Below are 138092 nucleotides of genomic sequence, written 5' to 3' on the forward strand. Positions count from 1 at the left end.
AAGTTACGAAGCTCAAAGTTCAAAGCAAAGGGAGATATTTGCTGTTAAAGAAATCGTTTTTTAAGGACTACAACAAACGGCTGGGTTAGTGACATCACTAACCCTAGAACTGACATAAACCCCGTCCCCTGAACACAATTCAGAGATTATCAAGACAGAATATGCTAATCAATGGGTAGAAGATAACTAAACATAGTCCAGTTAACATAATAGATGGTGAGGTACATTACTACACACAAATAATATGGTTTGCTAAGTTGTTAATATGAAAGAATGTTGATCCTTCAAATGTTTAATACATGTTAAATAATGGGTAATATGTCCTTACTAATCAGAATTACTAGTGTACTTATGCTTAACTAATGCATCATTCTGGACTATTCAAATAAAGTGTTACCACAGTTCTTAATGACATGCATATTTTGGACATAGTCAGGTGCAAAAACAAGAAGGTTACTTTGTTGTCGGTGTTTGCGCAGAGGTTGCGTATGTTTGCGCACAGATAGCGGATAATCGCTCGCACCTTGGAACCTATTTCCGGGAGCGCGTTGTTGAGCCACCAGGCTCTGTTTTGTGCGGATGGGCGGCCGGAGCGCGTTAAGGGTTTTCTGTTACAACGTTGTCGTTAATAACTAATGATCTTCGCATGCAAGTCAATCAATCAAAACTAACTTGAGCTGGACAATAACTTTATTCTAGAGCTGCTGTAAAGCCAAAACAATCTCTGTCACTTTCATTTCTTATCACTGGAAAGCTGCTTTCAAACAATTCATATTGTTAAAAGCGCTATATAAATGAAGGTGATTGACTTCCCTTGCATAGACTTTTTGTCACTGCTGGTTTTACTGTTCTAAATAACAGTAGGACTTAGCCTAGATTTAATACCAGATTTCTTTGTTTTTTAAGTTCAAATGTATTATTATGTGAATTGGTACTTAAGTAAATGGTGTGTGATTATATGCATGACATTCATTCGGTGACAGTGGAATACAAACAGTCTTACCGGTGTATTCTCAACATCAGTTTCATCTGAATCCGTATATCCGTGTATCATAACAGCTTCACATTATTTATTGGCCCCGACAGTGTAAAAACAAATTAAATGCATTAGATAGGTCTACTTACTGCTCACAAACTTGATAGAGGCAGCGTACACTGGCCAGCCATGTTTGGGCTTTTTCCCTTTCTGCCATCCCACAGCAGCTGAACAGTCAGTTTGCGGGTATCCATCGTCATCCATCTTGGTGTCATCATATTTACGTATGGCTTCGGTTTCCACCTCGCTATACATCCCAGCATCCTCCCCACTGACCCATTGGACCACTGCAAACTTTCTCATCACACCTTGGGCTTTAGAAGAGTTTGGCTTTTAGTGAATTTAGATCACGGCTGTTTCATCAGATCTCACATGGGAAGGTCACAGTTTTGTGTCTTGTGAGTCTGATTGTAGCGTCATGGGCATCATTTTTGCTTTGTAAGACCAGTTTGCCAGACACAGACATAATGCTAGGCCAGCTAAATGTCAGCTGCATGCAAGTTAGCTGCAGATCTGTGAAAGATTAGTACAATCGATAATGAGGGCTGTCGATTTAACGCGGTAATCTGATTCATTGACGTTAGTTGTGAGAAACTAACGCGATTCAAATATTTTAACTCAATTAACCCACCCGCCCCTGACCAACGTAGGTAGATTTGTGTAATGAAATAGATTCAAAACTGAATCGCTTGACAGTAAAAAAGTAAATGTAGTCTAATGTTAACGGTATAATACCCATTCAACATAAACCAACAAATACATGAATCCAGTTCACGTTACCTAAATACACGAAGCAAGGGCAATATCAAAGTTGTTGCTGGCTCAGTTAGCTCCTAGCAAGGTAACCTTAACTCTTGCAACTGTTGTCTTATTGAACAAACCAACTACTTTGCTTATAAATTACTAAATGAACCAACCTGAATCAACACAAATCCCTGAGTAATAATTACAACAAGATACAATTATTCTTTCCTTCGGGGTGACGTTAGAAATCCATGTTTAATCGATCTGAAACCTCTGTTGAAACTTAAAGCAACGGCCCGTGTTACCGCTGTCTGGCTGCTTCAATGAGTCAGTGATCTGGATTTCTATTGGATCCCGCGCAGCAGTTCAAACATCAACCAATCGGCATATTGTATGGTCTTATGGCCCTAATGCACTTGCCTACATGTAGCGATGTTTTCTATTATGCAAAATGGCGAAACGAAAATTGTGTTGCTTTAACAGTTGCCAAGAAGAAAGAATGATTCCTCGTCGTACTCGGACCAGGTGGAAAACAAGGCAAAACTTGTTTTTCCAGCAAAGTTTTGGTCATATTGATAATTTATAGGCCCTAGAAATGTGTGTATTAAATATGATAAACTATAATATATTCATAAATAGGCATTATACTTATTGTTGAACATAATTGTACAAATAATGTTTAGTTTAAGTTATGTTAAGTTTTAAGGTTTTAAAAATGTGTTTAAAATGTTGTAAAATGCATTGACAAACATATCTGAAGGCGAGTAGATTTCCCACTACAGCTGGTCATGTTGTTTTTAAATGCTGCCCGTGAACTGAACAATGAACGAAGTCACCATATCTAAATATTCACAACAAACACCCTTTCGACATGAAACCAAGAAATGAGAGCAATGCTTTCACTGCTCGCCATAGCGTCTCAATGTTAGTGTCCCTCAGCAGGATATGTCGCCCATTTTAGGTTTACAGGCATTCTATAAATTAGCAGCCTGGCATTAGTACTGTCAGTAAAATATTATGCATGGCTAATAATTTTATGTCATAATAATATATTCATCTGTAGCCTATGGAGATGGCTTCCATCTCAAGACACCAATATAAATCTAAGCACAACAGCAATGCTAAAATGTAATGTATTATTGTGTCTGTAAAAGTGAAAGGAGCATACAGGTAGATGGTGGGGTGGGTTGTGAACACTAGCTTTAATCTTGATGAACATCCTGGGAATTAATAACAGTCAAAACAGCTTGCCATATTGTTGAACAAGAATATCAACATTTAGAGTAAAACAGGTTTCTTTTGGTACACACTTTGCTTATGATCACTCAAATTTGGATTCTTTCCCATTTGTTACAGAATACCAACCAATCAAACCTGGTGTCTTCAGGTCCCTCAAATGACCATGTCACAGATGCCAGTTGGCTGAACATCCTCGCATTTTCCATGAAGCACAATGTAACAGAGGCTTTAATGGAGGACCTACTGAAGCTGTTAAGGTTATGTAGTGGGGATGCTGCAAGCATCCCAAGTAGCAAGTACATGCTAGAGAAGGAGTTTAAAGATTATGTAGACAAATCAGAATACCATCTGTGAGACAAAGTTTAGAGCTGGGTCAATTTTTTATTTGTATACCTTTGAGGAATCAACTTCAAGCTCTTTTGGAGAATGAGCCTATTCCAAATATTTACAATGACCAAAACAGATGGAATAACAGATTTTTCAGATGGGAAGTTGTACAAATATCTGAAATCAGTTAGTGATTCATTCTTTTCCCTGTCTTTCAATTGTGATGGAGTGCCAGTGTTCCAGTCATCTAAATACAGCATATGGCCCTTACTATGCTCTGTTAATGAATTACCCCCAGAGGAAAGAGATACAAATGTCATACTATGTGCCTTGTGGTTTGGGTCATCAAAACCACAAATGACTAGCTTCCTCAAACCTTTTGTGGAGGAATGCAAAAGTCTTGGACAAACAGGTCTTCAGTGGCAGGATCCAGTAGATCACTCAATCAAAACGACAAAGGTCTATGCATTATGTGCCATATGTGATGCTGTTGCACGACCTTTACTGCAAAATTTCAAGCAGTTTAATGGAGAGTATGGGTGTGGGCACTGTCTTCATCCAGGTGTTCCTTAGAGATCATGACACAACTGTGCAAATAGGTGAGATTGCCAAAAATAATGAACAGAGCATTTTGGGCATAAAAGGGCCATCTCCAATTGTGGACTTGCCAGATTTTGACCTGATCAATGGCATGGTCCCTGATTACATGCATTGTGTGTTGCTGGGGGTTTGCCGGCAAATAGCCACTTTATGGTTTGATTCCAAAAGCTATAGTAAACCATGGTATGTTGGTTTGAACACTGTAACAGTGGATGTAAATCTTTTAGCAATCAAGCCTCTAAGCATTTTTTCCAGAATCCCATGGTCTATTGTTGAGCTAAGGTTTTGGAAAGCTCACGAATGACAGAACTGGCTTTTATATTACAGTTTGCCAGTCCTGGAGGGGATACTTCCAAACAGGTATCTTTGCCACTGGGCTCTACTTGTGGAGGGTGTGAGCATTTTGCTAGGTTCAGACATTAGCCAAGAGGATATTGACCATGCTCATGAGGCTCTTGAGCTTTATGTTAAATCAGTTCAGTCTTTGTATGGCGAAGATCAGGTGACCTACAATATGCATTCACTTCTGCATTTGACTAAGAGTGTTGAGAATTTGGGTCCTCTCTGGGCCCAGTCTGCTTTCATGTTTGAGAGCTATAATGGCTACTTGCTCAAGCAAGTCAAAAGCAGTAATGCAGTGCCTCAGCAGCTTTGCAAAAGAGTAGCATGGTCTCGGGCATTGCCACGCATAGCTAAGGCCTGCTCATCCATTGATGTTTCACCTGAAATTAAATCATTCTACACAGAAATGACCTCTGGTAAACGTCATGTAAAGAATTATACTAGATATGACTTGCACTTGGAGTGCCAAAGATTAGGCCAGTGTCTGAAAATAATATGAATGCATTGCATGCATTGCTAGATGTACCTGGGACCTCTATTGGCAGGTACTACAACAGAATAGTTATCAACGGAGAGGTCATTCAAAGCCAAACATACACAAAGACAAAGAAAAGGAACAACTCGGTTGTGATATTGAAAGATGGCAGTATTTTCACGGTTTCACACTTTCTCTGTGTCAGTGATGACCAATTTCACTTATATGCAGTTGGCAAATTTGGAAATTGTACAGTGCAGAAACTGGTTCGAGGATCTGCTGTCAAAATATCACTGACCTTTATGCGGACTGTTCATTTTCCTACAGGATTTGAAAGAGCAGTTGATCTAAGGTTGATTATACAGTATATGACCATGTTTGATTATAGGCATAGGGCTCCACTTAGGACAAGGCAAGAGCATGAGTTAAGTACAGCCTTATACTGCTAAACTGCACTGTGTTTTATACATGTCTTCATATGCTGGACATTCATATTAAATTTGCACTATTTTCCTATGTTTTTACTTCATCAAAAACTATATGCCTTTAGTTGTATGTAGGACATATATGATTAAAAATACATTAATATTATGCAATTTATATATGTGTTTTTTGCAGCATATATGTCCCTTACAATATTCGGTTTGAACATATAAGAATCACAGGTTTTTTTAGGAAAAGGAAAGGATCCAAGTGCAGGCTTTAGAGTTGAAGCAGATAATCCAATAAGGGCAAAACGAGAGAGCATAAACAGGGACAGTCCAGGTCAAACGATCAAGCGAACAGGCTAGTAGAGAGATCCGAAAGGGGTAAACGAGAGAAGGAAGCAAGAGGTCAAAAATACACGGGAAGGCAATCAAGAAACAAGGCTTAGAATTGATTCAGGAGAGAATGCAAGACTTCGCGATGAATCTAGGAAACAGAGGGGTACTGTGTACTGTGAAGGAGAGAGGGATTGAACGAGGTGAATGAAGGATTGACCAATGATAGGAGAGGAGAACAGAACAGGTGCACCTGGTAGGGAAGAATGTGGAAAGACTGGTTTGACTGGACAAAGGACAAGAGAAGCACTAAACTAGTATTTGGGAGAGGGAGACCTCTGGTGGTGAACTAAGGTAGAAGCAGGGGAGACCGTGACAGTCTCCAAGGTTCTCATCGTAAATAACAAACAGAAATCAAACTACCTTCTGGCCTGACCTTCCAGCTTGACCTTATCTTTCTTAAGTATACAAGAGAGATTAACAGGTGTGAGAAAAGAATTTCTAACTTTCCTTCCACACATACATACATACATACATACATACATACGGAAAATAAATAATAGAATTTTGAATCACAATAAGATGTTATCAAGTACAGAAAAAGAAAATGTAATAAAATGTGATCTTAAATACATACAAATAAAGAAAATTGGTTTACTATTTCCAGATTCCTTTTTTGAAATACAATGACATGCATTACAAATGAGTATTTACATTATATTTACAGCCGGTGCTCGTGTGTCACTGTGTCCCTCAGGCTGTGGTAGGCGCTGACATATTGGGCAGCCAGGGTGGCTGTGTGTCCCTCCCCCAGGAGGACTGACCGTTTTTCTTTTTTCTAAGTTTTGTCACAGGTTGGGTGGGCATCCATTATGTTGTTACAGAATGGGTCCCTTATTTTGGGCTAAAGCTTTCCGTGGAGGGGAACGTGGATCAGTTTGTACCATTTTTGGGAAGATCTGCCTTGTTGGGGCGGAGCTGTGATCCAGGTGAACAGCAGATCGGGCATAGGTGGGCATGTGGGCAGAGGAGTAGGAAGGCCGGTCAAGCAAATAAGCTTGCTAAGGTACGCAGCAGCAGCAAGCAGCCCCCCCATCCAGCCAGCCAGCCAGTCTGGCTAGCAGTGACTGAGTGGTTGACAGACGGCAAGCAACGGAATGTACGTGCTCTGTGATGTCATAGCAGTCAGCTGAGAGAGGCTCGTGATGTCATCGCTGAGCTGTCTGTCTGTCTGTCTGTCTCTCTCTCTCTCTCTCTCTCTCTCTCTCTCTCTCTCTCTCTCTCTCTCTTCCTCTCAATTCAATTCATTTGTATTGTCAAAGCAATTGGACATACATACATACATCCATACATGCTAGAAAGTCATCACTATGTTATCTTAAAGGCTAACTAAGCAGAACATATATCATTATAGAACAGAGTTCATAGGTCAACACATGGTTTTAGGGAACAGGCACGTAGGTCAAACCGTTTGACATTGTCTCCAAGGTTCTCATCGTAAATAACAAACAGAAATCAAACTATCTTCTGGGCTGACCTTCTAGTTTGACCGTATCTTTCTTAAGTATACAAGAGAGAAAAACAGGTGTAAGAAAATAATTTCTAATTTTCCTTCTACACATATATACATACATACATACATATGTAGCGTTATGTTGGGTGTATTTGGATAAGAGCATTTGGGCTCTGAGCTGAAGCACGGATCTAAAGAAAACCTCTCCCCCCCCAAAGTTATCAGATTTCCTTAGCTCATCAGCTTGGAACTGGTTTGCATCAAAGTGACAGTTTTGGGGAGGATGGCACCGAGAAGAGGCCAAATAGTTTGGAATTCTGCTATGAGATGTCTGGAGAAAGGGGCCTGTAGGTGATAAAAACTCTTTGAAGTGGATGAGAGCCGAAATCCCGACATAGAGCTACGAACCCGGGCCAACCGGCATTTCCAAAAGATGGCATGGATTGACATCAGTCATAAATCAAGCCCCCCTCCAATAGGACACTGGGGGCTGAAACCGAAATCCAATCTCAAGAACTCAGGGACCAATCACCTACTGATCTGACAGACTTTAAGGAACAGTCTTTCTCTCTCTCTTTCTCTCACCTGAACCAGAAACTCGCTGCCACAGCTCAACCTGTAGCTCTGTTGCCAGAACCGGAATCAGAAACCAACCAAGTCTTTGCCGGCAACAGAAGAGTTAAACTGGGAGAAGGAGATTGAGCCGTACGAAGAATTCTTTTAAAGGACTTTATTAAATAAATAACTTTACAGACCCACCTGATCAGTGGAGTTTTACAGCTGGACAATTGACTAAGTCGACTGAATACGAAAGTGTCAGTCACTTAAATAGCTATTTGAGTCTTAAGAAACTTGACCCTTGGAACAAACAGGGCCCTGCTTTCCTCAAAGACTTCGTCTTCAAGTAACTACGGTGGAACCCTGCTTACAAAGAAGATTTTGTGCACAACCTTGGAGCATTCAAACCAGTGGAAAATCTGTTTGGAAAAGACTCTACATTCCCGAAACCCCAACTTCCAGGTGCATCGACTGAGTGGAAGTTCTTGGACAAAGCCGAACCAGACTGCCTTTGTTCCAAACCACACGGACCTCGTGCCGTGTGCTGTTATCTGAGCCCGAAGCCAGAGAGGCATCTCTGCGACGAAGTTCACATAAGTTTAACAGTTTGGAGTTTGTGATTCATGACATTTGAGAAATCAATTAGAAATGTTAATCTGTGATTCATAACTCTAGAATGTGTAATATCATTTAGTTTTCTTAAATATAAATGTGTGTTGCATTAAACTGTTTTGTTGATAATTTTAGAAATAAAATCTGTCAACGCCGAGAAATATCTTCTCATTCCTGTTTAACTGTTTAGTCTGAAATTGACACAAGTTAATAGACATTAGATTATTGGTGGCCCTGCCTATCCTTAATCATTGAATAATAATCAGTTAAGGGAAATTGTGGTAACAAATAGGATCTTTCTCGGCACCTAAACGTAAATGAGACTGATATATATATAACGAGAAGTTACCTGACATAAATACTAACCTGCGTAGTTATTTAATGTCTGACTAATAATACTAACGAGAGACTCACCTTCGTCTTACTAACCGGTATTGTAGTCAATGTGTTTATAACCTTTTTTGTTTAACGATTTGTTAAACGGAATGTACGTGCTCTGTGCTGTCATAGCAGTAAGCTGAGAGAGGCTCGTCATGTCATCACTGAGCTGGCTGGCTGGCTGGCTGGCTCTCTGTGTGTGTGTGTGTGTGTGTGTGTGTGTGTATGTGTGTCTCTCTGTCTGTCTGTCTGTCTGTCTCTCTCTCTCTCTCTCTCCCTCTCAATTCAATTCATTTGTATTGTCAAAGCAATTGGACATGCATACATACATACATACATATATATGGAAAATAAACAATATGTGTACATCTCTTTCGGCATTAGTGGTGCCCTCACAGATGTGCAAGTTACATGACAGACAGACAGACACACACACACACACTTTCACACACAGACAGACAGACAGACACAGACACACACAGACACACACACACATACTTTGACAGACAGACAGACAGACAGACAGACAGACACACGCATATTATGGGTCTTTGTTGGGTAGTGAAATGGGTAGCATCAGTCGCAGTGTGGGTAATGTCAGGGAGCCAATCATAGTCCCCGTTATTTGCATATCGTGGCGCAAAGCATTCTGGGAAAAGCAACTAAACACGTTTAGTCATGTATTTGTCCATAGTTTACACATGAGATGAAAGAGACAGTATGACGTATTGAGCACCTGGGATTCCTCATGTGTATGTGAGGGGCAGAGGAACCGGATCCCAAGTGTGCGTCCCAGGTGCTATAGGTTTCAAAGCATGCAGGGGAATAGGCACCCCACCCTGACACCTATAGAAGACTGGATAGGGAGATATAAATAGCAATGGGGAGACTCTTGTACTTGGTGTGGCTCTATCCATATAGTGGGGCCAGCAGGTGCAGCAATAGAAGCTCAGCCTGGGGAGACTGGATTTAGCATTTCCTCTCCATTTTGATAACTATCCATAATCATTTCTGCAAAATACTTCTATGATACCTATGTATGTTTTTTACTTGTACTATATTATACTATCAAGTATCAGTGTACACATACAATGTGACCTGTTACATTAATACAGAGGCCACGGAAGGCCAGATCACTAATAGCCACTGTCCCCTGATATTACACTTTTTTACAATCACTTTGGCACTCATTTCAGAACCTTGATGTCATTTTTCAAAACTCTAGACACTAAACTCACACCCGATGATCAAAATGCACATTTTTCAAAACTCTAACACTTTTTTACAATTGCTTGGATACAATACACATCAACCTCAGATCATTTGTTCATTGAACTAAAATGACACAACTTACATCAAAGTATTACCATTTCAAAATGCAATTCACACATTACATCTGAGATCACTGTCTATTCATTTCATTACAAAGATCTAACTATCAATTGATACAGCTGCTCAAAATGATAAGTGACTGTTGCATTACTCTTAATGCATAATTTTATGGAAACTGACAAACAATATTCCATGTTTCGATCATGAAAGTTTCAGGATAATGAGATCCATTGACACCAATAACCGAGGAGCATGAACCAGTTGGACTACATTATCTATGGATGTAATATTTCATCATCATTCATCATCATGTAGCACTTTTCCACACCATGTTTTCAGTGTGGAAGGAAAGTTAGAAATTCTTTCTCTAATACCTGTTTTTCTCTCTTGTATACTTAAGAAAGATAAGGTCAAGCTAGAAGGTCAGGCCAGAAGGTAGTTTGATTTCTGTTTGTTATTTACGATGAGAATCTTGGAGACAATGTCAAACAGTATGATTGAAGTGCCTGCTCCCTAATCCATGTGTTGATCTATGAACTCTGTCCTATAATGATATAAATTCTGCTTAGCTAACTTTTAAGATAACATAGTAATGACTTTCTGATTATAACCAGCTCTTTGATTTTTGTGTATAAAAGCTCTGACTGTTAAAATGAAGGCAGAGCGACTTTGGGATCTACTTGAGTCACTGTTCCTCTCCACGCTGCGTGTATTAAAGGCATTGCAACTAACGCTCCAACCTGGTTGAAGATGATTGTTCTTCCACATCAGATTTGACATTACTGTATGTATGCAGGCCCTTGTAATTGCTTTTCCAATACTGCCAACTGGTTATTGATGATTGATTTCACATTGTGGTACGAGTATCGAGTGAAATGAGTGCTATCCACCCCAGCAACACAGTGATAACATGGAGCCGGCAAGTCATCCAGGTCACAATAGAGGTCAAGCAGTGGGAGGAGGAAGACGTGGTGGTCAAAGGAATGGAAGGGGACATGCACCCCTTCTGAGAGGTGGTCGTGGGCCTCGTCATAGAGGAGGGCTTAGGCCTCACCAGAGAGGCAGCCATGGGCCTCATTTGAGAGGTGTTGGGGGAACGTGGTAGAGGACAAGGCCACGGACCAGACAGCGGCAGCAACAGCAAATAGTGTCCAGTGAAATCCGAGAAATAGTTGTAGAGCATGTTGTAAATCATGGCATGACCATGACTGAGGCAGCTACAATGATTCAATCAAACCTCAGAATCAACTCAGGATCAACTGTGGCCTCAATCATCAGAAATTTCCGTACTGAGAAGCGGCAAGTCTTCAGCATGCACTAAACATTAGGCTACTCTCAATTGTCAAATGACTGTATACTGCATACCAATGTGTAGCACAGAGTATAGTGTGCCTTTTGAAAGAAATGCAGACAGAGTGAAGCAGCTGATGACTGAGTATGTTCAGGTATGTTCAGTTTCAAGATGCCTCTTGTGAAAAATGGTTGTGAGAACCTGAACCTGAACACAGGGCTGATGGAAATTTAGAAGTACAGTAATCAATCCTTTGTTTTGCTTTTTACACTAAGCCAGGTGAGGAACACTGCAGTTGACATTTTACTGTAGTTTTGTTCTTTTTTGTAGCTAATTATTGTTGCATGGATTCAAAGAAACCTATGGTGTGATTTGATTGTATTGCATCAATACATTTCAGATTTTGTTCAATGATTCCACTGTGTCTGTAGTATTCTCTCTACTAGTCCTTTTACAGTGATGTATTTATGTGTAGTACCATAATGAAACATGTATCACATATTTTGTACTACAATATTTAATGATTGTACGAACAACTACACAGTGAAACTATCGGTATCTTCTGTGTTACTATGTTACTATGGTATTTCATGATAAATGAGTTATTTGAACCAACAAGTCTGCAAGTGCAAGGTTTCTTTAAAGATATGAAAGGCTGTCCAATGTTCAAAACATTGTATTGTGCAGTGTTACAAGTGATGACCGTTTTGAGTTTTGTGTCTAGTTTTGAAAAATGACATCAAGGTTCTGAAATTAGTGACAAAGTGATTGTAAAAAACTGTATATTCATCCTATTTAATGTGCTCTTTTAAAATGTACTTTTCTTTTTTATGTTGCCATTTCTGTTCTACCAATGTTTCAGTTGTTAGCCAAAGATTGACAGAGTACATCTCATACACACAGGCCAGACAGCAAGGATTTCTTTTTGAAATTCAATTACAAATGCTGCATGAATTCATCAATACGATTAGAGCTCCTGAAAACTCACTCTACAGCATCTCATTAGCAGTGAAAAGAAACCAAGAAAGTTGGGACAGTCGACTGTTTACCACTATGTAACATCACCTTTTCTTTTAATAACACTTATTAAGCACTTGGGCACTGAAGACACCACTTGGTTAAGTTTAGCAAGTGGGATTTCCCCCCATTCATCCATTATGCATTTCCTCAGCTGCGCAACTGCACAGGGCCTTCGTTGTCTTAATTTGCACTTCATAGTGCGCCACACATTCTCAATTCGGAGACAGGTCAGGACTGCAGGCAGGCCATGCTAGCACCCGCACTCTCTGCCTACGCAACCATGCGCTTGTAATCTGGGCAGAATGTGGTTTGGCGTTATCCTGCTGAAAAATGCAGGGACGTCCCTGGAAAAGATGATGTCTCGATGGCAGCATATGTTGCTCCAAAATGTGTACATCTCTTTCTGCAAAAATGGTGCCCTCACAGATGTGCGAGTTACATGACAGACAGACACTCATACACACTGTCACACCCACACACACACACACACTTTCACAGAGACAGACACACGCACACACACACACACTTTCACAGACACACACACACACACACACACTTTCACACAGAGACAGACACACACACACTTACATACATACATACATACATACATACATACAGTGAGGGAAAAAAGTATTTGATCCCCTGCTGATTTTGTGCGTTTGCCCACTCACAAAGAAATGATCAGTCTATAATTTTAATGGTAGGTGTATTTTAACAGTGAGAGACAGAATAACAGCCAAATAATCCAGAAAAACGCATTTCAAAAAAGTTATAAATTGATTTGCATGTTAATGAGGGAAATAAGTATTTGATCCCCTATCAATCAGCAAGATTTCTGGCTCCCAGGTGTCTTTCATACAGGTAACGAGCTGAGATTAGGTGCACTCTCTTAAAGGGAGTGCTCCTAATCTCAGCTCGTTACCTGTATAAAAGACACCTGTCCACAGAAGCAATCAATCAATCAGATTCCAAACTCTCCACCATGGCCAAGACCAAAGAGCTGTCCAAGGATGTCAGGGACAAGATTGTAGACCTACACAAGGCTGGAATGGGCTACAAGACCATCACCAAGCAGCTTGGTGAGAAGGTGACAACAGTTGGTGCGATTATTCGCAAATGGAAGAAACACAAAATAACTGTCAGTCTCCCTCAGTCTGGGGCTCCATGCAAGATCTCACCTCGTGGAGTTTCAATGATCATGAGAACGGTGAGGAATCAGCCCAGAACTACATGGGAGGATCTTGTTAATGATCTCAAGGTAGCTGGGACCATAGTCACCAAGAAAACAATTGGTAACACACTACGCCATGAAGGACTGAAATCCTGCAGCGCCCGCAAGGTCCCCCTGCTCAAGAAAGCACATGTACAGGCCCGTCTGAAGTTTGCCAATGAACATCTGAATGATTCAGAGGAGAACTGGGTGAAAGTGGTCTCAGATGAGACCAAAATCAAGCTCTTTGCCATCAACTCAACTCGCCGTGTTTGGAGGAGGAGGAATGACCCCAAGAACACCATTCCCACCATCAAACAAGGAGGTGGAAACATTATGCTTTGGGGCTGTTTTTCTGCTAAGGGGACAGGACAACTGCACCGCATCAAAGGGACGATGGACGGGGCCATGTACCATCAAATCATGGGTGAGAACCTCCTTCCCTAAGCCAGGGCATTGAAAATGGGTCAAATACTTATTTCCCTCATTAACATGCAAATCAATTTATAACTTTTTTGAAATGCATTTTTCTGGATTTTGTGGCTGTTATTCTGTCTCTCACTGTTAAAATACACCTACCATTAAAATTATAGACTGATCATTTCTTTGTCAGTGGGCAAACGTACAAAATCAGCAGGGGATCAAATACTTTTTTCCCCCACTGTACATACATATATATGGAAAAGAAACATTACAAGTATAAATCACAATAAGATGTAATAAAGTACAGATAAACAAAATGTAATAAAATGTGATCTTTTTGAAAATGCAGGGACGTCACTGGAAAAGATGATGTCTGGATGGCAGCATGTGTTGCTCCAAAATGTGTACATCTCTTCTGCAAAAATGGTGCCCTCACAGATGTGCGAGTTACATGACAGACAGACAGACAGACACTCACACCCACACACACACACTTTCACACAGAGACAGGCACACACACACACACACATACATACATACATACATATGGAAAAGAAACAATACATTTATAAATCACAATAAGATGTAATAAAGTACAGAAAAAGTAAATGTAAGAAAATGTGATCTTTAATACACACAAATATGTATGGCTGGTCGGATGCGTCTTGGACTCGGGTTCCTCTTCATTACGTATAACGCTTTTGCCTTTTGCTAAAGCTTTCCGTGGAGGGGATCGTGGGTGAGTTTGTACCATTTTTGGGAGGATCTGCCTTGTTGGGGCGGAGCTGTGATCCAGGTGAACAGCAGATCGGGCATAGGTGGGCATGTGGGCAGAGGAGTAGGAAGGCCGGTCAAGCAAATAAGCTTGCTAAGGTACGCAGCAGCAGCAAGCAGCCCCCCCATCCAGCCAGCCAGCCAGTCTGGCTGGCAGTGACTGAGTGGTTGACAGACGGCAAGCAACGGAATGTACGTGCTCTGTGATGTCATAGCAGTCAGCTGAGAGAGGCTCGTGATGTCATCGCTGAGCTGGCTGGCTGGCTGGCTCTGTGTGTGTGTGTGTGTGTGTGTGTGTCTATGTCTGTCTGTTTTTCTGTTTGTCAGTCTGTCTGTCTGTCTCTCTCTCTCTCTCTCTCTCTCCCTCTCAATTCTATTCATTTGTATTGTCAAAGCAATTGGACATACATACATACATATATATATGTAGCGTAAGGTACACTTTTAAATTTCAATTAAAGAAGTGAATTCATAGTATCACCTTATCACGAATCCTGGAGTCTTGTAGAACTCAATTTCTGTAATCATTGGACGCAGACACCAATTCCAAAGATATAAATTGTCAAATTTATTTAAAAACAAAGACTAAATGTAGCACTACACTAATTATACAAAAGGGAAAAACTAATTAAAATTCAACTCTAGATCAACAAATCAAAGACAAATCACTTCCGTGACCAAATCAAAGACCATGGGATCACATAGGATAACACACAAATCGTTAAACAAAAAAGGTTATAAACACATTGACTACAATACCGGTTAGTAATTCTAGGAATCACTAAGAAACAGTTGAAAGTGCTAAATTGCAGTTTCAGAAGATGAAAAAAAACTGTAACTGATGGGATAATTACTGCAAATATTAAATAAATGTATTGCAGGATTGTTTTTTTTTAAATCATTTTCATATATATATATATATATATATATATATATATATATATATATATTCATTTTAAACTCTTTTTCTCTCTGAATACAGCACAAAATAAGAAAGAAAACCGATGGAGCTTCAAGAATTAGATCCCGTCATATTCTACAGACATTTAAAGAGTCCAGTGAAGTTGAGCTACAGCAAAAAGTTAAGCAGCTCGAAAAGGAAAACACAAGACTTAAAAATGAAAACCAATGTCTTCGAAACCGTATGATTGATGGTAAGTTTTTTTATTTATAGCAAATAATTCCTTACCTTGATAAATGTTATTCTTCAGTAATTTAGATTCCAGAGTAATGTATTATAGTTGATCATACTGAAGTAATCTAGAACCACAATACAGACTCTTAATGTGCACTGTCTAATAGTTTAATAATACTGATTATTAAATAAAGTTTTTCAACATAACTTCATAATCCTACATTAATGACTATATGCATTACATTAGACCTGGTAATTCTTGTATTTTATCTCTTCTATTTTTTTCGTAGCTAATGTTAATGACCCACAAAAAGGTCAGTTTGCCAATAACATAGAGCAAGTCTCTCAAGTATAATTGCAGGCATTGATGGTTTTGTTTTCACTTTGTATTAAATATATTACTAGAAATGATTATCATTTAATACTAAGGTTTTTTTCTCCAGAGATTCCAGACCTTTTGGACAATCTGAAAAAAATTGTAACAAAAGCCACATTTATCAGCAATGAAGACAAAAGTGTGTCACCATCAAGTGGTTCTGACAGCCCCACAGCAAATTGTTCTGAATCTGACAAAGAATCACCAAAACAGGTATAACACTCTTGGTCTACAATATTACAAAGACAAGGTAAAAATATATATATTGAAAACAAATATTGGTTGTAAACAATCTAATGATGCTACATTATCAGTTATATTCATAGTTATAGTTGATAATAAGAATGTAATTGAATTATGGGTGTCACAGATTCACTGACTTTATTATGTCTGTAAATTAATAAACTTAGAATTGAGACATACTGTGGTCTTTAATAACACATTTCTGTAACAAAATCACAGCCTTACTGATAATGTATTCCACTTAACATAATATAAGAATAGTTTGGGGATAAACTTGTTTTTTATTTACCATTGTCTTTTAGGTGGAAATATTCCCAGGCACTGGAGTTTACATTGACAAACTGTCCTGGATCCTTGCAGAGAGGTGCAGCACGAATACGTCATATGCAAGAACCCTGACGGTTGCTGTAAAAACTCTCCTTTTTAACTGTATAGAACACAAAGGGTTAGCATTTGAAATGTTCCTTTGGCCTTTGTTTTAGTTTCAGAGACTAGAGTTAATTTATTAATAAATAATAATACCTTACATGTAGCAGCTGGAAAGATCCCAAAGTGCTCTACAGACTCACTTCACCCACCACCCTCTGGGGTGCAGCCATTTTGTACCAGCAGATTACTACACAGCAGTAAAGGTGGAGTCATAACAAATTTGTTAGACCTGATTGAGGGAAGCCTGACTTAGAATTCAGCCACGTCACTCTTTCAACAACACCTTGTAAATCACCTTGGATTAATGCTTCAGACATATTAATACATAATAATAATGAATAGTGCCATGGGATCCTTGACAATATAAACTTTCATGTCTCATTTAAATTTGACTTTTGAGCAAATACTTCACATTTCAGTCCAGTTGTGCCACATCAATGTAATGCTTAAGCAAGGTATTAATGGAGAAAAGACTGCCTTTGCATAGCTGCTTCGCCAAGTACAGATTTTACTATGAACTAGTGTAAGACAAGTTTAAGAGCATACACCAAAACGTTTAAATACACCCACACACAAAAATGTTGATTTACTGTGGCAATATGTAACTAATGAACCCTTCTCAAAGATATGTGGTATGTTTATTAAAAGATTTTTATATATCTATGTGCAAGTCATTAAATCTATGTGATACATGTTTTTTAGGGGCTACCTCGAAAAAATTGCCCAGTACCCCAAAGAGTGTAATTGGTGGTGCAATTAACAGCAAGATAAATGAACTACGACACAGAATGAAACCAGAGTGAAGATTTGAAGAACCAGATCTGTATTTTTTGTTTTGTTTTCAACAGGGTTGGGGTCAATTCCAATTCAATTTTTAATTCCCTTTTCAATTCAATTCCAATAAAGAATATTCTGTGAATGCAAAAAGTAATTGCAATTTTGAATTGATTTGTAGGAGGAATTGGAATTGAAAAACAGGAATTGACCCCAACCATGGTTTTCAGTGAGTGTTGTACAAATTGATAGGTCAGGGTTTCTGTAAAAACTTAATAGAGGCCAGCAGGCGTGCACGATCTGGGAAAAACTGCTCCACTACAACAGACCTCTTTCCCTTCGTTTTCTCTAAAAACCTCCTGATATCCTTCACTGCAGCTCTGACTCACCGAGGACGAGGAGGCGAGAGAGGAATCCGTGAAGCCGCCCTCACTGTCACTCCGAGCCGCGATGCTCCAGCGTGTAGCCGGACCTTTCCCCACCAAGCCGCTCGCTACCCCAGCTTCACTACTGTGCCACCACTTCTTTTACTGCCACTATTTACCAACACCGTCCGTGCTCCCTCCCAGCACCTTCTTAGTGCGTTTTTTCCACCCGGCGCCTCGGCTTGTACCGCCGAGCCTGGCCCTGCCTCCTCCTCGGCTACACCCTGTGTGTCTGTCCGCCCGTCTGCTGGCTGCTGAGGTTGTTCCTCGTCACTAACCAGCGCCCCGTGCACCGCCTCAACACCATCTCCCCCCGGCGTCTCGGTCGTCACTATCCCCCGCTGCCTCGACCCCGTCCCCCAGCTGTGCGTCATCGCCTCCGGGCAGCTCTTCCCCCGTCACGGCATCAGTGGTACCATCGGTCCGACCGGCGACTGTCTCCTCCGCCGGGGCTCGATCTCTGTCTGCCCGCTGCATCTGTGGCTGCGGGCCGGTGTCTCTATTCCTCCCCGCGTCGCCCCGCTCCTTCTCCCGCTCCCTGTCCTGCTCGGGACAGTTCCTCATGACATGCCCCTCGCTCCCACACCTGAAACACTTCATGGACTCCGAAGTAGCGAACACGACGTAGTCGGTATTGTCGATCTTAAATTTAAAAATGACATTAAGATCCTCATTGATGTTATTGAGGATCATATACAGCTGCCTTCGGAAGGACACGACGTGTTTCAGTTGCGGGGCTTTGCAGCCCAGCGGGACCCTCTTAATGCCGGACATCAGCTGCCCGAGCCGGTGCGGATGAACGGAGGGACGTTAGACAGCGTTACCTTCCGGGCAGGAGCAGCGAGCGGCAACACCGGGGTGAAAGTGTCGTCTAACACTGTGCCATTAGCCACTAGCTGATTGAGCAGATCAGTGGTTTTTAAGAAGATAACAATGGCAGCAGACTTGATATTTTCACACCCTGCTACCTCCCCAACCGCTAACACACACTGCTCTAGGGGGCAGAACTGCACCGGAGCGATCTTGACTCCATGGCGTCGGGTCAGTTTTTCAAAAGACGCATTCAGGGGGTCCGACCCCCCGACCCGGGAAGAACTACCGGTACTCCCCCCTCCCCTCCCCTGTTCCCCCACAATAAGAAAAGCACTGAAAACAGAAGACAAAATAAACAAACTGAAAAAAGTAAAGCAACAAAAAAACGCAGCCAAAGGACAGAGCTCTCAGCAGCACTCCCGCTCACTGCAGACCCCTCCCACACACTCCCAGCTGAGAGAGAGAGAGAGAGAGAGAGAGAGAGAGAGAGAGAGAGAGAGAGTTAGTGTCTGTCTGTCTCTCTCTCTGTAGATGCATCATAGGGAACATATGTAACAATCTCTCTTTTTGTTTACCAAAAATGAGAATGAACGTATTTCAAGTGGGTGTTGCCTTGGTTGGAAACGTTTTAAGATTATTTATGAAGTGTAAAGTGGATTTGTCTCAGTTCTCCGTAGTTTTCAATGTATGTGCCATTCAGTAGCGTTCATGTTACAGATGTGCCCTATGCAGTGGTAGGGTCAATAAAATGTCAGTAAAACTTTATTTTAGCAATTATGGAGGGGAAGAACTGCAAATAGCGGGTCCCCACTAATTATCTAACTTACCAACAACGTTTCAAATTAGGTCTTGCGAAGCTGCCAAATAATGCTGTATAATCGTATGTGTCTTCATACACCGGCTGCTATAGTCTGATAGCTTTGATTATATATATATATTTTCTCGTGAACCACAAATGCTATTTGCTTGATTTTTACAGAGTATGTTATAAATACCATTCTTATGAAGCCTGACAAATTGTATGCTGTAATTATGAATATTTTCAAATCATTTGTTTGTTTTTCCTAACATGTTACAAATGTTCCCTATGTGAAAGATGCATTATATCTTAATAACGTCTAAACAATTAAAGATATACAGATTATTATTTTTGGTAAAGTTATAATACATTGCTATTAACTATGTGTGTCAGTAAAAGTTTAAATTTCCTAAAGGATTTTTATTGATCTTGCAAAATAAGTGTTTAGGGAACATTTGTAACATAGAGGTGGGTTAGCCACCGGCTAAGGGCAGCGGCTCCGGCTCCAGCACCGGCACCATGTCGCTGGAAAAGCGCTAAGTGAGCTCACAGTGAGCTCAGTGTAATGTCTGCTCTGGTGAGCTCACAGTGTGACCTAGTCGTGAGTTCACGTCTTCACTGGGTAGTCCTTGACAACTTAATTGACTCAAATCTTGGGCTTAATTGGTCAAAATGACCATTGGTTGAAGGTACTCAGGGACTGATGTGTAGAGAGACTTATTAAACCTGCAGGATTGTGGTTTTCCCAGATCAGAATTAACCAGATCACCACAAAGGAACATGGTAGGTGCTATTGCAACACAGATTACACAAATACATTGAAATCCAAGTTTGCAGTGGTCCTTGGGCCATTGTGTGGTGATCCAGATCACTTCAGCAGGAATTTTGCAGTGGTCTGGACTACAACTCTCTCTCTCTCTCTCTCTCAATTCAGTGCATTTGAATTGTCAAAGCAATTGGACATGCATACATGCATACATACATATACACTCACGTAAAGGATTATTAGGAACACCTGTTCAATTTCTCATTAATGCAATTATCTAACCAACCAATCACATGGCAGTTGCTTCAATGCATTTAGGGGTGTGGTCCTGGTCAAGACAATCTCCTGAACTCCAAACTGAATGTCTGAATGGGAATGAAAGGTGATTTAAGCAATTTTGAGCGTGGCATGGTTGTTGGTGCCAGACGGGCCGGTCTGAGTATTTCACAATCTGCTCAATTACTGGGATTTTCACGCACAACCATTTCTAGGGTTTACAAAGAATGGTGTGAAAAGGGAAAAACATCCAGTATGCGGCAGTCCTGTGGGCGAAAATGCCTTGTTGATGCTAGAGCTCAGAGGAGAATGGGCCGACTCGATTCAAGCTGATAGAAGAGCAACTTTGACTGAAATAACCACTCGCTACAACCGAGGTATGCAGCAAGGCATTTGTGATGCCACAACACGTACAACCTTGAGGCGGATGGGCTACAACAGCAGAAGACCCCACTGGGTACCACTCATCTCCACTACAAATAGGAAAAAGAGGCTACAATTTGCACAAGCTCACCAAAATTGGACAGTTGAAGACTGGAAAAATGTTGCCTGGTCTGATGAGTCTCGATTTCAGAGTCAGAATTTGGCGTAAACAGAATGAGAACATGGATCCATCATGCCTTGTTACCACTGTGCAGGCTGGTGGTGGTGGTGTAATGGTGTGGGGGATGTTTTCTTGGCACACTTTAGGCCCCTTAGTGCCAATTGGGCATCGTTTAAATGCCACGGCCCGTTGTTTCTGACCATGTCCATCCCTTTATGACCACCATGTTCCCATCCTCTGATGGCTACTTCCAGCAGGATAATGCACCATGTCACAAAGGTCGAATCATTTCAAATTGGTTTCTTGAACATGACAATGAGTTCACTGTACTAAACTGGCCCCCACAGTCACCAGATCTCAACCCAATAGAGCATCTTTGGGATGTGGTGTGTAACGTTATGTTGGGTGTATTTGGATAAGAGTATTTGGGCTCTGAGCTGAAGCACGGATCTAAAGAAGACCTCTCCCCCCCAAAGTTATCAGATTTCCTTAGCTCATCAGCTTGGAACTGGTTTGCATCAAAGTGACAGTTTTGGGGAGGATGGCACCGAGAAGAGGCCAAATAGTTTGTTATTCTGCTATGAGATGTCTGGAGAAAGGGGCCTGTGGGTGATAAAAACTCTTTGAAGTGGATGAGAGCCGAAATCCCGACATAGAGCTACGAACCCAGGCCAACCGGCATTTCCAAAAGATGGCATGGATTGACATCAGTCATAAATCCAAAGTCACAAAAGATTAAGTCTGTTTTAGTTACTTGTGATAAATTGTTGATATCCTAAGCGTTGGCATTAGAGTCATTAGGTGATTAATCGAGTACTGTTCTGTTGGGTTGTTACTGAATAGCCAAAACAATGATTACCCAAATGTCCCCATGTGAAGCATTGATTGTTAAGGTACCAGGAACAGAGATTCCTGAATTCCTTGGACGCCTAGGCAGTTTGGACTTTGAAGTAGAGTCGCGTCGAACTCAGTTGGTAAACGACACTACGACGCAACTCGAAAAAGAGTCGATAGAGGTGATGAAAGTTATGGCTAGCTTAGCACTTGCGAGCTCAAGGGTAGTGAACTGGATCATAAGCAAGTTTGAAAAACTGAAAAAGCTAGGAGAAAAGTATGCTAAAGCGAAAGAAGAAAGAGCCAAACGGCATGGAATGGTTTTAGAATTTGAAGGAAAGCTAGATACTTGTGGAAAACAAGTCATTGTGTTGAATGCTGAAAAAGAGGACTTAATTGAACAGAGAGAGCAATTAGGAAATGATTTAAGACAATGTCAAGTTGAATTGGAAACAACTCTGATCCAAGTAAAAGGTCTGCAAAATGACAGATGTAAAGCGGTTGAAAATGAAAGGATAGTTTTGAAGGACCGGGATGTTTTGGAAATGCGTCTTTGCAAAACAGTCAGGGAGAAAGATTTGGGCACTGTAAAAATGGAGATACTCGAAGGCGAGGTCATACATTTAAAAAGGGACAGTGAAGAAATGAGGAGAGTAAATCAGGTGCTTAGGGGAGAACTCAAATCAACTGAAGTTGAAAATGAGCGTCTCAAGCAACAAATAGGGGCCCTGAAAGCTGCCTCTTGGTGGGCTGCAAAGCTGACACCTGACAGCATAAAGGAACAGCCGGAACCGGCCAATGCACGGAGTCGCACACCGTCTCCACATTTAGGCCCCGGGTTGCCTCGTCCTGATCGTACCCCTCCCTGTAGTCTTTCTCCACCCAGGGTAAGAAGCTCGTCGCACAGACGAACTTCCTCTCCCGAGAGTCCAGACCGAAAGGTTAACATGCGCCAGTTGAGAGAACTGGCTAAAGATTGTGAAACCTTTAACCCAGCAGACAAGGAAGGAAATGTGGAAGCGTATATTAAGGACATTAAGTATGCTTTGAGTTTCTATCCTGAGGCTACGGAGAAGGAAAAGGTTCTCCTAATCCGCAAAACTACCTCTCGCCAAGTCCATTCTTGGATGGAGAGGCAAGGGTCCATGGTCTGCGATAGGTTTCAACGCTTGTGCAGAGCATTAGTTAGGGACTATTCCAGGTTCATTGATCCAGTGGCAGCAGTGACTGCCGCACACCAGATCAAACAGGGTAAGCATGAGTCCCCCCGTGATTACTATGAAAAGCTTAGGAAAACCTATTTTGCGGGTCAAGATCGACCCGGGGCCGAGGAAGAGGTGAGCTTTAAAGGGTTGTTTGTTGCTAATTTGTTCCCAACGATTAAGGAAATGATCATATTACATGCAGACGCAATGTATATGAACATAGCTGAAATTCGAAAAAATGGCACAGAAAGCTTGTGAAAGCAAGTACAATAGCACTTCTGATCGTAAAGATTCAAGCACCCAAGTACTGGCAAGGCGCTCTGAGAGCCCTATTTCTCCACTGGAGTTAGAGGGGACAGAGATTCAAAGAAGGAAAGAACCTCCCAAGGATGGAATCCAAGACACCCAGGCTTACAATAAAAAAAAGAAATCTGCTCCTAGCCTAGGTGGGTTAACTCAGTCTCTGAGCAATGTTGCAGTTTCTGAGCTACTGCTACGCTTAGCTCTGCTCCCTTTGCCCCCTCTTCCCAAACTGGAAGTTAGTAGCCAGGGTAAAGGGCCGGACTCGCCACCTAAGGAATGACTAGCTCTGGAACCACCCCCTGTCCCCGCCTCTGTGTTTTTGATTGGATGTGAGGAACAGCAGGGGGGTTTCTCTGACACATCAGCCCACTGGGACCTCCCAGTGGGGGAAGTTGCCTGCAGGCAAGCTGAACCTTTGGTGATGTTACTGGGTGATCTGACACAGAGAGGCAGAGCCAAGCAAGTTTACATAGAAGTGACCATTGAGAATGTGTGGGAGTGAGGAGCCTTGTTGGACACTGGGGCTGAAATTTGTTTAATGTCTGCCACCACAATGGGCAACCTGAAACAAATTATGGAAACCTCAGACCAACGACTGAAAGTGGAAGCTTGTAGTGTGAACATTACAAGTTACACAGAGACTAAGGCACAGCTCACTCAAAAGGCATTGTTAGAGTTCACCTTTGGGAAGATTAAGTTGGTTCATCCAGTTTATATTTCCAAATTTGAAACAGAGAAGTTGATCATTGGTCAGGATCTATTGAACAGGTTGTGGGCTCAAGTTGAATCACCAAAGCCGGTGGAATTGAATGACAGATATGATACAGCCACCAAGGTACAACTTCCCAATGAGACCATTTTTTGTGCATGTCCCTAAAGGGGGCACCGGCTTACCATGTAAGCCAACCATTCGAACCCAGGTCCCTACCAACTATTATAGACATAGTGAAGGTCAGGTGCCTGAATAACACCTGAATTCCCAGTCACCTCCCTCTGTTAATCAACTTCCACCTATTGGTTACCGTCAGTAACCATACTCAATACTGAGTAATACCAATTGTTTTTTTGTTTTAATGTACTTGTGTTATAATATGTAACCTGTATATGTGCTAGTATAGGATTGTCAATTTGATTGGAATACATTCTGCTTAAATAATGAACTATTAGTTTGTTTTCTTTGATTTCTCGGGGTCATGAATGGTGAAGTCCACTGTTGAATTCTGTTACATAACTTTGAGATAAATGCTTAACGTCTTATTTTGTCTTGAAGGGGATAACGTCCTAGTCGACCTCAGTCCCATTCAAGAAAGGGGGTATGTAGCGTTATGTTGGGTGTATTTGGATAAGAGTATTTGGGCTCTGAGCTGAAGCACGGATCTAAAGAAGACCTCTCCCCCCCAAAGTTATCAGATTTCCTTAGCTCATCAGCTTGGAACTGGTTTGCATCAAAGTGACAGTTTTGGGGAGGATGGCACCGAGAAGAGGCCAAATAGTTTGTTATTCTGCTATGAGATGTCTGGAGAAAGGGGCCTGTAGGTGATAAAAACTCTTTGAAGTGGATGAGAGCCGAAATCCCGACATAGAGCTACGAACCCAGGCCAACCGGCATTTCCAAAAGATGGCATGGATTGACATCAGTCATAAATCAAGCCCCCCTCCAATAGGACACTGGGGGCTGAAACCGAAATCCAATCTCAAGAACTCAGGAACCAATCACCTATTGATCTGACAGACTATAAAGGACAAACACGGCCTTTCTTTCTCTCTCTCTCTCACCTGAACCAGTAACTCGCTGCCACAGCTCAACCTGTAGCTCTGTTGCCCGAACCGGAACCAGAAACCAACCAAGTCTTTGCCGGCAACAGAAGAGTTAAACTGGGAGAAGGAGATTGAGCCGTACAAAGAATTCTTTTAAAGGACTTTATTAAATAAAGAACTTTACAGACTGCGCTGCCCGCCTGTGCCCACCTGATCAGTGGAGTTTTACAGCTGGACAAATGACTAAGTCGACTGAATACGAAAGTGTCAGTCATTTAAATAGCTATTTGAGTTTTAAGAAACTTGACCCTTGGAACAAACAGGGCCCTGCTTTCCTCAAAGACTTTGTCTTCAAGTAACTACGGTGGAAACCTGCTTACAAAGAAGATTTTGTGCACAACCTTGGAGCCTTCAAACCAGTGGAAAATCTGTTTGGAAACGACTCTACTTTCGCGAAACCCCAACTTCCAGGTGCATCGACTGAGTGGAAGTTCTTGGACAAAGCCGAACCGGACTGCCTTTGTTCCAAACCACACAGACCTCGTGCCGTGTGCTGTTATCTGAGCCCGAAGGCAGAGAGGCCTCTCTGCGACGAAGTTCAGATAAGTTTAACAGTTTGGAGTTCATGATTCATGACATTTGAGAAATCAATTAGAAATGTTAATCTGTGATTCATAACTCTAGAATGTGTAATATCATTTAGTTTTCTTAAATATAAATGTGTGTTGCATTAAACTGTTTTGTTGATAATTTTAGAAATAAAATCTGTCAACGCCGAGAAATATCTTCTCATTCCTGTTTAACTGTTTAGTCTGAAATTGACACAAGTTAATAGACATTAGATTATTGGTGGCCCTGCCTATCCTTAATCATTGAATAATAATCAGTTAAGGGAAATTGTGGTAACAAGTAATGATAGGATCTTTCTCTGTACCTAAACGTTAATGAGACTGATATATATATAACGAGAAGTTACCTGACATAAATACTAACCTGCGTAGTTATTTAATGTCTGACTAATAATACTAACAAGAGACTCACCTTCATCTTACTAACTGGTATTGTAGTCAATGTGTTTATAACCTCTTTTGTTTAAGATTTGTGTTATCATATGCGATCCCATGGTCTTTGATTTGGTCACGGAAGTGATTTGTCTTTGATTTGTTGATCTAGAGTTGAATTTTAATTAGTTTTTCCCTTTTGTATAATTAGTGTAGTGCTACATTTAGTCTTTGTTTTGAATAAATTTGACAATTTATATCTTTGGAATTGGTGTCTGCGTCCAATTATTACAGAAATTGAGTTCTACAAGATTCCAGGATTCGTGATAAGGTGATACTATAAATTCACTTCTTTAATTGAAATTTATAAGTGTACCTTACGCTACAGGTGGAACGGGAGCTTCGTGCCCTGGATGTGCATCCCACAAATCTCCATCAACTGCAAGATGCTATCCTATCAATATGGGCCAACATTTCTAAAGAATGCTTTCAGCACCTTGTTGAATCAATGCCACGTAGAATTAAGGCAGTTCTGAAGGCGAAAGGGGGTCAAACACAGTATTAGTATGGTGTTCCTAATAATCCTTTAGGTGAGTGTATATGGAAAAGGAACAATATGTGTACATCTCTGCATATGGTGCCCTAACAGATGTGCAAGTTACATGACAGACAGACACTCACACACACTTTCAAAGACAGACAGACAGACAGACACTCACACACACTTTCACACACTCACTTTCACAGACAGACAGACACAGACACAGACACACTCACTTTCACACAGAGACAGGCACATTTTCACACAGAGACAGACACACAAACACACACAAACAGACACAGACACACATACTTTGACAGACAGACAGACAGACACATGCATATTATGGGTCTTTGTTGGGTAGTGAAATGGGTAGCATCAGTCGCAGTGTGGGTAATGTCAGGGAGCCAATCATAGTCCCCGTTATTTGCATATCGTGGCGCAAAGCATTCTGGGAAAAGCAACTAAACACGTTTAGTCATGTATTTGTCCATAGTTTACACATGAGATGAAAGAGACAGTATGACGTATTGAGCACCTGGGATTCCTCATGTGTATGTGAGGGGCAGAGGAACCGGATCCCAAGTGTGCGTCCCAGGTGCTATAGGTTTCAAAGCATGCAGGGGAATAGGCACCCCACCCTGACACCTATAGAAGACTGGATAGGGAGATATAAATAGCAATGGGGAGACTCTTGTACTTGGTGTGGCTCTATCCATATAGTGGGGCCAGCAAGGTGTAGCAATAGAAGCTCAGCCTGGGGAGACTGGATTTAGCATTTCCTCTCCATTTTGATAACTATCCATAATCATTTCTGCAAAATACTTCTATGATACCTATGTATGTTTTTTACTTGTACTATATTATACTATCAAGTATCAGTGTACACATACAATGTGACCTGTTACATTAATACAGAGGCCACGGAAGGCCAGATCACTAATAGCCACTGTCCCCTGATATTACACTTTTTTACAATCACTTTGGCACTCATTTCAGAACCTTGATGTCATTTTTCAAAACTCTAGACACTAAACTCACACCCGATGATCAAAATGCACATTTTTCAAAACTCTAACACTTTTTTACAATTGCTTGGATACAATACACATCAACCTCAGATCATTTGTTCATTGAACTAAAATGACACAACTTAACATCAAAGTATTACCATTTCAAAATGCAATTCACACATTACATCTGAGATCACTGTCTATTCATTTCATTACAAAGATCTAACTATCAATTGATACAGCTGCTCAAAATGATAAGTGACTGTTGCATTACTCTTAATGCATAGTTTTATGGAAACTGACAAACAGTATTCCATGTTTCGATCATGAAAGTTTCAGGATAATGAGATCCATTGACACCAATAACCGAGGAGCATGGTTTCTTAGGGTTACCATAGACTTGACTGTGTCTTCTTGTTTGTGAAGGAACAGGACTGTGTTTTCCTGTCTGGGTTCCCGCAGGCTTAAGTGTGTTTGTAAACTGCAGCGTAGGTTTGACCTACTATTAGAAAAAAAAAAAAAAGGAGCGCTAATTAATTGTTCAATATCTGATACGCCGGTGATAATATAAAATAACGTGTTTATAGTTTATAGAAGTTTATAGTGTTTATGGTAAATGAAGAAAAGTCATTAAGTTATATACAAGTTCTATAAATGCAAACATTGAAAAGCATGTTTGTTGTTATTCCTATATAGGATTTAGTATTATTTGTGTTTTCTTGTTTTTTGCTATGTTTTCTCCCCTGTCGTTTATTGTTATTTTGCGGGCTTGCACGCCTTGGTTGTTGTGTACAAAACGATACATAGAAAATGGGAAAACGTGTTACTGTGTGGGAACAGCTCTAGTAAGACGGGCGACCCGCCACTTAAAGGTACACATGTAAGGTACATGTATGATAACTATGGAGTGAAGCGGTGCGTTTGACTGGACAATAGGTGACAGAAAATTAAGGTTTCCAGAAGATGGGACTTTTGATTCAGATAGACTTGAGCACCTAAAAACGGTTTTGCAAAATAGGAATACAAAGCATTAAGAAATGAGAAACCAAAGCTAGCTATCTTAAAACATTTGTTAGAGAAAAGAAAGAAAAGACAACAGGCATAATTCAATCTGAATGCCCCGAAGACAAATTAAAAATATATATATATGTTTTTCAGTATAAATGACAGTCCTCAAGATACTGAAGGAAAATTACTAGATAAGTAATAAATAAGGGTAGTTTGAGACACTGCAGGTCAATATAACATGCCAACCAAAACCATGGTATCTGAATTTACTATGGATATAAATTAATATGTGTCTCTTTGTATGTTTGTACGTTTTCAGTTTGCGCAAGGTAAATGTCCATATTTTGACTTTTTCATGTACTGTATAGTCCAGAATATGACTAAGAGAGTCATAAGTCACAAATAGTTACAGAATGATAGCTAAAAAACGCCAGTTAAATATGTTGTAATAACAGACCTACAAGAAAGTCAGCATTTAACTGTACACAGAATGCTATTGCAAACAGAAATAATAATACAAAATTAAGTTATTTAAATAGGTCTTACGAATACAGAAGTTAAAAGTAACATGTTAGAAATGGAATTAGAGCCAAATTTAGAAATAGGAATCCGAGGCAACCACAAACATTCGGTGAAGGTTTCTTACATATTGATAAATAGATAACCAGATACTCCAGGAAATTAACGATGTGCTCATTTGGAAGCTATGAGTTCCACAATGAAGAGTTTTTAAATCCCTAGAAATAGATCCCTAAATACAATGTGTAGGTAAGAAATTAACTATTGATCAGTTCAATCTGGATTCGGGAACAGTTCTTCTGAACCTGTACTGGTGTAGATTGGACTTCAATAGGAGGAAGTGACACAATAAAGACATGAGCCGCGCAGGAGGACAGTCTTAGTGCCCACGCAGGTTCTTAGTTGGGGAAATCATTGACTGGACACATTTTTTGAAAATGTGCTTTCCTGAAGTACCTGGACATCATTATTGAGATCAATGAAAAGGCTTATTTTCCAAAGATTAAATACATTCATTAACTACAATAATGTAGTGAAATGTATATAAATAGTAATAATACAAATCGATCAAATATAACTTGCATTTTCTTGTAAGAAATTAGGAATAGGAGAAAGAACAGCTGTTGGGATGCAGTGCGATGTTATCCAAAATTGAAAGCGGTTGAGAAAGGAGAGTTTGTTCTGTGTGAGACAAATGTACTGCCACGAGAGACTCTGATGGTGATTGACTGGAATATGAGGGAAAATAATGAAGTTACTACAGGTATAACTAAAGGTGTAACATAACTAATTTAATGAAACATAGTCATGGCAAGTTATAAAACTGTTTGGAAATAGTCCTTTCACAAACAGAAATACCCTATCAATTAGGAAGAGGGGGGCAGGGGGCAAGGACCGTATGTGCTCCTCTGCTCCCCCTGTTCGCCTGAGCAGACAAGCAGCCTGAGATGAGAGAGAGAGAGAGAGAGAGAGAGAGAGAGAGAGAGAGAGAGAGAGAGAGAGAGAGAGAGAGAGAGAGACAAGGCAGAGACTGTAAGTACGTGTAATGGTTCATAACTTATTACAAACAGAGCAAGAGTGTAATGAATTGTAATTTACACTGCTTGTATTAATAATGATAATAATATTGATGTTGATACAGACGAATACATCACATACTAGATGACAACCGCATAAAACTAATAATAATGAAAATAGGAATAATAGGAGTATGGAAATAATTTCAAATTATGGTTTATTGGTAAAAAATGAATTGAGAAACAAAGATTAATAACTGCCATCATTTACCCAACTACTATTAACTATGGTGTTGAAGGAGCTGCTGTAATAGTTATTGTAATGTTCTCAGGTATTTAAGTTAGATAAAAGGACAAAGATAAGCACATTGTTTTGAAACTTTGACAACTCCACACAAAAAGAGTATCTACACTAGGAAGTAAAGCTGATTCAATAAACACAGGAGATATGATGCTGCTGACGACAGCTGAGTGCTGTACTGAAATAATTTGATAAATGAGATAAATTGGAATCAAGATTATTATTATTTTGAATTGTCCCTTTACTAGAAACCTTATAGATTGTGCGAATGTCAACTAATGTGATAGAGATGCCTTTTATAAGGACGATCTCTGATGTTGTGTGAACCACACATTGTGTCTTCAGACTGATTTATTCCACATGGCAGATATGCATATTATGAATCGTGTCCTGAAGGAACCGATGTCTGACCCATATGGAGAAGATGCTGGTGTTCTTGTTGAGACACAGTAGGCCGAGGGCGCGGCTTTAAAGACAGCCTCACAGCAACTTGAACAGACCAATGCTGAGGTCCACTACGCTGAAGTGATGCTTGACTCAGTGGAGAAATAAGTTAAAATACTATAATTAAAGGTTTTCCAGATTATAGGAATCTACAATATATTGTGAAACTGCTCAGATGACGTCCGCAGTAGCACATATTCTTCTATTGATAGTTTAATTTATAATGTACTATTAGTGGAGATGTCACATTATTCAAATGAATAGAATGACAGCCATGAAGTCAGAATCAGTCCATTGCCCTTCACTTAAGATTTGTACAATGTATAATGTTTATAAATCAAAACGCAACAAATATATGTACAATACAGTTTACAAACTGAATTTGTAAAAAAGAATGTTTTGCTGACTTTTGTATTCTCTTTGAAGCAACAAAATGTATGTGTTATGTATGTCGTAACTAGGGTTTGACTTTTATGACCTGGGGCTGGATGAAATTTAATTTGAGATGCACTGTAAAAGCTCCAGGAAATTGCAACTGGCCACTGCACCTTCCATAAGAGAGCTCAAACATTTGCTAATGCATTGGTTGCCTCACAGGCACTCTTTCCCTGGTTTGCCCATGTGGCGCATGGTGTTGGCCACACGGGCAAAGGGGGGATGTGTGCATCAGTCTTTTAAATTGGTTTGCCCCAGGTTTTATAGTAACAGCTTAGCAATATTGTAGAACTTGCCACATTTGTCAAGCTCATAATCCTGCAATATGCAAATAGATTGTGTTCAAAAGCTTAAATGTTGTGGATATGAATATATACTTGTAATAATATATAGGTGTTCTAAATGGGTTGAAGCCTATCCCGTAGGAAGGCTGAAGTAGTAAAAGTAGCAAAAATACAGTTAAGGGATGTTATATGTAGATTTCGCATTCCAGGGAAATTTCCAGTGATAGGAACACTCACTTCACTGGGACAATAGTGCAGGAACTATGCAAAGCCCTGCGAGGTAAACAACATTTTCACTGCCCCATCAGGCTCAGTCAGCTGGAGCAGTGGAGAAACAAAATGGGATATTAAAGAATAAGCTGTCTAATATATGCAAACAAACAGGACTCAAACGTCCAGATCCCCTTCCTATAGTCCTAATGACAATGAAATCGTCAGCAAATTGAGAAAAACAGGTCTTTCTCCGTGTGAGATTATTATGGGATGACTTATGAGACTCTCCATCACTCCTCCATTGTCTGTAAGGGAAATGGACATCCACTTGATGGATGATGCTATGTTGTCTTTTTGTATGGGACTAACACGTGCTTTCGAAGCTGTCCATTCACAGATGAAAGCCGCCCAGACTGAACCATCCCAGCAGGTTTACCACCCCTTCCAGCAAGGTGACTGTGTATATCAAAGCACACAAGAGAAAGTCCTCCCAACAGCCCAGGTGGACAGGGCCCTACCAGGTGCTCCTGACCACCCACACAGCTGTGAAGTGCCTAGGAACGACGACATGGATCCACTCCTCACACTGCAAACTTGCCAATCGAGGCGAACAGCACAACCCTGGTGGAGAACAGAGGGATAAAGGAATTGTTCTTCCACATCAGATTTGACATTACTGTATGTATGCAGGCCCTTGTAATTGCTTTTCCAATACTGTCAACTGGTTATTGATGATTGATTTCACATTGTGGTACGAGTATCGAGTGAAATGAGTGCTATCCACCTTAACAACACAGCGATAACATGGAGCCGGCAGGTGATCCAGGTCACAATAGAGGTCAAGCAGTGGGAGGAGGAAGACGTGGTGGTCAAAGGTGTAGCGTAAGGTACACTTATAAAATTCAATTAAAGAAGTGAATTTATAGTATCACCTTATCACGAATCCTGGAATCTTGTAGAACTCAATTTCTGTAATAATTGGACGCAGACACCAATTCCAAAGATATAAATTGTCAAATTTATTCAAAAACGAAGACTAAATGTAGCACTACATTAATTATACAAAAGGGAAAAACTAATTAAAATTCAACTCTAGATCAACAAATCAAAGACAAATCACTTCCGTGACCAAATCAAAGACCATGGGATCGCATATGATAACACACAAATCATTAAACAAAAAAGGTTATAAACACATTGACTACAATACCGGTTAGTAAGACGAAGGTGAGTCTCTCATTAGTATTGTTAGTCAGACATTCAATAACTATGCAGGTTAGTATTTATGTCAGGTAACTTCTCGTTATATATATATCAGTCTCATTAACGTTTAGGTGGAGAGAAAGATCCTATCATTACTTGTTACCACAATTTCCCTTAACTGATTATTATTCAATGATTAAGGATAGGCAGGGCCACCTATAATCTGGTGTCTATTAACTTGTGTCAATTTCAGACTAAACAGTTAAACAGGAATGAGAAGATATTTCTCGGCGTTGACAGATTTTATTTCTAAAATTATCAACAAAACAGTTGAATGCAACACACATTTATATTTAAGAAAACTAAATGATATTACACATTCTAGAGTTATGAATCACAGATTAACATTTCTAATTGATTTCTCAAATGTCATGAATCACAAACTCCAAACTGTTAAACTTATGTGAACTTCGTCACAGAGAGGCCTCTCTGGCTTCGGGCTCAGATAACAGCACACGGCACGAGGTCCGTGTGGTTTGGAACAAAGGCAGTCCGGTTCGGCTTTGTCCAAGAACTTCCACTCAGTCGATGCACCTGGAAGTTGGGGTTTCGCGAATGTAGAGTCTTTTCCAAACAGATTTTCCACTGGTTTGAAGGCTCCAAGGTTGTGCACAAAATCTTCTTTGTAAGCAGGGTTCCACCGTAGTTACTTGAAGACAAAGTCTTTGAGGAAAGCAGGGCCCTGTTCGTTCCAAGGGTCAAGTTTCTTAAGACTCAAATAGCTATTTAAATGACTTTCGTATTCAGTCGACTTAGTCAATTGTCCAGCTGGATGGCTGGGCACAGGCGGGCAGCGCAGTCTGTAAATTTCTTTATTTAATAAAGTCCTTTAAAAGAATTATTCGTACGGCTCAATCTCCTTCTCCCAGTTTAACCCTTCTGTTGCTGGTAAAGACTTAGTTGGTCTCTGGTTCCGGTTCTGGCAACAGAGATACAAGTTGAGCTGTGGCAGCGAGTTACTGGTTTAGGTGAGAGAGAGAGAGAGATGCCGTGCGTTACCCTTTATACGCCTGTCAGATCAATAGGTGATTGGTTCTTTAGTTTGTGAGATTGGATTTCGGCTTCAGCCCCCAGTGTCCTATTGGAGGGGGGCTTGATTTATGACTGATGTCAATCCATGCCATCTATTGGAAATGCCGGTTGGCACGGGTTCGTAGCTCTGTGTCGGGATTTCGGCTCTCGTCCATTTCAAAGAGTTTTTATTTCCTACAGGCCCCCTTCCCCAGACATCTCACAGCAGGGATTCCAAGCTATTTGGCCCATTCTTGGTGCCATCCTCCCAAGACTGTCACTTTGATGTAAACCAGTTCACATGCTGATGAGTTAAGGAAATCTGATAAATTTGGGGGGGAGAGGTCTTCTTTAGATCAGTGCTTCAGCTCAGAGCTAAAATGCTCTTATCAGAATACACCCAACATAACGCTACACTGGTTAATTCTGTTCTGGGAAAACCACAATCCTGCAGGTTTAATAAGTCTCTCTACACATCAGTCCCTGAGTACCTTCAACCAATGGTCATTTTGACCAATTAAGCCCAAGAATTGAGTCAATTAAGTTGTCATGGACTACCCAGTGAAGACGTGAACTAACGACTAGGTCACACTGTGAGCTCACCAGAGCAGACATTACACTGAGCTCACTGTGAGCTCACTTAGCGCTTTTCCAGCGACATGGTGCCGGTGCTGGAGCCGGAGCTGCTGCTCGGCCTGGGATCCAGCTGATCTTTTTTGAACCGGCCCGCTTTTCCAACGGTTTTGACGTCACTGGATGTGGGCATTCCCAAGCATGGAGTAGAAGTGGAGAAACACAGCAATAGTAATCAGCACCGAGGCGACTCTCTTTAAACCCCATTTAACATCACAATCAAACTCATTCCGCGTCTATGGCAAATCGTAACCCTAATGTTACAAATGTTCCCTAAACACCTATTTTGCAGGATCAATAAAAAATTATTAGGATTTTTTAAACTTTTACTGACACACATAGTTAATAGCAATGTGTTATAACTTTACCGAAAATAATAATCTGTATATCTTTAATTGTTTAGACGTTATTAAGATATAATGCATCTTTCACATAGGGAACATTTGTAACATGTTAGGAAAAACAAACAAATGATTTGAAAATATTCATAATTACAGCATACAATTTGTCAGGCTTCATAAGAATGGTATTTATAACATACTCTGTAAAAATCAAGCAAATAGCATTTGTGGTTCACGAGAAAATATGTATATATAATCAAAGCTATCAGACTATAGCAGCCGGTGTATGAAGACACATACGATTAAACAGCATTATTTGGCAGCTTCGCAAGACCTAATTTTAAACGTTGTTGGTAAGTTAGATAATTAGTGGGGACCCGCTATTTGCAGTTCTTCCCCTCCATAATTGCTAAAATAAAGTTTTACTGACATTTTATTGACCCTACCACTGCATAGGGCACATCTGTAACATGAACGCTACTGAATGGCACATACATTGAAAACTACGGAGAACTGAGACAAATCCACTTTACACTTCATAAATAATCTTAAAACGTTTCCAACCAAGGCAACACCCACTTGAAATACGTTCATTCTCATTTTTGGTAAACAAAAAGAGAGATTGTTACATATGTTCCCTATGATGCATCTACAGAGAGAGAGAGACAGACAGACACTAACACTCTCTCTCTCTCTCTCTCTCTCTCTCTCTCTCAGCTGGGAGTGTGTGGGAGGGGTCTGCAGTGAGCGGGAGTGCTGCTGAGAGCTCTGTCCTTTGGCTGCGTTTTTTTGTTGCTTTACTTTTTTCAGTTTGTTTATTTTGTCTTCTGTTTTCAGTGCTTTTCTTATTGTGGGGGAACAGGGGAGGGGAGGGGGGAGTACCGGTAGTTCTTCCCGGGTCGGGGGGTCGGACCCCCTGAATGCGTCTTTTGAAAAACTGACCCGACGCCATGGAGTCAAGATCGCTCCGGTGCAGTTCTGCCCCCTAGAGCAGTGTGTGTTAGCGGTTGGGGAGGTAGCAGGGTGTGAAAATATCAAGTCTGCTGCCATTGTTATCTTCTTAAAAACCACTGATCTGCTCAATCAGCTAGTGGCTAATGGCACAGTGTTAGACGACACTTTCACCCCGGTGTTGCCGCTCGCTGCTCCTGCCCGGAAGGTAACGCTGTCTAACGTCCCTCCGTTCATCCGCACCGGCTCGGGCAGCTGATGTCCGGCATTAAGAGGGTCCCGCTGGGCTGCAAAGCCCCGCAACTGAAACACGTCGTGTCCTTCCGAAGGCAGCTGTATATGATCCTCAATAACATCAATGAGGATCTTAATGTCTCCGAAGTTGGATCTCTCTTGCTGCCACCACCACGAAGATTGCTCTTTAGTAATGTTGGAAAGTCAAAGACAGCAACCGTCAGGGTTCTTGCATATGACGTATTCGTGCTGCACCTCTCTGCAAGGATCCAGGACAGTTTGTCAATGTAAACTCCAGTGCCTGGGAATATTTCCACCTAAAAGACAATGGTAAATAAAAAACAAGTTTATCCCCAAACTATTCTTATATTATGTTAAGTGGAATACATTATCAGTAAGGCTGTGATTTTGTTACAGAAATGTGTTATTAAAGACCACAGTATGTCTCAATTCTAAGTTTATTAATTTACACACATAATAAAGTCAGTGAATCTGTGACACCCATAATTCAATTACATTCTTATTATCAACTATAACTATGAATATAACTGATAATGTAGCATCATTAGATTGTTTACAACCAATATTTGTTTTCAATATATATATTTTTACCTTGTCTTTGTAATATTGTAGACCAAGAGTGTTATACCTGTTTTGGTGATTCTTTGTCAGATTCAGAACAATTTGCTGTGGGGCTGTCAGAACCACTTGATGGTGACACACTTTTGTCTTCATTGCTGATAAATGTGGCTTTTGTTACAATTTTTTTCAGATTGTCCAAAAGGTCTGGAATCTCTGGAGAAAAAAACCTTAGTATTAAATGATAATCATTTCTAGTAATATATTTAATGCAAAGTGAAAACAAAACCATCAATGCCTGCAATTATACTTGAGAGACTTGCTCTATGTTATTGGCAAACTGACCTTTTTGTGGGTCATTAACATTAGCTACAAAAAAAATAAAAAAGATAAAATACAAGAATTTCCAGGTCTAATGTAATGCATATAGTCATTAATGTAGGATTATGAAGTTATGTTGAAAAACTTTATTTAATAATCAGTATTATTAAACTATTAGACAGTGCACATTAAGAGTCTGTATTGTGGTTCTAGATTACTTCAGTATGATCAACTATAATACATTACTCTGGAATCTAAATTACTGAAGAATAACATTTATCAAGGTAAGGAATTATTTGCTATAAATAAAAAAACTTACCATCAACCATACGGTTTCGAAGACATTGGTTTTCATTTTTAAGTCTTGTGTTTTCCTTTTCGAGCTGCTTAACGTTTTGCTGTAGCTCAACTTCACTGGACTCTTTAAATGTCTGTAGAATATGACGGGATCTAATTCTTGAAGCTCCATCGGTTTTCTTTCTTATTTTGTGCTGTATTCAGAGAGGAAAAGAGTTTAAAATGAAAATATATATATATATATATATGAATATGATTAAAAAAAAACAATCCTGCAATACATTTATTTAATATTTGCAGTAATTATCTCACCGGTAACTGTGGTTCATCAAGGTCACTATCATCTGAAATTTGAAGTTTTTTGTTTGGTTTAGGTACTCTCTTCATTTTAGGACAGGGCATTTTTGTTAGGTCATTAAGTTTTCTTCTTAGTTCGCCTTCTTTTCCTAAAATAAAAATAAAATAAATAAAACCCTGCATTATGTCCACAGATATTTGGGGATTATATTTATTTGTCATAAAAATACTGTGCTTTGACCATACAAATTAAGATGAACAGCCAACACTGAATCAAAACTGAAGTTAAATTATATCTGGTTTAATTTATTTTGTGATTTGGGGGATTTTATTGTAAAGCACAACACACAATAAATCGTTCTTACAAATGCCAGTCAAGTATGACGAGTTTTTAGCGCCCTCACCACCACCTACCATGTTATAAGAGTATGTTAGACGTACAACACATTAATAACTTAAACATTCATTTCAAATATACTGTGATTGTATATATCAAATAGCATGTAAAGACTTTAATGTTTTTTTTTTTTTAAATAAACATTGTTACCAGTCATAATGATCTGCGCTTCATGGACAGGCCATCCACCTTTTGGAGGTTTGTTCGTGTCTCTCCACTCTGCTCTGAAGTTTCGAGTCGTCTCTTCGTCATCATCAGCAATGCTGAATAAATCAAAATTGCGAAAGCAAGCAGTGGGAATCACGCTGTAAGAGTCTTTGTCGACCCCGCTTTCCCACTTCACCAACGCGTGCATCACCGCCATACTACCTTCACCTTCTCGTCCGTTTTTTCTGCGCCTTTTTCCCCCGACAAGTCACGGCACAAAAAACAGTCCCGCTCTGCATTCTGGTACTTGGCGTTCTTAATAACACCAACAGGGTGTAATCGCATAGACCACTCGAGTATAAAGTACTACATATCCCATCTGTTACAGTTTTTTTTCTTCTTCTGAAACTGCAAGCGCACTACATAAAGTTTGGCAAATGAAGAAATTTGGATGATGACTTTACAATCTTATAAACAGTATTTAAGTAAACCTAGATATGCAATTCCAAAAAGAACAGCATCGAGATGGAGAAACAGGATACAAAAATAATAATACAATGTTTATACTTTTTGTATTTTAATTACAGTATGTAATTATTGCCTTTTGATTTACATTTACAGAAAAAGAACGGCGGCAAACGTGGACTACCCAACAAGAAGCAACAAAGTTACTAAAATATCAGATTCTCAGGTAAGCTTCATGCAGCCATACATGTATAATTATAAAATCAATCCAAAAAATAGACCTTGTTTACCCTACAACTGATTTGAGTGTTAATTCTATTTAAGATATAAAAAAACATTTTATTTTCTGAACTAATAATCTGTGAACATTCTATTATCTCTATAATTTTAATTAATACATTTATTTTATTATTGGTGGAACATTATATTTTTCAGCTCAGATGATTTCACGTACCATAAATTTTTCTGTTAATAAATGTGCAAAAACAAATCAGATGGATAGGCCCCTACATATGAACATTAAGTTAAAGGCCTAGAGTGAGTGTTCTTCACTTCCAGTCATGGCGGGCCACAATCCAGCTCTTTGTAACTCATCAACAACCAAAGACCTGGGAAAAGGGTTAAATGGCTTCAGTTAAGCCAATTAGGTAATTAAGAGCTCAACTGGAAAAAAAACAGCAGGCATAGGGGTACTTTAGGACCACAGTCACTGATATAACCTACAATGTTGTTGTAATGAAAATCAGCAGACAGTGGGCCTCCTCCAGGACTAAGGTTGAGAAGCACTGGTCTTGAAGACCACAATAACAATCGACCTCAAGGGCTAGGGATATTCGAGGTGATGCTAAACCAGTCCTGAATGTTTAAATATAATGTTATTTTCTTGTAGTGTGCCGTTGCTGTTAATGCAACCAGTTATATTGAGCCATCAAATACAGAAGCTGACGAAAGACATCAACATGTAAATTTAGTTGTAAATTTAAAGTGTGTGTGAAAAGTATTTTGTATATGGAGATTAACCCATAGTTTCACAGATAAATTGTGGACCAGTGATATTCAGGATCTTCAAAACAAGTCCTGAATGCTCAAACTTAACACTTCTTTTTTTAGAGTGTCGTTGCTGTCAATCCAGCCAGTGATGTGGAGCCATCAGATACAGAAGCTGATGAAAAACAACATGTAAATTTCCTAAATTAATATGGTGCATCAAAATACTTATTTAGCACTTTCAACTGTTTCTTTGTGATTCCTAAAATTACTTTACAGGCTGGGGCTGGGGGAAGACACTGCGCCTGCCTGGAGAAGCCTGTACAAGCCCCCCTCAATAAGAGAGCTGGCAATCTGCAGTGGAGGGTGTTACACACCATTATTGCTGTCAATTCTTTTATTACTGTTCTTAACCCTGCTGTGTCCGACGCCTGCCCATTCTGTGCTCAGAGAGAGACCGTGTTTCACTGTTTCAGCACTTGCTCTCGGTTGTCACCCATTTTTAGTCTTTTAACTCGTCTTTTTACTGATCTTAACCTGATTTTTAACACAAAGGTTTTTATTTTAGGGGCGCGATACACCAGAAAGACCAAACATGTGGACCAGCTGGTAAACTTCTTGCTGGGCCAGGCTAAAATGGCCGTCTATAAGACTAGGAAGAACAGAGTGTGTGGGGAGGGCAGTGAGGATGCAGTGAGAGTGTTTGCCATGCTGGTCAAGTGCAGAGTCAGACTAGAGTTTAACTATTACAGGCTGATGAATGATTTGGAGAGTTTTGAACAGGTCTGGTGTATTAATGATGCCCTTTGTGAATTGTATGACGGGGAGTTGGTTTTTATTATGTAATTCATTTATAGGGTTTAGTATTTGATGGTTGTTTTGTTGTGTGTATTGGGTTGCTTTCTTTAAAAGTGTACAGATCAGTGGCGGAGTTAATGCTTGTTGGGGGGAGACAAACAAAGGGGAACACTATTTTTTATTTATTTATTTATTTTCTTTTGTATGAATTATTGCGTGTTGCAAACAGGCAATGAAGTCTGATAAAAGTCAAAAAGTCTCTCTCTCTCTCACACACACACACACAGCCAGCAAGACACACAGAGCCAGCCAGCTCAGCGATGACATCACAAACATCTCTCTCAGGTGACTCCTATGACATCACAGAGCACGTACATTCCGTTGCTTGCCGTCTGTCAACCACTCAGTCACTGCCAGCCAGACTGGCTGGCTGACTGGATGGTGGGGCTGCTTGCTGCTGCTGCGTACCTTAGCAAGCTTATTTGCTTGACCGGCCTTCCTCCTCCGCCCACATGCCCACCTATGTCCGATCTGCTGTTCACCTGGATCACAGCTCCGCCCCAACAAGGCAGAGCCTCCCAAGAATGGTACAAACTCACCCACGATCCCCTCCACGGAAAGCTATAGCAAAAGGCAAAAGCATTATACGTAATGAAGAGGAACCCGAGTCCAAGACGCATCCGACCAGCCATACATATTTGTGTGTATTAAAGATCACATTTTATTACATTTAGATTTTCTGTACTTTATTACATATTTTTGTGATTTTTAAATGTATTGTTTCTTTTCCTTATATATGTATGTATGTATGTATGTATGTGTGTGTGTGTCTGTGTGAAAGTGTATGTGTTTGTGTGTCTCTGTGTGAAAGTGAGTGTGTGTGTGTCTGTCTCTGTGTTTGTGTGTCTGTCTCTGTGTGAAAGTGAGTGTGTGTGCGTGTGTCTGTCTGTGAAAGTGTGTGTGTGTGTGTGTGGGTGTGACAGTGTGTATGAGTGTCTGCCTGTCATGTAACTCGCACATCTGTGAGGGCACCATTTTTGCAGAAAGAGATGTACACATTTTGGAGCAACATATGCTGCCATCCAGACATCGTCTTTTCCAGGGACATCCCTGCATTTTTCAGCAGGATAACGCCAAACCACATTCTGCCCAGATTACAAGCGCATGGTTGCGTAGGCAGAGAGTGCGGGTGCTAGCATGGCCTGCCTGCAGTCCTGACCTGTCTCCGAATTGAGAATGTGTGGCGCACTATGAAGTGCAAATTAAGACAACGAAGGCCCTGTGCAGTTGCGCAGCTGAGGAAATGCATAATGGATGAATGGGGGGAAATCCCACTTGCTAAACTTAACCAAGTGGTGTCTTCAGTGCCCAAGTGCTTAATAAGTGTTATTAAAAGAAAAGGTGATGTTACATAGTGGTAAACAGTCGACTGTCCCAACTTTCTTGGTTTCTTTTCACTGCTAATGAGATGCTGTAGAGTGAGTTAGTTATATTGCTTTCAGGAGCTCTAATCGTATTGATGAGTTCATGCAGCATTTGTAATTGAATTTCAAAAAGAAATCCTTGCTGTCTGGCCTGTGTGTATGAGATGTACTCTGTCAATCTTTGGCTAACAACTGAAACATTGGTAGAACAGAAATGGCAACATAAAAAAGAAAAGTACATTTTAAAAGAGCACATTAAATAGGATGAATATACAGTTTTTTACAATCACTTTGTCACTAATTTCAGAACCTTGATGTCATTTTTCAAAACTCTAGACACAAAACTCAAAACGGTCATCACTTGTAACACAGGCTGTCCAATGTTCAAAACATTGCATTGTGCATTCATATCTTTAAAGAAACCTTGCACTTGCAGACTTGTTGGTTCAAATAATTCATTTATCATGAAATACCATAGTAACATTTATTTAGATCACCCACACAGAAGATACCGATAGTTTCACTGTGTAGTTGTTCGTACAATCATTAAATATTGTAGTACAAAATATGTGATACATGTTTCATTATGGTACTACACATAAATACATCACTGTAAAAGGACTAGTAGAGAGAATACTACAGACACAGTGGAATCATTGAACAAAATCTGAAATGTATTGATGCAATACAATCAAATCACACCATAGGTTTCTTTGAAGCCATGCAACAATAATTAGCTACAAAAAAGAACAAAACTACAGTAAAATGTCAACTGCAGTGTTCCTCAACTGGCTTAGTGTAAAACAAAGGATTGATTACTGTACTTCTGAATTTCCATCAGCCCTGTGTTCAGGTTCAGGTTCTCACAACCATTTTTCACAAGAGGCATCTTGAAACTGAACATACCTGAACATACTCAGTCATCAGCTGCTTCACTCTGTCTGCATTTCTTTCAAAAGGCACACTATACTCTGTGCTACACATTGGTATGCAGTATACAGTCATTTGACAATTGAGAGTAGCCTAATGTTTAGTGCATGCTGAAGACTTGCCGCTTCTCAGTACGGAAATTTCTGATGATTGAGGCCACAGTTGATCCTGAGTTGATTCTGAGGTTTGATTGAATCATTGTAGCTGCCTCAGTCATGGTCATGCCATGATTTACAACATGCTCTACAACTATTTCTCGGATTTCACTGGACACTATTTGCTGTTGCTGCCGCTGTCTGGTCCATGGCCTTGTCCTCTACCACGTTCCCCCAACACCTCTCAAATGAGGCCCATGGCTGCCTCTCTGGTGAGGCCTAAGCCCTCCTCTATGACGAGGCCCACGACCACCTCTCAGAAGGGGTGCATGTCCCCTTCCATTCCTTTGACCACCACGTCTTCCTCCTCCCACTGCTTGACCTCTATTGTGACCTGGATGACTTGCCGGCTCCATGTTATCACTGTGTTGCTGGGGTGGATAGCACTCATTTCACTCGATACTCGTACCACAATGTGAAATCAATCATCAATAACCAGTTGGCAGTATTGGAAAAGCAATTACAAGGGCCTGCATACATACAGTAATGTCAAATCTGATGTGGAAGAACAATCATCTTCAACCAGGTTGGAGCGTTAGTTGCAATGCCTTTAATACACGCAGCGTGGAGAGGAACAGTGACTCAAGTAGATCCCAAAGTCGCTCTGCCTTCATTTTAACAGTCAGAGCTTTTATACACAAAAATCAAAGAGCTGGTTATAATCAGAAAGTCATTACTATGTTATCTTAAAAGTTAGCTAAGCAGAATTCATATCATTATAGGACAGAGTTCATAGATCAACACATGGATTAGGGAGCAGGCACTTCAATCATACTGTTTGACATTGTCTCCAAGATTCTCATCGTAAATAACAAACAGAAATCAAACTACCTTCTGGCCTGACCTTCTAGCTTGACCTTATCTTTCTTAAGTATACAAGAGAGAAAAACAGGTATTAGAGAAAAAATTTCTAACTTTCCTTCCACACTGCAAACATGGTGTGGAAAAGTGCTACATGATGATGAATGATGATGAAATATTACATCCATAGATAATGTAGTCCAACTGGTTCATGCTCCTCGTTTATTGATGTCAATGGATCTCATTATCCTGAAACTTTCATGATCGAAACATGGAATATTGTTTGTCAGTTTCCATAAAATTATGCATTAAGAGTAATGCAACAGTCACTTATCATTTTGAGCAGCTGTATCAATTGATAGTTAGATCTTTGTAATGAAATGAATAGACAGTGATCTCAGATGTAATGTGTGAATTGCATTTTGAAATGGTAATACTTTGATGTTAAGTTGTGTCATTTTAGTTCAATGAACAAATGATCTGAGGTTGATGTGTATTGTATCCAAGCAATTGTAAAAAAGTGTTAGAGTTTTGAAAAATGTGCATTTTGATCATCGGGTGTGAGTTTAGTGTCTAGAGTTTTGAAAAATGACATCAAGATTCTGAAATGAGTGCCAAAGTGATTGTAAAAAAGTGTAATATCAGGGGACAGTGGCTATTAGTGATCTGGCCTTCCGTGGCCTCTGTATTAATGTAACAGGTCACATTGTATGTGTACACTGATACTTGATAGTATAATATAGTACAAGTAAAAAACATACATAGGTATCATAGAAGTATTTTGCAGAAATGATTATGGATAGTTATCAAAATGGAGAGGAAATGCTAAATCCAGTCTCCCCAGGCTGAGCTTCTATTGCTGCACCTGCTGGCCCCACTATATGGATAGAGCCACACCAAGTACAAGAGTCTCCCCATTGCTATTTATATCTCCCTATCCAGTCTTCTATAGGTGTCAGGGTGGGGTGCCTATTCCCCTGCATGCTTTGAAACCTATAGCACCTGGGACGCACACTTGGGATCCGGTTCCTCTGCCCCTCACATACACATGAGGAATCCTAGGTGCTCAACACGTCATACTGTCTCTTTCATCTCATGTGTAAACTATGGACAAATACATGACTAAACGTGTTTAGTTGCTTTTCCCAGAATGCTTTGCGCCACAATATGCAAATAACGGGGACTATGATTGGCTCCCTGACATTACCCACACTGCGACTGATGCTACCCATTTCACTACCCAACAAAGACCCATAATATGCGTGTGTCTGTCTGTCTGTCTGTCAAAGTATGTGTGTGTGTGTCTGTGTGTGTCTGTGTCTGTCTGTCTGTGTGTGAAAGTGTGTGTGTGTCTGTCTGTCTGTCTGTCATGTAACTTGCACATCTGTGAGGGCACCACTAATGCAGAAAGAGATGTACACATATTGTTTATTTTCCATATATATGTATGTATGTATGTATGCATGTCCAATTGCTTTGACAATACAAATGAATTGAATTGAGAGGGAGAGAGAGAGAGTAAGAGAGAGAGAGAGAGACAGACAGACAGAGACACACACACACACACACACACACACACACAGAGAGCCAGCCAGCCAGCTCAGCGATGACATGACGAGCCTCTCTCAGCTTACTGCTATGACATCACAGAGCACGTACATTCCGTTTAACAAATCGTTAAACAAAAAAGGTTATAAACACATTGACTACAATACCGGTTAGTAAGACGAAGGTGAGTCTATTGTTAGTATTATTAGTCAGACATTAAATAACTACGCAGGTTAGTATTTATGTCGGGTAACTTCTCGTTATATATATATCAGTCTCATTTACGTTTAGGTGCCGAGAAAGATCCTATTTGTTACCACAATTTCCCTTAACTGATTATTATTCAATGATTAAGGATAGGCAGGGCCACCAATAATCTAATGTCTATTAACTTGTGTCAATTTCAGACTAAACAGTTAAACAGGAATGAGAAGATATTTCTCGGCGTTGACAGATTTTATTTCTAAAATTATCAACAAAACAGTTTAATGCAACTCACATTTATATTTAAGAAAACTAAATGATATTACACATTCTAGAGTTATGAATCACAGATTAACATTTCTAATTGATTTCTCAAATGTCATGAATCACAAACTCCAAACTGTTAAACTTATGTGAACTTCGTCGCAGAGAGGCCTCTCTGGCTTCGGGCTCAGATAACAGCACACGGCACGAGGTCCGTGTGGTTTGGAACAAAGGCAGTCCGGTTCGGCTTTGTGCAAGAACTTCCACTCAGTCGATGCACCTGGAAGTTGGGGTTTCGCGAATGTAGAGTCTTTTCCAAACAGATTTTCCATTGGTTTGAAGGCTCCAAGGTTGTGCACAAAATCTTCTTTGTAAGCATGGTTCCACCGTAGTTACTTGAAGACGAAGTCTTTGAGGAAAGCAGGGCCCTGTTTGTTCCAAGGGTCAAGTTTCTTAAAACTCAAATAGCTATTTAAGTGACTGACACTTTCGTATTCAGTCGACTTAGTCAATTGTCCAGCTGTAAAACTCCACTGATCAGGTGGGTCTGTGAAGTTATTTATTTAATAAAGTCCTTTAAAAGAATTCTTCGTACGGCTCAATCTCCTTCTCCCAGTTTAACTCTTCTGTTGCCGGCAAAGACTTGGTTGGTTTCTGATTCCGGTTCTGGCAACAGAGCTACAGGTTGAGCTGTGGCAGCGAGTTTCTGGTTCAGGTGAGAGAGAGAGAGAGAGAAAGACTGTCCGCTGTTCCTTATAGTCTGTCAGATCAGTAGGTGATTGGTCCCTGAGTTCTTGAGATTGGATTTCGGTTTCAGCCCCCAGTGTCCTATTGGAGGGAGGCTTTATTTATGACTGATGTCAATCTCAATGTCAATGATTTCTGTTTGTTATTTATGATGAGAACCTTGGAGACATTGTCAAACGGTATGACCTATGAACTCTGTTCTATAATGATATATGTTCTGCTTAGTTAGCCTTTAAGATAACATAGTAATGACTTTCTAGCATGTATGGATGTATGTATGTATGTATATATATATATATATATATATATGTATGTATGTATGTCCAATTGCTTTGACAATACAAATGAATTGAATTGAGAGGAAGAGAGAGAGAGAGAGAGAGAGAGAAAGAGAGAGAGAGAGACAGACAGACAGACAGCTCAGCGATGACATCACGAGCCTCTCTCAGCTGACTGCTATGACATCACAGAGCACGTACATTCCGTTGCTTGTCGTCTGTCAACCACTCAGTCACTGCTAGCCAGACTGTCCCTAAGACAAAGTGTACAATACTTCAATTATATCTCCTCCAGACAGATAAAGAGTATTAAGAGCTACGATGAAGTTACCAAGGAGACGTAAAAAGCTTGCATCACCTGGTATTTCCTGGAGGTCACCCATCCAAGTACTAACCAGGCCCTGGCCCGTTTAGTTTCCAAGGTCTGACGAGATCGGGCACGTTCAGGACGGTGTGGCCGCAAGCCGAGATGCCTGGCTGCATGATGTCTCTTAAAGGCTGGCGGGTATTGACGGAACTGCCAGCAGAAAAAAAAGAAAAATAAAGGGAAATATACCAGTGCAGCAAAGGGTGTTGAAAGTAGCCAGGTACGTGTACAATTCTTCAATTATATCTCCTGGAGACAGAAAGAGAGTATTAAGAGCTACGATTAAGTTACCCAGGAGACGTAAAAAGCTTGCAGCACCTGGTATTTCTAGGAGGTCTCCCATCCAAGTACTGACCAGGCCCTGCCCCGTTTAGCTTCCGAGATCTGACGAGATCGGGCGCGTTCAGGATGGTGTGGCCGCAAGCCGAAAGGCCTGGCTGCATGATGTCTCTTAAAGGTTGGCGGGTATTGACGGAACTTCCAGCAAAAAAAAAAAAAGAAAAATGGATGGAAAAATATCAGTGCAGCAAAGGGTGTTGAAAGTAGCCGGGTACGTGTACAATTCTTCAATTATATCTCCTCCAGACAGAAAGAGAGTATTAAGAGCTACGATAAAGTTACCCAGGAGACGTAAAAAGCTTGCAGCACCTGGTATTTCTAGGAGGTCTCCCATCCAAGTACTAACCAGGCCCTGCCCCGTTTAGCTTCCGGGATCTGATGAGATCGGTCGCGCTCTGGACGGTGTGGTCGCAAGCAAGAGGCCTGGCTGCATGATGTCTCTTAAAGGCTGGAGGGTATTGACGGAACTTCCAGCAAAATAAAAAAGAAAAAAGAAGAATGGAGGGAAAAATATCAGTGCAGCAAAGGATGTTGAAAGTAGCCGGGTACGTGTACAATTCTTCAATTATATCTCCTCCAGACAGAAAGAGAGTATTAAGAGCTACGATAAAGTTACCCAGGAGACGTAAAAAGCTTGCAGCACCTGGTATTTCCAGGAGGTCTCCCATCTAAGTACTGACCAGGCCCTGCCCCGTTTAGCTTCCAAGATCTGACGAGATCGGGCGCATTCAGGACGGTGTGGCCACAAGCCGAGACGCCTGGCTGCATGATGTCTCTTAAAGGCTGGCGGGTATTGACGGAATTTCCAGCAAAAAAAAAAAAAAAAAAAAAAAATAGAAAAATGGAGGGAAAAATATCAGTGCAGGAAAGGGTGTTGAAAGTAGCCGGGTACGTGTACAATTCTTCAATTATATCTCCTCCAGACAGAAAGAGAGTATAAAGAGCTATGATGAAGTTACCCAAGTGACGAAAAAAGCTTGCAGCACCTGGTATTTCTAGGAGGTCACCCATCCAAGTACTGACCAGGCCCTGCCCCGTTCAGCTTCCGAGATCTGACGAGATCGGGCGCGTTCAAGACGGTGTGGCCGCAAGCCAAGAGGCCTGGCTGCATGAAGTCTCTTAAAGGCTGGAGGGTATTGACGGAACTTCCAGCAAAAAAAAAAAAAAAAATAGAGTGAAAAATACCAGTGCAGCAAAGGGTGTTGAAAGTAGCCGGGTACGTGTACAATTCTTCAATTATATCTTCTCCAGATAGAAAGAGAGTATTAAGAGCTACGATGAAGTTCCCCAGGAGACGTAAAAAGCTGGCAGCACCTGGTATTTCCAGGAGGTCTCACATTTAAGTACTGACCAGGTCCTTCCCCGTTTAGCTTCCGAGATCTGACAAGATCGGGCGCGTTCAGGAAGGTGTGGCCGCAAGCCGAGATGTCTGGCTGCATGATGTCTCTTAAAGGCTGGCGGGTATTGACGGAATTTCCAGCAAAAAAAAAAAAAAAAAAAATAGAAAAATGAAGGGAAAAATATCAGTGCAGCAAAGGGTGTTGAAAGTAGCCGGGTACATGTACAATTCTTCAATTATATCTCCTCCAGACAGAAAGAGAGAATTAAGAGCTGCGATAAAGTTACCCAGGAGACGTAAAAGCTTGCAGCACCAGGTATTTCCAGGAGGTCTCCCATCCAAGTACTGACCAGGTCCTGCCCCGTTTAGCGTCCGAGATCTTACGAGATCGGGCGCGTTCAGGACGGTGTGGCCACAAGCCAAGAGACCTGGCTGCATGATGTCTCTTAAAGGCTGGCAAGTATTGACGGAACTTCCAGCAAAAAAAAAAAAAAAAAAATAGAAAAAGGGAGGGAAAAATATCAGTGCAGCAAAGGGTGTTGAAAGTAGCCGGGTACATGTACAATTCTTCAATTATATCTCCTCCAGACAGATAGAGAGTATTAAGAGCTACGATAAAGTTACCCAGGAGACGTAAAAGCTTGCAGCACGAGGTATTTCCAGGAGGTCTCACATTCATGTACTGACCAGGTCCTGCCCCGTTTAGCATCCGAGATCTGACAAGATCGGGCGCGTTCAGGATGGTGTGGCCGCAAGCCGAGATGCCTGGCTGCATCATGTCTCTTAAAGGCTGGCGGGTATTGACGGAACTGCCAGCAAAAAAAAAAAAAGAAAAATAGAGGGAAAAATATCAGTGCAGCAAAGGGTGTTGAAAGTAGCCTAGTACGTGTACAATTCTTCAATTATATCTCCTGGAGACAGAAAGAGAGTATTAAGAGCTACGATGAAGTTACCCAGGAGACGTAAAAGGCTTGCAGCACCTGGTATTACTAGGAGGTCTCCCATCCAAGTACTGACCAGGCCCTGCCCCGTTTAGCTTCCGAGATCTGACGAGATCGGGCGCATTCAGGACGGTGTGGCCGCAAGCCGAGAGGCCTGGCTGCATGATGTCTGTTAAAGGTTGGCGGGTATTGACGGAACTTCCAGCAAAAAAAAAAAAAAAAAGAAAAATGGATGGAAAAATATCAGTGCAGCAAAGGGTGTTGACAGTAGCTGGGTACGTGTACAATACTTCAATTATATCTCCTCCAGACAGATAGAGAGTATTAAGAGCTACGATAAAGTTACCCAGGAGACGTAAAAGCTTGCAGCACCAGGTATTTCCAGGAGGTCTCCCATCCAAGTACTGACCTGGTCCTGCCCAGTTTAGCGTCCGAGATCTTACGAGATCAGGCGCGTTCAGGACGGTGTGGCCACAAGCCGAGAGGCCTGGCTGCATGATGTCTCTTAAAGGTTGGCGGGTATTGATGGAACTTCCAGCAAAAAAAAAAAAAAAAAAAAAAAAAAAAAAGAAAAATGGATGGAAAAATATCAGTGCAGCAAAGGGTGTTGAAAGGAACCGGGTACGTGCACAATTCTTCAATTATATCTCCTGGAGACAGATAGAGAGTATTAAGAGCTACGATGAAGTTACCCAGGAGACGTAAAAAGCTTGCAGCACCTGGTATTTCAAGGAGGTCTCCCATCCAAGTACTGACCAGGCCCTGCCCCGTTTAGCTTCCGAGATCTGACGAGATCGGGCGCGTTCAGGATGGTGTGGCCGCAAGCCGAGATGCCTGGCTGCATGATGTCTCTTAAAGGCTGGCGGGTATTGACGGAACTGCCAGCGAAAAAAAAAAAGAAAAATAGAGGGAAAAATACCAGTGCAGCAAAGGGTGTTGAAAGTAGCCGGGTACGTGTACAATTCTTCAATTATATCTTCTCCAGACATAAAGAGAGTATTAAGAGCTACGATGAAGTTCCCCAGGAGATGTAAAAAGCTGGCAGCACCTGGTATTTCCAGGAGGTCTCACATTTAAGTACTGACCAGGTCCTGCCCCGTTTATCTTCCGAGATCTGACAAGATCGGGCGCGTTCAGGACGGTGTGGCCGCAAGCCGAGATGTCTGGCTGCATGATGTCTCTTAAAGGCTGGCGGGTATTGACGGAATTTCCAGCAAAAAAAAAAAAAAAAAAAAATAGAAAAATGCAGGGAAAAATATCAGTGCAGGAAAGGGTGTTGAAAGTAGCCGGGTAAGTGTACAATTCTTCAATTATATCTCCTGGAGACAGAAAGAGAGTATTAAGAGCTACGATGAAGTTACCCAGGAGACGTAAAAAGCTTGCAGCAGCTGGTATTTCTAGGAGGTCTCCCATCCAAGTACTGACCAGGCCCTGCCCGGTTTAGCTTCCGAGATCTGACGAGATCGGGCGCATTCAGGACGGTGTGGCCACAAGTCCAAAGGCCTGGCTGCATGATGTCTCTTAAAGGCTGGCGGGTATTGACGGAACTGCCAGCAAAAAAAAAAAAGAAAAATAGAGGGAAATATACCAGTGCAGCAACGGGGGTTGAAAGTAGCCGGGTACGTGTACAATTCTTCAATTATATCTCCTGGAGACAGAAAGAGAGTATTAAGAGCTACGATGAAGTTACCCAGGAGACGTAAAAAGCTTGCAGCACCTGGTATTTCTAGGAGGTCTCCCATCCAAGTACTGACCAGGCCCTGCCCCGTTTAGCTTCCGAGATCTAACGAGATCGGGCGCATTCAGGACGGTGTGGCCACAAGCCGAAAGGCCTGGCTGCATGATGTCTCTTAAAGGTTGGCGGGTATTGACGGAACTTCCAGCAAAAAAAAAAAAGAAAAAAAGAAAAAAGAAAAATGGATGGAAAAATATCAGTGCAGCAAAGGGTGTTGACAGTAGCTGGATACGTGTACAATACTTCAATTATATCTCCTCCAGACAGAGAGAGAGTATTAAGAGCTACGATAAAGTTACCCAGGAGACGTAAAAGCTTGTAGCACTAGGTATTTCCAGGAGGTTTCACATTCATGTACTGACCAGGTCCTGCCCCGTTTAGCTTCCGAGATCTGACGAGATCGGGCGTGTTCAGGATGGTGTGGCCGCAAGCCGAGATGCCTGGCTGCATGATGTCTCTTAAAGGCTGGCGGGTATTGACGGAACTGCCAGCAAAAAAAAAAAAGAAAAATAGAGGGAAATATACCAGTGCAGCAAAGGGTGTTGAAAGTAGCCGGGTACGTGTACAATTCTTCAATTATATCTCCTGCAGACTGAAAGAGAGTATTAAGAGCTACGATAAAGTTACCCAGGAGACGTAAAAGCTTGCAGCACCTGGTATTTCCAGGAGGTCTCACATTCAAGTACTGACAAGGTCCTGCCCCGTTTAGCTTCCGAGATCTGACGATATCATGCGCATTCAGGACGGTGTGGCCGAAAGCCGAGATTCCTGGCTGCATGATGTCTCTTAAAGGCTGGCGGGTATTGACGGAACTGCCAGCAGAAAAAAAAGAAAAATAAAGGGAAATATACCAGTGCAGCAAAGGGTGTTGAAAGTAGCCGGGTACGTGTACAATTCTTCAATTATATCTCCTGGAGACAGAAAGAGAGTATTAAGAGCTACGATGAAGTTACCCAGGAGACGTAAAAAGCTTGCACCACCTGGTATTTCTAGGAGGTCTCCCATCCAAGTACTGACCAGGCCCTGCCCCGATTAGCTTCCGAGATCTGACGAGATCGGGCGCGTTCAGGATGGTGTGGCCGCAAGCCGAGATGTCTGGCTGCATGATGTCTCTTAAAGGCTAGCGGGTATTGACGGAATTTCCAGCAAAAAAAAAAAAAAAAAAAAGAAAAATGGAGGGAAAAATATCAGTGCAGGAAAACGTGTTGAAAGTAGCCGGGTACGTGTACAATTCTTCAATTATATCTCCTGGAGACAGAAAGAGAGTATTAAGAGCTACGATGAAGTTACCCAGGAGACGTAAAAAGCTTACAGCACCTGGTATTTCTAGGAGGTCTCCCATCCAAGTACTGACCAGGCCCTGCCCCGTTTAGCTTCCAAGATCTGACGAGATCGGGCGCATTCAGGACGGTGTGGCCACAAGTCAAAAGGCCTGGCTGCATGATGTCTCTTAAAGGTTGGCGGGTATTGACGGAACTTCCAGCAAAAAAAAAAAAAAAAAGAAAAATGGATGGAAAAATATCAGTGCAGCAAAGGGTGTTGACAGTAGCTGGGTACGTGTACAATACTTCAATTATATCTCCTCCAGACAGATAGAGAGTATTAAGAGCTACGATAAAGTTACCCAGGAGACGTAAAAGCTTGCAGCACCAGGTATTTCCAGGAGGTCTCACATTCATGTACTGACCAGGTCCTGCCCCGTTTAGCTTCCGAGATCTGACGAGATCGGGCGCGTTCAGGATGGTGTGGCCGCAAGCCGAGATGCCTGGCTGCATGATGTCTCTTAAAGGCTGGCAGGTATTGACGGAACTGCCAGCAGAAAAAAAAGAAAAATAAAGGGAAATATACCAGTGCAGCAAAGGGTGTTGAAAGTAGCCGGGTACGTGTACAATTCTTCAATTATATCTCCTGGAGACAGAAAGAGAGTATTAAGAGCTACGATGAAGTTACCCAGGAGACGTAAAAAGCTTGCAGCACCTGGTATTTCTAGGAGGTCTCCCATCCAAGTACTGACCAGGCCCTGCCCCGTTTAGCTTCCGAGATCTGACGAGATCGGGCGCGTTCAGGATGGTGTGGCCGCAAGCCGAAAGGCCTGGCTGCATGATGTCTCTTAAAGGTTGGCGGGTATTGACGGAACTTCCAGCAAAAAAAAAAAAGAAAAAAAAAAAAAAGAAAAATGGATGGAAAAATATCAGTGCAGCAAAGGGTGTTGACAGTAGCTGGATACGTGTACAATACTTCAATTATATCTCCTCCAGACAGAGAGAGAGTATTGAGAGCTACGATAAAGTTACCCAGGAGACGTAAAAGCTTGCAGCACTAGGTATTTCCAGGAGGTCTCACTTTCATGTACTGACCAGGTCCTACCCCGTTTAGCTTCCGAGATCTGACGAGATCGGGCGTGTTCAGGATGGTGTGGCCGCAAGCCGAGATGCCTGGCTGCATGATGTCTCTTAAAGGCTGGCGGGTATTGACGGAACTGCCAGCAAAAAAAAAAAAGAAAAATAGAGGGAAATATACCAGTGCAGCAAAGGGTGTTGAAAGTAGCCGGGTACGTGTACAATTCTTCAATTATATCTCCTGCAGACTGAAAGAGAGTATTAAGAGCTACGATAAAGTTACCCAGGAGACGTAAAAGCTTGCAGCACCTGGTATTTCCAGGAGGTCTCACATTCAAGTACTGACAAGGTCCTGCCCCGTTTAGCTTCCGAGATCTGACGATATCATGCGCATTCAGGACGGTGTGGCCGAAAGCCGAGAGGCCCGGCTGCATGATGTCTCTTTAAGGCTGGCGGGTATTGACGGAACTTCCAGCCAAAAAAAAAAGAAAAAAGAAAAATGGAGGGAAAAATATCAGTGCAGCAAAGGGTTTTGAAAGTAGCCGGGTACGTGTACAATTCTTCAATAATATCTCCTACAGACTGAAAGAGAGTATTAAGAGCTATGATAAAGTTACTTAGGAGACGTAAAAAGCTTGCAGCACCTGGTATTTCCAGGAGGTCACCCATCCAAGTACTGACCAGGCCCTGCCTCGTTAGCTTCCTAGATCTGATGAGATCGGGCGCGTTCAGGACGGTGTGGCCGCAAGCCAAGAGACCTGGCTGCATGATGTCTCTTAAAGGCTGGCGGGTATTGACGGAACTTCCAGCAAAAAATAAAAAATAAATAAAAAGAAAAATGAAGGGAAAAATATCAGTGCAGGACAGGGTGTTGAAAGTAGCCGGGTACATGTACAATTCTTCAATTATATCTCCTGGAGACAGAAAGAGAGTATTAAGAGCTACGATGAAGTTACCCAGGAGACGTAAAAAGCTTGCAGCACCTGGTTTTTCTAGGAGGTCTCCCATCCAAGTACTGACCAGGCCCTGCCCCGTTTAGCTTCCGAGATCTGACGAGATCGGGCGCATTCAGGACGGTGTGGCCACAAGCCGAAAGGCCTGGCTGGATGATGTCTCTTAAAGGTTGGCGGGTATTGACGGAACTTCCAGCAAAAAAAAAAAAAAAAAATGGATGGAAAAATATCAGTGCAGCAAAGGGTGTTGACAGTAGCTGGGTACGTGTACAATACTTCAATTAAATCTCCTCCAGACAGATAGAGAGTATTAAGAGCTACGATAAAGTTACCCAGGAGACGTAAAAGCTTGCAGCACCAGGTATTTCCAGGAGGTCTCACATTCATGTACTGACCAGGTCCTGCCCCGTTTAGCTTCCGAGATCTGACGAGATCGGGCGCGTTCAGGATGGTGTGGCCGCAAGCCGAGATGCCTGGCTGCATGATGTCTCTTAAAGGCTGGCGGGTATTGACGGAACTGCCAGCAGAAAAAAAAGAAAAATAAAGGGAAATATACCAGTGCAGCAAAGGGTGTTGAAAGTAGCCGGGTACGTGTACAATTCTTCAATTATATCTCCTGGAGACAGAAAGAGAGTATTAAGAGCTACGATGAAGTTACCCAGGAGACGTAAAAAGCTTGCACCACCTGGTATTTCTAGGAGGTCTCCCATCCAAGTACTGACCAGGCCCTGCCCCGTTTAGCTTCCGAGATCTGACGAGATCGGGCGCGTTCAGGATGGTGTGGCCGCAAGCCGAGATGTCTGGCTGCATGATGTCTCTTAAAGGCTAGCGGGTATTGACGGAATTTCCAGCAAAAAAAAAAAAAAAAAAAAGAAAAATGGAGGGAAAAATATCAGTGCAGGAAAAGGTGTTGAAAGTAGCCGGGTACGTGTACAATTCTTCAATTATATCTCCTGGAGACAGAAAGAGAGTATTAAGAGCTACGATGAAGTTACCCAGGAGACGTAAAAAGCTTGCAGCACCTGGTATTTCTAGGAGGTCTCCCATCCAAGTACTGACCAGGCCCTGCTCCGTTTAGCTTCCGAGATCTGACGAGATCGGGCGCGTTCAGGATGGTGTGGCCACAAGCCGAAAGGCCTGGCTGCATGATGTCTCTTAAAGGTTGGCGGGTATTGACGGAACTTCCAGCAAAAAAAAAAAAGAAAAAAAGAAAAAAGAAAAATGGATGGAAAAATATCAGTGCAGCAAAGGGTGTTGACAATAGCCGGGTACGTGTACAATTCTTCAATTATATCTCCTGGAGACAGAAAGAGAGTATTAAGAGCTACGATGAAGTTACCCAGGAGACGTAAAAAGCTTGCACCACCTGGTATTTCTAGGAGGTCTCCCATCCAAGTACTGACCAGGCCCTGCCCCGTTTAGCTTCCGAGATCTGACGAGATCGGGCGCGTTCAGGATGGTGTGGCCGCAAGCCGAGATGCCTGGCTGCATGATGTCTCTTAAAGGCTGGCGGGTATTGACGGAACTGCCAGCAGAAAAAAAAGAAAAATAAAGGGAAATATACCAGTGCAGCAAAGGGTGTTGAAAGTAGCCGGGTACGTGTACAATTCTTCAATTATATCTCCTGGAGACAGAAAGAGAGTATTAAGAGCTACGATGAAGTTACCCAGGAGACGTAAAAAGCTTGCAGCACCTGGTATTTCTAGGAGGTCTCCCATCCAAGTACTGACCAGGCCCTGCCCCGTTTAGCTTCCGAGATCTGACGAGATCGGGCGCGTTCAGGATGGTGTGGCCGCAAGCCATGATGTCTGGCTGCATGATGTCTCTTAAAGGCTAGCGGGTATTGACGGAATTTCCAGCAAAAAAAAAAAAAAAAAAAAGAAAAATGGAGGGAAAAATATCAGTGCAGGAAAAGGTGTTGAAAGTAGCCGGGTACGTGTACAATTCTTCAATTATATCTCCTGGAGACAGAAAGAGAGTATTAAGAGCTACGATGAAGTTACCCAGGAGACGTAAAAAGCTTACAGCACCTGGTATTTCTAGGAGGTCTCCCATCCAAGTACTGACCAGGCCCTGCCCCGTTTAGCTTCCGAGATCTGACGAGATCGGGCGCATTCAGGACGGTTTGGCCACAAGTCAAAAGGCCTGGCTGCATGATGTCTCTTAAAGGTTGGCGGGTATTGACGGAACTTCCAGCAAAAAAAAAAAAAAAAAGAAAAATGGATGGAAAAATATCAGTGCAGCAAAGGGTGTTGACAGTAGCTGGGTACGTGTACAATACTTCAATTATATCTCCTCCAGACAGATAGAGAGTATTAAGAGCTACGATAAAGTTACCCAGGAGACGTAAAAGCTTGCAGCACCAGGTATTTCCAGGAGGTCTCACATTCATGTACTGACCAGGTCCTGCCTCGTTTAGCTTCCGAGATCTGACGAGATCGGGCGTGTTCAGGATGGTGTGGCCGCAAGCCGAGATGCCTGGCTGCATGATGTCTCTTAAAGGCTGGCGGGTATTGACGGAACTGCCAGCAGAAAAAAAAGAAAAATAAAGGGAAATATACCAGTGCAGCAAAGGGTGTTGAAAGTAGCCGGGTACGTGTACAATTCTTCAATTATATCTCCTGGAGACAGAAAGAGAGTATTAAGAGCTACGATGAAGTTACCCAGGAGACGTAAAAATCTTGCAGCACCTGGTATTTCTAGGAGGTCTCCCATCCAAGTACTGACAAGGCCCTGCCCCGTTTAGCTTCCGAGATCTGACGAGATCGGGCGCGTTCAGGATGGTGTGGCCGCAAGCCGAAAGGCCTGGCTGCATGATGTCTCTTAAAGGTTGGCGGGTATTGACGGAACTTCCAGCAAAAAAAAAAAAAGAAAAAAACAAAAAAGAAAAATGGATGGAAAAATATCAGTGCAGCAAAGGGTGTTGACAGTAGCTGGATACGTGTACAATACTTCAATTATATCTCCTCCAGACAGAGAGAGAGTATTAAGAGCTACGATAAAGTTACCCAGGAGACGAAAAAGCTTGCAGCACTAGGTATTTCCAGGAGGTCTCACTTTCATGTACTGACCAGGTCCTACCCCGTTTAGCTTCCGAGATCTGACGAGATCGGGCGCGTTCAGGATGGTGTGGCCGCAAGCCGAGATGCCTGGCTGCATGATGTCTCTTAAAGGCTGGCGGGTATTGACGGAACTGCCAGCAAAAAAAAAAAAGAAAAATAGAGGGAAATATACCAGTGCAGCAAAGGGTGTTGAATGTAGCCGGGTACGTGTACAATTCTTCAATTATATCTCCTGGAGACAGAAAGAGAGTATTAAGAGCTACGATGAAGTTACCCAGGAGTCGTAAAAAGCTTGCAGCACCTGGTATTTCTAGGAGGTCTCCCATGCAAGTACTGACCAGGCCCTGCCCCATATAGCTTCCGAGATCTGACGAGATCGGGGGCGTTCAGGATGGTGTGGCCGCAAGCCGAGATGCCTGGCTGCATAATGTCTCTTAAAGGCTGGCGGGTATTGACGGAACTGCCAGCAAAAAAAAAAAGAAAAATAGAGGGAAATATACCAGTGCAGCAAAGGGTGTTGAAAGTAGCCGGGTACGTGTACAATTCTTCAATTATATCTCCTGGAGACAGAAAGAGAGTATTAAGAGCTACGATGAAGTTACCCAGGAGACGTAAAAAGCTTGCAGCACCTGGTATTTCTAGGAGGTCTCCCATCCAAGTACTGACCAGGCCCTGCCCCGTTTAGCTTCCGAGATCTGACGAGATCGGGCGCATTCAGGATGGTGTGGCCACAAGCCGAAAGGCCTGGCTGCATGATGTCTCTTAAAGGTTGGCGGGTATTGACGGAACTTCCAGCAAAAAAAAAAAAGAAAAAAAGAAAAAAGAAAAATGGATGGAAAAATATCAGTGCAGCAAAGGGTGTTGACAGTAGCTGGATACGTGTACAATACTTCAATTATATCTCCTCCAGACAGAGAGAGAGTAATAAGAGCTACGATAAAGTTACCCAGGAGACGTAAAAGCTTGCAGCACTAGGTATTTCCAGGAGGTCTCACTTTCATGTACTGACCAGGTCCTGCCGCGTTTAGCTTCCGAGATCTGACGAGATCGGGCGCGTTCAGGATGGTGTGGCCGCAAGCCGAGATGCCTGGCTGCATGATGTCTCTTAAAGGCTGGCGGGTATTGACGGAACTGCCAGCAAAAAAAAAAGAAAAATAGAGGGAAAAATACCAGTGCAGCAAAGGGTGTTGAAAGTAGCCGGGTACGTGTACAATTCTTCAATTATATCTCCTGGAGACAGAAAGAGAGTATTAAGAGCTACGATGAAGTTACCCAGGAGACGTAAAAAGCTTGCAGCACCTGGTATTTCTAGGAGGTCTCCCATCCAAGTACTGACCAGGCCCTGCCCCGTTTAGCTTCCGAGATCTGACGAGATCGGGCGCATTCAGGACGGTGTGGCCACAAGCCAAAAGGCCTGGCTGCATGATGTCTCTTAAAGGTTGGCGGGTATTGACGGAACTTCCAGCAAAAAATAAAAAGAAAAAAAAGAAAAAAGAAAAATGGATGGAAAAATATCAGTGCAGCAAAGGGTGTTGACAGTAGCCGGGTACGTGTACAATTCTTCAATTATATCTCCTGGAGACAGAAAGAGAGTATTAAGAGCTACGATGAAGTTACCCAGGAGTCATAAAAAGCTTGCAGCACCTGGTATTTCTAGGAGGTCTCCCATCCAAGTACTGAACAGGCCCTGCCCCGTTTAGCTTCCGAGATCTGACGAGATCGGGCGCGTTCAGGATGGTGTGGCCACAAGCCGAAAGGCCTGGCTGCATGATGTCTCTTAAAGGTTGGCGGGTATTGACGGAACTTCCAGCAAAAAAAAAAAAGAAAAAAAGAAAAAAGAAAAATGGATGGAAAAATATCAGTGCAGCAAAGGGTGTTGACAATAGCTGGATACGTGGACAATACTTCAATTATATCTCCTCCAGACAGAGAGAGAGTATTAAGAGCTACGATAAAGTTACCCAGGAGACGTAAAAGCTTGCAGCACTAGGTATTTCCAGGAGGTCTCACTTTCATGTACAGACCAGGTCCTGCCCCGTTTAGCTTCCGAGATCTGACGAGATCGGGCGCGTTTAGGATGGTGTGGCCGCAAGCCGAGAGGCCTGGCTGCATGATGTCTCTTAAAGGTTGGCGGGTATTGACGGAACTTCCAGCAAAAAAAAAAAAAAAAAAGAAAAATGGATGGAAAAATATCAGTGCAGCAAATGGTGTTGACAGTAGCTGGGTACGTGTACAATACTTCAATTATATCTCCTCCAGACAGATAGAGAGTATTAAGAGCTACGATAAAGTTACCCAGGAGACGTAAAAGCTTGCAGCACCAGGTATTTCCAGGAGGTGTCACATTCATGTACTGACCAGGTCCTGCCCCGTTTAGCTTCCGAGATCTGACGATATCATGCGCGTTTAGGACGGTGTGGCCGAAAGCCGAGAGGCCCGGCTGCATGATGTCTCTTTAAGGCTGGCGGGTATTGACGGAACTTCCAGCAAAAAAAAAAAGAAAAAAGAAAAATGGAGGGAAAAATATCAGTGCAGCAAAGGGTTTTGAAAGTAGCCAGGTACGTGTACAATTCTTCAATAATATCTCCTACAGACTGAAAGAGAGTATTAAGAGCTATGATGAAGTTACCCAGGAGACGTAAAAAGCTTGCAGCACCTGGTATTTCCAGGAGGTCACCCATCCAAGTACTGACCAGGCCCTGCCCCGTTAGCTTCCGAGATCTGACGAGATCGGGCGCGTTCAGGACGGTGTGGCCGCAAGCCAAGAGGCCTGGCTGCATGATGTCTCTTAAAGGCTGGCGGGTATTGACGGAACTTCCAGCAAAAAAAAAAAAGAAAAAAACAAAAAAGAAAAATGGATGGAAAAATATCAGTGCAGCAAAGGGTGTTGACAGTAGCTGGATACGTGTACAATACTTCAATTATATCTCCTCCAGACAGAGAGAGAGTATTAAAAGCTACGATAAAGTTACCCAGGAGACGAAAAAGCTTGCAGCACTAGGTATTTCCAGGAGGTCTCACTTTCATGTACTGACCAGGTCCTACCCCGTTTAGCTTCCGAGATCTGACGAGATCGGGCGCGTTCAGGATGGTGTGGCCGCAAGCCGAGATGCCTGGCTGCATGATGTCTCTTAAAGGCTGGCGGGTATTGACGGAACTGCCAGCAAAAAAAAAAAGAAAAAAGAAAAATGGAGGGAAAAATATCAGTGCAGCAAAGGGTTTTGAAAGTAGCCGGGTACGTGTACAATTCTTCAATAATATCTCCTACAGACTGAAAGAGAGTATTAAGAGCTATGATGAAGTTACCCAGGAGACGTAAAAAGCTTGCAGCACCTGGTATTTCCAGGAGGTCACCCATCCAAGTACTGACCAGGCCCTGCCCCGTTAGCTTCCGAGATCTGACGAGATCGGGCGCTTTCAGGACGGTGTGGCCGCAAGCCAAGAGGCCTGGCTGCATGATGTCTCTTAAAGGCCGGCGGGTATTGACGGAACTTCCAGCAAAAAAAAAAAAAAAAAAAAATGGAAAATGGAGGGAAACATATCAGTGCAGCAAAGGCTGTTGAAAGTAGCCGGGTACGTGTACAATACTTCAATTATATCTCCTCCAGACAGATAGAGAGTATTAAGAGCTACGATGAAGTTTCCCAGGAGACGTAAAAAGCTTGTAGCACCTGGTATTTCCAGGAGGTCTCCCATCCAAGTACTGACCAGGCCCTGCCCCGTTTAGCTTCCGAGATCTGACGAGATCGGGCGTGTTCAGGACGGTGCGGCCGCAAGCCAAGAGGCCTGGCTGCATGATGTCTCTTAAAGGCTGGCGGGTATTGACGGAACTGCCAGCAAAAAAAAAAAAGAAAAATAGAGGGAAATATACCAGTGCAGGACAGGGTGTTGAAAGTAGCCGGGTACGTGTACAATTCTTCAATTATATCTCCTGGAGACAGAAAGAGAGTATTAAGAGCTAAGATGAAGTTACCCAGGAGTCGTAAAAAGCTTGCAGCACCTGGTATTTCTAGGAGGTCTCCCATGCAAGTACTGACCAGGCCCTGCCCCATATAGCTTCCGAGATCTGACGAGATCGGGGGCGTTCAGGATGGTGTGGCCGAAAGCCGAGAGGCCCGGCTGCATGATGTCTCTTTAAGGCTGGCGGGTATTGACGGAACTTCCAGCAAAAAAAAAAAGAAAAAAGAAAAATGGAGGGAAAAATATCAGTGCAGCAAAGGGTTTTGAAAGTAGCCGGGTACGTGTACAATTCTTCAATAATATCTCCTACAGACTGAAAGAGAGTATTAAGAGCTATGATGAAGTTACCCAGGAGACGTAAAAGCTTGCAGCACCAGGTATTTCCAGGAGGTGTCACATTCATGTACTGACCAGGTCCTGCCCCGTTTAGCTTCCGAGATCTGACGATATCATGCGCGTTTAGGACGGTGTGGCCGAAAGCCGAGAGGCCCGGCTGCATGATGTCTCTTTAAGGCTGGCGGGTATTGACGGAACTTCCAGCAAAAAAAAAAAGAAAAAAGAAAAATGGAGGGAAAAATATCAGTGCAGCAAAGGGTTTTGAAAGTAGCCGGGTACGTGTACAATTCTTCAATAATATCTCCTACAGACTGAAAGAGAGTATTAAGAGCTATGATGAAGTTACCCAGGAGACGTAAAAAGCTTGCAGCACCTGGTATTTCCAGGAGGTCACCCATCCAAGTACTGACCAGGCCCTGCCCCGTTAGCTTCCGAGATCTGACGAGATCGGGCGCGTTCAGGACGGTGTGGCCGCAAGCCAAGAGGCCTGGCTGCATGATGTCTCTTAAAGGCTGGCGGGTATTGACGGAACTTCCAGCAAAAAAAAAAAAGAAAAAAACAAAAAAGAAAAATGGATGGAAAAATATCAGTGCAGCAAAGGGTGTTGACAGTAGCTGGATACGTGTACAATACTTCAATTATATCTCCTCCAGACAGAGAGAGAGTATTAAGAGCTACGATAAAGTTACCCAGGAGACGAAAAAGCTTGCAGCACTAGGTATTTCCAGGAGGTCTCACTTTCATGTACTGACCAGGTCCTACCCCGTTTAGCTTCCGAGATCTGACGAGATCGGGCGCGTTCAGGATGGTGTGGCCGCAAGCCGAGATGCCTGGCTGCATGATGTCTCTTAAAGGCTGGCGGGTATTGACGGAACTGCCAGCAAAAAAAAAAAAGAAAAATAGAGGGAAATATACCAGTGCAGCAAAGGGTGTTGAAAGTAGCCGGGTACGTGTACAATTCTTCAATTATATCTCCTGGAGACAGAAAGAGAGTATTAAGAGCTAAGATGAAGTTACCCAGGAGTCGTAAAAAGCTTGCAGCACCTGGTATTTCTAGGAGGTCTCCCATGCAAGTACTGACCAGGCCCTGCCCCATATAGCTTCCGAGATCTGACGAGATCGGGGGCGTTCAGGATGGTGTGGCCGAAAGCCGAGAGGCCCGGCTGCATGATGTCTCTTTAAGGCTGGCGGGTATTGACGGAACTTCCAGCAAAAAAAAAAAGAAAAAAGAAAAATGGAGGGAAAAATATCAGTGCAGCAAAGGGTTTTGAAAGTAGCCGGGTACGTGTACAATTCTTCAATAATATCTCCTACAGACTGAAAGAGAGTATTAAGAGCTATGATGAAGTTACCCAGGAGACGTAAAAGCTTGCAGCACCAGGTATTTCCAGGAGGTGTCACATTCATGTACTGACCAGGTCCTGCCCCGTTTAGCTTCCGAGATCTGACGATATCATGCGCGTTTAGGACGGTGTGGCCGAAAGCCGAGAGGCCCGGCTGCATGATGTCTCTTTAAGGCTGGCGGGTATTGACGGAACTTCCAGCAAAAAAAAAAAGAAAAAAGAAAAATGGAGGGAAAAATATCAGTGCAGCAAAGGGTTTTGAAAGTAGCCGGGTACGTGTACAATTCTTCAATAATATCTCCTACAGACTGAAAGAGAGTATTAAGAGCTATGATGAAGTTACCCAGGAGACGTAAAAAGCTTGCAGCACCTGGTATTTCCAGGAGGTCACCCATCCAAGTACTGACCAGGCCCTGCCCCGTTAGCTTCCGAGATCTGACGAGATCGGGCGCGTTCAGGACGGTGTGGCCGCAAGCCAAGAGGCCTGGCTGCATGATGTCTCTTAAAGGCTGGCGGGTATTGACGGAACTTCCAGCAAAAAAAAAAAAGAAAAAAACAAAAAAGAAAAATGGATGGAAAAATATCAGTGCAGCAAAGGGTGTTGACAGTAGCTGGATACGTGTACAATACTTCAATTATATCTCCTCCAGACAGAGAGAGAGTATTAAAAGCTACGATAAAGTTACCCAGGAGACGAAAAAGCTTGCAGCACTAGGTATTTCCAGGAGGTCTCACTTTCATGTACTGACCAGGTCCTACCCCGTTTAGCTTCCGAGATCTGACGAGATCGGGCGCGTTCAGGATGGTGTGGCCGCAAGCCGAGATGCCTGGCTGCATGATGTCTCTTAAAGGCTGGCGGGTATTGACGGAACTGCCAGCAAAAAAAAAAAGAAAAAAGAAAAATGGAGGGAAAAATATCAGTGCAGCAAAGGGTTTTGAAAGTAGCCGGGTACGTGTACAATTCTTCAATAATATCTCCTACAGACTGAAAGAGAGTATTAAGAGCTATGATGAAGTTACCCAGGAGACGTAAAAAGCTTGCAGCACCTGGTATTTCCAGGAGGTCACCCATCCAAGTACTGACCAGGCCCTGCCCCGTTAGCTTCCGAGATCTGACGAGATCGGGCGCTTTCAGGACGGTGTGGCCGCAAGCCAAGAGGCCTGGCTGCATGATGTCTCTTAAAGGCCGGCGGGTATTGACGGAACTTCCAGCAAAAAAAAAAAAAAAAAAAAATGGAAAATGGAGGGAAACATATCAGTGCAGCAAAGGCTGTTGAAAGTAGCCGGGTACGTGTACAATACTTCAATTATATCTCCTCCAGACAGATAGAGAGTATTAAGAGCTACGATGAAGTTTCCCAGGAGACGTAAAAAGCTTGTAGCACCTGGTATTTCCAGGAGGTCTCCCATCCAAGTACTGACCAGGCCCTGCCCCGTTTAGCTTCCGAGATCTGACGAGATCGGGCGTGTTCAGGACGGTGCGGCCGCAAGCCAAGAGGCCTGGCTGCATGATGTCTCTTAAAGGCTGGCGGGTATTGACGGAACTTCCAGCAAAAAATAAAAAATAAATAAATAGAAAAATGGAGGGAAAAATATCAGTGCAGGACAGGGTGTTGAAAGTAGCCGGGTACGTGTACAATTTTTCAATTATATCTCCTGGAGACAGAAAGAGAGTATTAAGAGCTACGATGAAGTTACCCAGGAGACGTAAAAAACTTGCAGCACCTGGTATTTCTAGGAGGTCTCCCATCCAAGTACTGACCAGGCCCTGCCCCGTTTAGCTTCCGAGATCTGACGAGATCGGGCGCGTTCAGGATGGTGTGGCCGCAAGCCGAAAGGCCTGGCTGCATGATGTCTCTTAAAGGTTGGCGGGTATTGACGGAACTTCCAGCAAAAAAAAAAAAGAAAAAAACAAAAAAGAAAAATGGATGGAAAAATATCAGTGCAGCAAAGGGTGTTGACAGTAGCTGGATACGTGTACAATACTTCAATTATATCTCCTCCAGACAGAGAGAGAGTATTAAGAGCTACGATAAAGTTACCCAGGAGACGAAAAAGCTTGCAGCACTAGGTATTTCCAGGAGGTCTCACTTTCATGTACTGACCAGGTCCTACCCCGTTTAGCTTCCGAGATCTGACGAGATCGGGCGCGTTCAGGATGGTGTGGCCGCAAGCCGAGATGCCTGGCTGCATGATGTCTCTTAAAGGCTGGCGGGTATTGACGGAACTGCCAGCAAAAAAAAAAAAGAAAAATAGAGGGAAATATACCAGTGCAGCAAAGGGTGTTGAAAGTAGCCGGGTACGTGTACAATACTTCAATTATATCTCCTGGAGACAGAAAGAGAGTATTAAGAGCTACGATGAAGTTACCCAGGAGTCGTAAAAAGCTTGCAGCACCTGGTATTTCTAGGAGGTCTCCCATGCAAGTACTGACCAGGCCCTGCCCCATATAGCTTCCGAGATCTGACGAGATCGGGGGCGTTCAGGATGGTGTGGCCGCAAGCCGAGATGCCTGGCTGCATAATGTCTCTTAAAGGCTGGCGGGTATTGACGGAACTGCCAGCAAAAAAAAAAAGAAAAATAGAGGGAAATATACCAGTGCAGCAAAGGGTGTTGAAAGTAGCCGGGTACGTGTACAATTCTTCAATTATATCTCCTGGAGACAGAAAGAGAGTATTAAGAGCTACGATGAAGTTACCCAGGAGACGTAAAAAGCTTGCAGCACCTGGTATTTCTAGGAGGTCTCCCATCCAAGTACTGACCAGGCCCTGCCCCTTTTAGCTTCCGAGATCTGACGAGATCGGGCGCATTCAGGATGGTGTGGCCACAAGCCGAAAGGCCTGGCTGCATGATGTCTCTTAAAGGTTGGCGGGTATTGACGGAACTTCCAGCAAAAAAAAAAAAGAAAAAAAGAAAAAAGAAAAATGGATGGAAAAATATCAGTGCAGCAAAGGGTGTTGACAGTAGCTGGATACGTGTACAATACTTCAATTATATCTCCTCCAGACAGAGAGAGAGTAATAAGAGCTACGATAAAGTTACCCAGGAGACGTAAAAGCTTGCAGCACTAGGTATTTCCAGGAGGTCTCACTTTCATGTACTGACCAGGTCCTGCCACGTTTAGCTTCCGAAATCTGACGAGATCGGGCGCGTTCAGGATGGTGTGGCCGCAAGCCGAGATGCCTGGCTGCATGATGTCTCTTAAAGGCTGGCGGGTATTGACGGAACTGCCAGCAAAAAAAAAAGAAAAATAGAGGGAAATATACCAGTGCAGCAAAGGGTGTTGAAAGTAGCCGGGTACGTGTACAATTCTTCAATTATATCTCCTGGAGACAGAAAGAGAGTATTAAGAGCTACGATGAAGTTACCCAGGAGACGTAAAAAGCTTGCAGCACCTGGTATTTCTAGGAGGTCTCCCATCCAAGTACTGACCAGGCCCTGCCCCGTTTAGCTTCCGAGATCTGACGAGATCGGGCGCATTCAGGACGGTGTGGCCACAAGCCGAAAGGCCTGGCTGCATGATGTCTCTTAAAGGTTGGCGGGTATTGACGGAACTTCCAGCAAAAAAAAAAAGAAAAAAAAGAAAAAAGAAAAATGGATGGAAAAATATCAGTGCAGCAAAGGGTGTTGACAGTAGCCGGGTATGTGTACAATTCTTCAATTATATCTCCTGGAGACAGAAAGAGAGTATTAAGAGCTACGATGAAGTTACCCAGGAGTCGTAAAAAGCTTGCAGCACCTGGTATTTCTAGGAGGTCTCCCATCCAAGTACTGACCAGGCCCTGCCCCGTTTAGCTTCCGAGATCTGACGAGATCGGGCGCGTTCAGGATGGTGTGGCCACAAGCCGAAAGGCCTTGCTGCATGATGTCTCTTAAAGGTTGGCGGGTATTGACGGAACTTCCAGCAAAAAAAAAAAAGAAAAAAAGAAAAAAGAAAAATGGATGGAAAAATATCAGTGCAGCAAAGGGTGTTGACAATAGCTGGATACGTGTACAATACTTCAATTATATCTCCTCCAGACAGAGAGAGAGTATTAAGAGCTACGATAAAGTTACCCAGGAGACGTAAAAGCTTGCAGCACTAGGTATTTCCAGGAGGTCTCACTTTCATGTACAGACCAGGTCCTGCCCCGTTTAGCTTCCGAGATCTGACGAGATCGGGCGCGTTCAGGATGGTGTGGCCGCAAGCCGAGATGCCTGGCTGCATGATGTCTCTTAAAGGCTGGCGGGTATTGACGGAACTGCCAGCAAAAAAAAAAAAGAAAAATAGAGGGAAATATACCAGTGCAGCAAAGGGTGTTGAAAGTAGCCGGGTACGTGTACAATTCTTCAATTATATCTCCTGGAGACAGAAAGAGAGTATTAAGAGCTACGATGAAGTTACCCAGGAGACGTAAAAAGCTTGCAGCACCTGGTATTTCTAGGAGGTCTCCCATCCAAGTACTGACCAGGCCCTGCCCCTTTTAGCTTCCGAGATCTGACGAGATCGGGCGCATTCAGGATGGTGTGGCCACAAGCCGAAAGGCCTGGCTGCATGATGTCTCTTAAAGGTTGGCGGGTATTGACGGAACTTCCAGCAAAAAAAAAAAAGAAAAAAAGAAAAAAGAAAAATGGATGGAAAAATATCAGTGCAGCAAAGGGTGTTGACAGTAGCTGGATACGTGTACAATACTTCAATTATATCTCCTCCAGACAGAGAGAGAGTAATAAGAGCTACGATAAAGTTACCCAGGAGACGTAAAAGCTTGCAGCACTAGGTATTTCCAGGAGGTCTCACTTTCATGTACTGACCAGGTCCTGCCACGTTTAGCTTCCGAGATCTGACGAGATCGGGCGCGTTCAGGATGGTGTGGCCGCAAGCCGAGATGCCTGGCTGCATGATGTCTCTTAAAGGCTGGCGGGTATTGACGGAACTGCCAGCAAAAAAAAAAGAAAAATAGAGGGAAATATACCAGTGCAGCAAAGGGTGTTGAAAGTAGCCGGGTACGTGTACAATTCTTCAATTATATCTCCTGGAGACAGAAGGAGAGTATTAAAAGCTACGATGAAGTTACCCAGGAGACGTAAAAAGCTTGCAGCACCTGGTATTTCTAGGAGGTCTCCCATCCAAGTACTGACCAGGCCCTGCCCCGTTTAGCTTCCGAGATCTGACGAGATCGGGCGCATTCAGGACGGTGTGGCCACAAGCCGAAAGGCCTGGCTGCATGATGTCTCTTAAAGATTGGCGGGTATTGACGGAACTTCCAGCAAAAAAAAAAAGAAAAAAAAGAAAAAAGAAAAATGGATGGAAAAATATCAGTGCAGCAAAGGGTGTTGACAGTAGCCGGGTATGTGTACAATTCTTCAATTATATCTCCTGGAGACAGAAAGAGAGTATTAAGAGCTACGATGAAGTTACCCAGGAGTCGTAAAAAGCTTGCAGCACCTGGTATTTCTAGGAGGTCTCCCATCCAAGTACTGACCAGGCCCTGCCCCGTTTAGCTTCCGAGATCTGACGAGATCGGGCGCGTTCAGGATGGTGTGGCCACAAGCCGAAAGGCCTTGCTGCATGATGTCTCTTAAAGGTTGGCGGGTATTGACGGAACTTCCAGCAAAAAAAAAAAAGAAAAAAAGAAAAAAGAAAAATGGATGGAAAAATATCAGTGCAGCAAAGGGTGTTGACAATAGCTGGATACGTGTACAATACTTCAATTATATCTCCTCCAGACAGAGAGAGAGTATTAAGAGCTACGATAAAGTTACCCAGGAGACGTAAAAGCTTGCAGCACTAGGTATTTCCAGGAGGTCTCACTTTCATGTACAGACCAGGTCCTGCCCCGTTTAGCTTCCGAGATCTGACGAGATCGGGCGCGTTCAGGATGGTGTGGCCGCAAGCCGAGATGCCTGGCTGCATGATGTCTCTTAAAGGCTGGCGGGTATTGACGGAACTGCCAGCAAAAAAAAAAGAAAAATAGAGGGAAATATACCAGTGCAGCAAAGGGTGTTGAAAGTAGCCGGGTACGTGTACAATTCTTCAATTATATCTCCTGGAGACAGAAAGAGAGTATTAAGAGCTACGATGAAGTTACCCAGGAGACGTAAACAGCTTGCAGCACCTGGTATTTCTAGGAGGTCTCCCATCCAAGTACTGACCAGGCCCTGCCCCGTTTAGCTTCCGAGATCTGACGAGATCAGGCGCATTCAGGACGGTGTGGCCACAAGCCGAAAGGCCTGGCTGCATGATGTCTCTTAAAGGTTGGCGGGTATTGACGGAACTTCCAGCAAAAAAAAAAAGAAAAAAAAGAAAAAAGAAAAATGGATGGAAAAATATCAGTGCAGCAAAGGGTGCTGACAGTAGCCGGGTATGTGTACAATTCTTCAATTATATCTCCTGGAGACAGAAAGAGAGTATTAAGAGCTACGATGAAGTTACCCAGGAGTCGTAAAAAGCTTGCAGCACCTGGTATTTCTAGGAGGTCTCCCATCCAAGTACTGACCAGGCCCTGCCCCGTTTAGCTTCCGAGATCAGAGGAGATCGGGCGCGTTCAGGACGGTGTGTCCACAAGCCGAAAGAACTGGCTGCATGATGTCTCTTAAAGGTTGGCGGGTATTGACAGAACTTCCAGCAAAAAAAAAAATAAAAAAGAAAAAAGAAAAATGGATGGAAAAATATCAGTGCAGCAAAGGGTGTTGACAGTAGCTGGATACGTGTACAATACTTCAATTATATCTTCTCCAGACAGAAAGAGAGTATTAAGAGCTACGATGAAGTTACCCAGGAGACGTAAAAGCTTGTAGCACGAGGTATTTCCAGGAGGTCTCACATTCATGTACTGACCAGGTCCTGCCCCGTTTAGCATCCGAGATCTGACGAGATCGGGCGCGTTCAGGATGGTGTGGCCGCAAGCCGAGAGGCCTGGCTGCATGATGTCTCTTAAAGGCTGGCGGGTATTGACGGAACTGCCAGCAAAAAAAAAAAAGAAAAAAGAGGGAAAAATACCAGTGCAGCAAAGGGTGTTGAAAGTAGCCGGGTACGTGTACAATTCTTCAATTATATCTTCTCCAGACAGAAAGAGAGTATTAAGAGCTACGATGAAGTTCCCCAGGAGACGTAAAAAGCTGGCAGCACCTGGTATTTCCTGGAGGTCACCCATCCAAGTACTGACCAGGCCCTGCCCCGTTTAGATTCCGAGATCTGACAAGATCGGGCGCGTTCAGGATGGTGTGGCCGCAAGCCGAGATGTCTGGCTGCATGATGTCTCTTAAAGGCTGGCGGGTATTGACGGAATTTCCAGCAAGAAAAAAAAAAAAAAAAAGAAAAATGGAGGGAAAAATATCAGTGCTGGAAAGGGTGTTGACAGTAGCCGGGTACGTGTACAATTCTTCAATTATATCTCCTGGAGACAGAAAGAGAGTATTAAGAGCTACGATGAAGTTACCCAGGAGACGTAAAAAGCTTGCAGCACCTGGTATTTCTAGGAGGTCTCCCATCCAAGTACTGAACAGGCCCTGCCCCGTTCAGCTTCCGAGATCTGACGAGATCAGGCGCGTTCAGGATGGTGTGGCCGCAAGCCGAGATACCTGGCTGCATGATGTCTCTTAAAGGCTGGCGGGTATTGACGGAACTGCCAGCAAAAAAAAAAAAGAAAAATAGATGGAAAAATACCAGTGCAGCAAAGGGTGTTGAAAGTAGCCGGGTACGTGTACAATTCTTCAATTATATCTTCTCCAGACAGAAAGAGAGTATTAAGAGCTACGATGAAGTTCCCCAGGAGACGTAAAAAGCTGGCAGCACCTGGTATTTCCTGGAGGTCTCACATTTAAGTACTGACCAGGTCCTACCCCGTTTAGCTTCTGAGATCTGACAAGATCGGGCGCGTTCAGGACGGTGTGGCCGCAAGCCGAGATGTCTGGCTGCATGATGTCTCTTAAAGGCTGGCGGGTATTGACGGAACTGCCAGCAAAAAAAAAAAAGAAAAATAGAGGGAAAAATACCAGTGCAGCAAAGGGTGTTGAAAGTAGCCGGGTACGTGTACAATTCTTCAATTATATCTCCTGCAGACTGAAAGAGAGTATTAAGAGCTACGATAAAGTTACCCAGGAGACGTAAAAGCTTGCAGCACTAGGTATTTCCAGGAGGTCTCACAATCAAGTACTGACCAGGTCCTGCCGCGTTTAGCTTCCGAGATCTGACGAGATCGGGCGCGTTCAGGACGGTGTGGCCACAAGCCGAGAGGCCTGGCTGCATGATGTCTCTTAAAGGTTGGCGGGTATTGACGGAACTGCCAGCAAAAAAAAAAAAAAAAAAAAAAAAAAAAAAAAAAAGAAAAATAGAGGGAAAAATACCAGTGCAGCAAAGGCTGTTGAAAGTAGCCGGGTACATGTACAATTCCTCAATTATAACACCTCCAGACAGATAGAGAGTATTAAGAGCTACGATGAAGTTTCCCAGGAGACGTTAAAAGCTTGCAGCACCAGGTATTTCCTGGAGGTCTCCCATCCAAGTACTGACCAGGCCCTGCCCCGTTTAGCTTCCGAGATCTGACGAGATCGGGCGCATTCAGGACGGTGTGGCCGCAAGCCGAGAGGCCTGGCTGCATTATGTCTCTTAAAGGTTGGCGGGTATTGACGGAACTTCCAGCAAAAAAAAAAAAAAAAAAGAAAAATGGATGGAAAAATATCAGTGCAGCAAAGGGTGTTGACAGTAGCTGGGTACGTGTACAATACTTCAATTATATCTCCTCCAGACAGATAGAGAGTATTAAGAGCTACGATAAAGTTACCCAGGAGACGTAAAAGCTTGCAGCACCAGGTATTTCCAGGAGGTCTCACATTCATGTACCGACCAGGTCCTGCCCCGTTTAGCTTCCAAGATCTGACGAGATCGGTCGAGTTCAGGATGGTGTGGCCACAAGCCGAGACGCCTGGCTGCATGATGTCTCTTAAAGGTTGGCGGGTATTGACAGAACTTCAAGCAAAAAAAAAAAAAAAAAAAAAAAAAAAAAAAAAATGGATGGAAAAATATCAGTGCAGCAAAGGGTGTTGACAGTAGCTGGGTACGTGTACAATACTTCAATTATATCTCCTCCGGACAGATAGAGAGTATTAAGAGCTACGATGAAGTTACCCAGGACATGTAAAAAGCTTGCAGTACCTGGTATTTCTAGGAGGTCTCCCATCCAAGTACTGACCAGGCCCTGCCCCGTTTAGCTTCCGAGATCTGACGAGATGGGGCGCGTTCAGGATGGTGTGGCCGCAAGCCGAGACACCTGGCTGCATGATGTCTCTTAAAGGCTGGCGGGTGTTGACGGAACTGCCAGCAAAAAAAAAAAAGAAAAATAGAGGGAAAAATACCAGTGCAGCAAAGGGTGTTGAAAGTAGCCGGGTACGTGTACAATTCTTCAATTATATCTTCTCCAGACAGAAAGAGAGTATTAAGAGCTACGATGAAGTTCCCCAGGAGACGTAAAAAGCTGGCAGCACCTGGTATTTCCAGGAGGTCTCACATTTAAGTACTGACCAGGTCCTGCCCCCTTTAGCTTCCGAGATCTGACAAGATCGGGCGCGTTCAGGACGGTGTGGCCGTAAGCCGAGATGTCTGGCTGCATGATGTCTCTTAAAGGCTGGCGGGTATTGACGGAACTGCCAGCAAAAAAAAAAAAGAAAAATAGAGGGAAATATACCAGTGCAGCAAAGGGTGTTGAAAGTAGCCGGGTACGTGTACAATTCTTCAATTATATCTCCTGGAGAGAGACAGAGAGTATTAAGAGCTACGATAAAGTTACCCAGGAGACGTAAAAGCTTGCAGCACCAGGTATTTCCAGGAGGTCTCACATTCATGTACCGACCAGGTCCTGCCCCGTTTAGCTTCCAAGATCTGACGAGATCGGGCGCGTTCAGGATGGTGTGGCCGCAAGCCGAGACGCCTGGCTGCATGATGTCTCTTAAAGGTTGGCGGGTATTGACAGAACTTCAAGCAAAAAAAAAAAAAAAAAAAAAATGGATGGAAAAATATCAGTGCAGCAAAGGGTGTTGACAGTAGCCGGGTACGTGTACAATTCTTCAATTATATCTTCTCCAGACAGAAAGAGAGTATTAAGAGCTACGATGAAGTTCCCCAGGAGACGTAAAAAGCTGGCAGCACCTGGTATTTCCAGGAGGTCTCACATTTAAGTACTGACCAGGTCCTGCCCCGTTTAGCTTCCGAGATCTGACAAGATCGGGCGCGTTCAGGACGGTGTGGCCGCAAGCCGAGATGTCTGGCTGCATGATGTCTCTTAAAGGCTGGCGGGTATTGACGGAACTGCCAGCAAAAAAAAAAAAGAAAAATAGAGGGAAATATACCAGTGCAGCAAAGGGTGTTGAAAGTAGACGGGTACGTGTACAATTCTTCAATTATATCTCCTGGAGACAGAAAGAGAGAATTAAGAGCTACGATGAAGTTACCCAGGAGACGTAAAAGGCTTGCAGCACCTGGTATTTCTAGGAGGTCTCCCATCCAAGTACTGACCAGGTCCTGCACCGTTTAGCTTCCGAGATCTGACGAGATCGGGCGCATTCAGGACGGTGTGTCCACAAGCCAAAAGCCCTGGCTGCATGATGTCTCTTAAAGGTTGGCGGGTATTGACGGAACTTCCAGCAAAAAAATAAAATAAAAAAAGAAAAAAGAAAAATGGATGGAAAAATATCAGTGCAGCAAAGGGTGTTGACAGTAGCTGGATACGTGTACAATACTTCAATTATATCTCCTCCAGACAGAGAGAGAGTATTAAGAGCTACGATAAAGTTACCCAGGAGACGTAAAAGCTTGCAGCACTAGGTATTTCCAGGAGGTCACACATTCATGTACTGACCAGGTCCTGCCCCGTTTAGCTTCCGAGATATGACGAGATCGGGCGCGTTCAGGATGGTGTGGCTGCAAGCCGAGATGCCTGGCTGCATGATGTCTCTTAAAGGCTGGCGGGTATTGACGGAACTGCCAGCAAAAAAAAAAAAGAAAAATAGAGGGAAATATACCAGTGCAGCAAAGGGTGTTGAAAGTAGCCTGGTACGTGTACAATTCTTCAATTATATCTCCTGGAGACAGAAAGAGAGTATTAAGAGCTACGATGAAGTTACCCAGGAGACGTAAAAAGCTTGCAGCACCTGGTATTTCTAGGAGGTCTCCCATCCAAGTACTGACCAGGCCCTGCCCCGTTTAGCTTCCAAGATCTGACGAGATCGGGCGCATTCAGGACGGTGTGGCCGCAAGCCAAGAGGCCGGGCTGCATGATGTCTCTTAAAGGCTGGCGGGTATTGACGGAACTTCCAGCAAAAAATAAAAAATAAATAAATAGAAAAATGGAGGGAAAAATATCAGTGCAGAACAGGGTGTTGAAAGTAGCCGGGTACATGTACAATTCTTCAATTATATCTCCTCCAGACTGAATGAGAGTATTAAGAGCTACGCTGAAGTTACCCAGGAGATGTAAAAAGCTTTCAGCACCTGGTATTTCCAGGAGGTCACCCATCCAATTACTGACCAGACCCTGCCCAGTTTTTCTTCCGAGATCTGACGAGATCTTGCGTCTTCAGGACGGTGTGGCCTCAAGCCAAGAGGCCTGGCTGCATGATGTCTCTTAAAGGCTGGAGGGTATTGATGGAACTTCCAGCAAGAAACAATAGAAAAAAGAAAAATGGAGGGAAAAATATCAGTGCAGCAAAGCGTGTTGAAGGTAGCCGGGTAGGTGTACAATTCTTCAATTATATCTCCTCCAGACAGATAGAGAGTATTAAGAGCTACGATAAAGTTACCCAGGAGACGTAAAAGCTTGCAGCACCAGGTATTTCCAGGAGGTCTCACATTCATGTACTGACCAGGTCCTGCCCCGTTTAGCTTCCAAGATCTGACGAGATCAGGCGAGTTCAGGATGGTGTGGCCGCAAGCCGAGATGCCTGGCTGCATGATGTCTCTTAAAGGCTGGCGGGTATTGAGGGAATTTCCAGCAAAAAAAAATAAAAAAAAATAGAAAAATGGAGGGAAAAATATCAGTGCAGGAAAGGGTGTTGAAAGTAGCCGGGTACGTGTACAATTCTTCAATTATATCTCCTGGAGACAAAAAGAGAGTATTAAGAGCTACGATGAAGTTACCCAGGAGACGTAAAAAGCTTGCAGCACCTGGTATTTCTAGGAGGTCTCCCATCCAAGTACTGACCAGGCCCTGCCCCGTTTAACTTCTGAGATCTGACGAGATCGGGCGCATTCAGGACGGTGTGGCCACAAGCCGAAAGGCCTGGCTGCATGATGTCTCTTAAAGGTTGGCGGGTATTGACGGAACTTCCAGCAAAAAAAAAAAAAAAAAAGAAAAATGGATGGAAAAATATCAGTGCAGCAAATGGTGTTGACAGTAGCTGGGTACGTGTACAATACTTCAATTATATCTCCTCCAGACAGATAGAGAGTATTAAGAGCTACGATAAAGTTACCCAGGAGACGTAAAAGCTTGCAGCACCAGGTATTTCCAGGAGGTCTCACATTCATGTACTGACCAGGTCCTGCCACGTTTAGCTTCCGAGATCTGACGAGATCGGGCGCGTTCAGGATGGTGTGGCCGCAAGCCGAGATGCCTGGCTGCATGATGTCTCTTAAAGGCTGGCGGATATTGACGGAATTTCCAGCAAAAAAAAAAAAAAAAAAAAAGAAAAATGGAGGGAAAAATATCAGTGCAGGAAAGGGTGTTGACAGTAGCCGGGTACGTGTACAATTCTTCAATTATATCTTCTCCAGACAGAAAGAGAGTATTAAGAGCTACGATGAAGTTCCCCAGGAGACGTAAAAAGCTGGCAGCACCTGGTATTTCCAGGAGGTCTCACATTTAAGTACTGACCAGGTCCTGCCCCGTTTAGCTTCCGAGATCTGACAAGATCGGGCGCGTTCAGGACGGTGTGGCCGCAAGCCGAGATGTCTGGCTGCATGATGTCTCTTAAAGGCTGGCGGGTATTGACGGAACTGCCAGCAAAAAAAAAAAAGAAAAATAGAGGGAAATATACCAGTGCAGCAAAGGGTGTTGAAAGTAGACGGGTACGTGTACAATTCTTCAATTATATCTCCTGGAGACAGAAAGAGAGAATTAAGAGCTACGATGAAGTTACCCAGGAGACGTAAAAGGCTTGCAGCACCTGGTATTTCTAGGAGGTCTCCCATCCAAGTACTGACCAGGTCCTGCACCGTTTAGCTTCCGAGATCTGACGAGATCGGGCGCATTCAGGACGGTGTGTCCACAAGCCAAAAGCCCTGGCTGCATGATGTCTCTTAAAGGTTGGCGGGTATTGACGGAACTTCCAGCAAAAAAATAAAATAAAAAAAGAAAAAAGAAAAATGGATGGAAAAATATCAGTGCAGCAAAGGGTGTTGACAGTAGCTGGATACGTGTACAATACTTCAATTATATCTCCTCCAGACTGAATGAGAGTATTAAGAGCTACGCTGAAGTTACCCAGGAGATGTAAAAAGCTTTCAGCACCTGGTATTTCCAGGAGGTCACCCATCCAATTACTGACCAGACCCTGCCCAGTTTTTCTTCCGAGATCTGACGAGATCTTGCGTCTTCAGGACGGTGTGGCCTCAAGCCAAGAGGCCTGGCTGCATGATGTCTCTTAAAGGCTGGAGGGTATTGATGGAACTTCCAGCAAGAAACAATAGAAAAAAGAAAAATGGAGGGAAAAATATCAGTGCAGCAAAGCGTGTTGAAGGTAGCCGGGTAGGTGTACAATTCTTCAATTATATCTCCTCCAGACAGATAGAGAGTATTAAGAGCTACGATAAAGTTACCCAGGAGACGTAAAAGCTTGCAGCACCAGGTATTTCCAGGAGGTCTCACATTCATGTACTGACCAGGTCCTGCCCCGTTTAGCTTCCAAGATCTGACGAGATCGGGCGAGTTCAGGATGGTGTGGCCGCAAGCCGAGATGCCTGGCTGCATGATGTCTCTTAAAGGCTGGCGGGTATTGAGGGAATTTCCAGCAAAAAAAAATAAAAAAAAATAGAAAAATGGAGGGAAAAATATCAGTGCAGGAAAGGGTGTTGAAAGTAGCCGGGTACGTGTACAATTCTTCAATTATATCTCCTGGAGACAAAAAGAGAGTATTAAGAGCTACGATGAAGTTACCCAGGAGACGTAAAAAGCTTGCAGCACCTGGTATTTCTAGGAGGTCTCCCATCCAAGTACTGACCAGGCCCTGCCCCGTTTAACTTCTGAGATCTGACGAGATCGGGCGCATTCAGGACGGTGTGGCCACAAGCCGAAAGGCCTGGCTGCATGATGTCTCTTAAAGGTTGGCGGGTATTGACGGAACTTCCAGCAAAAAAAAAAAAAAAAAAGAAAAATGGATGGAAAAATATCAGTGCAGCAAATGGTGTTGACAGTAGCTGGGTACGTGTACAATACTTCAATTATATCTCCTCCAGACAGATAGAGAGTATTAAGAGCTACGATAAAGTTACCCAGGAGACGTAAAAGCTTGCAGCACCAGGTATTTCCAGGAGGTCTCACATTCATGTACTGACCAGGTCCTGCCACGTTTAGCTTCCGAGATCTGACGAGATCGGGCGCGTTCAGGATGGTGTGGCCGCAAGCCGAGATGCCTGGCTGCATGATGTCTCTTAAAGGCTGGCGGGTATTGACGGAATTTCCAGCAAAAAAAAAAAAAAAAAAATAGAAAAATGGAGGGAAAAATATCAGTGCAGGAAAGGGTGTTGACAGTAGCCGGGTACGTGTACAATTCTTCAATTATATCTTCTCCAGACAGAAAGAGAGTATTAAGAGCTACGATGAAGTTCCCCAGGAGACGTAAAAAGCTGGCAGCACCTGGTATTTCCAGGAGGTCTCACATTTAAGTACTGACCAGGTCCTGCCCCGTTTAGCTTCCGAGATCTGACAAGATCGGGCGCGTTCAGGACGGTGTGGCCGCAAGCCGAGATGTCTGGCTGCATGATGTCTCTTAAAGGCTGGCGGGTATTGACGGAACTGCCAGCAAAAAAAAAAAGAAAAATAGAGGGAAATATACCAGTGCAGCAAAGGGTGTTGAAAGTAAACGGGTACGTGTACAATTCTTCAATTATATCTCCTGGAGACAGAAAGAGAGAATTAAGAGCTACGATGAAGTTACCCAGGAGACGTAAAAGGCTTGCAGCACCTGGTATTTCTAGGAGGTCTCCCATCCAAGTACTGACCAGGTCCTGCACCGTTTAGCTTCCGAGATCTGACGAGATCGGGCGCATTCAGGACGGTGTGGCCGCAAGCCAAAAGCCCTGGCTGCATGATGTCTCTTAAAGGTTGGCGGGTATTGACGGAACTTCCAGCAAAAAAATAAAAAATAAATAAATAGAAAAATGGAGGGAAAAATATCAGTGCAGAACAGGGTGTTGAAAGTAGCCGGGTACATGTACAATTCTTCAATTATATCTCCTCCAGACTGAATGAGAGTATTAAGAGCTACGCTGAAGTTACCCAGGAGATGTAAAAAGCTTTCAGCACCTGGTATTTCCAGGAGGTCACCCATCCAATTACTGACCAGACCCTGCCCAGTTTTTCTTCCGAGATCTGACGAGATCTTGCGTCTTCAGGACGGTGTGGCCTCAAGCCAAGAGGCCTGGCTGCATGATGTCTCTTAAAGGCTGGAGGGTATTGATGGAACTTCCAGCAAGAAACAATAGAAAAAAGAAAAATGGAGGGAAAAATATCAGTGCAGCAAAGCGTGTTGAAGGTAGCCGGGTAGGTGTACAATTCTTCAATTATATCTCCTCCAGACAGATAGAGAGTATTAAGAGCTACGATAAAGTTACCCAGGAGACGTAAAAGCTTGCAGCACCAGGTATTTCCAGGAGGTCTCACATTCATGTACTGACCAGGTCCTGCCCCGTTTAGCTTCCAAGATCTGACGAGATCGGGCGAGTTCAGGATGGTGTGGCCGCAAGCCGAGATGCCTGGCTGCATGATGTCTCTTAAAGGCTGGCGGGTATTGAGGGAATTTCCAGCAAAAAAAAATAAAAAAAAATAGAAAAATGGAGGGAAAAATATCAGTGCAGGAAAGGGTGTTGAAAGTAGCCGGGTACGTGTACAATTCTTCAATTATATCTCCTGGAGACAAAAAGAGAGTATTAAGAGCTACGATGAAGTTACCCAGGAGACGTAAAAAGCTTGCAGCACCTGGTATTTCTAGGAGGTCTCCCATCCAAGTACTGACCAGGCCCTGCCCCGTTTAACTTCTGAGATCTGACGAGATCGGGCGCATTCAGGACGGTGTGGCCACAAGCCGAAAGGCCTGGCTGCATGATGTCTCTTAAAGGTTGGCGGGTATTGACGGAACTTCCAGCAAAAAAAAAAAAAAAAAAGAAAAATGGATGGAAAAATATCAGTGCAGCAAATGGTGTTGACAGTAGCTGGGTACGTGTACAATACTTCAATTATATCTCCTCCAGACAGATAGAGAGTATTAAGAGCTACGATAAAGTTACCCAGGAGACGTAAAAGCTTGCAGCACCAGGTATTTCCAGGAGGTCTCACATTCATGTACTGACCAGGTCCTGCCACGTTTAGCTTCCGAGATCTGACGAGATCGGGCGCGTTCAGGATGGTGTGGCCGCAAGCCGAGATGCCTGGCTGCATGATGTCTCTTAAAGGCTGGCGGGTATTGACGGAATTTCCAGCAAAAAAAAAAAAAAAAAAATAGAAAAATGGAGGGAAAAATATCAGTGCAGGAAAGGGTGTTGAAAGTAGCCGGGTACGTGTACAATTCTTCAATTATATCTCCTGCAGACTGAAAGAGAGTATTAAGAGCTACGATAAAGTTACCCAGGAGACGTAAAAGCTTGCAGCACCTGGTATTTCCAGGAGGTCTCACATTCAAGTACTGACCAGGTCCTGCCCCGTTAGCTTCCGAGATCTGATGAGATCGGGCGCGTTCAGGACGGTGTGGCCGCAAGCCAAGAGGCCTGGCTGCATGATGTCTCTTAAAGGCTGGCGGGTATTGACAATACTTTCAGCAAAAAAAAAAAAAAAAAAAATGGAAAATGGAGGGAAAAATATCAGTGCAGCAAAGGGTGTTGAAAGTAGCCGGGTACGTGTAGAATTCTTCAATAATATCTCCTCCAGACTGAAAGAGAGTATTTAGAGCTACGATAAAGTTACCCAGGAGACGAAATAACTTGCAGCACCTGATATCTCCAGGAGGTCACCCATCCAAGTACTGACGAGCCCTTGCCCCGTTTAGCTTCCGAGATCTGATGAGATTGGGCGCGTTCAGGACGGTGTGGCCGCAAGCCAAGAGGCCTGGCTGCATGATGTCTCTTAAAGGCTGACGGCTATTGACGGAACTTCCAGCAAAAAAAAAATGGATAAAGAAAAATGGAGGGAAAAATATCAGTGCAGCAATGGGTGTTGAAAGTAGCCGGGTACGTGTACAATACTTCAATTATATCTCCTCCAGACAGAAAGAGAGTATTAAGAGCTACGATGAACTCACCTAAAGGATTATTAGGAACACCATACTAATACTGTGTTTGACCCCCTTTCGCCTTCAGAACTGCTTTAATTCTACGTGGCATTGCTTCAACAAGGTGCTGAAAGCATTCTTTAGAAATGTTGGCCCATATTGATAGGATAGCATCTTGCAGTTGATGGAGATTTGTGGGATGCACATCCAGGGCACGAAGCTCCCGTTCCACCACATCCCAAAGATGCTCTATTGGGTTGAGATCTGGTGACTGTGGGGGCCAGTTTAGTACAGTGAACTCATTGTCATGTTCATGAAACCAATTTGAAATGATTCGACCTTTGTGACATGGTGCATTATCCTGCTGGAAGTAGCCATCAGAGGATGGGTACATGGTGGTCAAAAAGGGATGGACATGGTCAGAAACAATGCTCAGGTAGGCCGTAGCATTTAAACAATGCCCAATTGGTACTAAGGGGCCTAAAGTGTGCCAAGAAGACATCCCCCACACCATTACACCACCACCACCAGCCTGCACAGTGGTAACAAGACATGATGGATCCATGTTCTCATTCTGTTTACGCCAAATTCTGACTCTACCATCTGAATGTCTCACCTCTTTTTCCTATTTGTAGTGGAGATGAGTGGTACCCGGTGGGGTCTTCTGCTGTTGTAGCCCATCCGCCTCAAGGTTGTACGTGTTGTGGCTTCACAAATGCTTTGCTGCATACCTCGTTTGTAACGAGTGGTTATTTCAGTCAAAGTTGCTCTTCTATCAGCTTGAATCAGTCGGCCCATTCTCCTCTGACCTCTAGCATCAACAAGGCATTTTCGCCCACAGGACTGCCGCATACTGGATGTTTTTCCCTTTTCACACCATTCTTTGTAAACCCTAGAAATGGTTGTGCGTGAAAATCCCAGTAACTGAGCAGATTGTGAAATACTCAGACCGGCCCGTCTGGCACCAACAACCATGCCACGCTCAAAATTGCTTAAATCACCTTTCATTCCCATTCAGACATTCAGTTTGGAGTTCAGGAGATTGTCTTGACCAGGACCACACCCCTAAATGCATTGAAGCAACTGCCATGTGATTGGTTGATTAGATAATTGCATTAATGAGAAATTGAACAGGTGTTCCTAATAATCCTTTAGGTGAGTGTATATGTATGTATGTGTATGTATGTCCAATTGCTTTGACAATACAAATGAAATGAATTGAGAGAGAGAGAGAGAGAGAGAGAGAGAGAGAGAGAGAGAGAGAGAGAGAGAGAGAGAGAGAGGAATATGAGCTCCTAAAAAACATTTGTTTTTATACATAAGCGGATTTAATTTGTGATTTACAAATGAATATATAGCACTATAAACATACACAGAAGACATGGAATAGAAATTCAGAAGAAAAAGTATTCAAAAAATAATAATTTTAAGAGAAACACAAAAAGAAGAAAGCAGAGAGACAGTTCAGGAAGAAAAGTCAGAAAAGAAAAGCTGAAGACAAGAATTGGAGGTAAGAGACAAATAATTAAACAAAAAAATATGTATTAATAAAATAAATAAGCATTCTCAGTAGTTGACTCAGCCAATGAAAATGCAGAGCTCCGATTTGAATAGAGTGACAGTAGGAGAGAGCCCAACTGCCACTGAGACTGATAGAAATCTATCGAACAGCAGTCTGACTGCAGAGCTGCCTTTTGAAATCCGATACCCTGAAGACATTCGCTCTGCACAGGCTAAGAAGGACTACAAACAAGCTGTGATGAGAGCATCTCCTGAGACCCTCATCCTAGACTACACCGGTAAAGGAGAAAACAGGGTCAAGAACAATCTACTGTTCTACACCGCCTTTCACAAAACCCTGTGCCAGACATACCCCAATAACAACAAGAGGGGCATTAGCAGAGGCAGGCAGATCTCAGTGCTGGTAGAGAAAGACACAGACAGTGTGATGCTCACTTTTAATGTATACCACAACGGGACCATCATGGTGCAGGGCAGCGAGAGCAGCCTGGACCAATTAGCTCTCGGCTTCCACACCTCAAAGCAGCAGACTGAGGTAGAGAAACAAGAGCCAGAGCCGGCCACCCTGCAGTCTGCCCCCAGCCACACGGAGCCAGACAGTGCCCCATCTCCCACAGACTGCCCCCCTGTCTCCCCAAAACTCTCCAGCAACATTAAAACACTAAAGGAATGCCTATCAGTGCTGGAGCTGGAGTTTGCGGAGTTCAGGGAGCAGACCTTGAGCACCCTGGCCCAGACCTCCTTGTGTGATCAGCTCCGGGATGAGATGCACAGACTAAAGATGCAGCACAAGGCTGAGATCCATGAGCTGAGAGCAGCAGTGAGAGACCTGGAGGAGCAGAGCCAAACCCTGAGGACGGAGCTGCGCAGAGCGAGGGAGGAGCTGACCTGGACACCCCAGCACAGCTAGCTGAGGAGCCTGCAGAGCCAGCTGGAGGAGCTAAGAGAGGAGCTACACATCACTGGAGCACAGAGACTGCACTGCACTGACCCCACAACACCTCCAACCCCTGACGCACCCACTGATCCACCCACACTCCCCACCACTCCTGACACACCCACTATCACCAGACCTGCCACTAATACACAACCCCCTGAAACGCCACTCCCCCAAAACACACCCGCTGCCCCCACCACTCCCGACGCAAACCCGGAGTGGCAGGTCAACGCAGAGGTGGTCATTCTGAGCGAATCCAATGGGAAGTTCCTGGTTGAGAGGCGCCTCTTCCCTAGGCGAAAAGTGAAAAAGCTTTGGTGCTCCACAGCACAGAGAGCCCTGGAGCTGCTCTCCAAGAGGAGGCTTTGCCAAGTCAAACACATCCTCATCCACACCGGCACTAACGACCTGAGTGCCCGCAGGGGCGATGTGGCCTCAGCCCTGAGACAGGTAGCAACGAAAGCCACAGAGGAATTCCCAACTGCCAAAATTTCCATCTCCACACTGCTGCCCCGCACAGACGTGCCCCTGCACATCATCCAGCAATTTATGGAATTTATATGCCACCCGCAGACTCCCCCTACTATAATGAGGAAGGCTTTCATGAGCTTCAAAACGAAATCTGCCACTTCCAGACCCTGGGCTCTGTACTGCTGTGTGGCGATCTCAATGCCAGGACTGGCAGAGAGATGGACTACATCAATACAGAGGGGAACACACACCTGTTCGGAGACTCCCCGCTGTGCCACACACACACCTCCACACTGACACAGCCACGACAGCGTGGTAAACAAGAGCAGGAAGCAGGTAGTGCGCCTATGTAAAAGCCTGGGTCTATATATCATCAATGGCAGGACCAGGGGGTACTCTCTGGGGAGATTCACATACTGCTCGGCTCTGGGCAGCAGTGTGGTGGACTACGCCATAACTGACCTGGACCCACAAGCCAACAATGCGTTTATAGTCAGACAACAATCTCCACTATCAGACCACAGCCAAATAACACTTTACCTAAAAAGATCAGCGCAGCCACAAGTCAGAGCCAAACTTCCCACAAAACTGGTCTCCCTGCCACCCAGTTAGAGATGGTCCGAGCCCAGCACAGAGAACTACACAAGAGCCCTGAATAGTGATGAGATTGAAAACATGTTAGACAGATATCAATCCTCACACTATCAAATAAACCAAAACGGAATAAACTCAGCCACCAAAACACTGAATGAAATATTTGAGAGACTGGCTTTAAAATCAAACATTAAAACAATTAAAAACCAAAATATGAAATCGTCTAAAAGAAAAAAAGAACAGTGGTGTGACCAGGAGTGTGAAACTTCTAGGAAACACCTGAGACATCTCTCCAACACTAAACACAGAGAGCCCGACAACCAGGAGGCTCGCCTCAGCTACTGCCAGGCCCTGCGGCACTACAAGCAACTCCTCAGTAAGAAAAAAGACCACTATATGGGCAGAATAAATACCCCAAAAACAAAAAATGAAATACCAATTCAAAATGGAGAAATCTGGAAAACACACTTTGAAAAACTTTACCAAAATGTTGAAAACAATCCAAAGCCAGAACAGGTTAAAATATTAAAAAACCTAAATAAATTGGAAGAAATCATTAAGAATAACCAAAATCCCTTAGATAACCCATTTACAATACAGGAACTAAAACATCAACTCAAAATCCTCAAACCCAGGAAAGCCAGCGGCCCCGACAGCATCAGCCCTGAGATGCTGAAGCACAGCAGCCCGCAGCTGCAGGAGGCTCTGCTCAAACTCTTTAACCTGGTGCTGAGAGCCGGGTGTTTCCCTGAGGTCGGGAATCAAGGATTGATCACCCCGATTTTTAAAAGTGGGGACAAATTAGACCCCAATAACTACTGGGGCAGCTGTGTGAGCAGTAACCTGGGGAAGGTGTTCTGCAGTATCATCAACGCCCAGATACTGGCCTTCCTTACCAAGCACAGTGTCCTGAATAAGAGTCAGATTGGCTTCCTACCAAAACACAGCACAACCGATCATATTTACACTCTACACACCCTCATAAATAAATATACCCAAAACAATAAAGGAAAAATATTTGCCTGTTTTGTAGACTTTAGAAAGGCATTTGACTCAATCTGGCACAAGGGATTATTTTATAAACTTCTACAGAGTGGTGTAGGGGGTAAAGTTTATGACATCATTAAACCAATGTATTCTGAAAACAAATGCGGAGTTCAAATTGGCAACTCAAGAACAGAGTTCTTCACTCAGGGGCGGGGAGTGAGACAGGGCTGCAGTCTGAGTCCAACACTGTTCAACATCTACATCATCGAGTTGGCCACAGTGTTGGAGCAGTCTGACGCCCGCAGCCTAACTCTCCATGACACAGAGATCAAGTTCCTGCTCTACGCAGACGACCTGGTGCTGCTGTCGCCCACAGAGCAGGGGCTTCAGCAGAACCTGGCGCTGCTAGAGCAGTACTGTCAGAAATGGGCCCTGGCAGTCAATCTGGACAAGACCAGAGTTATGGTTTTCCAGAAAAAAGCCCCATCTCAGGGAAACAGGTACCGCTTCACTCTGGGCAGCACTGGATTAGAGCACTGCACCAGATACAACTACCTTGGCCTGACCATCAGTGCGTCAGGGAGCTTCAGCCTGGCTATAAACGCATTAAAAGACAAGGCACGCCAGGCATTTTATGCCATAAAGACACAATTTGGGAAAACAACAATACCAATAACTATTTGGATTAAAATATTAAACTCCATCATCCAACCAATCCTGCTATATGGGAGCGAAGTGTGGGGTCCCCTCATGAACCTCAATAACAACAATTGGGACAAAAGCCCCATGGAAATATTCCACCTAGAATTTAATAAAAACATCTTACACGTACACAGAAACGCCCCCACGGCTCTGAGGCTCACAGAGCCCGAACACACAATGACCAAAACAACAACAATTGGGAAAATTGACATGTACCTGAAAAGCAAATACACAAAAGATTAGAGACACGAATTAGAATTACAAAACAAATTGGAATGCTACCGGGCCCTGAATAGAAACATTACATTGGCTGAATACTTAAAAATCCAAAATATAAAAGAGAGACAAAATCTAACTAAATACAGGCTCAGTGACCACAGCCTCGCCATTGAAAAAGGCCGCTACAGAAAATTCTGGGTTGCCAGAGAAGAGCGGCTGTGCAGCCAGTGTGACCTAGGGGAGGTCGAAACACAGGCGCATTTCCTGCTGTCCTGCCCTAAATACACAAAAATCAGGGAGACATACTTTAAAATATTAAAAATGCATATCCCTGAGTTCAGCATGATCCCCGATTGCTGCAAACTCCCCGTCCTGCTGGGAGAGGAGGAGCGCACTGCCTTCTTAGCAGCGCAATATGTATCCACCTGCCACAGCCTGCGAGACAGTGTGTAGACACCAGCCTGTGGCACTCCATTTGCAAAACAAAATAAAAACTGTGATTTTTCTGATGTCATGACACACATTTTGATACAAACAACAAATATGGTTTATATCCTACTTAATTTTATTTCAATGTGTACTATATTTGTTCCACTGAATCTTGTATTGCAATGTTTTGTCTTGATTGATAGAACATTTGTATCTGCTTTGGCAATATTGTTATAGATCATGCCAATAAAGCACCTTTGAATTGAATTGAAATGAATTGACAGACAGACAGACACACGCACACACACACACACACACACACACACACACACACACACAGAGCCAGCCAGCCAGACAGCCAGCCAGCTCAGCCATGACATCACGAGCCTCTCTCAGCTGACTGCTATGACATCACAGAGCACGTACATTCCGTTGCTTGCCGTCTGTCAACCACTCAGTCACTGCCAGCCAGACTGGCTGGCTGGCTGGATGGGGGGGCTGCTTGCTGCTGCTGCGTATCTTAGCAAGCTAATTTGCCTGACCGGCCTTCCTACTCCTATGCCCAAATGCCCACCTAAGCCCGATCTGCTGTTCACCTGGATCACAGCTCCGCCCCAACAAGGCAGATCCTCCCAAAAATGGTACAAACTGATCCACGTTCCCCTCCACGGAAAGCTTTAGCCCAAAATAAGGGACACATTCTGTAACAACATAACGAATGCCCACCCAACCTGTGACAAAACTGAGAAAAAAGAAAAACGCTCAGTCCTCCTGGTGGAGGGACACACAGCCACCCTGGCTGCCCAATATGTCAGCGCCTACCACAGCCTGAGGGACACAGTGACACACGAGCACCGGCTGTAAATATAATGTAAATACTCGTTTGTAATGCATGTCATTGTATTTCAAAAAGGAATCTGGAAATAGTAAAACTATTTTCTTTATTTGAATGTATTAAAGATCACATTTTATTACATTTTCTTTTTCTGTACTTCATTACATTATATTGAGATTCATAATTCTATTATTTATTTTCCGTATGTATGTATGTATGTATTATTGTATGGAAGGAAAGTTAGAAATGATTTTCTCAAACCTGTTTTTCTCTCTTGTATACTTAAGAAAGATAAGGTCAAGCTAGAAGGTCAGGAGGCCATAAGGTAGTTTGATTTCTGTTTGTTATTTACGATGAGAACCTTGGAGACAATGTCAAACGGTATGACCTACGTGCCTGTTCCTTAAAACCATGTGAAGATCTATGAACTCTGTTCTATAATGAAATATGTTCTGCTTAGTTAGCCTTTAAGATAACATAGTAATGATTTTCTAGCATGTATGTATGTATGTATGTATGTCCAATTGCTTTGACAATACAAATGAATTGAATTGAGAGGAGAGAGAGAGAGAGAGAGAGAGAGAGAGAGAGAGAGAGAGAGAGAGAGACAGACAGACAGACAGACTGACAAACACAAACAGACACACACACACACACACACACACACACACACACACACAGACATACACACAGCCAGCCAGCCAGCCAGCCAGCCAGCTCAGCGATGACATCACAAGCCTCTCTCAGCTGACTGCTATGACATCACAGAGCATGAACATTCCGTTGCTTGCCGTCTGTCAACCACTCAGTCACTGCTAGCCAGACTGGCTGGCTGGCTGGATGGGGGGGCTGCTTGCTGCTGCTGTGTACCTTAGCAAGCTTATTTGCTTGACCGGCCTTCCTACTCCTCTGCCCACATGCCCACCTATGCCCGATCTGCTGTTCACCTGGATCACAGCTCCGCCCCAACAAGGCAGATCCTCCCAAAAATGGTACAAACTGATCCACGTTCCCCTCCACAGAAAGCTTTAGCCCAAAATAAGGGACACATTCTGCCCAATATGTCAGCGCCAACCACAGCCTGAGGGACACAGTGACACACGAGCACCGGCTGTAAATATAATGTAAATACTCGTTTGTAATGCATGTCATTGTATTTCAAAAAAGGAATCTGGAAATGGTATACCTATTTTCTTTATTTGTATGTATTAAAGATCACATTTTATTACATTTTCTTTTTCTGTACTTCATTACATCTTATTGTGATTCATAATTCTATTATTTATTTTCCGTGTAGATGTATGTATGTATGTATGTATGTATGTATGTATGTATGTATATGTATGTATGTCCAATTGCTTTGACAATACAAATGAATTGAATTGAGAGGGAGAGAGAGAAAGAGAGAGAGAGAGAGAGAGAGAGAGAGAGAGAGAGAGAGAGAGAGAGAGAGAGAGGAATATGAGCTCCTAAAAAACATTTGTTTTTATACATAAGCGGATTTAATTTGTCATTTACAAATGAATATATAGCACTATAAACATACACAGAAGACATGGAATAGAAATTCAGAAGAAAAAGTATTCAAAAAATAATAATTTTAAGAGAAACACAAAAAGAAGAAAGCAGAGAGACAGTTCAGGAAGAAAAGTCAGAAAAGAAAAGCTGAAGACAAGAATTGGAGGTAAGACCTTTCACCTATAGAGACAAATAATTAAACAAAAAAATATGTATTAATAAAATAAATAAGCATTCTCAGTAGTTGACTCAGCCAATGAAAATGCAGAGCTCCAATTTGAATAGAGTGACAGTAGGAGAGAGCCCAACTGCCACTGAGACTGATACAAATCTATCGAACAGCAGTCTGACTGCAGAGCTGCCTTTTGAAATCCGATACCCTGAAGACATTCGCTCTGCACAGGCTAAGAAGGACTACAAACAAGCTGTGATGAGAGCATCTCCTGAGACCCTCATCCTAGACTACACCGGTAAAGGAGAAAACAGGGTCAAGAACAATCTACTGTTCTACACTCAGTACCCCACCGCCTTTCACAAAACCCTGTGCCAGACATACCCCAATAACAACAAGAGGGGCATTAGCAGAGGCAGGCAGATCTCAGTGCTGGTAGAGAAAGACACAGACAGTGTGATGCTCACTTTTAATGTATACCACAACGGGACCATCATGGTGCAGGACAGCGAGAGCAGCCTGGACCAATTATCTCTCGGCTTCCACACCTCAAAGCAGCAGACTGAGGTAGAGAAACACAAGCCAGAGCCGACCACCCTGCAGTCTGCCCCCAGCCACACGGAGCCAGACAGTGCCCCATCTCCCACAGACTGCCCCCCTGTCTCCCCAAAACTCTCCAGCAACATTAAAACACTAAAGGAATGCCTATCAGTGCTGGAGCTGAAGTTTGCGGAGTTCAGGGACTAAAGATGCACCACAAGGCTGAGATCCATAAGCTGAGAGCAGCAGTGAGAGACCAGGAGGAGCAGAGCCAAACCCTGAGGACGGAGCTGCACAGAGCGAGGGAGGAGCTGACCAGGACACCCCAGCACAGCCAGCTGAGGAGCCTGCAGAGCCAGTTGGAGAAGCTAAGAGAGGAGCACAGAGACTGCACTGCACTGACCCCACAACACCTACAACCCCTGATGCACCCACTGACGCACCCACTGATCCACCCACACTCCCCACCACTCCTGACACCCCCACTATCACCAGACCTGCCACTAATACACAAACCCCTGAAACGCCACTCCCCTAAAACACACCCGCTGCCCCCACCACTCCCGACGCAAAACCCGGAGTGGCAGGTCAACACAGAGGTGGTCATTCTGAGCGACTCCAATGGGAAGTTCCTGGATGAGAGGCGCCTCTTCCCTGGGCGAAAAGTGAAAAAGCTTTGGTGCCCGACAGCACAGAGAGCCCTGGAGCTGCTCTCCAAGAGGAGGCTGTGCCAGGTCAAACACATCCTCATCCACACCGGCACTAACGACCTGAGTGCCCGCAGGGGCGATGTGGCCTCAGCCCTGAGACAGGTGGCAAAGAAAGCCACAGAGGAATTCCAAACTGCCAAAATCACCATCTCCACACTGCTGCCCCGCACAGACGTGCCCCTGCACATCATCCAGGCCATCAACGCAGAAGTATCCCGAAGATGTGCCCTCCTCCCCAACGTCCACCTGGCACACACTGAGACATCCAGCCACATCACCTGTATGACCACGTCCACCTCAACAAGACGGGTGTGAGGAAGGTCCGTTTTTAGTGTTTCTCTGAACACATCCAAGCTTACCTAGGCGCTACATATTATTTTCAATTACCCATAATTCTGATCTGTATTTTGGCTTGTTAATAGAAGTTATTGAAGTTGGACTCCTAATTCAAAATAACCAATATGTATCTCAACGTAATTTACTGACAGACATCACTCTTTATCACTTTCACTTTTGAAGGAACTGCTTTGTATTCTGTGTATTGTTTTATTGTAGTGCTGCTTCCTTTCTTGGCCAGGTTTTACTTGCAAAAGTGATTTTATTCTCAATGTAAGCTCAAAGTCAAATAGTTTAAATAAGAAAACAATGTATTGAAATGAGAACATCATGAACCTGTGTAATTGTGCTGAAGGACAAGCACTGAAAGCAGAGAGAATTTTGTGTTTGGCATTGAATAGCCTTAAAGAAAACTATGCCGTTTTTGGAAACTTTCATATTTAAGTTGAATGTAGGCAAAAACATTCCAGTCACTCTGAAGAGAGAATACAGTTTACTGTTCGAATAAGTAGCCTCTGAATTGAAGATAAAAATCAAAAGTGCTGTTCGTAATTAGTTTACACTTTTACATCAGATGTCTTGTTTTTGCGTTCCAAATTGAGGAGTTGTGGCATATAATGTAAATGAAGTTACTTCACTAGTAGTGCGATTTCTACGTTGTGTATGTGTGTTTGTATATATGAAATCATACATTTTTTAAAGATTGTATTTGGAAAACAAATTCAGGTATAGCACGTGTCCCCCTTTTGAATGGGTTCTATATATAACATTTTAAAACGAATGGTTCTGTGTAGAACGCTATGTTTGGGGGTTCTTCATGTAACCCCTTTGAAGGGGTTCTACATAGAACCATAAAGGGATCCACCAGAGCGATTACTCGAGGAACCCTTTATGGTTCTGTGCAGAACAATTTCTTCTAAGAGTGTGGAGTGTCGCCACACAATTTCTCTCAGAGGGCTTTTGACCAATGGCAATCCAATCCTGAATGACGTCACCACTATCCTGTTGTACTTTATGGGAGAGATGTATTAAGTAGTTTATAATGAGAAGAATAACAATAATCACCTGTTTTTCATAGGTTTTGTATCCATGGTCTCCTTCATATTAGGAAAGGAAGTTGATCCATAGCCTACTCAGAGACAACTGAGAGTTGGTCTCTGAGCAGCAGCACAAAGGGGTCGAGTCTCTCAATGTCCGTGTGTTGGAGATATTCCACCATATTGGTCCCAGCCTTTAAAACAATGTTAAAGAAGATGTTAAAGATATTGTAGAAATATATTGCAGAAGAGCAGAACTACAATCACACTTTTTCAATGCTATTGCTGTTTTCTACCTCCCTGGTGAGGTACCAATGCGGGAAGTTTGAGAGAGTATTTCTAAAATGTGTATGATCCAATACACACAGTTATTTAAAAAGCTGACGTCTTGTACATGCTCATCAGAACCAAGCCTAATTAAATAACACATTTAATATTAAATAAGTACATGTGCAGTAGCCACTTGGACAATTACAGATCCCCAGGTCAAAACACAACAGAAAGACATGGAAGATCGTATTTTTAAATCACACCTGTGGCCCCCCTAACTGTAATTTGGTATTAGTGGGTAATATTGATAGTAATAGTGATAATAAGATCATATTTTGAAAAGAAACACTACAGGATGTCATATTTAAAATGACTGTGAGTACCTTTCTTTAGTGACGGTTCTGAGGGGGGCAGGGATTAGTTGAGTGTGCTAATTGGAGCTGTGAAGTGTGCAGAGAAAATACAAATGTTTTCTTTTAATATGAAAACAAAGAACTTTTTTTTAACACCGACCTGGGATTGTGTTTCTTTCCAAGTTTCCTTATTGTTTCTGAGAAGAGACTGTTCACTTGCAAAGTGAACTGGACCCGTGTGACTCGCAGGTAAGGAGAGCCCGTGTTGAACTAAGATGGCTACAGTGAGTTTTCCTGGACAAAGCTCGGGCAAAGGATAGCGCAGAGTGCACCTGCACCTGAGATTGTGTTGAGAAGCTTTGTGATAAGAGCAGGTAAAGAGGGAAAAGAAACACAAGTATTTTCTTTGTTTGAAGAACACATTTTGTTTTAACTGAAACGGGACTACAACTTTTGAAAGGGAAATAGTTGCTAGTGCACTGTATTTTTATTGAGTTTATTAGAAGAAAAAAGCTTATATTTTGGACAGAACGAACTCGTTTGGCATGCAACTAGCAGCAAACGATGTGAAGCAAACAAAACAGTTAGCAAGTTAGCAAGTTAGCAAGTTACAGTCTGTCCTAGGTCCGGGGGTGCTTATGGTTGTTTATGGGTTCCCTTACCTTAGCCAGTGTCATGTACGGGTGTCCGTACCTTACTAGAGTGTTTGTTTTTATTATATATATATATATATATATATATATATATATATATATATATATATATATATATATATATAATATATAATAATGTAATATTTCAGATAAATCGTCACAGTGAGTGACACCAGCATTATTGGTTTTTTGAGAAATAAAAAAACAGAATGTAGAGAAGAAAATGTTGGAAGGAAGTTGGGAGAAAGACTGGTCTCCGAAGGAGCACCGGGACTGGTGGAAGCAACAACAACCAGATAAGACAGAGAAAGGAATTGTGATATTGTGTCAGGTTGGTGAGAATCAAGAAAAGAAAATAACAGAAATGGAAGATCATCATAAACAGTAATGTGAATTGAGAGAAGAAGTTGTGAAAAATACGATAGAATTAATAGAACTACAAGGCAAATTAGAAGGGCAAGAAAAGTGGTCAGAAAAGGTGAAGGTGTAGGTGCGCGATGTGCTGCCGTGTTAGGAGCGCGTCGCGACACAGATCACTCCGAGGACGACAGGCCCGATTGGGATGATTTAGATCGCAAAGCATGGGAATATGAAAAAGGAGGTTTTGCTAGCGCTCCTCCCCCATATAATCCGGAATATAAATCAATCACTGATTTTGGTTATAATAATACATTGTATCCAGATCTGACCGCTCTGAAAACGGTCCCAGCTGCACCCATGCAAGTCAAAACTAGACAGAGTAAAGAGGAAGGTCAATCAATAGTCTATACGACTAAAACCCATGTCCCCTTCTCCCCAGGAGAAAAAGAAATGATATGGGTGTCCCTCCCAAAATTAAAACCAAACCAGGGTAACACAACTTTTTGGGATATTCTAGATGAAAAGATGGTTATTCACCTCCTTCACCCGCACGATGTACACATCATCGTGAAGGCTAAATGTCCGCCCAACATTTGGATACAGTTACTACGAGAATATCAGACCGGGGAGTGGGCTAATGTAGCCTCTACAGATGAGGAGGAAATAACAGAACTTTTTCACAATTGATCAAGAAAACTGAGATAGTGAAATAATGAAATAATCGAGTGGGATTATTTGACATTTTATTCTAAATAATCATAAGCTTAAATAATAAGTTATAAGGGCTGTTTGAGACACTGCAGGGTCAATAAAACATGCCACAGATCGGATATCTGAATTATCTTTAGATATCAATGTGTATGTGCTTTGTGTGTTTATGAATATGTATAGTTTGAAGGTGATATAAGGTAAATGTCTATGTTTTGGCAATCATTTTAGAATTATATTTAAAAATGTAACAACAGATTTATCATATTCATGAGGATCTTTGGCTCTATACAGAGTGCCTCAAGCATCAGAAATCAGAAAGAAAGACTATTATAAGAAAAGTAATCCAAAATATACATTGAATAAACAGATGGATAATAATAGTAATACATAAATAGTCATGGTGTCTCCACAAGAAGAACCAGAATTTGTTTGTTAAACATCATGTTATGGACAAGCTCTGTCAAAAGTCAAATTCAAGGAAACGAAAGGCTAGAAGAGAGCCTGGTGCAGCCCTGACAGCCTGTGAAAGCAGGAGAATGTAAACAGTCTGGTGACATGTTACAGTCTTTCAGAAAATGTTTGGTTATTGGTGCCTAGCATATAATACCTGAAATGAAAGTCAAAGTAGACCATGGTTTTAAGATGAGTGATGTAGGAAAAGGGTAAGATACCGCAGAAGTATAAGATTACAACTATAGAATAAGTAAGCTCAAGTAATATAAAATGCTTTACAGGAGAAAAGTAAGAATGGAAAGGAAGAGTAAAAGAGAAGGTGTCCTAGGATTATGGGAATCATTATTGAGATCAATGGCCTATTGGCTAATATTTTGTTAGGTACATATATGACTTCAATAAACGAATAATGGAGTGACATCTGTATAAATATAAATAAAACATATTGATAAAAAAACCTGAATACATTTCTTGTAAGAAATTAAGAATAGGAGAAAGAATAGCTGTTAGAATGCAGAGCAATGTTAACCAAAGTTGAAGAGGGTTTGAGTAAGTTGACGAGGGTCTGAGTAAGTTGATAAGGCTTGGGAAGCAGGAAAAGGTGAGTTTGATGTGTGTGAGACAAATGTGCTGCCACTTTTAGCACAGAGAGCTTCTGATGGTGATTGAATGAAACGTGGGAAAATAAATAAACTTGATGTAGGATAAATGAATAAATAATTGAATGAGATATGAGCCGCAGAGACCTCCCACATTGGAAAGTGGACTACAGCAGATAATCCTCTCCTCTCCCAGGGCAGGGTGATTAAGTGGGGACGCGTGTGAAGAGTGCAGGTGGACCCAGGTGAGTTGTGAAAGAAAGAAGAAACAAAAATAATAAGGCACGCGTGCAAACAATCAAAATAATACTAAGTGAATAACAAATTAAACAATAAAGTGAAAGATAATCAACACACAAAATAATGGCAATATAGAACCAAACAAAATACACAAGCCATATTGCATAAAGTGAAGTGAAATATAAATATAATAAGTAATGGTGATTAAAGAGCTAATTAACACCGTCCGTGACATTTACATTGGTTGGGTGTGTGGATACCAGTAATAATTTTTGTTTTATTGAAATACAAAATAATTCTATTTTTCCGAAGTGCTGAACTTTAATACAGTCTAGAAAGATTAATATTTTTTGTCTTGGGCTATATTATTATTACCATAGTTTTTCTATTGTATAAGTATCTTGGAGTAGAGGCATAGGTGGGCATGTGGGCAGAGGAGTAGGAAGGCCGGTCAAGCAAATAAGCTTGCTAAGGTACGCAGCAGCAGCAAGCAGCCCCCACATCCAGCCAGCCAGCCAGTCTGGCTGGCAGTGACTGAGTGGTTGACAGACGGCAAGCAACGGAATGTACGTGCTCTGTGATGTCATAGCAGTCAGCTGAGAGAGGCTCGTGATGTCATCGCTGAGCTGGCTGGCTGGCTGGCTGGCTGGCGGGCTGGCTGGCTCTGTGTGTGTGTGTGTTTGTGTGTGTGTCTGTTTTTCTGTTTGTCAGTCTGTCTGTCTGTCTCTCTCTCTCTCTCTCTCCCTCTCAATTCATTTGTATTGTCAAAAGCAATTGGACATACATACATTCATACATATATATATATATATATATATATATATATACATACATACATACATGCTAGAAAGTCATTACTATGTTATCTTAAAGGCTAACTAAGCAGAACATATATCATTATCGAACAGAGTTCATAGGTCTATACATGGTATTAGGGAACAGGCACGTAGGTCATTCTGTTTGACATTGTCTCCAAGGTTCTCATTGTAAATAACAAAGAGAAATCAAACTACCTTATGGCCTCCTGACCTTCTAGCTTGACCTTATCTTTCTTAAGTATACAAGAGAGAAAAACAGTTGTGAGAAAAGAATTTCTAACTTTCCTTCCACACATACATACATACATACATACATACATACATACATACATACATACAAACCAGAGGCATGCAAAAAAATATAAAGAGGAAGAAAATGTTGTATAGCACATACAAAAGGGATGGTGATGAAACAAAATACATAGAATATGTTGAGCTGCAAAGAGATCTTAAGAAAGGGATCAGGAAAGCAAAGAGGGAAATAGAAAGAAACATAGCTCTTGGAGCTACAACCAATGCAATGAGCTTTTTTCAAAATTACAACAGCAAGCGGTCAATTAAGGAGGAGGTGAAACAGATAAAGGGCAAAAATGGAGGTATCTTGGAAAACGAACAAGATGTGGCAAATATTCTATATGAGTATTTCACAGAGGTTTTTACAAAAGAAAAAACAGATGACATGCCACAGGTTGACAATCAATCCAGTCAAACCCTAAGAGAGATCAGGATAAATGAGGAGGAGGTACTAAAGGGACTAGCAGAATTAAAATCAAACAAATCACCTGGGCCAGATGGGATATTTCCAACAGTACTTAAAGAAATGAGGGAAATTATGTATAGGCCGTTAACTCGATTATTTCAAATGACACTTAGAACAGGGGATGTTCCCACTGACTGGAAGACAGCAAATTTCATACCAATCCACAAGAAAGGGGACAAAACTGAGCCAGGAAATTACAGACCAATCAGTCTCACCTGCATCACCTGTAAAATGTTGGAAAAAATGATTAGACAGAAAATAGAGGAGCATCTCAATGAAAACCATATTCTTGGAGATAGTCAACATGGGTTTAGACGAGGCAGATCATGTCTTACTAACTTAATACATTTTTTTGAACATGCAACTGCAGCTGTAGATCACGTGAAAGCATATGATATGATATACTTAGATTTCCAAAAAGCTTTTGATAAGGTTCCACACCAAAGACTGATCCTCAAATTGGAAGCTGTAGGCATTCAGGGTCATGTAAGTAGATGGATTATGAACTGGTTGATGTATAGGAAACAGATTAGAGGAGTCACTTCTAACTGGAGTGAGGTTGTTAGTGGAGTTCCACAGGGATCAGTACTAGGGCCTTTGCTTTTTCTAATCTATATTAATGATCTGGACTCTGGGATACTTAGCAACCTTGTCAAATTTGCAGATGATACTAAAATAGGTGGCTTAGCAGATACAATCTTGGCAGCACATGCTATTCAGAGGAACTTAGATAAATTCAGTTGTGGGCTGACACCTGGCAAATGAAATTCAATGTGGACAAGTGCAAGGTAATACATGCAGGAAACAAAAATGTCCACTATAATTACACTATGGGAGGTACAGATCTAGATGAAGTAATGCATGAGAAAGACCTAGGAATCTATGTGGATTCACTTTCTCCATCCAAACAATGTGGGGAAGCAATACAAAAGGCATACAGAATGCTAGGGTATATCGTCAAAAGTGTAGAATTTAAGTAATGTTAAGACAGTACAATGCGCTAGACCTCATCTGGAATACTGTGTACAGTTCTGGGCACCACACTTCAAGAAGGATATTGCTGCTTTAGAGACAGTTCAGAGGAGAGCAACCAGACTTATTCCAGGTCTGAAGGGAAAGTCCTACTCGGAGAGACTGAGGGAACTGAACCTTTTCACCCTGGAACAGAGGAGATTACGTGGGTACTTGATCCAAGTCTTCAAAATCATGAAAGGTTCCTCAAACCAGAGGAGCTTTTCCAGATCAGCAGGGACACACGCACCAGGGGACAACAAATGGAAATTGGGCTTCAAGGCATTCAAGATGGAAAGTGGTAGAAGCTGAAAGTTTGGGAACATTTAAAAATAGACTGGATAGGATCCATGGATCACTTAGATATTAATGGACACCAAACGAGCATGATGGGTCGAATGGCCTCCTCTCGTTTGTAAACTTTCTTATGTTCTTATGTTCTTATGTTCTTATGAATGTTCCCTAAGCATGTTTCAAATGTTCCCTAATTTATGTTACAAATGTGCCTTAGCACCTCTCTCTCTCTCTCTCTCTCTCTCTCTGTCTCAATTCAGTGCATTTGTATTGTCAAAGCAATTGGACATGCATACATACATACATACATATATATGGAAAATAAACAATATGTGTACATCTCTGCATTAATGGTGCCCTAACAGATGTGCAAGTTACATGACAGACAGACAGACAGACACTCACACACACTTTCACACACACACACACACACACACACTTTCACAGACAGACAGACAGACAGACACACACACACACACACACACACACACTTGTATACCTGACACGTATAGAAGACTGGATAGGGAGATATAAATAGCAATGGGGAGACTCTTGTACTTGGTGTGGCTCTATCCATATAGTGGGGCCAGCAGCCACTTAGCAGGTGTAGCAATAGAAGCTCAGCCTGGGGAGACTGGATTTAGCATTTCCTCTCCATTTTGATAAGTATCCTTAATCATTTCTGCAAAATACTTCTATGATACCTATGTATGTTTTTTACTTGTACTATATTATACTATCAAGTATCAGTGTACACATACAATGTGACCTGTTACATTAATACAGAGGCCACGGAAGGCCAGATCACTAATAGCCACTGTCCCCTGATATTACACTTTTTTACAATCACTTTGGCACTCATTTCAGAACCTTGATGTCATTTTTCAAAACTCTAGACACTAAACTCACACCCGATGATCAAAATGCACATTTTTCAATTGCTTGGATACAATACACATCAACCTCAGATCATTTGTTCATTGAACTAAAATGATACAACTTAACGTCAAAGTATTACCATTTCAAAATGCAATTCACACATTACATCTGAGATCACTGTCTATTCATTTCATTACAAAGATCTAACTATCAATTGATACAGCTGCTCAAAATGATAAGTGACTGTTGCATTACTCTTAATTCATAGTTTTATGGAAACTGACGAACAGTATTCCATGTTTCGATCATGAAAGTTTCAGGATAATGAGATCCATTGACACCAATAACCGAGGAGCATGAACCAGTTGGACTACATTATCTATGGATGTAATATTTCATCATCATTCATCATCATGTAGCACTTTTCCACACCATGTTTTCAGTGTGGAAGGAAAGTTAGAAATTCTTTCTCTAATACCTGTTTTTCTCTCTTGTATACTTAAGAAAGATAAGGTCAAGCTAGAAGGTCAGGCCAGAAGGTAGTTTGATTTCTGCTTGTTATTTACGATGAGAATCTTGGAGACAATGTCAAACAGTATGATTGAAGTGCCTGCTCCCTAATCCATGTGTTGATCTATGAACTCTGTCCTATAATGATATAAATTCTGCTTAGCTAACTTTTAAGATAACATAGTAATGACTTTCTGATTATAACCAGCTCTTTGATTTTTGTGTATAAAAGCTCTGACTGTTAAAATGAAGGCAGAGCGACTTTGGGATCTTCTTGAGTCACTGTTCCTCTCCACGCTGCGTGTATTAAAGGCATTGCAACTAACGCTCCAACCTGGTTGAAGATGATTGTTCTTCCACATCAGATTTGACATTACTGTATGTATGCAGGCCCTTGTAATTGCTTTTCCAATACTGCCAACTGGTTATTGATGATTGATTTCACATTGTGGTACGAGTATCGAGTGAAATGAGTGCTATCCACCCCAGCAACACAGTGATAACATGGAGCCGGCAGGTCATCCAGGTCACAATAGAGGTCAAGCAGTGGGAGGAGGAAGACGTGGTGGTCAAAAGAATGGAAGGGGACATGCACCCCTTCTGAGAGGTGGTCGTGGGCCTCGTCATAGAGGAGGGCTTAGGCCTCACCAGAGAGGCAGCCATGGGCCTCATTTGAGAGGTGTTGGGGGAACGTGGTAGAGGACAAGGCCACGGACCAGACAGCGGCAGCAACAGCAAATAGTGTCCAGTGAAATCCGAGAAATAGTTGTAGAACATGTTGTAAATCATGGCATGACCATGACTGAGGCAGCTACAATGATTCAATCAAACCTCAGAATCAACTCAGGATCAACTGTGGCCTCAATCATCAGAAATGTCCGTACTGAGAAGCGGCAAGTCTTCAGCATGCACTAAACATTAGGCTACTCTCAATTGTCAAATGACTGTATACTGCATACCAATGTGTAGCACAGAGTATAGTGTGCCTTTTGAAAGAAATGCAGACAGAGTGAAGCAGCTGATGACTGAGTATGTTCAGGTATGTTCAGTTTCAAGATGCCTCTTGTGAAAAATGGTTGTGAGAACCTGAACCTGAACACAGGGCTGATGGAAATTTAGAAGTACAGTAATCAATCCTTTGTTTTGCTTTTTACACTAAGCCAGGTGAGGAACACTGCAGTTGACATTTTACTGTAGTTTTGTTCTTTTTTGTAGCTAATTATTGTTGCATGGATTCAAAGAAACCTATGGTGTGATTTGATTGTATTGCATCAATACATTTCAGATTTTGTTCAATGATTCCACTGTGTCTGTAGTATTCTCTCTACTAGTCCTTTTACAGTGATGTATTTATGTGTAGTACCATAATGAAACATGTATCACATATTTTGTACTACAATATTTAATGATTGTACGAACAACTACACAGTGAAACTATCGGTATCTTCTGTGTTACTATGTTACTATGGTATTTCATGATAAATGAGTTATTTGAACCAACAAGTCTGCAAGTGCTAGGTTTCTTTAAAGATATGAATGCACAATGCAATGTTTTGAACATTGGACAGCCTGTGTTACAAGTGATGACCGTTTTGAGTTTTGTGTCTAGAGTTTTGAAAAATGACATCAAGGTTCTGAAATTAGTGACAAAGTGATTGTAAAAAACTGTATATTCATCCTATTTAATGTGCTCTTTTAAAATGTACTTTTCTTTTTTATGTTGCCATTTCTGTTCTACCAATGTTTCAGTTGTTAGCCAAAGATTGACAGAGTACATCTCATACACACAGGCCAGACAGCAAAGATTTCTTTTTGAAATTCAATTACAAATGCTGCATGAACTCATCAATACGATTAGAGCTCCTGAAAGCAATATAACTAACTCACTCTACAGCATCTCATTAGCAGTGAAAAGAAACCAAGAAAGTTGGGACAGTCGACTGTTTACCACTATGTAACATCACCTTTTCTTTTAATAACACTTATTAAGCACTTGGGCACTGAAGACACCACTTGGTTAAGTTTAGCAAGCGGGATTTTCCCCCATTCATCCATTATGCATTTCCTCAGCTGCGCAACTGCACAGGGCCTTCGTTGTCTTAATTTGCACTTCATAGTGCGCCACACATTCTCAATTCGGAGACAGGTCAGGACTGCAGGCAGGCCATGCTAGCACCCGCACTCTCTGCCTATGCAACCATGCGCTTGAAATCTGGGCAGAATGTGGTTTGGCGTTATCCTGCTGAAAAATGCAGGTACGTCCCTGGAAAAGACGATGTCTGGATGGCAGCATATGTTGCTCCAAAATGTGTAAATCTCTTTCTGCAAAAATGGTGCCCTCACAGATGTGCGAGTTACATGACAGACACTCATACACACTGTCACACCCATACACACACAAACACACACTTTCACAGACAGACACACGCACACACACACACACACACACACACTTTCACAGACAGACAGACAGACACACACACTTTCACACACAATCACTTTCACAGACAGACACACACACACACTTTCACACAGAGACAGACACACACACACTTACATACATACATACATACATACATACAGTGAGGGAAAAAGTATTTGATCCCCTGCTGATTTTGTACGTTTGCCCACTGACAAAGAAATGATCAGTCTATAATTTTAATGGTAGGTGTATTTTAGCAGTGAGAGACAGAATAACAACAAGAAAATCCAGAAAAACGCATTTCAAAAAAGTTATAAATTGATTTGCATGTTAATGAGGGAAATAAGTATTTGATCCCCTATCAATCAGCAAGATTTCTGGCTCCCAGGTGTCTTTCATACAGGTAACGAGCTGAGATTAGGAGCACTCTCTTAAAGGGAGTGCTCCTAATCTCAGCTCGTTACCTGTATAAAAGACACTTGTCCACAGAAGCAATCAATCAATCAGATTCCAAACTCTCCACCATGGCCAAAGAGCTGTCCAAGGATGTCAGGGACAAGATTGTAGACCTACACAAGGCTGGAATGGGCTACAAGACCATCACCAAGCAGCTTGGTGAGAAGGTGACAACAGTTGGTGCGATTATTCGCAAATGGAAGAAACACAAAATAACTGTCAGTCTCCCTCAGTCTGGGGCTCCATGCAAGATCTCACCTCGTGGAGTTTCAATGATCATGAGAACGGTGAGGAATCAGCCCAGAACTACATGGGAGGATCTTGTTAATGATCTCAAGGTAGCTGGGACCATAGTCACCAAGAAAACAATTGGTAACACACTATGCCGTGAAGGACTGAAATCCTGCAGCGCCCGCAAGGTCCCCCTGCTCAAGAAAGCACATGTACAGACCCGTCTGAAGTTTGCCAATGAACATCTGAATGATTCAGAGGAGAACTGGGTGAAAGTGGTCTCAGATGAGACCAAAATCAAGCTCTTTGCCATCAACTCAACTCGCCGTGTTTGGAGGAGGAGGAATGACCCCAAGAACACCATTCCCACCATCAAACATGGAGGTGGAAACATTATGCTTTGGGGCTGTTTTTCTGCTAAGGGGACAGGACAACTGCACCGCATCAAAGGGACGATGGACGGGGCCATGTACCGTCAAATCATGGGTGAGAACCTCCTTCCCTAAGCCAGGGCATTGAAAATGGGTCAAATACTTATTTCCCTCATTAACATGCAAATCAATTTATAACTTTTTTGAAATGCATTTTTCTGGATTTTCTTGTTGTTATTCTGTCTCTCACTGCTAAAATACACCTACCATTAAAATTATAGACTGATCATTTCTTTGTCAGTGGGCAAACGTACAAAATCAGCAGGGGATCAATTACTTTTTTCCCCCACTGTACATACATATATATGGAAAAGAAACATTACAAGTATAAATCACAATAAGATGTAATAAAGTACAGATAAACAAAGTGTAATAAAATGTGATCTGTTTGAAAATGCAGGGACGTCACTGGAAAAGATGATGTCTGGATGGCAGCATATGTTGCTCCAAAATGTGTACATCTCTTCTGCAAAAATGGTGCCCTCACAGATGTGCGAATTACATGACAGACAGACAGACAGACACTCACACACACTGTCACACCCACACACACACTTTCACAGAGAGACATATACACACACACACACACACACACACACACACACACTTTCACACAGAGACAGGCACACACACGTACAGACACACACACTAACTTTCACACAGAGACAGACACACACACACACACACACACACACACACATACATACATACATATGGAAAAGAAACAATACTTTTATAAATCACAATAAGATGTAATAAAGTACAGAAAAACTAAATGTAAGAAAATGTGATCTTTAATACACAGAAATATGTATGGCTGGTCGGATGCGTCTTGGACTCGGGTTCCTCTTCATTACGTATAACGCTTTTGCCTTTTGCTAAAGCTTTCCGTGGAGGGGATCGTGGGTGAGTTTGTACCATTCTTGGGGGGCTCTGCCTTGTTGGGGCGGAGCTGTGATCCAGGTGAACAGCAGATCGGGCATAGGTGGGCATGTGGGCAGAGGAGTAGGAAGGCCGGTCAAGCAAATAAGCTTGCTAAGGTACGCAGCAGCAGCAAGCAGCCCCCCCATCCAGCCAGCCAGCCAGTCTGGCTGGCAGTGACTGAGTGGTTGACAGACGGCAAGCAACGGAATGTACGTGCTCTGTGATGTCATAGCAGTCAGCTGAGAGAGGCTCGTGATGTCATCGCTGAGCTGGCTGGCTGGCTGGCTCTGTGTGTGTGTGTGTCTGTGTCTGTCTGTTTTTCTGTTTGTCAGTCTGTCTGTCTGTCTCTCTCTCTCTCTCTCTCTCTCTCTCTCTCTCTCCCTCTCAATTCAATTCATTTGTATTGTCAAAGCAATTGGACATACATACATACATACATACATATATGTAGCGTAAGGTACACTTATACATTTCAATTAAAGAAGTGAATTCATAGTATCACCTTATCACGAATCCTGGAGTCTTGTATAACTCAATTTCTGTAATAATTGGACGCAGACACCAATTCCAAAGATATAAATTGTCAAATTTATTTAAAAACAAAGACTAAATGTAGCACTACACTAATTATACAAAAGGGAAAAACTAATTAAAATTCAACTCTAGATCAACAAATCAAAGACAAATCACTTCCGTGACCAAATCAAAGACCATGGGATCCCATAGGATAACACACAAATCGTTAAACAAAAAAGGTTATAAACACATTGACTACAATACCGGTTAGTAATTCTAGGAATCACTAAGAAACAGTTGAAAGTGCTAAATTGCAGTTTCAGAAGATGAAAAAAAACTGTAACAGATGGGATATGTAGTACTTTATGCTCGAGTGGTCTATGCGATTACACCCTGTTGGTGTTATTAAGAACGCCAAGTACCAGAATGCAGAGCGGGACTGTTTTTTGTGCCGTGACTTGTCGGGGGAAAAAGGCGCAGAAAAAACGGACGAGAAGGTGAAGGTAGTATGGCGGTGATGCATGCGTTGGTGAAGTGGGAAAGCGGGGTCGACAAAGACTCTTACAGCGTGATTCCCACTGCTTGCTTTCGCAATTTTGATTTATTCAGCATTGCTGATGATGACGAAGAGACGACTCGAAACTTCAGAGCAGAGTGGAGAGACACGAACAAACCTCCAAAAGGTGGATGGCCTGTCCATGAAGCGCAGATCATTATGACTGGTAACAATGTTTATTTAAAAAAAAAACATTAAAGTCTTTACATGCTATTTGATATATACAATCACAGTATATTTGAAATGAATGTTTAAGTTATTAATGTGTTGTACTTCTAACATACTCTTATAACATGGTAGGTGGTGGTGAGGGCGCTAAAAACTCGTCATACTTGACTGGCATTTGTAAGAACGATTTATTGTGTGTTGTGCTTTACAATAAAATCCCCCAAATCACAAAATAAATTAAACCAGATATAATTTAACTTCAGTTTTGATTCAGTGTTGGCTGTTCATCTTAATTTGTATGGTCAAAGCACAGTATTTTTATGACAAATAAATATAATCCCCAAATATCTGTGGACATAATGCAGGGTTTTATTTATTTTATTTTTATTTTAGGAAAAGAAGGCGAACTAAGAAGAAAACTTAATGACCTAACAAAAATGCCCTGTCCTAAAATGAAGAGAGTACCTAAACCAAACAAAAAACTTCAAATTTCAGATGATAGTGACCTTGATGAACCACAGTTGAGATATCATTTCCGGTGAGATAATTACTGCAAATATTAAATAAATGTATTGCAGGATTGTTTTTTTTTAATCATATTCATATATATATATATTTTCATTTTAAACTCTTTTCCTCTCTGAATACAGCACAAAATAAGAAAGAAAACCGATGGAGCTTCAAGAATTAGATCCCGTCATATTCTACAGACATTTAAAGAGTCCAGTGAAGTTGAGCTACAGCAAAAAGTTAAGCAGCTCGAAAAGGAAAACACAAGACTTAAAAATGAAAACCAATGTCTTCGAAACCGTATGGTTGATGGTAAGTTTTTTTATTTATAGCAAATAATTCCTTACCTTGATAAATGTTATTCTTCAGTAATTTAGATTCCAGAGTAATGTATTATAGTTGATCATACTGAAGTAATCTAGAACTACAATACAGACTCTTAATGTGCACTGTCTAATAGTTTAATAATACTGATTATTAAATAAAGTTTTTCAACATAACTTCATAATCCTACATTAATGACTATATGCATTACATTAGACCTGGTAATTCTTGTATTTTATCTTTTTTATTTTTTTCGTAGCTAATGTTAATGACCCACAAAAAGGTCAGTTTGCCAATAACATAGAGCAAGTCTCTCAAGTATAATTGCAGGCATTGATGGTTTTGTTTTCACTTTGTATTAAATATATTACTAGAAATGATTATCATTTAATTCTAAGGTTTTTTTCTCCAGAGATTCCAGACCTTTTAGACAATCTGAAAAAAATTGTAACAAAAGCCACATTTATCAGCAATGAAGACAAAAGTGTGTCACCATCAAGTGGTTCTGACAGCCCCACAGCAAATTGTTCTGAATCTGACAAAGAATCACCAAAACAGGTATAACACTCTTGGTCTACAATATTACAAAGACAAGGTAAAAATATATATATTGAAAACAAATATTGGTTGTAAACAATCTAATGATGCTACATTATCAGTTATATTCATAGTTATAGTTGATAATAAGAATGTAATTGAATTATGGGTGTCACAGATTCACTGACTTTATTATGTCTGTAAATTAATAAACTTAGAATTGAGACATACTGTGGTCTTTAATAACACATTTCTGTAACAAAATCACAGCCTTACTGATAATGTATTCCACTTAACATAATATAAGAATAGTTTGGGGATAAACTTGTTTTTTATTTACCATTGTCTTTTAGGTGGAAATATTCCCAGGCACTGGAGTTTACATTGACAAACTGTCCTGGATCCTTGCAGAGAGGTGCAGCACGAATACGTCATATGCAAGAACCCTGACGGTTGCTGTCTTTGACTTTCCAACATTATTAAAGAGCAATCTTCGTGGTGGTGGCAGCAAGAGAGATCCAACTTCGGAGAAAAAGACACCTCTGGATCGCTTAAAGGTGGAAGCCATATATGGTATGTAAATGCTGTTGTACAAAATTTCTAACTCTCCTTTTTAACTGTATAGAACACAAAGGGTTAGCATTTGAAATGTTCCTTTGGCCTTTGTTTTAGTTTCAGAGACTAGAGTTAATTTATTAATAAATAATAATACCTTACATGTAGCAGCTGGAAAGATCCCGAAGTGCTCTACAGACTCACTTCACCCACCACCCTCTGGGGTGCAGCCATTTTGTACCAGCAGATTACTACACAGCAGTAAAGGTGGAGTCATAACAAATTTGTTAGACCTGATTGAGGGAAGCCTGACTTAGAATTCAGCCACGTCACTCTTTCAACAACACCTTGTAAATCACCTTGGATTAATGCTTCAGACATATTAATACATAATAATAATGAATAGTGCCATGGGATCCTTGACAATATAAACGTTCATGTCTCATTTAAATTTGACTTTTGAGCAAATACTTCACATTTCAGTCCAGTTGTGCCACATCAATGTAATGCTTAAGCAAGGTATTAATGGAGAAAAGACTGCCTTTGCATAGCTGCTTCGCCAAGTACAGATTTTACTATGAACTAGTGTAAGACAAGTTTAAGAGCATACACCAAAACGTTTAAATACACCCACACACAAAAATGTTGATTTACTGTGGCAATATGTAACTAATGAACCCTTCTCAAAGATATGTGGTATGTTTATTAAAAGATTTTTATATATCTATGTGCAAGTCATTAAATCTATGTGATACATGTTTTTTAGGGGCTACCTCGAAAAAATTGCCCAGTACCCCAAAGAGTGTAATTGGTGGTGCAATTAACAGCAAGATAAATGAACTACGACACAGAATGAAACCAGAGTGAAGATTTGAAGAACCAGATCTGTATTTTTTGTTTTGTTTTCAACAGGGTTGGGGTCAATTCCAATTCAATTTTTAATTCCCTTTTCAATTCAATTCCAATAAAGAATATTCTGTGAATGCAAAAAGTAATTGCAATTTTGAATTGATTTGTAGGAGGAATTGGAATTGAAAAACAGGAATTGACCCCAACCATGGTTTTCAGTGAGTGTTGTACAAATTGATAGGTCAGGGTTTCTGTAAAAACTTAATAGAGGCCAGCAGGCGTGCACGATCTGGGAAAAACTGCTCCACTACAACAGACCTCTTTCCCTTCGTTTTCTCTAAAAACCTCCTGATATCCTTCACTGCAGCTCTGACTCACCGAGGACGAGGAGGCGAGAGAGGAATCCGTGAAGCCGCCCTCACTGTCACTCCGAGCCGCGATGCTCCAGCGTGTAGCCGGACCTTTCCCCACCAAGCCGCTCGCTACCCCAGCTTCACTACTGTGCCACCACTTCTTTTACTGCCACTATTTACCAACACCGTCCGTGCTCCCTCCCAGCACCTTCTTAGTGCGTTTTTTCCACCCGGCGCCTCGGCTTGTACCGCCGAGCCTGGCCCTGCCTCCTCCTCGGCTACACCCTGTGTGTCTGTCCGCCCGTCTGCTGGCTGCTGAGGTTGTTCCTCGTCACTAACCAGCGCCCCGTGCACCGCCTCAACACCATCTCCCCCCGGCGTCTCGGTCGTCACTATCCCCCGCTGCCTCGACCCCGTCCCCCAGCTGTGCGTCATCGCCTCCGGGCAGCTCTTCCCCCGTCACGGCATCAGTGGTACCATCGGTCCGACCGGCGACTGTCTCCTCCGCCGGGGCTCGATCTCTGTCTGCCCGCTGCATCTGTGGCTGCGGGCCGGTGTCTCTATTCCTCCCCGCGTCGCCCCGCTCCTCCTCCCGCTCCCTGTCCTGCTCGGGACAGTTCCTCACGACATGCCCCTCGCTCCCACACCTGAAACACTTCATGGACTCCGAAGTAGCGAACACGACGTAGTCGGTATTGTCGATCTTAAATTTAAAAATGACATTAAGATCCTCATTGATGTTATTGAGGATCATATACAGCTGCCTTCGGAAGGACACGACGTGTTTCAGTTGCGGGGCTTTGCAGCCCAGCGGGACCCTCTTAATGCCGGACATCAGCTGCCCGAGCCGGTGCGGATGAACGGAGGGACGTTAGACAGCGTTACCTTCCGGGCAGGAGCAGCGAGCGGCAACACCGGGGTGAAAGTGTCGTCTAACACTGTGCCATTAGCCACTAGCTGATTGAGCAGATCAGTGTTTTTTAAGAAGATAACAATGGCAGCAGACTTGATATTTTCACACCCTGCTACCTCCCCAACCGCTAACACACACTGCTCTAGGGGGCAGAACTGCACCGGAGCGATCTTGACTCCATGGCGTCGGGTCAGTTTTTCAAAAGACGCATTCAGGGGGTCCGACCCCCCGACCCGGGAAGAACTACCGGTACTCCCCCCTCCCCTCCCCTGTTCCCCCACAATAAGAAAAGCACTGAAAACAGAAGACAAAATAAACAAACTGAAAAAAGTAAAGCAACAAAAAAACGCAGCCAAAGGACAGAGCTCTCAGCAGCACTCCCGCTCACTGCAGACCCCTCCCACACACTCCCAGCTGAGAAGAGAGAGAGAGAGAGAGAGAGAGAGTTAGTGTCTGTCTGTCTCTCTCTCTCTGTAGATGCATCATAGGGAACATATGTAACAATCTCTCTTTTTGTTTACCAAAAATGAGAATGAACGTATTTCAAGTGGGTGTTGCCTTGGTTGGAAACGTTTTAAGATTATTTATGAAGTGTAAAGTGGATTTGTCTCAGTTCTCCGTAGTTTTCAATGTATGTGCCATTCAGTAGCGTTCATGTTACAGATGTGCCCTATGCAGTGGTAGGGTCAATAAAATGTCAGTAAAACTTTATTTTAGCAATTATGGAGGGGAAGAACTGCAAATAGAGGGTCCCCACTAATTATCTAACTTACCAACAACGTTTCAAATTAGGTCTTGCGAAGCTGCCAAATAATGCTGTATAATCGTATGTGTCTTCATACACCGGCTGCTATAGTCTGATAGCTTTGATTATATATATATATTTTCTCGTGAACCACAAGTGCTATTTGCTTGATTTTTACAGAGTATGTTATAAATACCATTCTTATGAAGCCTGACAAATTGTATGCTGTAATTATGAATATTTTCAAATCATTTGTTTGTTTTTCCTAACATGTTACAAATGTTCCCTATGTGAAACATGCATTATATCTTAATAACGTCTAAACAATTAAAGATATACAGATTATTATTTTCGGTAAAGTTATAACACATTGCTATTAACTATGTGTGTCAGTAAAAGTTTAAAAAATCCTAACAATTTTTTATTGATCCTGCAAAATAAGTGTTTAGGGAACATTTGTAACATAGTTAGGGTTAGCCACTGGGTAAGGGTTACATCTTCAGCAGTAAGTTTATTCATGTTAATTATTCTCATCAATGTTAAAGAACAATAAGTTCTATCATGTGTGTCGATAAAATGCTGATATTCCATAACGTTTGCTTGTGTATTCTGCAAAACACATATTTAGGGAACATTTGTAACATTAGGGTTACGATTTGCCATAGACGCGGAATGAGTTTGATTGTGATGTTAAATGGGGTTTAAAGACGCAGTCGCCTCGGTGCTGATTACTATTGCTGTGTTTCTCCACTTCTACTCCATGCTTGGGAACGCCCACATCCAGTGACGTCAAAACCGGTGGAAAAGCGGGCCGGTTCAAAAAAGATCAGCTGGATCCCAGGCCGAGCAGCAGCTCCGGCTCCAGCACCGGCACCATGTCGCTGGAAAAGCGCTAAGTGAGCTCACAGTGAGCTCAGTGTAATGTCTGCTCTGGTGAGCTCACAGTGTGACCTAGTCGTGAGTTCACGTCTTCACTGGGTAGTCCTTGACAACTTAATTGACTTAATTCTTGGGCTTAATTGGTCAAAATGACCATTGGTTGAAGGTACTCAGGGACTGATGTGTAGAGAGACTTATTAAACCTGCAGGATTGTGGTTTTCCCAGAACAGAATTAACCAGTGTAGCGTTATGTTGGGTGTATTCTGATAAGAGCATTTTAGCTCTGAGCTGAAGCACTGATCTAAAGAAGACCTCTCCCCCCCAAATTTATCAGATTTCCTTAACTCATCAGCATGTGAACTGGTTTACATCAAAGTGACAGTCTTGGGAGGATGGCACCGAGAATGGGCCAAATAGCTTGGAATCCCTGCTGTGAGATGTCTGGGGAAGGGGGCCTGTAGGAAATAAAAACTCTTTGAAATGGACGAGAGCCGAAATCCCGACACAGAGCTACGAACCCGTGCCAACCGGCATTTCCAAAAGATGGCATGGATTGACATCAGTCATAAATCAAGCCCCCCTCCAATAGGACACTGGGGGCTGAAACCGAAATCCAATCTCACAAACTAAAGAACCAATCACCTATTGATCTGACAGGCCTATAAAGGATAACGCACGGCATCTCTATCTCTCTCTCACCTAAACCAGTAACTCGCTGCCACAGCTGAACTTGTATCTCTGTTGCCAGAACCGGAACCAGAAACCAACTAAGTCTTTGCCAGCAACAGAAGGGTTAAACTGGGAGAAGGAGATTGAGCCGTACGAAGAATTCTTTTAAAGGACTTTATTAAATAAAGAACTTTACAGACTGCGCTGCCCGCCTGTGCCCAGCCATCCAGCTGGACAATTGACTAAGTCGACTGAATACGAAAGTCATTTAAATAGCTATTTGAGTCTTAAGAAACTTGACCCTTGGAACGAACAGGGCCCTGCTTTCCTCAAAGACTTTGTCTTCAAGTTTGTGGTTAAAATACTTAATTTAATCCCTGTATTGTATGGAATAATAATAACAACTGTAAAACATAAGAGAAGGGCCTAATAATAAACACAATACACAATAGACTAGAACCCTTAGAATATAATAATACGAACATCTTCATGATTAGTATGATTGTACTTTGGATAATATATTAATGCAAGTTGATAACATATTTTACAGAAAATGGGTTTTAGGAATTGTGACCAAAAAACTAAAATAATTGCTTCAGGGACCACTGCTCCTTTTATCAAGACCAATGTATAGCCCACTTTTCTTTTAAATTATGTTTAAAACAAAATTGAAGAAGCAGTGGTTAGTTCTGAATCAAACATATTGACCCCCTCACTCAATCTGTAAGTCCTGCAGCAAACATTGGAATATGCATAGATATTTGCACAGACTGGTATAAATGTCCCTTATAACTAACCAAATGCCATTTTTGTTGTTTGAAAAGTGCCCAACATTTTACCAGTATGTCCTTTTAGTATGTCACAAAGGTTCCCTAAGGCACAGAAACTTAGAATACAGAGCAAACACAAGTTTCAACCATTGAAATACTTACTAATTTGATTGTCCAGATATTGATGTCCGTGAAACAATCATAAATATCAAGACTGGCCGTTTCTGGTGCACCTCCAAGCAGCACATGGATCATTGCAGGACTTCCGATATGGAGGGAATTAAGTGGTCAGGTTCTCCTTCAAATAACAATGTTTTATCAGTGATTCCTGAGGAGGGAGGAAATCAAATAAGAATACACATCAAATCACATATATATATATACAGTGAGGGGAAAAAAGTATTTGATCCCCTGCTGATTTAGTATGTTTGCCCACTCACAAAGAAATGATCAGTCTATAATTGTAATGGTAGGTGTATTTTAACAGTGAGAGACAGAATAACAACAAAAAAATCAAGAAAAACGCATTTCAAAAAAGTTATACATTGATTTGCATGTTAATGAGGGAAATAAGTATTTGACCCCTTCGACTTAGTACTTGGTGGCAAAACCCTTGTTGGCAATCACAGAGGTCAGACGTTTCTTGTAGTTGGCCACCAGGTTTGCACACATCTCGGGAGGGATTTTGTCCCACTCCTCTTTGCAGATCCTCTCCAAGTCATTAAGGTTTCGAGGCTGACGTTTGGCAACTCGAACCTTCAGCTCCCTCCACAGATTTTCTATGGGATTAAGGTCTGGAGACTGGCTCTCACCCAAGATTTGACGCTACATGGCCCCGTCAATCGTCCCTTTGATGTGGTGCAGTTGTCCTGTCCCCTTAGCAGAAAAACACCCCCAAAGCATAATGTTTCCACCTCCATGTTTGACGGTGGGGATGGTGTTCTTGGGGTCATAGGCAGCATTCCTCCTCCTCCAAACACGGCGAGTTGAGTTGATGCCAAAGAGCTCGATTTTGATCTCATCTGACCACAACACTTTCACCCAGTTCTCCTCTGAATCATTCAGATGTTCATTGGCAAACTTCAGACGGGCCTCTACATGTGCTTTCTTGAGCAGGGGGACCTTGCAGGCGCTGCAGGATTTCAGTCCTTCACTGCATAGTGTTACTAATTGTTTTCTTGGTGACTATGGTCCAAGCTGCCTTGAGATCATTAACAAGATCCTCCCATGTAGTTCTGGGCTGATTCCTCACCGTTCTCATGATCACTGAAACTCCACGAGGTGACATCTTGCATGGAGCTCCAGACCGAGGGAGACTGACAGTTATTTTGTGTTTCTTCCATTTGCGAATAATCGCACCAACTGTTGTCACCTTCTCACCAAGCTGCTTGGTGATGGTCTTGTAGCCCATTCCAGCCTTGTGTAGGTCTACAATCTTGTCCCTGACATCCTTGGACAGCTCTTTGGCCATGGTGGAGAGTTTGGAATCTGATTGATTGATTGCTTCTGTGGACAGGTGTCTTTTATACAGGTAATGAGCTGAGATTAGGAGCACTCTCTTAAAGGGAGTGCTCCTAATCTCAGCTCGTTACCTGTATAAAAGGGGACAATATTAGGTATAGATATCCTTAGAGAAGCCGGCGCACTAGTGGATGCTAATAATAATTGCATAATATGGACCAATACACACGGGAATAAAAAGAATACACAAAGATACGCAACAAATTGTGCTAGTATCTCACTCACACCGTCAACACCTCATATATGGCCAGACACACCACTTGGACACGTATGTCAGGAATTTCCTGATGTTTGGGCAACACATAAACTAGATTGTGGTCTGGCACAAATTGAACCTATAGTAATCCCAGGTCCAGTACACAAAGCACATAAACAGTATCCTATTAAACCAGAAGCTTTTACAGCAGTTCAGACAATTATTCAAACATTGCAAAATGAAGGAATAATACGCGAAACGCATTCAACCACTAATTCTCCAATCTGGCCAGTGGCAAAACCAGACGGCTCATGGTGACTCACAATTGATTACACACAATTGAATAAAGTTACACCCCGGTTACACCCGATTGTAGCCAATCCCAACACTATATTAAATGATTTGAAACCTGAACACTCTATTTTTACCGTCCTGGATATTAGCAATGGATTTTGGAGCCTGCCACTCCACTCTGATTCCCAAGATAAATTTGCGTTTACTGTATGTGACAAACAGTACACATGGACTAGAGTGCCACAGGGATTTCACAACAGTCCGACACTCTTTCACCAGGCAATGGCCAAGACCTTAGAAGGAATGGATCTGACACCCTGGAATAGTTTAATCATCCAGTACGTGGATGATCTTTTGATTGCGTCTCCTGATGAGTCCTCGGTGTCTTACAAAAGGCAGGATTTAAAGCAAGCCCTAAGAAAGCACAAATAGGCTTAACTAAGGTTCAATATCTCGGACACAACATTTCACAAGGACAAAAATCTATGACGCATAATAGGCAAGAAGCCATTCTAAATATGCCAAAACCACATAATGTTAGGGCTGTGCGTAAAGTTATGGGGCTCCTTAATGATTGCCGCACTTTCATCCCTAATTTCACACAAGCCACAGGTCCGATACAGGCGTTAATCAAAGGGAGCCCGGCTCCCTTGGACCCCATAGACTGGGGACATGAACAGGAAATAGCCTATCGTGTAATAAAACAGGCTCTCAGCAATGCCCCCGCCCTCGGGTTACCAGATCATACTAAACCATTTCACCTCTACTGTTCCCAAGATGGGATCTATTATACAGCAGTTCCGACACGTCCCGTCGCCTATTACTCCACAAAGCAACCTACGGTAGCAGCAGGCATGCATCGCTGTATGGCAGCAGTAGACTGCGCCTCTTGGGCAGTGCAGGCATGCGATTCGATTGTAATGAACACACAGTTGATTCTGCACACAGGACACACGTTAGTTGAATTATTACACACCGGCAAATTGCGTTCAGTCTCCGATAGTAGACGAGCTAGATGGGAAGCTGTTTTGCTCCCCAGAGATAAATCCATACAAATAATAAAAGACACACGAGTAAACCCAGCAGATGGGATGTTAGGGGAGGGAGAAGAGCATACATGCTCTGAGCTGGTTCTCCAGGAGGACCACAGTCGCTTCCTAGAAAACCCCCTCACAGACCCTGACTTGGAACTATATGTTGATGGATCCAGGAAAATAAAAGATGGAATTCCCCACACTGGGTGGGCGGTGGTATTGGATGATAGCACCGTCGTAAAAACAGGATCCCTGCCAGGACACTGTTCAGCCCAAGTGGCAGAACTCGTGGCGCTGACTGAGTCATTAAAAATAGCGAAAGACATTAAAGTTAACATTTTCACTGACAGTCACTATGCATTTGGAGTAGTACACGACTATATGGCAACCTGGGAACGTAGAGGGTTTATAACAACAGCAGGAGAAGTAATCAAAAATTATGAGTATGTCCTTAGTTGAATCATGGACAGATAACAAATGTATCCAAATGACACGCACCTATGCAAATGCCCTTAATAAAACAAAATGTTGGGTTTGTTCCCACATTCCACACGACACTAAGAAAGGGGTTCCAATGATCCCCATTCCAATTCCAGGATTTTCTGATTATTCACAACTTAGAGTTGCCTCTAATGTACGGTATGCATATGATTATGCCTTAGGCATCACAGGAGAATGGTACTTTAGACCGAAGATGGATCAGAATAATCAAAGCAACTACAAAGATACACCAGTCCTCCGGAGGAAAAACCCTCTGGGGATGGCTTGCTGATACCTTTGGTAATCTGGGTATGATTGTGTTACATGGATTGATATCGGTAGTTACTATTCTGCTATGTCTGTATGTTTCTTTTTTATGTCTTAAATACACTGTTCAAAGAGCATCTCAACAACTTTGTAAACCTCATAATGTATCTACTATGGTTACAGCTGCAATTAAAACACCCTCGTTGGCAGACTTTCTCTAAATTTCTACTAAACGACACCGTCCCTCACTCGGGAGGAGCAAAACTCACACACCCATTGACACAAATCTTATTCTATCCCCTTGGTTCTGGAGGCTCCATGTGACTGAGGACAAATGGATTTAGTATCAAAGGCAATAAACCTCATGACTCAAGGAAAACCAAAGGATGCATTGGAAAGATACTATTACAAAGGTCACTCTGCTCCATGAGACACCTTCAGGACATTCTGTACATTCACATTTAGGGACACACACTTATCGCTCTCCCAGACAGCAGGGACACCCTTACACTCGCCGTACACACATATACACCCCACGGGGAAGGGTTGGGATGAAGGAGCTGAAAACGCAGCGTCAAATCTTCCTAACCCCTAAGGGGATTTGCTTGTAACTGACAAACATAACTTTTTGGCTTCTTTCTGCTTTGCTCTATTGCCAAACAGCAGAGAATGAAGACTCTGTATAGGAAGTTGAAGAAAGTGTTTTGTGATAACTATATAATGTTTTATATTAATACTAGCATTAGAAGTAGTTTGTATACAGACTGAGCAGATTAGATTTAGCAGCACAAGTAAAGGGTCAACAAGGTTGGTTTGTTAGAAACTCCTGTCAGAAATGAAAGATCACACAGTGCCGAAATAGCCTACAGATGTCTGCTGAGAATTTGTTTATGACTTAATCGTTTCTCCAGATAGGCAGGAATTGTTTCTGTTAACGAGCGATTGACACTAGGTAAATGACGACCGTGGGATCGCATCTTCCTAGTGCACATCAAAGACGGACATCTGCTTTGGATCCATCACCTCTTCACGGGAGGACAGATCATAAAACGGACCCGGACCTGTATCTTCTGATTGGATGAACGGCCATAAGATGTTACGTCATTTTCCTATAAAGCTGCACTCATGTTGGTAAACATTAAGTCTCACTGAAGGAATTATTCCTGACGTGGGGCTTCCGAGCGGCTCGATTAAAGTTCTATTTGCTTTATCTCCACGATTTCTCCACTTATTTCCCACACGGTTCTACACCATATAATCACAGTTTAAACGATATTAAATCAAATCGCAGCCAATCAGCTTTTCTTCATTTTGAAATCATTTAATGAGAGCATTACATTTATTTTGGTAAGACTAAATTAGAATGCATATTTCCTGTAACCAACTAAACACATTTATACATTTTGCTACAAGTAAGACTTTAAAAATAGATCATGTAGTACTGTATACCCGCTGCTACAGCCATCACTGTGATTCTCTCTCCGTCACAAGAGGCACGTCATCAGGGGCCCAGTTGATAAGGACAGTACAGGAACCTAAAACATGCACTGCAGCAGTCACATGATTCACAGCAAAAAAAATGTTACAATACAGCTTCATGTGAAACCCTCAAAACCCAGCACAGAAGACTGGTGAATAATCATGTACTGGCACTAGGAAACACATGAAAACGAAAAACAATAAGCTCGTACCTTATCCATATTAAGATCTCTTTGTAGTGGCCTTACATAGATCATGGCAGAGCCAATGTGGATTTCTGGGTCCCTTCAATATTTCATGAGTACCCCTCATCAGGGCAAGGAATAACATCCAAGATCCTGAAATCTTCATGAGTTCAAATCCAGCCCCTCACTCAGTTTAGGATACGATTCCAAGAACTGATTTCTGAATCCTTCACAACTGCGCTCACATCCTGACATGAAATACAACTCAAATGTGAATCTAATGAACATCTTACTCACTAATAGACAACCTTGGATTCACAATAGGTTTCTATTCTTTTCATTTGTATGGCATGTGCACGTAGAACAAGCGAATGGATCACAAACGGGCAAATATTCCCGATCTGAATTCCACACATTTCATTAGGAGAGGCATCTGAAAGGATTTGGGGAGCTTTCAAATTGTAATAGTTGATGATATTTCAGTAGCACAGGACAGTGCTTTAATAAAACGTCTAAAATATCCAAGGTACATATAACATTACATGTCACTCATATAGCTGTCTTGTTTTCCCAATGTTTCTTGTGCTGTGCAGTATATGTACAACTAAATAACACTTTATAAGATCTGTCTTCTAGTTGTTTTACGGTGCTGCTCCGGTTGCGCTGCGGGTTAAACGCCCAGAGCATCAGAGCGGCGGCGTCGGAGCAGCACTGGGCCCCCAAACAGCGCGGCTCGAAACCTACATAGAGCCAAACATTTTAACCTTTTGACTTGTCCATTATAACCCCAATTAAATCATTAATATCATATATAACTCTTTTAATAATCATTATTGTAATCATCGCTTCACTGCACCGGCTCTTTTCATGCTGTATTACAGCAGTGCTCTGTTCACACAATCTCTCTCTCTCTCTCTCAATTCAATTCAATTCAATTCAAGGGTGCTTTATTAGCATGACAAACAGTTTCGTAGTGTTGCCAAAGCAGTTAATATTATATACATAAATTGAAAAATAATAAAAGGTAAGAAAAATAATGTATAAATAAAATCTTAATAGACATGTACATTTACTTTATTTATACTTAACAAGTTTACAGCTGGTGCTCCTGTATGTTTTCACAGTGAGCCCCTCAGGCTGTGGCAGGCGGCTACATATTGGGCGGCCAGGGGGGCAGTGTGTCCCTCCCCCAGGAGGATAGCTATTTGTTTTTCATGTATCAATTCAGAAAATGATTTTACAATATTTATGAATTTATTAAAGAATGTGTCCCTTATTTTGGCATATTTATTGCAGTGGAGGAGGAAGTGCATCTCTGTCTGGACCTCTCCTGTCTCGCAGTGACCACAGCGCCGCTCCTCTCTGGGCAGCCAGCTCTGCCTGTGTCGGCCTGTCTCTATGGCCAGGCTGTGGTCACTGAGCCTGTACTTGGTCAGGATGCGTCTCTGCTTCGTATCTCTGACAGTGAAGAGATACTCTGTCAGGGTGTTTTCTCTGTTTAGGGCCCGATAGCAATCCAGTTTACTTTGGGAATTTGGTTTCATTGTTCCAATGTTCCAGATAGGAGGTTTTGATTATCTTTATGATTTGGTTGACTCTAATTGGGGGCAGGTAAGCAGTGCTGACCTGAAGCTGGTCTCTGTTCGCAGTATTAGCGGGGGTCAGTGCCGTGAGCTTCAGGGCCAGCTGACTCAGGGGACTCTTTTCAGGGCTGAACTCTTGGGTTTGGAGGACCTTGTACTGCAGTGAGTCTGACTCACTTTTCTTCAGGTGCACCAGAATTGCAGTGCTCTTTTCTTTATATTAATGAGAGTTGGGTAGCGGCCTTATTCTGCCCTGCATGCGTGGTTTGGTGTGTTCTTCTTCTGATTGTGTAGAAAGCTCTTCTTGTTTTGTCTTTGAGTGCCTTCACTGCCAGGTTAAAGTCAGGGGTGCTGAGGACCATGTTGAACAATTTAAGCTCAGCCTCCTGCAGTTGTGCGCTGCTGTGTTTGAGCATCTCAGTGCTGATGCTGTCCGGGATGCAGGCTTTTCTGGGTGGAAGTGCCTGGAGCTTTTTAGATATTTCCTGTAGGGTGATTGGAGCATCAGTTGGGTTTTGATTATTTTTAATTGATTGTTCGAGTAATTTCAGTTTTTCCCTGGGTTCAATTTGTTTGTGTGTCAGATCATTTTGTTGGATATCTTTATAAAGCTTTTCAAAGTATTTTTTCCAAATGGTTCCATTTTGTATTGCCAATTCTTGTTGTTTTGTTGAATTTAAATTGTTCCACATTTCCCAGAACTGGATGTTTTTGATTGGATAGGTGCCTTAAATTTGTTCGTATTGATTTACACTCATCATCAAACCATGTCTGTGTGTGTGTGTGATTCTGGTTTATCTTTTTCTTTGTCTTTTTAAGATTTGCCATTGTGGCTGCAATTTGAAATATTTGATTGATATCATTTATGGCCAGATTTAGTCCTGAGATGTCAGGCTGATACTGTGAGGTGAGGAAAGAGTTGATGATGTTGGTTATTTCTGTAGAACTGATTGCTTTGTTAAATTCCTCTGTGCTGTTTGGAGCCCATCTGTATGTTTAATTAAGGTTGTACAGCTTACCGGGCTGTGTCTGTGTGTTGCTGGCCTGACTTCTGCTTTTCAGAATCGATTTGCAATGGTCATTTTGACCAATTAAGCCCAAGAATTGAGTCAATTAAGTTGTCAAGGACTACCCAGTGAAGACGTGAACTCACGACTAGGTCACACTGTGAGCTCACCAGAGCAGACATTACACTGAGCTCACTGTGAGCTCACTTAGCGCTTTTCCAGCGACATGGTGCCGGTGCTGGAGCCGGAGCTGCTGCTCGGCCTGGGATCCAGCTGATCTTTTTTGAACCGGCCCGCTTTTCCACCGGTTTTGACGTCACTGGATGTGGGCGTTCCCAAGCATGGAGTAGAAGTGGAGAAACACAGCAATAGTAATCAGCACTGAGGCGACTGCGTCTTTAAACCCCATTTAACATCACAATCAAACTCATTCCACGTCTATGGCAAATCGTAACCCTAATGTTACAAATGTTCCCTAAATATGTGTTTTGCAGAATACACAAGCAAACGTTATGGAATATCAGCATTTTATCGACACACATGATAGAACTTATTGTTCTTTAACATTGATGAGAATAATTAACATGAATAAACTTACTGCTGAAGATGTAACCCTTACCCAGTGGCTAACCCTAACTATGTTACAAATGTTCCCTAAACACTTATTTTGCAGGATCAATAAAAAATTGTTAGGATTTTTTAAACTTTTACTGACACACATAGTTAATAGCAATGTGTTATAACTTTACCGAAAATAATAATCTGTATATCTTTAATTGTTTAGACGTTATTAAGATATAATGCATCTTTCACATAGGGAACATTTGTAACATGTTAGGAAAAACAAACAAATGATTTGAAAATATTCATAATCATACAATTTGTCAGGCTTCATAAGAATGGTATTTATAACATACTCTGTAAAAATCAAGCAAATAGCATTTGTGGTTCACGAGAAAATATATATATATAATCAAAGCTATCAGACTATAGCAGCCGGTGTATGAAGACACATACGATTATACAGCATTATTTGGCAGCTTCGCAAGACCTAATTTGAAACGTTGTTGGAAAGTTAGATAATTAGTGGGGACCCTCTATTTGCAGTTCTTCCCCTCCATAATTGCTAAAATAAAGTTTTACTGACATTTTATTGACCCTACCACTGCATAGGGCACATCTGTAACATGAACGCTACTGAATGGCACATACATTGAAAACTACGGAGAACTGAGACAAATCCACTTTACACTTCGTAAATAATCTTAAAACGTTTCCAACCAAGGCAACACCCACTTGAAATACGTTCACTCTCATTTTTGGTAAACAAAAAGAGAGATTGTTACATATGTTCCCTATGATGCATCTACAGAGAGAGAGAGAGAGAGAGAGAGAGAGAGAGAGGTGCTAAGGCACATTTGTAACATAAATTAGGGAACATTTGAAACATGCTTAGGGAACATTCATAAGAACATAAGAACATAAGAACATAAGAAAGTTTACAAACGAGAGGAGGCCATTCGACCCATCATGCTCGTTTGGTGTCCATTAATATCTAAGTGATCCATGGATCCTATCCAGTCTATTTTTAAATGTTCCCAAACTTTCAGCTTCTACCACTTTCCATCTTGAATGCCTTGAAGCCCAATTTCCATTTGTGTCCCCTGGTTCGTGTGTCCCTGCTGATCTGGAAAAGCTCCTCTGGTTTGAGGAACCTTTCATGATTTTGAAGACTTGGATCAAGTCCCCACGTAATCTCCTCTGTTCCAGGGTGAAAAGGTTCAGTTCCCTCAGTCTCTCCGAGTAGGACTTTCCCTTCAGACCTGGAATAAGTCTGGTTGCTCTCCTCTGAACTGCCTCTAAAGCAGCAATATCCTTCTTGAAGTGTGGTGCCCAGAACTGTACACAGTATTCCAGATGAGGTCTAGCGCATTGTACAGTCTTAACATTACTTCCCTTGTTTTAAATTCTACACTTTTGACGATATACCCTAGCATTCTGTATGCCTTTTGTATTGCTTCCCCACATTGTTTGGATGGAGAAAGTGAATCCACATAGATTCCTAGGTCTTTCTCATGCATTACTTCATCTAGATCTGTACCTCCCATAGTGTAATTATAGTGGACATTTTTGTTTCCTGCATGTATTACCTTGCACTTGTCCACATTGAATTTCATTTGCCAGGTGTCAGCCCACAACTGAATTTATCTAAGTTCCTCTGAATAGCATGTGCTGCCAAGATTGTATCTGCTAAGCCACCTATTTTAGTATCATCTGCAAATTTGACAAGGTTGCTAAGTATCCCAGAGTCCAGATCATTAATATAGATTAGAAAAAGCAAAGGCCCTAGTACTGATCCCTGTGGAACTCCACTAACAACCTCACTCCAGTTAGAAGTGACTCCTCTAATCTGTTTCCTATACATCAACCAGTTCATAATCCATCTACTTACATGACCCTGAATGCCTACAGCTTCCAATTTGAGGATCAGTCTTTGGTGTGGAACCTTATCAAAAGCTTTTTGGAAATCTAAGTATATCATATCATATGCTTTCACGTGATCTACAGCTGCAGTTGCATGTTCAAAAAAATTTATTAAGTTAGTAAGACATGATCTGCCTCGTCTAAACCCATGTTGACTATCTCCAAGAATATGTTTTTCATTGAGATGCTCCTCTATTTTCTCCACTTTCTTGTGGATTGGTATGAAATTTGCTGTCTTCCAGTCAGTGGGAACATCCCCTGTACTAAGTGTCATTTGGAATAATCGAGTTAGCGGCCTATACATAATTTCCCTCATTTCTTTAAGTACTGTTGGAAATATCCCATCTGGCCCAGGTGATTTGTTTGATTTTAATTCTGCTAGTCCCTTTAGTACCTCCTCCTTATTTATCCTCATCTCTCTTAGGGTTTGACTGGACTGATTGTCAACCTGTGGCATGTCATCTGTTTTTTCTTTTGTAAAAACCTCTGTGAAATACTCATTTAGAATATTTGCCACATCTTGTTCGTTTTCCAAGATACCTCCATTTTTGCCCTTTATCTGTTTCACCTCCTCCTTAATTGACCGCTTGCTGTTGTAATTTTGAAAAAAGCTCATTGCATTGGTTGTAGCTCCAAGAGCTATGTTTCTTTCTATTTCCCTCTTTGCTTTCCTGATCCCTTTCTTAAGATCTCTTTGCAGCTCAACATATTCTATGTATTTTGTTTCATCACCATCCCTTTTGTATGTGCTATACAACATTTTCTTCCTCTTTATATTTTTTTGCATGCCTCTGGTTTGTATGTATGTATGTATGTATGTATGTATGTATGTATGTATGTATGTATGTATGTGTGGAAGGAAAGTTAGAAATTCTTTTCTCACAACTGTTTTTCTTTCTTGTATACTTAAGAAAGATAAGGTCAAGCTAGAAGGTCAGGACAATGTCAAACAGAATGACCTATGTGCCTGTTCCCTAATACCATGTGTAGACCTATGAACTCTGTTCTATAATGATATATGTTCTGCTTAGTTAGCCTTTAAGATAACATAGTAATGACTTTCTAGCATGTATGTATATATATATATGTATGAATGTATGTATGTCCAATTGCTTTGACAATACAAATGAATTGAGAGGGAGAGAGAGAGAGAGAGAGACAGACAGACAGACTGACAAACAGAAAAACAGACACACACACAAACACACACACACACAGAGCCAGCCAGCCCGCCAGCCAGCCAGCCAGCCAGCTCAGCCATGACATCACGAGCCTCTCTCAGCTGACTGCTATGACATCACAGAGCACGTACATTCCGTTGCTTGCCGTCTGTCAACCACTCAGTCACTGCCAGCCAGACTGGCTGGCTGTCTGGATGGGGGGGCTGCTTGCTGCTGCTGCGTACCTTAGCTAGCTTATTTGCTTGACCGGCCTTCCTACTCCTCTGCCCACATGCCCACCTATGCCCGATCTGCTGTTCACCTGGATCACAGCTCCGCCCCAACAAGGCAGATCCTCCCAAAAATGGTACAAACTGATCCACGTTCCCCTCCACGGAAAACTTTAGCCCAAAATAAGGGACACATTCTGTAACAACATAATGGATGCCCACCCAACCTGTGACAAAACTGAGAAAAAAGAAAAACACTCAGTCCTCCTGGGGGAGGGACACACAGTCACCCTGGCTGCCCAATATGTCAGCGCCTACCACAGCCTGAGGGACACAGTGACACACGAGCACCGGCTGTAAATATAATGTAAATACTCGTTTGTAATGCATGTCGTTGTATTTCAAAAAAGGAATCTGGAAATAGTAAACCTATTTTCTTTATGTGTATGTATTAAAGATATTAAAGAATAAAGATTAAAGATCACATTTTATTACATTTTCTTTTTCTGTACTTGATTACATGATTCATAATTCTATTATTCATTTTCCGTGTATATGTATATATGTATGTATGTGTGTGTATATATATATATATATATATATATATATATATGTATATGTATGTATGTCCAATTGCTTTGACAATACAAATGAATTGAATTGAGAGGGAGAGAGAGAAATAGAGAGAGAGAGAGAGGAATATGAGCTCTTAAAAACATTTGTTTTTATACATAAGCAGATTTAATTTGTCATTTACAAATGAATATATAGCACTATAAACATACACAGAAGACATGGAATAGAAATTCAGAAGAAAAAGTATTCAAAAAATAATAATTTTAAGAAAAACACAAAAAGAAGAAAGCAGAGAGACAGTTCTGGAAGAAAAGTGAGAAAAGAAAAGCTGAAGACAAGAATTGGAGGTAAGACCTTTCACCTATAGAGACAAATTATTAAACAAAACAATATATATTAATAAAATAAATAAGCATTCTCAGTAGTTGACTCAGCCAATGAAAATGCAGAGCTCCGATTTGAATAGAGTGACAGTAGGAGAGAGCCCAACTGCCACTGAGACTGATACAAATCTATCGAACAGCAGTCTGACTGCAGAGCTGCCTTTTGAAATCCGATACCCTGAAGACATTCGCTCTGCACAGGCTAAGAAGGACTACAAACAAGCTGTGATGAGAGCATCTCCTGAGACCCTCATCCTAGACTACACCGGTAAAGGAGAAAACAGGGTCAAGAACAATCTACTGTTCTACAGCGCCTTTCACAAAACCCTGTGCCAGACATACCCCAATAACAACAAGAGGGGCATTAGCAGAGGCAGGCAGATCTCAGTGCTGGTAGAGAAAGACACAGACAGTGTGATGCTCACTTTTAATGTATACCACAACGGGACCATCATGGTGCAGGGCAGCGAGAGTAGCCTGGACCAATTATCTCTCGGCTTCCACACCTCAAAGCAGCAGACTGAGGTAGAGAAACGTGCCAGAGCCAGCCACCCTGCAGTCTGCCCCCAGCCACACGGAGCCAGACAGTGCCCCATCTCCCACAGACTGCCCCCCTGTCTCCCCAAAACTCTCCAGCAACATTAAAACACTAAAGGAATGCCTATCAGTGCTGGAGCTGGAGTTTGCGGAGTTCAGGGACTAAAGATGCAGCACAAGGCTGAGATCCATGAGCTGAGAGCAGCAGTGAGAGACCTGGAGGAGCAGAGACAAACCCTGAGGACGGAGCTGCGCAGAGCGAGGGAGGAGCTGACCAGGACACCCCAGCACAGCCAGCTAAGGAGCCTGCAGAGCCAGCTGGAGGAGCTAAGAGAGGAGCTACACATCACTGGAGCACAGAGACTGCACTGCACTGAACCCACAACACCTCCAACCCCTGACACCTCCAACACTGATGCACCCACTGATCCACCCACACTCCCCACCACTCCTGACACCCCCACTATCACCAGACCTGCCACTAATACACAACCCCCTGAAACGCCACTCCCCCAAAACACACCCGCTGCCCCCACCACTCCCGACGCAAACCCGGAGTGGCAGGTCAACACAGAGGTGGTCATTCTGAGCGACTCCAATGGGAAGTTCCTGGATGAGAGGCGCCTCTTCCCTGGGTGAAAAGTGAAAAAGCTTTGGTGCCCGACAGCACAGAGAGCCCTGGAGCTGCTCTCCAAGAGGAGGCTGTGCCAGGTCAAACACATCCTCATCCACACCGGCACTAACGACCTGAGTGCCCGCAGGGGCGATGTGGCCTCAGCCCTGAGACAGGTGGCAACGAAAGCCACAGAGGAATTCCCAACTGCCAAAATCACCATCTCCACACTGCTGCCCCGCACAGACGTGCCCCTGCACATCATCCAGGCCATCAACGCAGAAGTGTCCCGAAGATGTGCCCTCCTCCCCAACGTCCACCTGGCACACCACTGAGACATCCAGCCACATCACCTGTATGACCACGTCCACCTCAACAAGACGGGTGTGAGGATCTTCGCAAAGGTCCTCAAGGACACAACCCTGGGCCGAAACCCCACACACCCCCACCCCATATCTTGTTCATTTTCCAAAATTCTTCAATTTTTGCCCTTTATCTGTTTCACCTCCTCCTTAATTGACCGCTTGCTGTTGTAATTTTGAAAAAAGCTCATTGCATTGGTTGTAGCTCCAAGAGCTATGTTTCTTTCTATTTCCCTCTTTGCTTTCCTGATCCCTTTCTTAAGATCTCTTTGCAGCTCAACATATTCTATGTATTTTGTTTCATCACCATCCCTTTTGTATGTGCTATACAACATTTTCTTCCTCTTTATATTTTTTTGCATGCCTCTGGTTTGTATGTATGTATGTATGTATGTATGTATGTATGTATGTATGTATGTATGTATGTATGTATGTATGTGTGGAAGGAAAGTTAGAAATTCTTTTCTCACAACTGTTTTTCTTTCTTGTATACTTAAGAAAGATAAGGTCAAGCTAGAAGGTCAGGACAATGTCAAACAGAATGACCTATGTGCCTGTTCCCTAATACCATGTGTAGACCTATGAACTCTGTTCTATAATGATATATGTTCTGCTTAGTTAGCCTTTAAGATAACATAGTAATGACTTTCTAGCATGTATGTATATATATATATGTATGAATGTATGTATGTCCAATTGCTTTGACAATACAAATGAATTGAGAGGGAGAGAGAGAGAGAGAGAGACAGACAGACAGACTGACAAACAGAAAAACAGACACACACACAAACACACACACACACAGAGCCAGCCAGCCCGCCAGCCAGCCAGCCAGCCAGCTCAGCCATGACATCACGAGCCTCTCTCAGCTGACTGCTATGACATCACAGAGCACGTACATTCCGTTGCTTGCCGTCTGTCAACCACTCAGTCACTGCCAGCCAGACTGGCTGGCTGTCTGGATGGGGGGGCTGCTTGCTGCTGCTGCGTACCTTAGCTAGCTTATTTGCTTGACCGGCCTTCCTACTCCTCTGCCCACATGCCCACCTATGCCCGATCTGCTGTTCACCTGGATCACAGCTCCGCCCCAACAAGGCAGATCCTCCCAAAAATGGTACAAACTGATCCACGTTCCCCTCCACGGAAAACTTTAGCCCAAAATAAGGGACACATTCTGTAACAACATAATGGATGCCCACCCAACCTGTGACAAAACTGAGAAAAAAGAAAAACACTCAGTCCTCCTGGGGGAGGGACACACAGTCACCCTGGCTGCCCAATATGTCAGCGCCTACCACAGCCTGAGGGACACAGTGACACACGAGCACCGGCTGTAAATATAATGTAAATACTCGTTTGTAATGCATGTCGTTGTATTTCAAAAAAGGAATCTGGAAATAGTAAACCTATTTTCTTTATGTGTATGTATTAAAGATATTAAAGAATAAAGATTAAAGATCACATTTTATTACATTTTCTTTTTCTGTACTTGATTACATGATTCATAATTCTATTATTCATTTTCCGTGTATATGTATATATGTATGTATGTGTGTGTATATATATATATATATATATATATATATATATATGTATATGTATGTATGTCCAATTGCTTTGACAATACAAATGAATTGAATTGAGAGGGAGAGAGAGAAATAGAGAGAGAGAGAGAGGAATATGAGCTCTTAAAAACATTTGTTTTTATACATAAGCAGATTTAATTTGTCATTTACAAATGAATATATAGCACTATAAACATACACAGAAGACATGGAATAGAAATTCAGAAGAAAAAGTATTCAAAAAATAATAATTTTAAGAAAAACACAAAAAGAAGAAAGCAGAGAGACAGTTCTGGAAGAAAAGTGAGAAAAGAAAAGCTGAAGACAAGAATTGGAGGTAAGACCTTTCACCTATAGAGACAAATTATTAAACAAAACAATATATATTAATAAAATAAATAAGCATTCTCAGTAGTTGACTCAGCCAATGAAAATGCAGAGCTCCGATTTGAATAGAGTGACAGTAGGAGAGAGCCCAACTGCCACTGAGACTGATACAAATCTATCGAACAGCAGTCTGACTGCAGAGCTGCCTTTTGAAATCCGATACCCTGAAGACATTCGCTCTGCACAGGCTAAGAAGGACTACAAACAAGCTGTGATGAGAGCATCTCCTGAGACCCTCATCCTAGACTACACCGGTAAAGGAGAAAACAGGGTCAAGAACAATCTACTGTTCTACAGCGCCTTTCACAAAACCCTGTGCCAGACATACCCCAATAACAACAAGAGGGGCATTAGCAGAGGCAGGCAGATCTCAGTGCTGGTAGAGAAAGACACAGACAGTGTGATGCTCACTTTTAATGTATACCACAACGGGACCATCATGGTGCAGGGCAGCGAGAGTAGCCTGGACCAATTATCTCTCGGCTTCCACACCTCAAAGCAGCAGACTGAGGTAGAGAAACGTGCCAGAGCCAGCCACCCTGCAGTCTGCCCCCAGCCACACGGAGCCAGACAGTGCCCCATCTCCCACAGACTGCCCCCCTGTCTCCCCAAAACTCTCCAGCAACATTAAAACACTAAAGGAATGCCTATCAGTGCTGGAGCTGGAGTTTGCGGAGTTCAGGGACTAAAGATGCAGCACAAGGCTGAGATCCATGAGCTGAGAGCAGCAGTGAGAGACCTGGAGGAGCAGAGACAAACCCTGAGGACGGAGCTGCGCAGAGCGAGGGAGGAGCTGACCAGGACACCCCAGCACAGCCAGCTAAGGAGCCTGCAGAGCCAGCTGGAGGAGCTAAGAGAGGAGCTACACATCACTGGAGCACAGAGACTGCACTGCACTGAACCCACAACACCTCCAACCCCTGACACCTCCAACACTGATGCACCCACTGATCCACCCACACTCCCCACCACTCCTGACACCCCCACTATCACCAGACCTGCCACTAATACACAACCCCCTGAAACGCCACTCCCCCAAAACACACCCGCTGCCCCCACCACTCCCGACGCAAACCCGGAGTGGCAGGTCAACACAGAGGTGGTCATTCTGAGCGACTCCAATGGGAAGTTCCTGGATGAGAGGCGCCTCTTCCCTGGGTGAAAAGTGAAAAAGCTTTGGTGCCCGACAGCACAGAGAGCCCTGGAGCTGCTCTCCAAGAGGAGGCTGTGCCAGGTCAAACACATCCTCATCCACACCGGCACTAACGACCTGAGTGCCCGCAGGGGCGATGTGGCCTCAGCCCTGAGACAGGTGGCAACGAAAGCCACAGAGGAATTCCCAACTGCCAAAATCACCATCTCCACACTGCTGCCCCGCACAGACGTGCCCCTGCACATCATCCAGGCCATCAACGCAGAAGTGTCCCGAAGATGTGCCCTCCTCCCCAACGTCCACCTGGCACACCACTGAGACATCCAGCCACATCACCTGTATGACCACGTCCACCTCAACAAGACGGGTGTGAGGATCTTCGCAAAGGTCCTCAAGGACACAACCCTGGGCCGAAACCCCACACACCCCCACCCCATATCTTGTTCATTTTCCAAAATTCTTCAATTTTTGCCCTCTATCTGTTTCACTTCATCCTTTATTGACCTCTTGCTGTTGTAGTATTGAAAAAAGCTCTTTGCATTCGTTATAGAGCTATGTTTCTTTCTATTTCCCTCTTTGCTTTCCTGATCCCTTTCTTAAGATCTATTTGCAGTTCACCATATTCTTTGTATTTTGTTTAGTCTCTATCCCTTTTGTATGCGCTATACCACATTTTCTCTCTCTTCAAATTTTTTTGCATACTTCCATTAAACCATTTTGGCCAATGTTTTTTGGTCCTCAATTTGCTAAGTTTTGGTATAAATTTCTCCTGAGCCTCAAGTAGTATATTCTTAAATATACCCATCCATTTTCAACTGAATCTGATCCAGTGTGCTCCAGTCTACCTCTTCCAAGTGTCGCCTCATACCTTCAAGGTTTGCTTTTCTAAAATTGTAGACCATTGCTTTAGACTTGGGCCTTGTTTCTAGAAAGAATGCCTCAAAGATGACCATATTGTGATCACAGTTTGCTATTGATTCTATAACTAATGTCCCTCTGACTCTATCTAACATCTCGGTTATTTGAAGGGAAATCTGTCAAGGTCACTGTTAAGGTACAACGCTTCAGTTGAAGCAGCCCTTCGGATCCCAGTGAATCGGGCAGTCAGGCCAGTCAGCGTTTCAGCTACAGGGGAGACTTTTCAGCAGGAGACGAGCGCTCGGGAAGAAAAATGCACAGACACAGAAGTAGTCCGTTCGTTTATCTTCAGTTTATTTAAAGTTTCACACAGCCTTTATACAGTCTAACAAACATCTTCAGTGATAGTTACGGGGCAGTTCCGATATGTAGTTACACACCATAATAGTACTGATTTTGCAGTGTTCCCACAAGCAGGTACACATGTCATGCCTCGTGGGAATGTTATTGTCCGAGGATGTGTGTAACCCATAATATATTTGTGTTTCGGGAAGGGGAAAATGTAGCACATACTGTACGAACAACATGTTTTGTGTCTGCCACAGCTGCTTGGATTACAAGCAGTTCTGCAAGCTATTTCAGCAGTGTGCATAAGACATAGATAATAAGTAAAGTTATGAATAACTCACAGTTCCTAACTAGTAACTTACTGGAAAGTTTCCTATATTTTCTAACAGTTATACAGTGGGTATATACAATACATAGGAGGCAATTTTACCCCAACAGTCACCGTTGACAATTGGAAACAGCTCCTCAGTGGAAATAGGCCAGTAATGAGGACATAAGTGTACAAACATAAAGAAAGTCCTGCTATTACAAACTGCCAGCAAATGCATGTAATGCATTACTCATCTATTCAAAATACCTAGTTTACTGCATTACTATGATTATTATTATCCAATATAGAAATATATTAACACATTAGTCTCAGTAACGTGCATTTTTCACCTTTAATTGTGTGTAATTTCCAGGAAAATAGTGTTGATACATTTTGAATAGTCAGTGAAACATATCAATTTTCAAAGACTTCATGTCCCTCTTAACAGCCCTAGCAAACAATGCATTTACAGCATATTAATAAATAAAGAATACTTTAAGGGGGATGGTGTAAAACATCCATAGGAACAGCAGAGAAACTGTAAGTTAAACATGAACCTGAGATATTTCCACAATGTTTCTGGGTTAAAAAATAGGATCACCAAATAAATAAGCAAGTAAATCTTAAAGTACAGCTATAGATAATTCATTTTTGTAAGGATATTATACATTATTGACAATGTTTTCTGTACCAGTTGTTAAAACCCCTAAAAAGAGCACATTATAAATGGTCAATGTGATATATTTCCAGCACACAATCCCCAAAGAAATGACAGGAATTTAGGACTGTGTTGTGGAAATACCATTTTAACTTGTATAAAAGGAAAGCTTTAAAGTTAATCTCTACTTTCTTTGGGTCTCAAATATTTAATTCTTAATTCCCCTAACTGGTCTTGGTTTGTATCGTTGAAATGCAATTTGATCACAGAATTTATCTATTTAACATGTCAAACAGTAGGTGGCAGAGTTTACATTACATTATTTGTCATTTAGCAGACGCTCTTATCCAGGGCGACTTACATTTGTACCCATTTATTATTATTATTATTATTATTATTATTATTATTATTATTATTATTATTATTATTAATATTTTTATTTCTTGGCAGACGCCCTTATCCAGGGCGACTTACAACATAACTGCAAAAATACAGTGAAGTACAATCAATCAATCAATCCATTTTTATTTGTATAGCGCCCTTCGCAGGGTAGCCACAGAGTGCTTTACAGACTGGTAAACATACAACAAACGTACAGCAAAATAAAAAACATAAATACAATAAAATCAAATATAGACCTGTAAACATTTTACATGATCTAGAATAAAGTGAGTGAACATTTAAGTAAATAAAGCATTTAGGAACGGAGGAGAGAAAAACAAGAAAACTCCTAAGGATGGCATGTAGGAGAAAATGAATCTCTGGGGGTCCACGGCCTAGGGCCTAGGCCTAATGGTTGCCTCCCCTCCAGGCAGTATACTTATTACAGCAGCAAGGAGATCAGAAAGTTCTTTATCGGTGCTGCTGGCTGTGGTCTTCCCTGTGGAGGAGGCCTCTCGCTGGCCATCGGGGGTGGAGGGTTTGGACCATCAATAGGCTTTGGGTTGCGATGGCTCATCAAACCTTGGGTGTGGATGCCCCGTTGACCCTCCATTGTGAGGTGCTTCTGGGATGGGTTGTGCCTCATCAGACGGGTAGGGAGGTGCCAGTCCCTTTAGTGCTTTAAATGTTAATAAGAGCACTTTAAAGTCTATCCTGTAGTGCACGGGCAGCCAGTGAAGAGAAGCCAATACTGGAGTGATGTGTTCATGTTTTTATGTTTTTGTTAGGATTCTTGCAGCAGCATTTTGGACTGAAGTGCACAAATAGCTCTGTTTGTGCTGCCTGACAGAATGGCATTACAGTAGTCCAATCTAGATGTAACAAATGCGTGTATCAATTTCTCAGTGTCCTGTAACGAGAGGAATTGTCTTAGTCTAGCAATGTTTCTAAGCTGGAGGAAGGAAGATCTCGACACATTCTGAATGTGTGATTCAAAAGATAGATTATGATCACAGATGACACCCAGGTTTCATGCCATCCCCTTAGGGGAGAAATTAAAGTTATCATTACTCAGTTTTGTTAGTGAATGATGAACAGTTCGATTTTTGTCTCCTAAAATTATGACTTCTGTTTTGTCAGAATTAAGCATAAGATTTTTTTTTCTCATCCATGTTTTAATCTCAGACAGACAGCAGATTCGTTTTTCTAGGTCTATGGTGTTGTTAGGATTTACTGACAGATATAATTGTGTGTCGTCTGCGTAACTGTGAAAGTTAATATTATGTCGTTGAATGATATCACCTAAAGGGAGCATGTACAATGAAAAAAGTATAGGTCCGAGGACTGAGCCCTGTGGGACTCCGTACTTAACCTCAGTTAAATTTGAGTGGTTCTCGTTAATCTGTGCATATTGGAGTCTGTTTGACAGATATGATTTAAACCATGAAAGCACATTGCGAGATAGGCCAATACTGTTTTCTAAGCGGTGTATCAAGATTTTGTGGTCGATTGTGTCAAAAGCAGCACTTAAGTCTAATAAAATAATAACACTGGTGTGCCCTACATTGGAGGACTGAAACACGTCATTCAATACTTTTAACAGGGCCGTTTCTGTACTAAGGCCGGAACGGAAGCCTGATTGAAATTCTTCATAAAGATGATTATCGGTTAAAAAAGCTTGCAGTTGGTTTTCAACTACTTTCTCTAGAACCTTAGAAAGGAAGGGAAGGTTTGAGATAGGTCGATAGTGTTTAAGTTGGTTAGGGTCGACACTGGGTTTCTTAAGAAGTGGTTTAATTACAGCTATTTTAAATGATTCAGGAACAGATCCTGAGAATAAAGAGACATTGATAATATTGTGTATTCTGTGAATAATTCATGGCAGAGATTGTTTTAGCAGTTTAGTGCGTATAGGGTCTAGTGCGCAGGTTGTTGTTTTCATTTTAGTAATTAAGGAGACCAATTCCTGGTGATTTACTACGTTAAATGAGTCCAAGGTAGGCAGGGGCTGTGAAGGACTGCATGTGTCAGCTATAGTATCTGTGTATGTTTCCTGTTCTATCTGTTTTCTAATGCTGTTAACTTTGCTATTGAAATGATCCATGAAGTCACTACAGGTGAAATTGGGGGGATGACCTCTGAAGGCTTTACCTTCTGGTTAGTAAGTGTCGCTATTGTATTAGAAAGAAAACGCGGGTTATTCTTATGCGTCTCTATTAAATTGGAGTAGTAGGCAGACCTAGCAGAGGACAGGGCCTGCTTGTATCTTATTATACTGTCATTCCATGCCATGTGAAGACCTCTAGTTTTGATTCTCTCCATTTACGCTCACATCTACGGCATTCTGTTTTAAGTGAGCGAGTGTGTTCGTCAAACCACGGTGAGTGTTTTGTTGGTTTTTATTTGTCGTGTCCTTAATGGGGCTACTAAAGCAGTGCTTAGTGTATTGTTGAAATTATTTAATAATTCATCTGCAGATCCTTCTTTTGATAAAGCTAGCATTTGGCAACAGGGTAGTGAATTTATGAATAGCAGTGGGATTTAGGCAGCGAGTTTCTATGTTCCTTTCCGTGTGTCTAATTCTACTCCTCCTACAAGGCAATCAATCATTACAAATTAAATTTAGCTAAAACAGCAATTCAAAATAATACATTTTACAATTTTCAATTTACAATTTACACAAGTACAGTAAGTGACATCCTACATCCTTGACAGTGAAAGCTAAGTGCTGTCAAGATGTAGGGTCACAGTCAAGGGCTACGGGAAAGGGAGCAAGGAGGAAAACAATCAAGAACGCGAGAAGCATAATACAACTGTGAAGTGCTATCTAGCAGGGATAGAGGACTAATATTACAAGTGCTGTCGGAAGAGATGCGTCTTGAGTAAGTGCCGGAATGAGGTCAAGGACTCTGCTGTTTTGACTTCGGTGGGCAGGTCGTTCCACCATTTAGGTGCCAGGGATGAGAAGGAGCGGTTCTGGAGGAGGCAGAGTTGGTCTATACAACTGGGTATTTTACTGGAGCAATCTAAGTGAAGTACCTTGCTCAAGGGTACAACAGCACTGCCCCACCTGGGATTTGAACCCAAAACCCACAATATGAGTCCAGAGCCCTAAGCACTACTCCACAGTGTTGCATTAATCACAGACTGTACCAAGGCTCCATGTGATTCTTTATTGCACTTATACTGTTATTATTGTTTATTTGATTTAATTTTAATTATTCACTGATTGAGTCGTGTTCTCAAATTGTTTGTTTTCATTGATTGTATTCACTGATTGATTGACATTAATTGATATTCACTATTATTGAACAGGCAGAAGCTTTGATCCCCAATGCGGCGCACCTGTATCACTGAGCAGCGGCCGCCTTCCCTCATGGCCACTACACCTGTGGACACTCAGCTGGAGATAAAGGCTGCCCTGCCAGAACAAAGGGGCACGGCGGAGCACCAGCAGGGACAGTGACTGCGGGACGGGTTACAGAGGAGAGGATATCGGCTGTGAGGGTGCCAGCCGGTAGGCACTAACTCCTCGCAGGGTCGGAGCGGGTCCCTGCAGATCGGGAGCTGCCTGGAGAAACATTAGCCGCTGGACGCAGTGACTCGACAGCGACAAGAGGATCTAAGGGACTATTACTGGCCAGAGACATTGACTTGGCTTCTACAAGACTGTATTCCTGGACTTGCCTTCTTGGCTCTGCGGTTTCCAGCTTCTCGGCGATAGACGGCACTTTGGGGCTCCGGACCAGCAGCCGGAGGGAGAAGCACATAGCGGACGGGTGAGAGGGACGCGCTCAATATCCCTGTGAGCTTGTGATCGCAGCACTTGCCAGTGAGCGAGCGTGTCCTCCTCCTGAGACTGCTCTTTGTCCTGGATTGGGGCTGCTTGTGCGGACGAGCTGCTCGTTTGTGAGGATCTCTAGCCTGGGACGGAACCGGAGGCCGAGCCGGGTTGGGACTGTGTAATTGAGACCATTCTCTCGCCATTCTCCATCGTTTCATACATACGTTTTTTGATTGTGAATATAGGGGGTATTGTCTGGGCTTAGTTTTATTTGGGAATTTAGTATAGTTTATTATATTTTCAGCTTTTGTATAGGTTTCTGTATTTTTATTTTTGCCCAGGTGATTAAAGGCAATTTTAATTGTAAAAAAAACATTGAGAGAACGGTCAGATTTCGTGCCCTGCTAGTTGCCCCTGTTGTATTGTACATGGTGAATTTTATTTAATGGACTAGAATAAGACCTTTCTTATTTACTGGTGACGTCTGTCCTGGGACCTTACCTGCAGGGGGAAATAAGTGAGTGGGAGCGAGTCCCCACCTCGCGTAACTCAGTTGGGATGGCGTAGCGAGACTTCATGCGACCCAGTCAGAGGTGATTCTAGGGTATGTGGGGGCCCCAGGCAAAATAAATCCTGATGGTGAAGCCAGGGAGAGCATGGTGGGGTTTCCCATTTGCGACACCCCTGGACCCACTGTTCACTGCCACTCGTGACAATTTTCAGGTTTTTCTGAATGCTTAAACACTAACAGTGATTCTTGAAGTACTATCTCTGAAATAATTAACACTTTTAGGCAATGTATTTAACAAGTGAGCAATGGGTTCAATCAAATATGAGCTGTTATACTGTTGCAGGTATAATTGGGATATTTTGAGATGGAAACCGGTAAGTGCTGTAGTCTTACTGGTACAGTAATATGTACTGTACTTTCATAATGAGAAGGATCTCTCACTACAGTTTCTCAGTCGTTTATACACTGTGACCGAAAGCATGCACAGAGTGATCCGAGGTTCAAGCTAACATCCCAGAACCACTTCTGCAGGACTATGCACACCTTCACCTTTCTTCAACTCAATTGGTGAGTCCAGTTCACTCATGTTGCAAAACATTACTCGCAACTCTCAATGTGTTGGCACAATTGTCATTGAGAAAACACCTGTACCTTTTGTGCAATACATGAGTCATCAGACAAAACTCAAAGT

General features: G+C 42.4%; 39 non-coding genes and 60 pseudogenes across 39 annotated transcripts; 2 read left to right on the plus strand and 97 right to left on the minus strand.

Annotated features, from left to right (window-relative positions):
• Nucleotides 1-14528: 14528 nt before the first annotated feature.
• On the plus strand, nt 14529-14643 carry LOC136742593 (U5 spliceosomal RNA). Its single transcript, XR_010814964.1, has one exon. It is a non-coding gene; the product is annotated as a U5 spliceosomal RNA (small nuclear RNA).
• A 26724-nt stretch (nt 14644-41367) lies between these two features.
• On the minus strand, nt 41368-41482 carry LOC136742597 (U5 spliceosomal RNA). Its single transcript, XR_010814968.1, has one exon. It is a non-coding gene; the product is annotated as a U5 spliceosomal RNA (small nuclear RNA).
• Nucleotides 41483-47508: 6026 nt separating this feature from the next.
• On the minus strand, nt 47509-47627 carry LOC136742386 (uncharacterized; annotated as a pseudogene).
• Nucleotides 47628-47835: 208 nt separating this feature from the next.
• LOC136742381 (5S ribosomal RNA) lies at nt 47836-47954 on the minus strand. The gene has a single exon (XR_010814937.1). It is a non-coding gene; the product is annotated as a 5S ribosomal RNA (ribosomal RNA).
• Nucleotides 47955-48165: 211 nt separating this feature from the next.
• LOC136742440 (uncharacterized) lies at nt 48166-48284 on the minus strand (annotated as a pseudogene).
• Nucleotides 48285-48499: 215 nt separating this feature from the next.
• Nucleotides 48500-48618, minus strand: LOC136742609 (5S ribosomal RNA). Its single transcript, XR_010814980.1, has one exon. It is a non-coding gene; the product is annotated as a 5S ribosomal RNA (ribosomal RNA).
• Nucleotides 48619-48842: 224 nt separating this feature from the next.
• On the minus strand, nt 48843-48961 carry LOC136742339 (5S ribosomal RNA). Its single transcript, XR_010814931.1, has one exon. It is a non-coding gene; the product is annotated as a 5S ribosomal RNA (ribosomal RNA).
• Nucleotides 48962-49170: 209 nt separating this feature from the next.
• On the minus strand, nt 49171-49289 carry LOC136742471 (uncharacterized; annotated as a pseudogene).
• Nucleotides 49290-49508: 219 nt separating this feature from the next.
• Nucleotides 49509-49627, minus strand: LOC136742348 (uncharacterized; annotated as a pseudogene).
• A 218-nt stretch (nt 49628-49845) lies between these two features.
• Nucleotides 49846-49964, minus strand: LOC136742546 (uncharacterized; annotated as a pseudogene).
• Nucleotides 49965-50175: 211 nt separating this feature from the next.
• On the minus strand, nt 50176-50294 carry LOC136742438 (5S ribosomal RNA). The gene has a single exon (XR_010814943.1). It is a non-coding gene; the product is annotated as a 5S ribosomal RNA (ribosomal RNA).
• A 214-nt stretch (nt 50295-50508) lies between these two features.
• LOC136742388 (uncharacterized) lies at nt 50509-50627 on the minus strand (annotated as a pseudogene).
• Nucleotides 50628-50855: 228 nt separating this feature from the next.
• LOC136742415 (5S ribosomal RNA) lies at nt 50856-50974 on the minus strand. Its single transcript, XR_010814940.1, has one exon. It is a non-coding gene; the product is annotated as a 5S ribosomal RNA (ribosomal RNA).
• Nucleotides 50975-51184: 210 nt separating this feature from the next.
• Nucleotides 51185-51303, minus strand: LOC136742488 (uncharacterized; annotated as a pseudogene).
• A 221-nt stretch (nt 51304-51524) lies between these two features.
• Nucleotides 51525-51643, minus strand: LOC136742431 (uncharacterized; annotated as a pseudogene).
• Nucleotides 51644-51853: 210 nt separating this feature from the next.
• LOC136742604 (5S ribosomal RNA) lies at nt 51854-51972 on the minus strand. Its single transcript, XR_010814975.1, has one exon. It is a non-coding gene; the product is annotated as a 5S ribosomal RNA (ribosomal RNA).
• A 224-nt stretch (nt 51973-52196) lies between these two features.
• On the minus strand, nt 52197-52315 carry LOC136742536 (uncharacterized; annotated as a pseudogene).
• Nucleotides 52316-52851: 536 nt separating this feature from the next.
• LOC136742344 (uncharacterized) lies at nt 52852-52970 on the minus strand (annotated as a pseudogene).
• Nucleotides 52971-53188: 218 nt separating this feature from the next.
• LOC136742393 (uncharacterized) lies at nt 53189-53307 on the minus strand (annotated as a pseudogene).
• A 214-nt stretch (nt 53308-53521) lies between these two features.
• LOC136742401 (uncharacterized) lies at nt 53522-53640 on the minus strand (annotated as a pseudogene).
• A 208-nt stretch (nt 53641-53848) lies between these two features.
• Nucleotides 53849-53967, minus strand: LOC136742392 (5S ribosomal RNA). Its single transcript, XR_010814938.1, has one exon. It is a non-coding gene; the product is annotated as a 5S ribosomal RNA (ribosomal RNA).
• Nucleotides 53968-54191: 224 nt separating this feature from the next.
• Nucleotides 54192-54310, minus strand: LOC136742491 (uncharacterized; annotated as a pseudogene).
• A 544-nt stretch (nt 54311-54854) lies between these two features.
• On the minus strand, nt 54855-54972 carry LOC136742408 (uncharacterized; annotated as a pseudogene).
• A 221-nt stretch (nt 54973-55193) lies between these two features.
• LOC136742568 (5S ribosomal RNA) lies at nt 55194-55312 on the minus strand. Its single transcript, XR_010814955.1, has one exon. It is a non-coding gene; the product is annotated as a 5S ribosomal RNA (ribosomal RNA).
• A 209-nt stretch (nt 55313-55521) lies between these two features.
• LOC136742402 (uncharacterized) lies at nt 55522-55640 on the minus strand (annotated as a pseudogene).
• A 208-nt stretch (nt 55641-55848) lies between these two features.
• LOC136742324 (5S ribosomal RNA) lies at nt 55849-55967 on the minus strand. The gene has a single exon (XR_010814917.1). It is a non-coding gene; the product is annotated as a 5S ribosomal RNA (ribosomal RNA).
• A 218-nt stretch (nt 55968-56185) lies between these two features.
• On the minus strand, nt 56186-56304 carry LOC136742331 (5S ribosomal RNA). The gene has a single exon (XR_010814923.1). It is a non-coding gene; the product is annotated as a 5S ribosomal RNA (ribosomal RNA).
• Nucleotides 56305-56529: 225 nt separating this feature from the next.
• LOC136742325 (5S ribosomal RNA) lies at nt 56530-56648 on the minus strand. Its single transcript, XR_010814918.1, has one exon. It is a non-coding gene; the product is annotated as a 5S ribosomal RNA (ribosomal RNA).
• A 208-nt stretch (nt 56649-56856) lies between these two features.
• Nucleotides 56857-56975, minus strand: LOC136742403 (5S ribosomal RNA). The gene has a single exon (XR_010814939.1). It is a non-coding gene; the product is annotated as a 5S ribosomal RNA (ribosomal RNA).
• Nucleotides 56976-57193: 218 nt separating this feature from the next.
• Nucleotides 57194-57312, minus strand: LOC136742358 (uncharacterized; annotated as a pseudogene).
• A 214-nt stretch (nt 57313-57526) lies between these two features.
• Nucleotides 57527-57645, minus strand: LOC136742448 (uncharacterized; annotated as a pseudogene).
• Nucleotides 57646-57853: 208 nt separating this feature from the next.
• On the minus strand, nt 57854-57972 carry LOC136742374 (uncharacterized; annotated as a pseudogene).
• Nucleotides 57973-58197: 225 nt separating this feature from the next.
• LOC136742481 (uncharacterized) lies at nt 58198-58316 on the minus strand (annotated as a pseudogene).
• A 210-nt stretch (nt 58317-58526) lies between these two features.
• Nucleotides 58527-58645, minus strand: LOC136742405 (uncharacterized; annotated as a pseudogene).
• A 209-nt stretch (nt 58646-58854) lies between these two features.
• On the minus strand, nt 58855-58973 carry LOC136742461 (5S ribosomal RNA). Its single transcript, XR_010814945.1, has one exon. It is a non-coding gene; the product is annotated as a 5S ribosomal RNA (ribosomal RNA).
• A 224-nt stretch (nt 58974-59197) lies between these two features.
• On the minus strand, nt 59198-59316 carry LOC136742538 (uncharacterized; annotated as a pseudogene).
• Nucleotides 59317-59524: 208 nt separating this feature from the next.
• Nucleotides 59525-59643, minus strand: LOC136742508 (5S ribosomal RNA). The gene has a single exon (XR_010814949.1). It is a non-coding gene; the product is annotated as a 5S ribosomal RNA (ribosomal RNA).
• Nucleotides 59644-59869: 226 nt separating this feature from the next.
• On the minus strand, nt 59870-59988 carry LOC136742614 (5S ribosomal RNA). Its single transcript, XR_010814985.1, has one exon. It is a non-coding gene; the product is annotated as a 5S ribosomal RNA (ribosomal RNA).
• A 224-nt stretch (nt 59989-60212) lies between these two features.
• LOC136742551 (uncharacterized) lies at nt 60213-60331 on the minus strand (annotated as a pseudogene).
• Nucleotides 60332-60881: 550 nt separating this feature from the next.
• On the minus strand, nt 60882-60999 carry LOC136742605 (5S ribosomal RNA). Its single transcript, XR_010814976.1, has one exon. It is a non-coding gene; the product is annotated as a 5S ribosomal RNA (ribosomal RNA).
• A 224-nt stretch (nt 61000-61223) lies between these two features.
• LOC136742482 (uncharacterized) lies at nt 61224-61342 on the minus strand (annotated as a pseudogene).
• A 216-nt stretch (nt 61343-61558) lies between these two features.
• On the minus strand, nt 61559-61676 carry LOC136742598 (5S ribosomal RNA). Its single transcript, XR_010814969.1, has one exon. It is a non-coding gene; the product is annotated as a 5S ribosomal RNA (ribosomal RNA).
• Nucleotides 61677-61896: 220 nt separating this feature from the next.
• Nucleotides 61897-62015, minus strand: LOC136742332 (5S ribosomal RNA). The gene has a single exon (XR_010814924.1). It is a non-coding gene; the product is annotated as a 5S ribosomal RNA (ribosomal RNA).
• A 210-nt stretch (nt 62016-62225) lies between these two features.
• LOC136742478 (uncharacterized) lies at nt 62226-62344 on the minus strand (annotated as a pseudogene).
• A 550-nt stretch (nt 62345-62894) lies between these two features.
• Nucleotides 62895-63012, minus strand: LOC136742606 (5S ribosomal RNA). The gene has a single exon (XR_010814977.1). It is a non-coding gene; the product is annotated as a 5S ribosomal RNA (ribosomal RNA).
• A 224-nt stretch (nt 63013-63236) lies between these two features.
• Nucleotides 63237-63355, minus strand: LOC136742483 (uncharacterized; annotated as a pseudogene).
• Nucleotides 63356-63565: 210 nt separating this feature from the next.
• LOC136742480 (uncharacterized) lies at nt 63566-63684 on the minus strand (annotated as a pseudogene).
• Nucleotides 63685-64234: 550 nt separating this feature from the next.
• LOC136742607 (5S ribosomal RNA) lies at nt 64235-64352 on the minus strand. The gene has a single exon (XR_010814978.1). It is a non-coding gene; the product is annotated as a 5S ribosomal RNA (ribosomal RNA).
• Nucleotides 64353-64576: 224 nt separating this feature from the next.
• Nucleotides 64577-64695, minus strand: LOC136742484 (uncharacterized; annotated as a pseudogene).
• Nucleotides 64696-64911: 216 nt separating this feature from the next.
• LOC136742599 (5S ribosomal RNA) lies at nt 64912-65029 on the minus strand. Its single transcript, XR_010814970.1, has one exon. It is a non-coding gene; the product is annotated as a 5S ribosomal RNA (ribosomal RNA).
• A 220-nt stretch (nt 65030-65249) lies between these two features.
• Nucleotides 65250-65368, minus strand: LOC136742333 (5S ribosomal RNA). Its single transcript, XR_010814925.1, has one exon. It is a non-coding gene; the product is annotated as a 5S ribosomal RNA (ribosomal RNA).
• Nucleotides 65369-65589: 221 nt separating this feature from the next.
• Nucleotides 65590-65708, minus strand: LOC136742579 (5S ribosomal RNA). Its single transcript, XR_010814956.1, has one exon. It is a non-coding gene; the product is annotated as a 5S ribosomal RNA (ribosomal RNA).
• A 224-nt stretch (nt 65709-65932) lies between these two features.
• On the minus strand, nt 65933-66051 carry LOC136742486 (uncharacterized; annotated as a pseudogene).
• A 210-nt stretch (nt 66052-66261) lies between these two features.
• LOC136742406 (uncharacterized) lies at nt 66262-66380 on the minus strand (annotated as a pseudogene).
• Nucleotides 66381-66589: 209 nt separating this feature from the next.
• On the minus strand, nt 66590-66708 carry LOC136742336 (5S ribosomal RNA). The gene has a single exon (XR_010814928.1). It is a non-coding gene; the product is annotated as a 5S ribosomal RNA (ribosomal RNA).
• A 224-nt stretch (nt 66709-66932) lies between these two features.
• LOC136742563 (uncharacterized) lies at nt 66933-67051 on the minus strand (annotated as a pseudogene).
• Nucleotides 67052-67259: 208 nt separating this feature from the next.
• On the minus strand, nt 67260-67378 carry LOC136742520 (5S ribosomal RNA). Its single transcript, XR_010814950.1, has one exon. It is a non-coding gene; the product is annotated as a 5S ribosomal RNA (ribosomal RNA).
• A 225-nt stretch (nt 67379-67603) lies between these two features.
• On the minus strand, nt 67604-67722 carry LOC136742543 (5S ribosomal RNA). The gene has a single exon (XR_010814952.1). It is a non-coding gene; the product is annotated as a 5S ribosomal RNA (ribosomal RNA).
• Nucleotides 67723-67946: 224 nt separating this feature from the next.
• LOC136742530 (uncharacterized) lies at nt 67947-68065 on the minus strand (annotated as a pseudogene).
• A 210-nt stretch (nt 68066-68275) lies between these two features.
• Nucleotides 68276-68394, minus strand: LOC136742337 (5S ribosomal RNA). Its single transcript, XR_010814929.1, has one exon. It is a non-coding gene; the product is annotated as a 5S ribosomal RNA (ribosomal RNA).
• A 224-nt stretch (nt 68395-68618) lies between these two features.
• Nucleotides 68619-68737, minus strand: LOC136742541 (uncharacterized; annotated as a pseudogene).
• A 208-nt stretch (nt 68738-68945) lies between these two features.
• On the minus strand, nt 68946-69064 carry LOC136742532 (5S ribosomal RNA). The gene has a single exon (XR_010814951.1). It is a non-coding gene; the product is annotated as a 5S ribosomal RNA (ribosomal RNA).
• Nucleotides 69065-69289: 225 nt separating this feature from the next.
• Nucleotides 69290-69408, minus strand: LOC136742556 (5S ribosomal RNA). The gene has a single exon (XR_010814954.1). It is a non-coding gene; the product is annotated as a 5S ribosomal RNA (ribosomal RNA).
• Nucleotides 69409-69632: 224 nt separating this feature from the next.
• Nucleotides 69633-69751, minus strand: LOC136742531 (uncharacterized; annotated as a pseudogene).
• A 208-nt stretch (nt 69752-69959) lies between these two features.
• LOC136742615 (5S ribosomal RNA) lies at nt 69960-70078 on the minus strand. Its single transcript, XR_010814986.1, has one exon. It is a non-coding gene; the product is annotated as a 5S ribosomal RNA (ribosomal RNA).
• Nucleotides 70079-70303: 225 nt separating this feature from the next.
• Nucleotides 70304-70422, minus strand: LOC136742372 (uncharacterized; annotated as a pseudogene).
• A 222-nt stretch (nt 70423-70644) lies between these two features.
• Nucleotides 70645-70763, minus strand: LOC136742545 (uncharacterized; annotated as a pseudogene).
• Nucleotides 70764-70972: 209 nt separating this feature from the next.
• LOC136742396 (uncharacterized) lies at nt 70973-71091 on the minus strand (annotated as a pseudogene).
• A 218-nt stretch (nt 71092-71309) lies between these two features.
• Nucleotides 71310-71428, minus strand: LOC136742380 (uncharacterized; annotated as a pseudogene).
• Nucleotides 71429-71638: 210 nt separating this feature from the next.
• Nucleotides 71639-71757, minus strand: LOC136742533 (uncharacterized; annotated as a pseudogene).
• Nucleotides 71758-71966: 209 nt separating this feature from the next.
• Nucleotides 71967-72085, minus strand: LOC136742500 (uncharacterized; annotated as a pseudogene).
• A 233-nt stretch (nt 72086-72318) lies between these two features.
• On the minus strand, nt 72319-72437 carry LOC136742346 (5S ribosomal RNA). Its single transcript, XR_010814934.1, has one exon. It is a non-coding gene; the product is annotated as a 5S ribosomal RNA (ribosomal RNA).
• A 215-nt stretch (nt 72438-72652) lies between these two features.
• Nucleotides 72653-72771, minus strand: LOC136742560 (uncharacterized; annotated as a pseudogene).
• Nucleotides 72772-72997: 226 nt separating this feature from the next.
• Nucleotides 72998-73116, minus strand: LOC136742382 (uncharacterized; annotated as a pseudogene).
• Nucleotides 73117-73326: 210 nt separating this feature from the next.
• LOC136742565 (uncharacterized) lies at nt 73327-73445 on the minus strand (annotated as a pseudogene).
• A 209-nt stretch (nt 73446-73654) lies between these two features.
• On the minus strand, nt 73655-73773 carry LOC136742475 (uncharacterized; annotated as a pseudogene).
• A 214-nt stretch (nt 73774-73987) lies between these two features.
• On the minus strand, nt 73988-74106 carry LOC136742453 (uncharacterized; annotated as a pseudogene).
• Nucleotides 74107-74316: 210 nt separating this feature from the next.
• LOC136742412 (uncharacterized) lies at nt 74317-74435 on the minus strand (annotated as a pseudogene).
• Nucleotides 74436-74659: 224 nt separating this feature from the next.
• LOC136742539 (uncharacterized) lies at nt 74660-74778 on the minus strand (annotated as a pseudogene).
• A 210-nt stretch (nt 74779-74988) lies between these two features.
• On the minus strand, nt 74989-75107 carry LOC136742608 (5S ribosomal RNA). The gene has a single exon (XR_010814979.1). It is a non-coding gene; the product is annotated as a 5S ribosomal RNA (ribosomal RNA).
• A 221-nt stretch (nt 75108-75328) lies between these two features.
• LOC136742580 (uncharacterized) lies at nt 75329-75447 on the minus strand (annotated as a pseudogene).
• Nucleotides 75448-75662: 215 nt separating this feature from the next.
• Nucleotides 75663-75781, minus strand: LOC136742511 (uncharacterized; annotated as a pseudogene).
• Nucleotides 75782-76000: 219 nt separating this feature from the next.
• On the minus strand, nt 76001-76119 carry LOC136742328 (5S ribosomal RNA). Its single transcript, XR_010814920.1, has one exon. It is a non-coding gene; the product is annotated as a 5S ribosomal RNA (ribosomal RNA).
• A 215-nt stretch (nt 76120-76334) lies between these two features.
• Nucleotides 76335-76453, minus strand: LOC136742443 (uncharacterized; annotated as a pseudogene).
• A 219-nt stretch (nt 76454-76672) lies between these two features.
• Nucleotides 76673-76791, minus strand: LOC136742454 (uncharacterized; annotated as a pseudogene).
• Nucleotides 76792-77001: 210 nt separating this feature from the next.
• Nucleotides 77002-77120, minus strand: LOC136742413 (uncharacterized; annotated as a pseudogene).
• Nucleotides 77121-77345: 225 nt separating this feature from the next.
• Nucleotides 77346-77464, minus strand: LOC136742581 (uncharacterized; annotated as a pseudogene).
• Nucleotides 77465-77679: 215 nt separating this feature from the next.
• Nucleotides 77680-77798, minus strand: LOC136742469 (uncharacterized; annotated as a pseudogene).
• Nucleotides 77799-78017: 219 nt separating this feature from the next.
• LOC136742329 (5S ribosomal RNA) lies at nt 78018-78136 on the minus strand. The gene has a single exon (XR_010814921.1). It is a non-coding gene; the product is annotated as a 5S ribosomal RNA (ribosomal RNA).
• Nucleotides 78137-78351: 215 nt separating this feature from the next.
• Nucleotides 78352-78470, minus strand: LOC136742444 (uncharacterized; annotated as a pseudogene).
• A 219-nt stretch (nt 78471-78689) lies between these two features.
• LOC136742455 (uncharacterized) lies at nt 78690-78808 on the minus strand (annotated as a pseudogene).
• Nucleotides 78809-79017: 209 nt separating this feature from the next.
• Nucleotides 79018-79136, minus strand: LOC136742338 (5S ribosomal RNA). Its single transcript, XR_010814930.1, has one exon. It is a non-coding gene; the product is annotated as a 5S ribosomal RNA (ribosomal RNA).
• Nucleotides 79137-79358: 222 nt separating this feature from the next.
• On the minus strand, nt 79359-79477 carry LOC136742582 (uncharacterized; annotated as a pseudogene).
• Nucleotides 79478-79692: 215 nt separating this feature from the next.
• On the minus strand, nt 79693-79811 carry LOC136742470 (uncharacterized; annotated as a pseudogene).
• Nucleotides 79812-80030: 219 nt separating this feature from the next.
• LOC136742330 (5S ribosomal RNA) lies at nt 80031-80149 on the minus strand. The gene has a single exon (XR_010814922.1). It is a non-coding gene; the product is annotated as a 5S ribosomal RNA (ribosomal RNA).
• Nucleotides 80150-80364: 215 nt separating this feature from the next.
• LOC136742445 (uncharacterized) lies at nt 80365-80483 on the minus strand (annotated as a pseudogene).
• A 218-nt stretch (nt 80484-80701) lies between these two features.
• Nucleotides 80702-80819, minus strand: LOC136742425 (uncharacterized; annotated as a pseudogene).
• A 218-nt stretch (nt 80820-81037) lies between these two features.
• LOC136742537 (uncharacterized) lies at nt 81038-81156 on the minus strand (annotated as a pseudogene).
• A 23464-nt stretch (nt 81157-104620) lies between these two features.
• On the plus strand, nt 104621-104735 carry LOC136742591 (U5 spliceosomal RNA). Its single transcript, XR_010814962.1, has one exon. It is a non-coding gene; the product is annotated as a U5 spliceosomal RNA (small nuclear RNA).
• Nucleotides 104736-138092: the final 33357 nt, after the last annotated feature.

Source organism: Amia ocellicauda, unplaced genomic scaffold (assembly GCF_036373705.1).
Source record: "Amia ocellicauda isolate fAmiCal2 unplaced genomic scaffold, fAmiCal2.hap1 HAP1_SCAFFOLD_74, whole genome shotgun sequence".
NCBI classification, from domain to species: domain Eukaryota; kingdom Metazoa; phylum Chordata; class Actinopteri; order Amiiformes; family Amiidae; genus Amia; species Amia ocellicauda.